This window comes from Salvelinus alpinus, chromosome 23, assembly GCF_045679555.1.
Source record: "Salvelinus alpinus chromosome 23, SLU_Salpinus.1, whole genome shotgun sequence".
Taxonomy (NCBI): Eukaryota; Metazoa; Chordata; class Actinopteri; order Salmoniformes; family Salmonidae; genus Salvelinus; species Salvelinus alpinus.
Window position 1 is genome coordinate 19016488 of NC_092108.1, and position 143253 is coordinate 19159740.

The following is a 143253-nucleotide window of genomic DNA, read 5'->3' on the forward strand; positions in this document are numbered from 1 at the left end:
TGCCACCTTCATTATTAAACTAAACATTCCCCCTTGTATGTAGACCTGAGGGATGGATTCCCCCATTCCTTATCCCTGCCTATGGTAGTGCTGAGGGTCATGGAGGATTGGTTTTCCACATGGCACTCCTCAATGGTGAGTGACTCATACAACAACAATTATTGTAAGAATATGTTCAGTCAACTTACCTGGTAAAGAAATTCCTAGCAGAGGACACTGCCCAAAGCTAGTTGAAACCTGTGGCTGTACAGTACGTATGAGCATTGCGCCCCTTCCCCCCTCTGTTGCATGTAGAAGACCTTACTGGTCTGGCTAAGACCAGCCTGTTTCCCCTGGGCTCTTTCATCCCCATCTGGGCAGCAGTGGATCAGAAGGACCATCAGCCCTTGCTGCTGCTCTTGGAGGAGTGTGTGGCGGCCACAACACCAGAACTGCACTCTGCGAGCCTGGTGTACCCCATCATCACCAACAAGGGGTATGTACCAGACCTGGCTATGGCCATGTAGGGTGCACATTTTGGTTTTTGACTGCCTAGCGCTACACAGCCTACTCAAATGACCAACTCGTCATCAAGCTTTGATTATTTGAATCTGCTGTGTAGTGCTAGGGCGAAACCCAAAATGTGCACGGGGGGAATTCATCCCATTAAAGTATTGAATACATTTTAAAGTTGGCTTATTTGCTGGATGGAAGTTCTGTTTGTCTGCTCATTGCACAATGCATTTTCAGTTGCCTTGCAGATGGGAAGACTGGGAACTCCAGGTTCCTGCCTAGGTACCACTCGTCTGCTATTCTGCTTTACCTGCAGTCCTTCAAGTTTGCCCTAGGCGAGGAAGTGAGTGGACCACAAGTTCTCGGTATGACTGGGTTGTTTTCATACTGTAGCTCTTGACTGTTCTCTTATTTCACCCCAGGTGTATATTCATTGTAAGCTTGTTGCATGGGACCCTGAGGTTTTTGATATAGAAAAGAAGGCCTGCCACTACATTAAAGAGACTGGAGAGTAAGTATTGGTCACATTCTTTAACATTGGACCATAATGACGTTAGTGCCAATGCAACAGCCAACTTTTTTTATTCATAGATGGGAGCTGCTGGACGACCCGTCTCAAAGTGACCTCTGCAAGTGCTGTGACTCGAGTTGCAAGCCTCGGTTGAAGAGGGGTGTGGATTCAGGTATTTTGAGGCGCTTCATTTCAAGCCTGAATAAACAGTAGTTCCATATTCATTTGAGCTGATCACTCTTGAGTTTCTGATGGGAATGCAGCTTGAAGTAATTTATAAATATTTTTTTCTCAGAACCCCAGGGCCTGGTTCAAAACTCTGTTCTTGGACCGCTCACAATAGTGGAAAACTCTGAAACCCAGATCCCCAGTGAATTTGTAAAATATCCTACTGTAGAACAAGGTTGGTGCTTTTGGCATTGAAGACTATAGTTTACACTTGGCTTTTAATTGTATCAGCTTTGATGCCAAATGAACTTGAACCTGTAATTGACTCATCTGTCATTGCAATGAGATGCATGTTACTAACAATTCTTCAACCTGTTACAGGGATGGCTGTCTTTTCTGTCTCCACAGCCATCTAATTGTTGGTGGCCTGAAGGGTGCATCACTTTCCAGTACATTTAGAGAAGTGGTGGAAATTACACCCCCCCCCAGTATGGTCCTTTGACTTTAGCATGTTTCAATAAAATTAGTACTTTACAATGGTTTTTGTCTCTAATGATTGTCGGTTGTCAAAATGCTATGATCCTGATGAGATGTACCCTAAATCCAGTAGTGCGGCGCCGGTATCTACACAAAATAGCCTAGAGGTGACCATCTGGTTGTAAGAAGATGATCACAATGTGAGTGCTCAGTGTTTTGCGACTGTTCTGGACTACCCAGTGTCCTGTTTACTCTTGAACTGTAACACTTTCTTCTCTTGGCATAATTAGTTTGCTAATGATAGTCACAGCAGGTGTTCATGCAATGGTAAAGCTATTTAAAAGATTGTCATAAGTGAACCTGATTCTTGTTGACTATACATCAGCCACCCCAAGATCAAATTGACACAAGAAATAATTTGACACCTGGTAAGAAATAATTAGACACCTGTGGTAATCTGAAGTACCCCAAAAAAGCCCCTCACACAATCAAATACTAGATGAGTATTTCCACAACAGAACATTTTTATTGTTAGTATAAGGAACCAATGCTTTCAAAAAGAGCAAATGAGCCGAGAAGCAACAATGGAAGAAACAAAAGATGCCTTTATCCCACTATTGTTCTGATGGATTACTACCTGAAAGTTCAGCTACTATTAAAATTAATTTAGCATCTTACTGGCAGTGTTCTGAGGCGTATTGCATTTTGCTTAATCAGTTTTGGGTGTGCTGGAGATTCTGCCTATAATCCACAAAATAATTGACCTTCATTTGCTCGCCAGTTCTTCCTCTAGGTGTTCACTTGCCTGTAGTCTGGCCTCAATGGCTTTCAGTTCAACATCGTGTGCTTAAACACGCAATCAAAACCAATCAATATCACACAAAGGCTATTTAGTTGTAATGCAGTTTGTAGGCATGTAGCTCAGCAGCTGTGAGATCCCCTACCTTCATTCTGTCTGATCAGATCTGCCACCTGGTTTTCAGGCTGACTTCCACTTCAGCAAGTTCCATCTTGGTGTATTTCAGTTCAACGTTTTGCTCTACCAACATGTCTCTTTGTCTCAGCTCATTCCAGATGTCAGGCATGGGCTGCTGCCAGGTGATATCATTCACTTTGTCTCAATACTATAGTAGGCCTATACCTAACCTCAGTGGTGTAAAGTACTTAAGTAAAAATACTTTAAAGTACTACTTAAGTAGTTTTTGGAGGTATCTACTTTACTATTTATATTTTTGACTACTTTTACTTCACTACATTACTAAGGAAAATACCTGTTACATTTTGAAAGCTTAACAGGACAGGAACATTTTCCAATTTACATACTTGTTTGAAGAGAACATCCCTGTTCATCCCTACTGCTTCTGATCTGGTGGACTCAAACACAAATGCTTAATTTGTAAATTCTGTGAGTGGTGTGTGCCCTTGACTATCTGTAAAATTAAAATAAATAAAAAATTGTGCCATTTGGATTGCATAATATAGTAATTTGAAATGATTTATACTTTTACTTTTGATACTTAAGTATATTTTTGCAATTAAATTTACTTTGATACTAAAGTATATTTAAAACCAAATACTTTTACTCAAGTAGTATTTTACCAGGTGACTTTCAATTTTACTTGAGTCATTTTCTATTAATAAGGTATCTTTACTTTTACTCAAGTAGGACAATTGGGTACTTTTTCCACCGCTGCCTAACCTCACTTAAAACCTTTTGAGTCATAGCATTCATTTATACAGTGCATTTGGAAAGTATTCAGACCCCTTCACTTTTTCAAAGGAATTCTCCGTAGAGCTCCGAGACAGGATTGTGTCGAGGCACAGATCTGGGGAAAGGTACCAAAAAGTGTCTGCAGCATTGAAGGTCCCTAAGAACACAGTGGCCTACCTTCATTCTGAAATGGAAGAAGTTTGGAACCACCAAGACCATTCCTACAGCTGGCCAAACTGAGCAATCGTGGGAGAAGGGCCTTGGTCAGGGAGGTGACCAAGAAACTGATGGTCACTCTGACAGAGCCCCATAGTTCCTCTGTGGAGATGGGAGAACCTTCCAGAAGGACAACCATCTCTGCAGCACTCCACCAATCAGGCCTTTATGGTAGACTGGCCAGACGAAAGCCACTCAGTAAAAGGCACATGACAGCGTGCTTGGAGTTTGCCAAAAGGCACCTAAATGACTCTCAGACCATGAGAAAACAAGATTCTCTGGTCTGATGAAACCAAGATTGAACTCTTTGCCCTGAATGCCAAGCGTCACATCTGGAGGAAACCAGGCACCGCTTATCACCTGGCCAATACCATCGATAAGGTGGAGCATGGTGGTGGCAGCATCATGCGGTGGGGATGTTTTTCAGCGGCAGGGACTGGGAGACTAGACAGGATTGAGGGAAAGATGAATGGAGCAAAGTACAGAGAGATCCTTGATGTAAACCTGCTCCAGAGCGCTCAGCACCTCAGATTAGGATGAAGGTTCACCTTCCAACAGGACAACGACCCTAAGCACATAGCCAAGACAACACAGTAGTGGCTTCGGAACAAGTCTCTGAATGTCCTTGAGTGGCCCAGACAGAGCCCGGACTTGAACTTGATTTAACATCTCTGGAGAGACCTGAAAATAGCTGTGCAGCGATGCTCCCCATCCAACCTGACAGAGTTTGAGAGGATCTGCAGAGAAAAATGGGAGAAACTCCCCAAATACAAGTGTGTGATTAGTGTCATACCTCAAAAAACTTGAGGCTGTAATCGCTGCCAAAGGTGCATAAACAAAGTACTGAGTAAAGGGTCTGAATACTTATGTAAATGTAATTTTTACGTTTTTTTTTTTTATACATTTGCAACATTTTCTATAAACCTGTTTTTGCTTTGTCATTATGGGGTATTGTGTGCAGATTGATCAAGGGGAAAACAATTTGAATCCATTTTAGAATAAGGCTAAAATACTTTACCAATGCGCTGCAGGCCTACTCACATGTGAAAGACTAACAACAGGATTAATGATTAGCCACTGTTCTTAGTTTAGTCATTTTTCCTGCTTAAACTTGGATATTTTGGAAATCCAAGGTGAAATTGAGCAAACAATGACCAGGGTATTGATACTGTTGTGACAAGTACATCTGCTGCGCACCTGTTTTTGCTCAGTCTTGTCATACAATATTGACAATGGAATACACTTTTAATATTTTATAAACCATATAGTTATCATCAAAGACATATCTTAGCAGGAGTCCAGGACATTTTGTTCACTGGAATTCCTCTCTGCACGGTTACCGTATCATGTGAATTTAGCGCGCTATGGAGGACTCGACCAATCAACGACGCGCGCGCATTCAACGGTATTCACCCTGCAGTGCAGGAGAACAGGACTAGTAGCTCAGTAAAAATGTAAAATAAAGCAGACTTTTCAGCTCCTCATCTTCACGTTGATGGTCAACTAAGGCCAACATTTCAAAACTAAGGTAGTCAACAACATTGAAATTAGTCATATTTCATATTTGAGTGTGTCTGACGTGTTTTCTCTGCCCTGCATCACTTTACAACCTTATGCTAGCTAGCTGGTTTGCTAGGTAACGTTAGCTGCTAAGCTAACATTACTGGCTAGTCAGACTCAGACTAGGTTTCAAACCAGTCATTGATCATATCTAATGTTAGCTAGCTGGCTAGTTTGCTAGCGACACAAAAGTCCAATTGATACGCAAACTTGAGACAATAAACCGGGTTAAAATGCATGAACATAACTAGTTAACATTATCATGATGGAATCCAGTCATCCAGAATTCTAACCTTTCTCTCCAAGGTTTTGTGTCAAAATTCAAGAGCTAGTCAAGTCACAAGGCATTGGGATGGACTGGTTCCACTGTAACAGCTGCTTCCGAAGAGAGGGGCAGAACTTTGCTGTCTCCAGCTGTGGTCACATCTGCTGTGAAGGCTGCATCAACCCCAATAAAAGTATGACTGTTGTCATTTCCCTGTCCCCCGCCCACACCCATCCTATGGTCCCAGATCTGTTCTTATTTCATACTGTTGTGTTGTCTCCAAATGTTGCCTTTTTTCCCCTCAGAACATTGCACTGTGTGTGGAGCCAGCTGCAATTACCTGGCCATCTCAGACCAGGTTGGTTTACTTTTTTCAATTCAATGACTGTCACTGATTCATCAACAGCAACATGTAGCCTACCCAGTAAATCAAGTGTCCCTCATCTCTACATACTTATAACACTTTCTTCTCCCTACATCACTCTTCCTATATTGGAAGATGAAGCCTCAGGAGCAGGTGTTCTTCAAAGACCCTGTGAAGCTCATTCAGTCTCGTCTGGAGCACATAGCACAGGTTCAACTGTTTTACATTTTGTGTTAGGTGTATTTGATATAAAAGTTGCGGGGTAAAAGTGTAAAAATGAAAGTTAAACACAAATGTTTATTACGGGCCTACCAGCGTAGCACCTATTTGTACGATGATATCGCTGCCTGTCAGATTGCTCTATTCCAGCAAAGGCAGAAGGAAAGGGTCATTGTCTACTTCAAAAACAAATCTATGGAGCTGGAGAGGAGACTGAAGGATGTGACAGATCAGTGTTACAGGTTCAGTAACAACAACCGATAGTATGTTACTATTATTCTTCTGCCTTACTTCAGTCAATTACAGTGACATTTCTTTCTCTCGCATAACCTTTATGCAGGCAAGTTTTAGAGCTGAAAAGAGAGAATGCCGAGTTGAAGAAACCTCTCTCTCAGAGGAGGGTATGATTTTCAGTGTATTTAGCATCGAATGTCTTTGAGCAATTAGCAAACACTGTCTTTTGACTTTGATTAATCAAGTACGCTATTGCTGTCACAATACTCATTTTAGACTTTACTCTTTTTTTCACAGGCATCACCTGGACAATTTCAAACAAATGGGTATAAGTTCTACTATTTATCACATCTGAGAAAAATATTTTCAATATGTCATTATCTCATAAGCTCAAAGCGTTTACTGACAACTGATCTGTTTCCCTAGCAGTGCCCAAAGGATGTCTCTCCCAGTGGCTGTTACCTCCCCAGGTAAAGATGAATGTTGATGGGTTGTGGTCAGAGGCATTTCAGAGATCTTAGCAAGACGATACAATTTAAATGAATCCCTAATAGGAGAAATTCCATTTTAAACCTCAGATAAGCAATGGTGTGTAACTTTCCTTATCTGTCTTTACACTTACAGTCACCCCTCGCTCACGTCCTGTTAGGTAGGAGATATATGAATGTGGTTGCACAGACAGGCATGTATGCATACACACATCACACTGACTGTCTAACAGCAGTCTTTCAAACACAATGTCCTATATTCTCTCAATTTATTAAATTCAGAGATATTTTCACCTGTCAATAACTATGTTTCAGCCACCAAGGCTTTGCTGAAACCCAGGAGAGATTCAGAGATAGAAACCCTAGGCTCACCCTCGCAGTGAGTTTTCATTCCTTCTGTCTTAACTGTAGCAGACTGAGAAACCCTCCTCCAGTAAGTGTATTTTCTTATGGTCTCTGTTTCTCTCCTGCTCCTGCTCTCAGACTCCGCCTGGTTCTGCCACATCAATCTCCAGCCTGAGCTCTCTGCACGAGCGTGGTGGCTTCAGTGAGTGGCACACAACAGATTAACTTAATGTCATGAAAAAGAAAATCATTGGCACATTTTCATGCCAAACATTTTTGAAAGATGTCACAGAAATATATCAACAATCGACAAACAGATAGTTAAAGATTGGCATAGAATTGTCTTAGCATACCATGGTAGTTCATTCAAGCAACACAACTATTTTTCTGTAAATCACTTTGAACATCAAACTGTCAAATGTGGGATTGAAATGTTACATTTTTTTCTCTCTTCTCATAGGGACTCCCACCATTATTAGCACTCCCACCCGGTAAGAATTGATGAATATCAGTTGATTTCCATTTCCATGGTGCATCGTTGAAAGTAGTGGTACGGGTGGATTTACATTAGTAATGTTGTAGTAAGATCGCTCTTTAACATCAGATTTGCTACTTTTCTGTTTTCACCTTCCTTACTTCAGCCTTTGGATGTGGTGACCAGAGCCACGTTCCTGCTTCATGCATGTGTGTGCACCTATTAGCGTACCGTAAATACCATAGTATATGGACAAACAAAATAAGGAACGCACATCAAACTATACAGGAGCTTCTCATCTAAACCATAATGTTGCACTCTTGGTTAATGCAATGATTCACAAATGTGTTCATATTTTAAGCCTATAATTAGCAATTTGGCTAACAGCAAAAATGCTATCTACTGGTATTAAGGTAATTCTTACAGGTACATGTAGTGTGGGAGATTCTCATTTGAACAAAAGTCAGTCCTCTCCTCAATTCCTCCGTCTTCGCTCCTTCATGACCCAGAAACTGATAATTGGTTGAGTGTCAATTACACCGAACAAAAATATAAAAGCAACATGTGAAAGAAATGTTCATACGCACAAAAAGCTTTTCTCTCAAATTTGTTTACATCCCTGTTAGTGAGCATTTCTCCTTTGCTAAGATAATCCATCCACCTGACATGTGTGGCATATCAAGAAGCTGATAAAACAGCATGATCATTAAACAGGACCTTGTGCCAGGGACAAAAAAAGGCCATTCTAAAATGTGCAGTTTTGTCACACAATGCCACAGAAGTCTGAAGTTTTGCCATGCTGACTGCAGGAATGTCCACCAGAGCTGTTGCCAGATAATTGAATGAACATTTCTCTACCATAAGCTGCCTCCGTCATCGTTTTAGAGAATTTGACAGTACGTCCAACTGGCATTACAACCGCAGACCACGTGTAACCACGCCAGCCCATGACCTCCACATCCGGCTTCTTCACCTGCTGGATTGTCTGAAACCAGCCACCCGAAAAGCCGATGAAACCGGGTTTGCACAACAGAAGAACTTCTGCACAAACTGTCAGAAACCGTCTCGGGAAGCTCATCTGCATGCTCGTCGTCCTCACCAGGGTCTCGACCTGACTGCAGTTCGGCGTCGAAACTGACTTCAGTGGACAAAACTCACCTTCGATGGCCGCTGACACGCTGGAGAAATGTGCTCTTTGCGGATGAATCCCTGGTAACTGTTCCGCGTGAAGATCCTGAGGCCCATTGTTTTCGGATCCATGCACCTACCTTTTTTTTTGTTAAGGTATCTGTGACCAACAGATGCATATCAGTATTCCGAGTCATGTGAAATCCATAGATTAAGGCCTAATGAATTGATTGAAAATTGACTGATTTCCTTACATGAACTGTAACTCAGTAAAATCTTTGAAATTGTTACATGTTGGAATATTTTTGTTCATTATAATTAGTAGGCGAATGGAGGAGTGTCCTCGCCTCCTCAGATCTATGAAGCACAACTGCCCTACCTGAATCCTTTGCAGAAGAGTTGTGTGGGAGACATCTCTCAAACAGAGTTGAATCTAGATTTGTCTCTTTACACTACAAAAGTATCAGGAGTATCGTTCCTGGGACTGTGTTGTCAAAGTAGTTTAGTGTAAAGAGGCCCAAAGCTAAATGAGCAAACCTCTCCCCAATTCTCAGGTCTGAGAATCTGACTCCGAACATTTTCCAGTTCTTGACTGGGTCATCACTGCACTCCCCAAGGCCTTTCAGAAATGGCCAGTAAACCGGTAGGTTATTGTTTCATGCTGTCTCATACTGACTTAATTTCAATTCTAGTGACAAAATTGAGATCCAGTTGAATTTAGGTTTTAAATTAAGTAGCTCCTAAAGTGACGAGGTGAAATGACAAAGATCCAACTTTGATTTCAGTACGTGTCCTTAAGTATTTTGGCATAGTTCTTACTTTTTCTGCAGAATCTGAAGAACAGCTGACCCCGATCTCAGAAAGTGCAGGGAAGCAGTTAACACACACAACATTTTTTCTTTTTTTTTTCTTTACTTGTTTCCAGTGATGCAGTTGTGCAAATGTTAAATTGAACATAATACAACATTAAAAAGACATGCTCCCGTACTTTGGCAAATAAAGTATATATATATTATTTAAACCTCCCGCTTTGGGATGATGTGTCAAAGTGTAGTTCATATATGCATAATCTATGAGCAGAATTACTGTCTTCAATTCAATTACCCACAAAATCCCTAGTTTGAAAATACTTTTCTTGAAACTGTGCAGCACCATTTCCCCTACATTTCACCCCACGTGGGCCAGCCCCTTAACAATTTGAGTTCTAGCCCTTGCATTGATTGGAAGCTAGCAAGAAGCCTGCCCAGCATTATCCAATGAGGTTGCAGGATGGGACCAAAGACTCAGTGGAAACAGTAGAGAGCAATGAGGTGGTGCACATATGTGATGTAGTACGCAATTTTCAGGGATCACTTTTGGCTTGGGAGTGCTACTTTCACAACTACTAGATATAAAAGATACAAAAGTACTGGAGAATCTCTGACTTTTGAAATGAGCGCCATGTGTCCAGTTAAGTAGAAAATTGAAAAACTGTTTACAACTACAATTAAAGGGATCGGCAACTGAGAAGTGTTAAGACAAACATTTCTCCTTCAGCCCTCTACAGCATTCTTGTACTTCCTTTGTAATGTTCTCATAGCTAATATAAAAAAAAAATTACACTGTAGAAAATGTTGCTTAATGTTGATTAAAATACTTTTACTGGTATACCTGGATGAATGTAACACGTGTAATTTTCCTCTCAGAGGCATAGAAAATGGCCTGCACAAAACACTACTTATTGCGTTGGATTAAAGTGGACTAAGACAATCTATTATGCTTCTGTCCCTTCTCTGCTGAACTGAATTTGGTTGGATTACACAATTCCAGTGACTTCTTTTGCCCCTCAATCCCCTCACACAAATGCTCAATATAGGAAGAATACTGTCCCCACCAATCTGGGGCATGGACTAGGTGAAATAAACTGAAAACCCAACAATAAAATAAGCCTATATTGCAGCCCTTCACAGGTAAACAGAAATTGAGACAGTTGAGCAGAGTGAAAAATACAGGATTATACAGAACCAAAGAGTGCAGTTCAGTATCTTCAGTTTATCCAAAATATGTTTGGAACTTGTAGTCTTCGTGGACATTGAACTTCACTTTAAAACATTGCAGGTCAGTGCAAACTGCATAACAATTTTAATAGGTATTCAATTTTTCTGAAAAGGAATGCATTTAATAAACATTATCACAGCTAAAATGTCAGGGCTCAAAAATTCAAGTGCAACCTGTCTATTCAGAAGTATTACGTGTGGATGTCCAGTTTGTTTTTGTAAAAAGGACATGTAGGTTGTAAAGGAATGATTACTACTTTAAGTGATTAATCAGTGTCTTTACCCTAAGACTCATAAATGATGTTATGTTTAGGTTTTCCCAGTGCAGTTTCACTTCTGTAAAATACAGAACTAAACTACAGTACCTAAGGAGCTCTAACCAATACATACTTTTTATCCAGTTAATATGTTGCTACAATACTGGACTACAAATTATATAACACAAACAAAATAGGTGGGGGGGGAATTGAACCAGTGTACTATGTACTGTCCTGTCTACAGTAGGCAGCACCATCAGGATTTAGTCCAAACTTATGAAAAAAAGAGAATGCAGCAATAATTCAGCAGTCGCAAAATCTGTGCTGATACTAAGCATTTAACACCTGCTCACATTAAAGCAAAGTAATTCAATATGAAATGTTTGTCAAATTTATGAGAAATTCTGGGTAAGACATTATCAGTCTTGTCCTCTGTAAAAAAGAGAGACACTGCTAATTTCCAACCCCTACCAGCCCACAAGTTCCTCATCTCAATCAGTAACATTGGGCTCTGGGTCAAATGCCTTGCTCTCCTGAGATGCAAACCAGTCCCGCACCTGCTGGTAGCTCATTCGTGACTTTTTGCAAAGGGCATCAAGGTCTTTCTCATGAAGAACCCCTGTCGAGCGATGGTAAACCTCCAGCGGATTGATGTCCGGGGAATCTGCAGTGGATGTTGGTGGTGTTGCGCCATTCACTTGAGACTTTCGTTTGCGGCTACCCGTAACCCGAGGGGTTCCACTGGAACCGTTTCCACCACTGCCATTTTGCTGTGTGGCTAATTCAGCCAGGAATTGCTCTCGGAATTGCTCACGGACCCCCTGCACCCAACGTAGCTGACCATTTTTAACAGCATAGCGCGTATCCCCAAACCACTGGCTGACATCTGCACGAGGCAAGCCTGTGAGCTCTACCAGCTGGGTGTAGTCCTCACTCTTAGGCCACTGGCACCGCAAGAAGTGCTCCTTTAGTATGTCCAGTTGTTCCTTGGTCTTCCGTGGTCGGCCAGCGGGTGTAAGAAGAGGAGACGAGGTTGAGGGAGGACTGGAGAGAGACAGGGCTGTCAGTGAGGCTTTGGCTGAGCGAGCAGACCTCTGCACCGTGCTGGTGCTAGAAGAACTACGCTTATTAGCAGTCAAAGTTGAAGGGGTGGTAGAATGCGAGGGGAGGGGGGAAGTGGAGATGGTAACGGCTGATGGTGATTGTTTAATCTCTGGGTTCTTACTGCCCCTAAAGTGTAGAGGCTTTTCTTGTTTCACCACCGCCTCGTTCTCTTCCTTAACAGTTTCAGTGTGAACTGAGGCTTCCTCCGCAACCTCGTCCTCCTCTGCCTCCACTCCCACTGCTCCCTCCCCAAATGCCTCCAAGCTGTTTGACAGAAAGTTCTGGAAGAAGTGTGAATCTTTCACTCCGTTGCTGCGAGCTCCCTTCTCTTGAGCCCTTCCCTGCACTTCAAGACCATTTTCTTGATCCCGAGGCCTGTGTGCTACGAGTGGAAGAGGTCGAAGTTGCTGAGATTCGTTCTTTGCGTCTCCTGTAGTCAACTGAGGATAGACCATGGATGTTCCAAGCAGTCCACGCCCATTTCTAAGCTGGTACCGGCTGTCGCTGAACCACTTGCGGATGTCATTGCGGCTCAGGCTGGTTTCCTCCTGCAGGCGTCGGAGCTCAGTCTCTGCGGGCCAGTTTTCCCGCAGGAAGCTGCTGCGAAGGACTGCAAGTTGGGCTTTGGTCTTTTTGTAGCGTCCGCGTTGTTGTTGCTGTGGAGAGCCAAGTGAGGTCTCAGAGAGGCTCAGGGAAGCATCAGTTGCGGTAGTTGCTGGCATGTCCACAGGAGGGCGGTAGTAGTATGAATCCTGAGGGGGTGGGAGAGAGGAACTGAAATGTTGGACAGTGGCGGCTGGTTTGCAGGGTTCTGGGGTCTCATGTCTGGCTCGTTTTCTTGGGTGAAGCAGGTAGGAGTGAAGACCATTATTAATTTGATCATCGTCCTCTGTCTCCACAGATAATGCCCCACACCCATTCCTAATTTTTATCTCCTTCTCATTTGCATAGTCGTTAGTCCGCTCAGGTCCGGCCAGCTTGCGACGCGTCTCCTCAATCTCCTCTGAGGCCCAGCTGATACCGTATTTGATTCTCTGCACCATGAACCAGACCTTGACTTTGTCCAGAGGCAGGGCACAAAGCCGTGCCAAGGCATTCACCTCACGAGATGTTGGGTATGGGAACACATTGAATGCCTGGACCAGCTCTGGGATGGTGTCAAGCTCACGTGTCTGATCTGACTGTGTCCATACTAGCTTCAGGCCCTCCGAGACCAAAGGCAGGCACACCACAGAGTTATGGTTGGTGCTGAAACTAACACCCCCATCTCTGCCCTCGCTTACATCACTGTCTGTTGCACTGGGGTCAGAGGATAGATTGCTCTTTCCATTGGTGATCTGATAGTGTGAAGTCTTGGAGGAATGCAGGGAGGTATGCTTTCCTTCATTCTCTGTCCATGTGACATCACACTGGGATGACTCCTTCATGTTTACCTCCAGTCCTATTCTTCTGTTACGGTCAACCTGTGTTGCCATCGGTGATGTCACCGCCCGTCACTCCAGTCTGGTAGAGATATGATAAAGATATCAAATACATTGTGTGCTTTATAAATTGATTATAACATTAACAGTGAAATCTCACTGGAGGTTGCCAATGTTTAGATACTATAATGTTGTCATGTGCTTTAGGGGAAAATGTGTCAAAGGAGCAGTATATGAGTCACGGTCTGGATGAAAGTATCTAGAGGAGGACTTTCTATTCCCAAAGTCAAAGACCTGACAGCTGTTTCCCCTCCCCCTCTAAGTCACACTCCCTTCTCTAAGTCTCACCATGAAACTGGTCGTATATCCTCTGTCCAGATTGTGCTCCCCTCCCCCTTGGAACCAAAGTGTGGTGATTGACTTGTGTTGTGAGGGTGGGGTGTGTAGTCAGGGGGTCTCAGGGAAAGGGGGGGGGGCTGTGAGAAATCTGCCACAGGCGCTTCTCTTACCCGTTTCCAGCACTGGCTTTGTTCCGTCGTCCTTGTTTCCCTTCAAGTCGTCAGTCCTCAGAATCAAGTTTGACCCCCCTGACAGAGGCAGTGAGGCACAGCAGAAACACCTATGGAAAGACAAAAGAGATTGAGCAATTGACATATTCAATGTGTAGGCAATTCATACATTATAAAATATATACATAAATAAAACATTGTCATTTATGAAAGTGTTGTATAATAACCTGCATTATTTATTTTTTTAAACATCTAAAGCAGAGGCATTGACTTTACACAAAAGGTCAACTTGAGACCGGCTATTTGAAGGAATTTATGTGCAACCTCTGTCCTTATCTGACCAAAACCACAAGTTCATTGTCAATTCACAGAGCAAACTATGACGTGCAACAGGTGTAAATTTAAAGTAATTTCCCCCTGACAAACACACAAAACTGGAATTTAATCCAAGTACACCACACTCAAGAGGTCTATTTATCCTGGCGGGGCGCAGTGTGCATGTCCCAGACTGGCACTAACACCCGATTCAACTTACTTTGATGACCAATAACGAACCTTTGTTAGCGGAATCAGGTGTGTATGATGAATGAATAAGTGTGCAGGACTGTGACAAATGACGCATACCCTGTGTCCTTCCAGCTAGGAGTTCACATGATGATTACCACAGCACAGGGTTTCCCAAACTCAGCCCTTGGTCTTCCCAATGATGCACGTTTAAGTTTTTGCCCTAGTGTTACACAGCTGATTTAAATAATCAAAGCTTGATGAGGTGATTATTTGAGTCAGATGTGTAGTGTTAAGGCAAAAACCAACCAGTACACCCCTGGGAGGCCCCAGGACCGAGTTTGGGAAACCCTGCGATTTTTAATAAACAAACTAACACGAAAAGAAACTGGGAGTCAAGTATTTGAGAAATTAGATCAAGTTATGCTGACCAATTTAAGAGCCCGACGGTCAGGAATATCTAGAATCGGATCCCAGAACCAAATCACTCAAGTGATTAGCGAACTAAATGTATCCTGCTGCGTTCTGTTGAAACTCTGTTTCTCGGAAGTTATTCGTTCATATCCCAAAAATGATTGGGCCAACCAGGGAGTGAGCAAACTAGTAGCCCGTTAACATTTTATATTGCCGACGACAGAAAGATATTCGGCGCTTTACTAACGGTAACCAGGCCTCATATCATACAGCAAGACAGCATACGATGTTAAACAGCTCACAGGTTGGAGCAGTGGCCATGACAATAGGCCTACCCTTCCGATGTCTTGATCCTTTGTGGCGTACTAGCTAAAATGGTCAGACTGCGCACTCACACGGACACGCTTCAGTAATAACAAAAATAACTTACCGGAATCATGTATTTCACCCCTTCACTCTGGGGTTGGATAAAGTGAAAACAAAATATCCCAATCTTCTCTTTTGTTAATGGCTGAAGTTGGAGAGAACAAAACGTGGGAACAATACCGTTTGTCTGACCCTGATGCTTTATTTATCCGTCGAACCTCAAAACGGGTTCTCGTTTCGGAAACAATTCTAGAACTTTGTAGCTGTCTCAAGTTGAGACCCAAACTGATACTAAATATGATACGCCTTTAGAATCGAATAATCGATTTGTTAATTGTTTGAAATTGTTTCCTTACTGTACCTACCCCCCTCGGTCCGTTGTTGCTTTTGTTCTGTAAATCCGAAAGTGTGTCGTGTCCGGCCAAATCGAGGCTAGGAGGACCAGGAACTCAGAGCACCCCCCCTCCCCTCAGTATCTCCTGGGTGACGGTAAAGAGGGTGTGCCATTCTATGCAAAGACAGGGATTGGAGGAAGGAGGTGCCTGTCATTGGGATTGGTCGGCAAAATAACTCTTCAATTACACACTTATAGGAACCGCAATCGCCATGTTTGTAAGGTTATCTTAGTTGTTTAGAAAGAGTACGTTCAGATTCCATTAGACCAACGATGGTCTATTATATTGACAAGATAGTCCAGTGACCGCTCTAACAATAGAAGTACATGTCATCGAAAGCAGGCGGGAGGAACGAGATCAGGTGGGACCATTCTAGCCAATGAGAGGGCAGAGACGCGTGTGAACAACAGGCCATAGAGATAGATGACTCATCTCTGTATCTGTGCCAATATCGTCTCTGTGACAGCATGGGCAGCGCAATTGAGCAAGGCTTAGTCAATTTTCTTAATTTGCTGATTGCTCCCAACTCATAGGAACCCCCATCTAGTTTACTACATAAAAAATGTGTAAGCCCTCGATTGCAATGTCCATGCTAAAGTGGAGCTGCGTTCAGGACGTTTTTACGCTCTGGGACGTTCAATTGAACGGAAACGTTGCTGTACTGAACCAGTTGAAAAACGGGAAGGGGTTGGGTTGTGGAACGCTGTCTGCATGGCCACTGCCCTTTAAACACGTTACTTCAAGCCACACCTCACCACACCCACCAAACGGGCGCAAACATACCTCAAAGTCTGTTCAAGAATGTTTTGGAGTAACATGTCGTTCGCAAGGTAAACCTCTGGTTATATCCACGATGACTCCTTTATCTCCATGACAACAGCCACAACTCAGATATAAAAGTAGTTTTTTTCTAAATTGCCGAAATGCAATGTGCGTCCACTCACATCAGTACAGTAATAACAACCTAACAATTTACGAACTTCTATTTAATCAAATAAGCCTCATGTAGCAAATTAGCAATTCCATTTTTGTTGACCAAATTCAAAACTCATTGATATCCATACAAAAATTCCTCACCTCATGGGCTTATTTTCGTGGACAGATTTTGGGTTGAGTAAAACCTCTGGCTTCACATTCCTCTCTGATTAGGCTATTAATAAAACACTTAAATAACTGTTTAAATAAGTGCACAACACGAGCCTAAAGTAAACTCATGCAATAACAATGACCCTGCTACACACAACATATTAGTGCTAAGTGGTATAGGAATGTAGATAATTTTATTGCTATCAGTATTACAAAATACATTCACATTTGGTTAGCGTTTTTAGATGCAGCTAAAGATCACAGCTGGCATGTTTCTTCATACAATGCTCATTTGAATCAAGTCATTTTGTGTTTAGACATGTGGTAGCATCTCCCAACTTTTGTAAATCTGAGGCAATAGTTTGGCAAGGTTAATCACATGCAAGCTTATAAATTGGTAAAACTCATAGTACTCAATAAAGAACAATGGTGCAGATCCTCCATAGGAATATGAACACAGAATTATAATGATTTAGTATTCTATGTATAGGAATACCGTGTAATGTACATTACTGCCACTGCAGTAATCCATGTGTCACAGAAGAGTTTGAGGAGTCTCAGAAGCGTCCATGGTGAGGGTAAGAACAAACCGAGGAACCCAGAAAAATGAGGGTACCATCTAGGACAGCCAGGAAAGATATGGGACCTGGGTAAGGAGGAATTTGAAGGAGATGTGGTCTGTCACACTCCCACCTGAAAATAAAGAGAGAGTAAGTTAGAGACTGGTGTACAGGCCTATGTACATTTCAGTTCAGCGTGCAAATAGATTATCTCCCTACCGTCAACATCTTGTATCCCGTAGCCCCTAACCAGGTCAACACGTTTCCTGACAGCAACATCAGGTTATCTTCAAATCAGAAACGGAATGCAAAACAGAACTTCAACTCTGAAAAACATCTGCAAATCAAAAAACAGTTAAGGTGAGAGCCCAGATGTAAAACAAACAAATCTTCAAAAGGATATTTAGCCTGTTTTGTTGTTAAATAAGGCGTTATAATTAACTGAAGAAATACACTCACTGGACAGTTTATTAGGTACACTCATCTAGTACCGAGTCAAGACGCCCTTTGCCTCCCGAACAGCCTGAATTCTTCAGGGCATGGAAACATTGCTCAATTGGTATCAAGGGACCTAATGTGTGCCAGGAAAACATTCCCCACACCATTACACACCCGCCACCAGCCTGTACCGTTGACACAAGGGAATGCCAATTCCTGACTGTTATCAGCATGACGCTACAAGAAACGGGATTCGTTGGACCAGGCAACATTTTTCCACTCCTCAATTGTCCAGTGTTGGTGATCGTGTGCCCACTGGAGCCGCCGCTTCTAGTTTTTAGCTGATAGGAGGGGAACCCGGTGTGGTTGTCTACTGCAAAAGCCCATCCGTGACAAGGCCTGACGAGTTGTGCATTCCCGAGATACTGTTGTATTGTGCTGTTATTTGCCTGTTTGTGGCCTGCATGTTAGCTTGCATGTTTCTTAACATTCTCATTCGACCTCATCAACTAGCCGTTTTCACCTGCAGAACTACCGCTGATTCAAATCAAATTTATTTATAAAGCCCTTCTTACATCAGCTGATATCTCAAAGTGCTGTACAGAAACACAGCCTAAAACTCCAAACAGCAAGCAATGCAGGTGTAGTCCTGAGGCATGGTCCTAGGGCTCAGGTCCTCCGAGAGAGAGAGAGAAAGAGAGAGTTAGAGAGCATACTTAAATTCACACAGGAGAAATACTCCAGATATAACAGACTGGCCCTAGCCCCCCAACACATAAACCACTGCAGCATAAATACTGGAGGCTGAGACAGGAGTGGTCGGGAGACACTGGCCCCATCTGACGATACCCCCGGACAGGGCCAAACAGGCAGGATATAACCCCACCCACTTTGCCAAAGCACAGCCCCCACACCACTAGAGGGATATCTTCAACCACCAACTTACCATCCTGAGACAATACAGAGTATAACCCACAAAGATCTCCGCCACGGCACAACTCAAGGGGGGGCGCCAACCCAGACAGGAAGATCATGTCAATGACTCAACCCACTCAAGTAACGCACCCCTCCTAGGGACGGCATGGAAGAGCACCAGTAAGCCAGTGACTCAGCCCCTGTAATAGGGTTAGAGGCAGAGAATCCCAGTGGAGAGAGGGGAACCGGCCAGGCAGAGAAGGCAAGGGTGGTTCAGTGCTCCAGTGCCTTTCCATTCACCTTCACACTCCTGGGCCGGACTACACTCAGACAGAAAGTAGAGCATTGTATTTGTCTAACCTAGAAGTGACAAAAGCATGGATTACTTTTTCTGCATCATTTTTGGACAGAAAGTTTCTGATTTTTGCAATGTTACGTAGATGCAAAAAAAGTTGTCCTTGAAACAGTCTTGATATGTTTGTCAAAAGAGAGATCAGGGTCCATAGTAACGCCGAGGTCCTTCACAGTTTTATTTGAGACGACTGTACAACCATCAAGATTAATTGTCAGATTCAACAGAAGATCTCTTTGTTTCTTGGGACCTAGAACAAGCATCTCTGTTTTGTCTGAGTTTAAAAGTAGAACATTTTCAGCCATCCACTTCCTTATGTCTGAAACACAGGCAATTTTGGGGCTTCACCATATTTCATCGAAATGTACAGCTGTGTGTCATCCCCATAGCAGTGAAAGTTAACATTATGTTTCCGAATGACATCACCAAGAGGTAAAACATATAGTGAAAACAATAGTGGTCCTAAAACGGAACCTTGAGGAACACCGAAATTTACAGTTGAGGACAAACCATCCACAGAGACAAACTGATATCTTTCCGACAGATAAGATCTAAACCAGGCCAGAACTTGTCCGTGTAGACCAATTTGCGTTTCCAATCTCTCCAAAAGAATGTGATGATCGATGCTATCAAAAGCAACACTAAGGTCTAGGAGCACGAGAACAATGCAGAGCCTCGATCTGACGCCATTAAAAGGTCATTTACCACCTTCACAAGTGCAGTCTCAGTGCTATGATGGGGTCTAAAACCAGACTGAAGCATTTCGTATACATTGCTTTCAGGAAGGCAGTGAGTTGCTGCGCAACAGCTTTTTCTCAAATTTTTGAGAGGAATGGGAGATTCGATATAGGCCGATAGTTCTTTATATTCTCTGGGTCAAGGTTTGGCTTTTTCAAGAGAGGCTTTATTACTGCCACTTTTAGTGAGTTTGATACACATCCGGTGGATAGAGAGCCGTTTATTATGTTCAACATAGGAGGGCCAAGCACAGGAAGCAGCTCTTTCAGTAGTTTAGTTGGAATAGGGTCCAGTATGCAGCTTGAAGGTTTAGAGGCTTGAAGGTTTATTTTCATCATTGTGTCAAGAGATATAGTACTAAAACACTTGAGTGTCACCCTTGATCCTAGGTCCTGGCAGAGGACCGAGGATGTTTTTGGTTTATCGCACCATTCTCAGTAAACCCTAGACACTGTTGTGCGTGAAAAGCCCAGGAGGCCAGCTGTTTCTGAGATGCTGGGACCAGCGCGCCTGACCTGATGATCATACCACGCTCAAAGTTGCTCAGGTCACTAGTTTTGCCCATTCTAATGTTTAATCGAACAGTAACTGAATGCCTTGATGCTTGTGTGCCTTCTTTATATAGCAAGCCATGACCACGTGACTCACTGTCTGTAGGAGCTAACCATTTTTGTGAACGGGGTGGTGTACCTAATAAACTGGCCACTGAGTGTATAACGGTGCATGACCATGTACATGCTGTAGTATAATGTAAATGTAATGTACCTTTCGCCAGCTCCACAATGCACTTCCCACTCAGCTCTGTGGTGTCTTCATTGGCAAAGATGTCTCTGAATTGAGAGAAATGGGGTAATGCCTTTATCACAAAGTCACTACAGTGAAATAATAAGAACTAGTAAAGCCTATGAAAATATATAATTCAGAAAATCATGAAGAAAACAGCATCAGTCTTTCAAACTCATATTGAAGAGCAATACTGTCAAATGGTTTATCATCTACCTTAGGATCAATACCTGGTGGAGAATCCTTCTCAATGATGATGAGTTGAGACACCAACTCTGTCTGAACTACTCAAGGCCATAGACTGACAGAGGCCACTCCCCTTCTCCTCAGCTCAATGGCTGTGTCTGCAGCTAGCCTGTCACACTGAAGAGGATAGGATACGAATATCATAGCCCAAAAAAAAGCATGGAGGGTTTGGTAAACTTGTTTAAAGTTGAGCAAGGGGTCAAGATGGCGGCATGACGCTTCCCACCATTAGCTCTGACAAATTGAAAACCCTAGTCATTGGCGACTCCATTACCCGCAGTATTAGACTTAAAACGAATCACCCAGCGATCATACACTGTTTACCAGGGGGCAGGGCTACCGACGTTAAGGCTAATCTGAAGATGGTGCTGGCTAAAGCTAAAACTGGCGAGTGTAGAGAGTATAGAGATATTGTTATCCACGTCGGCACCAACGATGTTAGGATGAAACAGTCAGAGGTCACCAAGCGCAACATAGCTTCAGCGTGTAAATCAGCTAGAAAGATGTCGGCATCGAGTAATTGTCTCTGGCCCCCTCCCAGTTAGGGGGAGTGATGAGCTCTACAGCAGAGTCTCACAACTCAATCGCTGGTTGAAAACTATTTTCTGCCCCTCCCAAAAGATAGAATTTGTAGATAATTGGCCCTCTTTCTGGGACTCACCCACAAACAGGACCAAGCCTGACCTGCTGAGGAGTGACGGACTCCATCCTAGCTGGAGGGGTGCTCTCATCTTATCTACCAACATAGACAGGGCTCTAACCCCTCTAGCTCCACAATGAAATAAGGTGCAGGCCAGGCAGCAGGCTGTTAGCCAGCCTGCCAGCTTAGTGGAGTCTGCCACTAGCATAGTCAGTGTAGTCAGCTCAGCTATCCCCATTGAGACTGTGTTTGTGCCTCGACCTAGGTTGGGCAAAACTAAACATGGCGGTGTTCGCCTTAGCAATCACACTAGGATAAAGACCTCCTCCATTTCTGCCATTATTGAAAGAGATCGTGATACCTCACATCTCAAAATAGGGCTACTTAATGTTAGATCCCTCACTTCAAAGGCAGTTATAGTCAATGAACTAATCACTGATCATAATCTTGATCTGATTGGCCTGACTGAAACATGGCTTAAGCCTGATGAATTTACTGTGTTAAATAAGGCCTCACCTCCTGGTTACACTAGTGACCATATCCCCCGTGCATCCAGCAAAGGCGGAGGTGTTGCTAACATTTTCGATAGCAAATTTTAATTTACAAAAAAAAAAATGACGTTTTCGTCTTTTGAGCTTCTAGTCATGAAATCTATGCAGCCTACTCAATCACTTTTTATAGCTACTGTTTACAGGCCTCCATATACAGCGTTCCTCACTGAGTTCCTTGTAGTCATAGCAGATAATATTCTGGTTTTTGGTGATTTTAATATTCATATGGAAAAGTCCACAGACCCACTCCAAAAGGCTTTTGGAGCCATCATCGACTCAGTGGGTTTTGTCCAACATGTCTCTGGACCTACTCACTGCCACAGTCATACTCTGGACCTAGTTTTGTCCCATGGAATAAATGTTGTAGATCTTAATGTTTTTCCTCATAATCCTGGACTATCGGACCACCATTTTATTACGTTTGCAATCGCAACAAATAATCTGCTCAGACCGCAACCAAGGAGCATCAAAAGTTGTGCTATAAATTCTCAGACAACACAAAGATTCCTTGATGCCCTTCTAGACTCCTTCTGCCTACCCAAGGACGTCAGAGGACAAAAATCAGTTAACCACCTAACTGAGGAACTCAATTTAACCTTGCGCAATACCCTAGATGCAGTTGCACCCCTAAAAACTAAAAACATTTGTCATAAGAAACTAGCTCCCTGGTATACAGAAAATACCCGAGCTCTGAAGCAAGCTTCTAGAAAATTGGAACGGAAATGGCGCCACACCAAACTGGAAGTCTTACGACTAGCTTGGAAAGACAGTACTGTGCAGTATCGAAGAGCCCTCACTGCTGCTCGATCATCCTACTTTTCCAACTTAATTGAGGAAAATAAGAACAATCCAAAATTTATTTTTGATACTGTTGCAAAGCTAACTAAAAAGCAGCATTCCCCAAGTGAGGATGGCTTTCACTTCAGCAGTAATAAATTCATGAACTTCTTTGAGGAAAAGATCATGATCATTAGAAAGCAAATTACGGACTCCTCTTTAAATCTGCGTATTCCTCCAATGCTTAGCTGTCCTGAGTCTTCACAACTCTGCCAGGACCTAGGATCAAGAGAGACACTTAAGTGTACTATATCTCTTGACACAATGATGAAAATAATCATGGCCTCTAAACCTTCAAGCTGCATACTGGATCCTATTCCAACTAAACTACTGAAAGAGCTGCTTCATGTGCTTGGCCCTCCTATGTTGAACATAATAAACGTCTCTCTATCCACCGGATGTGTACCAAACTCACTAAAAGGGGCAGTAATAAAGCCTCTCTTGAAAAAGCCAAACCTTGACCCAGAAAATATAAAAAACTATCGGCCTATATCGAATCTTCCATTCCTCTCAAAAATGTTAGAAAAACCTGTTGCGCAGCAACTCACTGCCTTCCTGAAGACAAGCAATGTATACGAAATGCTTCAGTCTGGTTTTAGACCCCATCATAGCACTGAGACTGCACTTGTGAAGGTGGTAAATTACCTTTTAATGGCGTCAGACCGAGGCTCTGCATCTGTCCTCGTGCTACTAGACCTTAGTGCTGCCTTTGATACCATCGATCACCACATTCTTTTGGAGAGACTGGAAACCCAAATTGGTCTACACGGACAAGTTCTGGCCTGGTTTAGATATTATCTGTCGGAAAGATATCAGTTTGTCTCTGTGAATGGTTTGTCCTCTGACAAATCAACTGTACATTTCGGTGTTCCTCAAGGTTCCGTTTTAGGACCACTATTGTTTTCACTATATATTTTACCTCTTGGGGATGTCATTCGAAAACATAATGTTAACTTTCACTGCTATGCGGATGACACACAGCTGTACATTTCAATGAAACATGGTGAAGCCCCAAAATTGCCCTCGCTAGAAGCCTGTGTTTCAGACATAAGGAAGTGGATGGCTGAAAACGTTCTACTTTTAAACTCGGACAAAACAGAGATGCTTGTTCTAGGTCCCAAGAAACAAAGAGATCTTCTGTTAAATCTGACAATTAATCTTGAAGGTTGTAAAGTCGTCTCAAATAAAACTGTGAAGGACCTCGGCGTTACCCTGGACCCTGATCTCTCTTTTGACGAACATATCAAGACTGTTTCAAGGACAGCTTTTTTCCATCTACGTAACATTGCAAAAATCAGAAATGTTCTGTCCAAAAATGATGCAGAAAAATTAATCCATGCTTTTGTTACTTCTAGGTTAGACTACTGCAATGCTCTACTTTCCGGCTACCCGGATAACGCACTAAATAAACTTCAGTTAGTGCTAAATACGGCTGCTAGAATCCTGACAAGAACCAAGAAATTTGATCATATTACTCCAGTGCTAGCTTCCCTACACTGGCTTCCTGTTAAGGCAAGGGCTGATTTCAAGGTTTTACTGTTAACCTATAAAGCGTTACATGGGCTTGCTCCTACCTATCTTTCCGAGTTGGTCCCGCCGTACATACCTACACGTACGCTACGGTCACAAGACGCAGGCCTCCTAATTGTCCCTAGAATTTCTAAGCAAACAGCTTAGATGGAATAGTCTGCCTACCCATGTGAGAGACGCAGACTCGGTCTCAACCTTTAAGTCTTTACTGAAGACTTATCTCTTCAGTAGGCCATATGATTGAGTGTAGTCTGGCCCAGGAGTGTGAAGGTGAACGGTAAGGCTCTGGAGCAACGAACCGCCCTTGCTGTCTCTGCCTGGCCGGTTCCCCTCTCTCCACTGGGATTCTCTGCCTCTAACCCTATTACAGGGGCTGAGTCACTGGCTTACTGGTGCTCTTTCATGCCGTCCCTAGGAGGGGTGCGTCACTTGAGTGGGTTGAGTTACTGACGTGATCTTCCTGTCTGGGTTGGCGACCCCCCTTGGTTTGTGCTGTGGTGGAGTCTTTGTGGGCTATACTCTGCCTTGTCTCAGGATTGTAAGTTGGTGGTTGAAGGTATCCCTCTAGTGGTGCGGGGGCTGTGCTTTGGCAAAGTGGGTGGGGTTATATCCTTCCTCTTTGGCCCTGTCCGGGGGTATCATCGGATGGGGCCACAGTTTCTCCTGACCCCTCCTGTCTCAGCCTCCAGTATTTATCCTGCAGTAGTTTATGTGTCGGGGGGCTAGGGTCAGTTGATTATATCTGGAGTACTTCTCCTGTCTTATCCGGTGTCCTGTGTGAATTTAAGTATGCTCTCTCTAATTCTCTCCTTCTCTCTTTCTTTCTCTCTCTCGGAGGACCTGAGCCCTAGGACCATGCGTCAGGACTACCGGGCATGATGACTCCTTGCTGTCCCCAGTCCACCTGGCCTTGCTGCTGTTCCAGTTTCAACTGTTCTGCCTTCGGCTATGGAACCCTGACCTGTCCACCGGACGTGCTACCTGTCCCAGACCTGCTGTTTTGAACTCTCTAGAGACCGCAGGAGCGGTAGAGATACTCTTAATGATCGGCTATGAAAAGCCAACTGACATTTACTCCTGAGGTGCTGACTTTCTACACCCTCGATAACTACTGTGATTATTATTATTTGACCATGCGAACACTGTCAGTATCGTTAACCTGAAGAAAGCGATTGATTTCAATGCTGATGAAGTAAAAACTGAAGCAGCAGAACGCAACATTGAAAATTCGGGTTGCAAAGCAGGAGAAGAAACTCCCTGAAATGGAGTCAAAGGTAAACAAGAATGACCGGTATGGTCGGAGGTGGAATCTTCGAATTTATGCAATAGCAGAAAAATCTGCCGAGAACATCAAAGCAAGAGTGAAGGACAAAAGAAGCTCGGAATCGTCTGTGGCGGATGATTGACAGAAGAAGGAAGGGAAAAGTGCATACTTTGCGGGAGCCAAGGCTTTTGCTAATGGAAGGGAAATTCACGCTGATGCCTAGCTTGTTGACTGCTGGATTTATCAAGTGAGTTGTACAGGACTGAGTTTTATTTGCATCTGATAAAACTTTATATTTTTTGAGGAAAGAGCATTGTTTGTGTGAGCCAAGCTTTTTATATATATATATTTTTGTTTTATGGCAGGGAAATTCGCACTGACAATGTTATCTTGATGGCTATTCGTTTTACCAATATATGGTACAATGTTATTTGCAATCGTATAAAAAAATATATATATATAATTTAGGTCAACCACTTGCGTGGTGCATAGGACTGTTTTTATTTGCAACTAGTAAGAACTTTTCTTTTTGTGAGAACCCGATTCATGTGAAAACAAGTTTAATGTTCTTCATATAGTCACTGTGATAGTAAATGTCCATTTTGTTTTTTCTATTAATACCAGGGGACTCCGTAATATTTTGAAAAGGAAATATTTTTTTGTATTGTAAGGGTAAGAGTGCCGACTTTTATTTCATTCAATAAAGTCATGCCTGTCCCACAGATACTGCATTTTGGAAGTGTCGGATGGGGGAATGCTATTTGGTTTTCATTTGGTACTAATCGGTCAGCAGGTGTCGCTATTTTAAAAGGCAACTTTAAGGGTAATATATTGAGTCATGAAGCAGATAATACAGGGAGATGGATTATACTATTGGTAGATGTCAACCACATTCAATTCATTGTTGAAAATACGTATGCTTCCAATAACAAGTCAAGTAACTGTATTTTATTTAGAGACATTGAGAGGAAAATAAGTAAAATTGTCTAAATTTCCATTGGCCAAAGTAATTTGGGGTGGAGATTTTAATACAGTATTACATGATAATCTAGATAGATGGCCTCCTAAGGATAGCAATTATGTTTGTGAGATAAGGAACATATGTCTAAGGTTAGGTGTTCTAGGTATTTGGAAACATAAGAACCTAGATATTATGTTTACATGGAGTACCAAAGATTTATCTATACAATCCCGTATTGATTTCTGGCTGATATCTGAAGAAATGGCTGACAAGGTTGATACAGTCTCGATTGACCACAAAGGGATCACAATAAAGATAAATATGCATGTTTTGTCAACAAAAAAAGTTAATAAATGTTACTGTAAAATGAAGTATTTAAGAAGGAAGTAGCAGGAATTATTGATAAATACTGGAATTGTGCCTGTGTTATGGATATGTTTGGAAGTTACTGGGAGCTAATGGAATTTGATATAAGGCTTTTGGCTATTTCAATGGGGAAAGAAATTGCTCGTGCCAAGAGAGAGAGAGAATATGACATCATAAAGGGAATAATGGATCATACTAAAAAAACTGAACTAACTAATCAGGAATTACTGGAGCTATCATCATTGCAAATACAGTTAGACTGTATCTACGAGGAAAAGGCCCGGGGAGCGTTTGTAAGATCAAGACGAAAATGGATGGAAGAGTGAGAGAAAAAGACAAAATATTTCTTTAATTTAGAAAAAAGGGCAGGTGAAAAGACTTCCATATGTAAATGAATGATTAATAATACTCCCAATGAAAATCCAAAAGAAGTCTCTCAGCATGTTGTCCAGTTTTATCAGAATCTGTATACACCAGTCCAGTCAACTTCCAATATGGATCTTTTCTTAGACAATGTAGCAAACATTGTTAAGAAGATAGATAATGATTTCAGGGATTTTTGTGATGATGAGTTATCTGAAATTGAGATAAAAGACTGTATTAAAAGCCTTAAGGACAATAGGTCCCCTGGAAATGATGGTTTAATAAGCAATTTTTCTAAAGCATTCAATGATAAATTGATTCCTTTCATTCTTGCTATGTTCCAAGAATCAATAGAAAAAGGGGAGTTACCGGCTTCCTTAAAGCAAGGTGTAATTACTTTGATTCCCAAACCTAATAAGGATAGTCTTTATATTGACAACTGGAGACTCATTAGCCTGTTGAATAATGATGGGAAATGATTTGCTCTTGTATTTGCTAAGAGGTTGGTAAATATGAAGGTAAATATGATGAAGAACAATCTTGTTTTATGCATGGTCGACACGTTAGTAATAATATCAGGTTGATCTTAGATATGATTGACTATAATGACCTCATCCTTGATGATAGTTTTCTTATGTTTGTTTTTTATAAAGCTTTTGTGTCACGCCCTGACCTTAGAGAGCCTTTTTATGTCTCTATTTGGTTTGGTCAGGGTGTGATTTGGGTGGGCATTCTATGTTCTATATTTCTAGGTTTTGTGTTTCTATGTTTTGGCCGGGTATGGTTCTCAATCAGGGACAGCTGTCTATCGTTGTCTCTGATTGGGAATCATACTTAGGCAGCCTGTTTTGCCACCTTAAGTTGTGGGATGTTGTTTTTTGTTAGCTCTGTGTAGCCTTCAGAACGTGACGTTTGGTGTTCGGATCTAATAAAGAAGCATGAACACGTACCACGGTGCACCTTGGTCTCATCCTTCTGACGAGTGTTACATTTTGACACTGTAGAAAATGAGTTTATGTTCAAAGCAATATGTTTCTTTGGGATTTGGTGACTTTTTTTTTAAAGCAGTCCAAACTTTATATAGTGGTTGTACTAGCTCTGTAAAATTAGCTCACGGGACATCCCGAAAGATTTGGTATTGGCCGTGGCATTAGGCAGGGCTGCCCAATTAGTCAATTTTTATTTTCATTGGTTACTCAAATTATGGCTCTTCATATCAAGAAAGGGAATTTTCAAGGTGTTTCAGCACTTGGCAATGAATTTAAACTATGTCAAATGGCTGATACCACCATATTTTTGAGAGACAGAAATTAGGTTTCAAAAGCAGTTTCCTGTATTGAAGATTTTTCCCAAGTTCATGCTCGGGTTTGAAAATTAATATCAATAAGTCAGTCTTATTTCCACTCAAGGATTGTGTTTTACAGGAAGTATATGGTATCCCAATTAAAGATAAGGTTACTTATCTTGGAATTGTTATATGCGAGGATGAAAAACAAAGGAGTGAATTAAACTTTAACCCTATTATTGAGAAAACAAAGAAATCGAACCTCTGGTTGCTGAGAGATTTTTCGTTATACGGTCAGGTTTTATTGTCCAAAGCTGAAGGGTTATCCAAATTGGTTTATGTCTTGTTATCACTTGAATTATCCCCTAAAATTGTAAAGTACTTAGATAAGATTCTTTATAATTTTATTTGGAGGAACAAGCCTCACTATCTACGGAAAGATATTCTCACTAATACCCAATAACAAGGAGGTCTTGAGGTTTTAGATTTCAATACTCTAAATAATACTTTGAAAATAAATTGGATTCTGAAGTATATTAAGAACCAGAACAGTATTTGGAATGTCTTCCCTAAGTATTTATTTGACTCTGTTGGTGGTTTAGAATTTTTGCTTCGATGTCATTTTGATGTTGATAAAATACAGTAAAATTGGCAGGCAATTTTATGTTGGATGTTAGCGTATAAATACAATTTTTCCCCTCACAGATACTTTATATGGAACAACAAAGATACACGATTTAAAAATAAGTCTCTTTTTTTTCATAACTGGTTTGAGAATAAAATTATTTTGGTTGGTCAGTTACTGAATGAGGATGGATATCTACTCTCATATGGGGAATTTCTTGATAAATTTAAAATTCCAATAACCCCAAAAGAATATGCAATTGTTTTTGATGCGATTCCAAGGGAGGTTGTATCTCTTTTAAATTCCTCTGTGGTTGATGTAAGTAACATAGATTTACATGAAAATATATGAATTGGCAATAGTAACATCAACGATTAAATGTAGTAATAAACAGATTAGGAATATTGTTTGTGATGCTACAATTCCCTCCGCAAGATTATTTTGGTCAAATATCTATGGTGATATACAATGGGGGAATGCATGGAAAATTGCTAACAAATATTGTATCAGTAACAAGGTAAAGGAAGTTTCATTTAAAATGTTACAAAGAATTTATCCTGTGAAACATGTTTTGGAAAGATTCAAGCTGAATATTGACTATAAATGTGATTTCTATGGAATGGCGAAGGAGACCATTTTGCATTTGTTTTTTGCCTGTATTTATAGTAGAATTTCTTGGATTGACATACAGAATTTTGTTACAAAAAAATAATAGGACGGTTGTACTATTTAATGGTTTTGATATGATTTATTTCAGAAATTCTGACATAGATAAAGATGTAGTATATTTAATTAATCTGCTAATAATACTAGGTACATTTCATATTCACAAATGCAAATGGTCTAATTCAAAAGCTAACTTTTTTCACTTTATATTTAAAAAAAAGTGTACTCTGGGCCTGAAAGGCCCCATAATTCAATTCGCGATGATTGTACATCCGCTAAGAAAAGTCTGCCAAAACTTAAAACCTCAATGTCAATATGGAGTCAAACGAAAGTAAATAAGTTAGAAATTGTGCTACTAATGCACAAACACGTCTCGTAAAAGTAATGATGTTTTTGTTTGGTTAGCGTTTGGAAATTGTAGAAATAAAAATGTTTCCTTCTTCAGAAGTAGTTAGGCAGGCTAACGTTAACTACCTAATTAATTTGCTAGATATCATACATATATTAATCATTATATAGTTAATATAAGTAGACATGCAATCATAATTGACTGTAGTGCATATACCGGTGGCTGAAAAAACAATCGTCGCGGGACGAGCGAGTGACGAATTTCCGGGCAAGGGCGGTCCATTTAAAATTAATTTTCTCCTCCCTCGCCCATTTTTAAATTAACAACAAATCAATACAAATAGTACATGCAGAACAAAAGTGTATATATAAAGAATATATAAAGGACATTTGGGCTCCGTTCTTCTGTATTTTATTCCTCTTGTGTTACTATTTTACGGCTCACGGCAGTCTTTGTTCAGTTAATTCGGCATGAAGCATTCAAAACAGGACGTTTAAAACTTCTTGTGAATAGGGGGGCGCTGTTTTCACTTTGGAAAAAATCGTGCCCAAATTAAACGGCCTCGTACTCTGTTCTAGATCATACAATATGCATATTATTATTACTATTGGATAGAAAACACTCTGAAGTTTCTAAAACTGTTTGAATTATATCTGTGAGTAAAACAGAACTCATTTGGCAGCAAACTTCCATACAGGAAGTGAAGAATCTGAAAACGAGGCTCTATGTCAGGGCCTGCCTATTCAACTGGCTTTTATTTATCGATCTGTATGCACTTCATACGCCTTCCACTAGATGTCAACAGGCAGTAGAAGGTTGAATGGGGTGTCTAGCTTGATGTGAGGCCGAATAAGAGCTTTTGGAGTGGCAGGTCCGGTCTTTTGTCAGTTTTCGACGGCGCGCTGGGGAACCTCACATTGTCTTCTGAAAAGCGTTCGGTATACACTACGAATTGCTCCGGCTCTCATTTTATTTGATACATATGATAATAACATCATAAAGATGGATTTTCAACCGAGTTTGACCAGTTTATTCAAAGTTTATTGGGAATTTTGGAATTTTTCGTTCCATGCGCCAAGAGATGAAGGACACGTGCACTCCACAATGCTAGCCAAAGTTGCTAATTCGACAGAAGAAATGGACATTCTAAAACCAAACAACGATTTATTCTGGACCTAGGACTCCTTGCACAACATTCTGATGGAAGATCAGCAAAAGTAAGACAACATTTATGATGTTATTTCGTATTTCTGTGTAATATGTTGACTCCAACACGGTGGAGAATAGGTGAGCGCTGTCTCACAATAATGCATGCTGTATGTTGTGGTAAAGTTATTTTAAAAAATCTAACACAGCGGTTGCATTAAGAACCAGTGTATCTTTCATTTGCCATACAACAAGTATTTTTATGTAAAGTTTATGATGAGTTATTTGGTTAGATTAGGTGAGTGTCTAAAATATCTCCGGACATTCTGGTGAATTGTTGCTACGTATTCACAATGTATAACCACGATTTGCAGCTCTAAATATGCACATTTTCGAACAAAACATAAATGTATTGGAAACATGATGTTATAATATAAGACTGTCATCTGATGAAGTTGTCCAAAGGTTAGTGATTAATTTTATATCTATTGCTGGTTTTTGCGAAAGCTATGTTGGCGGTGAATAAATGTTTTTTTGTGTTTGGCTATTGTGGTAAGCTAATATAATTCTATATTGTGTTTTCGCTGTAAAACACTTAAAAAATCGGAAATATTGTCTGGATTCACAAGATGTTTATCTTTCATTTGCTATACACCATGTATTTTTCATATGTTTTATGATGAGTATTTATGTATTTCACGTTGCTCTCTGTAATTATTCTGGCTGCTTTGGTGCTATTTGTGATGGTGGCTGCAATGTAAAACCAGGATTTGTAGCTATACATATGCACATTTTCGAACAAAACATAAATTTATTGTATAACATGATGTTATAAGACTGTCATCTGATGAAGTTGTTCAAGGTTAGTGATTAATTTTATCTCTATTTGTGGGTTTTGTGAAAGCTACCTATGCGGTGGAAACATGGTGAAAACATGCCGTTGTGTGTTTGGCTATTGTGGTTAGCTAATATAAATACATATTGTGTTTTCGCTGTAAAACATTTTAAAAATCAGAAATGATGGCTGGATTCACAAGATGTTTATCTTTCATTTGCTGTATTGGACTTGTGATTTCGTGAAATTATATTATATGATATCCCTGTTCCTGTCCCGAGAAGCGGTAGAGGTTTTAAGCGGTTGTCTTGCTCTTTACTGTAATCAGAAGGCTAATTTCAATTCTATGCATGCAAGACTCTCTTGGCTAAAAGTAGAGTGACTGACTACATCACTTTTTGTTTATAGAAGAAGCATTAATGTGTTCAATTCCAAGTCGTTTGCATAGTCAACTTACACACACACACTGACACACTTTAATTACATGTAGTTCTGTCCTTAATACGTTGTTATTGTCTATTCATGTTCTGTATTATGTCAAGAAGACCTCAGGAAGAGTAGTAAAAAACATTTAGTCACTGTCACTAGCCGGCTACCATCCGGTTACTACCATGCACTTTAGAGGCTACTGCCTTATGTTCATAGTCATGGAACACTGGTCACTTTAATAAAGTTTACATACTGTTTTACCCACTTCATATGTATATACTGTGTTCTAGTCAAGGCCTAACCTATTTATCTATTGCTGTACATAGACTATTCTTCAGATATTGTAACGGCAGCCTTCCTCCTCTTCACGAGAAGAGGAGGTGTAGCAGGGATCGGACCAACACGCAGCGTAGCCAGTGCTCAACATGTTTAATTAAACGATAAACAGTGAACACTTACAAATACAAAATGTGGCAAACCGATACAGCCCTATCTGGTGCAGAGAAAACACAAAGACAGGAAACAACCACCCACAAACCCCAACACAAAACAAGCCACCTATATATGATTCCCAATCAGAGACAACACAAAACACCTGCCTCTGATTGAGAACCATATTAGGCCAAACATAGAAACAGACAAACTAGACACACAACATAGAATGCCCACCCAGCTCACGTCCTGACCAACACTAAAACAAGCAAAACACACAAGAACTATGGTCAGAACGTGACAGATATACTACTTATTCTATCCATACACTGTCCATATTGTCTACATCCCATCACACACACACACACATACATACATACACACATATATATACATATATAGTTGAAGTCGGAAGTTTACATACACTTAGGTTAAAGTCATTAAAACTAGTTTTTCAACCACTCCACAAAGATATTGTTAACAAACTATAGTTTTGGCAAGTCAGTTAGGACATCTACTTTGTGCATGACACAAGTAATTTTTCCAACAATTGTTTACAGACAGATTATGTCACTTATCACTTACACTGTGTCACAATTCCAGTGGGTCAGACGTTTACATACACTAAGTTGACTTTGCCTTTAAACAGCTTGGAAAATTCCAGAAAATTATGTCATGGCTTTAGAAGCTTCTGATAGGCTAATTGACATAATTTCAGGCAATTGGAGGTGTACCTGTGGATGTATTTCAAGGCCTACCTTCAAACTCAGTGCCTCTTTGCTTGACATCATGGGAAAATCAAAAGAAATCAGCCAAGACCTCAGAAAAGAAAATTGTAGACCTCCACAAGTCTGGTTAATCCTTGGGAGCAATTTCCAAACGTTTGAAGGTACCACGTTCATCTGTACAAACAATAGTATGCAAGTATAAACACCATGGGACCACGCAGCCGTCATACCGCTCAGGAAGGAGACATGTTCTGTATCCTAGAGATGAACTTATTTTGGTGCGAAAAGTGCAAATCAATCCCAGAACAACAGAAAAGGACCTTGTGAAGATGCTGGGGGAAACAGGTACAAAAGTATCTATATCCACAGTAAAACGAGTCCTATATCGACATAACCTGAAAGGCCACTCAGCAAGGAAGAAGCCACTGCTCCAAAACCTCCATAAAAAAGCCAGACTACGGTTTGCAACTGCACATGGGGACAAAGATCGTACTTTCTGAAGAAATGTCCTCTGGTCTGATAAAACACAAATAGAACTGTTTGGCCATAATGACCATTGTTATGTTTGGAGGAAAAAGGGGGATGCTTGCAAGCCGAAGAACACCATCCCAACCGTGAATCACGGGGGTGGCAGCATCATGTTGTGGGGGTGCTTTGCTGCAGGAGGGACTGGTGCACTTCACAAAATAGATGGCATCATGAGGCAGGAAAATTATGTGGATATATTGAAGCAACATCTCAAGACATCAGTCAGGAAGTTAAAGCTTGGTCAGAAATTGGTCTTCCAAATGGAGTATGGCCCCAAGCATACTTCCAAAGTTGTGGCATAATGGCTTAAGGACAACATAGTCAAGGTATTGGAGTGGCCATCACAAAGCCCTGACCTCAATCCTGTAGAACATTTGTGGGCAGAACTGAAAAAGTGTTTGCGAGCAAGGAGGCCTACAAACCTGACTCAGTTACACCAGCTCTGTCAGGAGGAATGGGCCAAAATTCCCCCAACTTATTGTGGGAGGCTTGTGGAAGGCTACCTGAAACGTATGACCCAAGTTAAACAATTTAAAGGCAATGCTACCATATACTAATTGAGTGTATGTAAACTTCTGACCCACTGGGAATGTGATGAAAGAAATAAAAGCTGAAATAAATCATTCTCTCTACTATTATTCTGACCTTTTCACATTCTTAAAATAAAGTGGTGATCCTAACTGACCTAAGACAGGGAATTTTTACTATGATTAAATGTCAGGAATTGTGAAAAACTGAGTTTAACTGTATTTGGCTAAGGTGCATGTAAACTTCCGACTTCAACTGTGTATATATTTATTTATTTATTTATACTCCAGACTCTGACATTGCTCGTCCTAATATTTCTATAATTCTTAATTCCATTCTTTGACTTAGTAAATTTGTGTGTGTTGTTGTGTATTGTTACACAGTACTGCACTGTTGGAGCTAGAAACACAAACATTTTGTTTCACCCGCAATAACATCTGCTAAATATGTGTATGCGACCAATAAAATTTGATGTATTTTGATTTGAATGGTCTGTGTTACCACCTTATTAATAGGCCTACAGCGAGCAGTAGGATGCTTTGATCAGTTGATTGACAGGTGTAGGCTGTAGGACGATACAATTTCCTCTAGTGTGGATGCTTACAAACACAGGCTGGTGATAATGGCTAGAGTGGTGTAGGTGGAATGGTATCAAATACATCATGATGCTGTTCCATTTCCGCCGTTCCTGACATTATTATGAGCTGTTCTCCCCTCAGCAGCCTCCTTAATTTGCCTCCCCTGTCTCCTTCAGGATTCTTTAAGTAGACATCTGAGTTTGAAAATGTATTGCTTCAGGTTTTTTTCACAGCATAGACAGATAGTGCTGTTGGAATAGACTAGATAGCATTGTTTTGTTCCCCTTATTAATATTTAGTATAGACTCCCCAGTATTTAGTATAGGATCCCGAATCTTCCTGGGGTCCAAACAGGGTTAAAACAATTACATCACAGCAAAACACAACAGCCTACATCACGTGTCAAACTCGTTCCACGGAGGGCCGAGTCTCTACGGGTTTTCGCTTCTCCCTTGTACATGATCGATGAATTAAGGTCACTAATTAGTAAGGAACTCCCCTCACCTGGATGTCTTTAATTGAAAGGAAAAAACAAAAACCAGCAGACACAAAGCCCTCCATGGAATTGGTTTGACACCACTGGCCTACATCCTAAACAAAACAATACATCATACTAGAAATGAATTCATTATTAATCTATTAGTAAACATTTACAATATCAAGTCCACAATACCACAACACTACAATAAGTGTTGTGAGCAAGGCTTACCCATGGCAGTGGCTCAACTAGCCATAGGCTACTCCACAGTATAAGTGACCAACATTTCTTCATTCAGTTTCCAAACTGATTTGATCTGGTGTTTACACTGAGTTGTTAGTAGAGTGAGAGAACACGTACTGTAGTAAACTGAAATGAACTTTTTTGTTGTTTATACCTGTAACGGTGATAATAGTGGACTTGTTAATATTTCCGTCACTGAGCAGCACTGGGTTAGCTGTAGGGTATTACTCTTGTAGCTGTTTAGAGGCTACGTGCCTTGACTACACTGGTTATCTACTGTTTATCATGGCAAATAAGGGTGTTGGCCGCATGATACACACAAATTTAGCTGGTATTGGATCTGCCTTTTTCTGCAGTATTCTTCTTGTGCAAGACATTTATGACAGTGCATCATATTCATGATCATCTGAACATTTCACCTTTTGATGTCAATCCAGGGTCACAGTTGGAAAGAATTGCTTTGTAAGTCTTACTTCTCCATATTTCTGTTGAAAAGGTCATACAAGTGTTAGTGGGCTGTGTTCCTCTATAACCTATGCATAATCTTCATAATCATCTAAACTTTTCGCCATTTTATGTCAATCCAGTGTCACAGTTTGTCAATTTTGTATCTCCATAATATCACCCTGACTCCAGCAAAAGCAATCTTATCTAAGCCATTAATTATTTGAATCTCTCTACTACCAATCATACTTCTGTGAAAACAGATCCAACTATACTGAATAAAAATATAAATGCAACATGCAACAACTTCAAAGATTTTACTGAGTTACAGATCATATAAGGAAATCAGTGAATTGAAATATATTTATTAGGCCCTAATCTTTGGATTTCACATGACTGGGAATACAGATATGCACAGATACTTTAAAATAAAGGTAGGGGTCTGGATCAGAAAACCAGTCAGTATCTGGTGTGACTGCCATTTGCCTCATGCAGCGCAACACATCTCCTTCACATAGAGTTAATCAGGCTGTAGATTGTGGCCTGTTGAATGTTGTCCCACTCCTCTTCAATGGCTGTGTGAAGTTGCTGGATATTGGCGGGAAATGGAAAACTCTGTCATACACGTCGATCCAGAGCATCCCAAACATGCTTAATCTGTGACATGTCTGGTGAGTATGCAGTCCATGGAAGAACTGGGACATTTTCCAGGAATTGGAATTTGGGAATTTTCCAGGAATTGTGTACAGATCCTTGCGACATGGGGCTGTGCATTATCATTCTGAAACATGAGGTGATGGCGGCAGATGAATGGCACGACAATGGGCCTCAGGATCTCGTCACGGTATCTCTGTGCATTAAGATTGCCATAGATAAAATGCAATTGTGCTCGTTGTCCATAGCTTATGCCTTCCCATACCATAACCCCACCGCCACCATGGGGCACTCTGTTCACAACGTTGACATCAGCAAACCACTTGCCCACACGATGCCATACACGTGGTCTGGGTTGTGAGAACAGTTGAACGTACTGCCGAATTCTCTAAAACAGCATTAGAGGCGTTTTATGGTAGAGAAATTAACATTGAATTCTCTGGCAACAGCTCTGGTGGACATCCCTGCATTCCGCATGCCAATTGCACGCTCCCTCAATTGCATGCTCCCTGTGGCAATGTGCTATGTGACAAAACTGCACATTTTAGAAGGACTTTTATTGTTCCCGGCACAAGGTGCAACTGTGTAATGCTGTTTAATCAACTTCTTGATATGCCACACCTTTCAGGTTTATCTTGGTAATCGAGAAATTCTCAGCAACAGGGATGTAAACAAATTTGTGCACAAAATTGGAGAGAAATAAGCTTTTTGTGCATATGGAACATTTCTGGGATCTTTTATTTCAGCTCATGAAACATGGGACCAACACTTTACATGTTGTGTTTATATTTTTGTTCAGTATGCAATGAATAAACCGTGATTGTTTGTCCCTAATCGTCCAGTGCCAGCAGCTCCCCTTAATTTACTGCACATCCATGGCCCTTGTCCAGATGAGTGTGTGGACACAACCAGACCGCTACCCATTGGTTGGTTAATATAACATATCAGTTATATGAACTTTGGATTCCTGTTCCTGTTTCCCGTCAGCAAGACTATTTTCTGATAAGACTATTTGCTCTAATATTGCTCTAATCTAGGCTGGTTGTCAAGTTCTCTGTTTTCCTGCTTTGGAAATAGGTCGAAATTACACAATGTTTAAATTAGTTGGAGAGTATCTTGGATACTTCTTCCCCTCCCCCCTTGGATGAGAACTTTAGAAGAGTATTGAGAAACTTTAACAAACGTTGGGAGCAGCCAGCTTTATAAAAGCTAGACGACTGTGGGACGAGCATAAGTCTGTCTGAGAATGATGGCAAGAATACAGACAACTTTAATTTGCCTCCTTCTCCCCTGTCTCCTTCAGGATTCTTTAAGTAGACATGGTAAGACACAACTGAGTTTGAAAATGTATTGCTTCAAGCTATTTTCACAGCATAGACAGATATTGGATAATAGCAATAGAATACAATATATACATTTCTATGTGTCGTTTAAATGGTTAAGGACAGTCATTGAACACTAATGTGTTTTGTTTGTCAGTCCCTCATGAAGGTGGCCGTGCTTTGCAACCTCGCATCCAGAGAGACATAAAGAATGTAGATCCCCCTGTGGTCTTACAGGGGCCAATAACTCATGTAACGGATGTAGACGCAATCCTCCAGAAGCACAATGTAAGTGTAATAGGGGTGAAATGGCTAGCTAGTTAACGGTGCATCCTAGTAGTATTTCAATCGGTGATATAATTTTTTGGGGTGGGAGCGATAGTTAACGATGCTACGTGGGAAGGCAGTTGTTAATGTGTTCAGAAGGTCCCTGGTTCAAGCCCAGGTTGGGGCGAGGAGAGGGAACAACATAAGAGCCTTATACATTCTGTCTCTTACTCCAAAATACACACATTTTTAAACCAAGCGTGGTCCCTCTCTCGTAGCATATGACAGTTGTTTTGTCCATACAGGTTTGTCTGATTTCCACTTGCCCGATAATAATGTTCAATGTGATTAGGTTAGAAATTGGGTGTTAGAATTATGTAATGTTCTGTTTTTCTTACCTTCAGATCACTCTACCAAATGGCTACCTTGGTCAGGTAAGAACTTGTATGAACTTTGCCTTTGCAACACAAATAACTAAGTTGATTACACAAGAAGTTTTTACTTAATATACTGTGTTGGCTTAAAATACAAGTCTTCTTATTAATACATGTCTTCTTATTTGCCTTTCGGGAAGTTGTATTTTACTTAATTTTTTTCAATTTACTTGTCAGGGACCAGTTTATAATCGGATTTATTACAACAGATATAGCAAAAAAGCAAGTGGATTTGTTTTCCCCATTGGGGAGATTGTTGTACCTGTTTATATGGTCTGTAGTTAGTCAAGGTATATTTAAAAGAACTAGAAAGGAGTCAGAGGTGACTAAGGACAACATTGATATACTCAAACAAAATAACAACTTTACAACATTCATGTGTCAATATACAAATAGTTTACATAGTTGAGCAAAAGTCGATATTATAGTTCATCCAACTTAAACTGTATAGTTCAGCTGATGATATATTTTCATATTGAAGTTAAACAACACAAACAACACATTGTGCTAATACATTAGCAGACATACAGCCCTCCCCTACAGGGCAGGCCATTATTTTGGCTACCATGGTTATGCCTCCATAGGATGACAATGCCCCCATCCACAGAGCATGACATGAGTGGTCACTGAATGGTTTGATGAACATGAAAACAATGTAAACCAAATGCCATGGCCATCTGTCACCAGATCTCAACCCAATTAAACACTTATGGGAGATTCTGGAGCGGCGCCTGAGACAGGATTTTCAACCACCATCAACAAAACACCAAATGAAGGAATTTATCATAGGAGAATGGTGTCGCATCCCTCCAGTAGTGTTACAGACACTTGTAGAATCTATGCCACGGTGCATCGAAGCTGTTCTTGTTCATGCTGGCCCAACGCCCTATTAAGGCACTTTATGTTGGTGTTTCCTTTATTTTGGCAGTTACCTGTATGCTAGCAAAACTTTCCTGCCTCAAAGTTGAGCAAACTAGAAATGGTGTGGCAGCTGGTTGCCTTAATTCAAAAATTTGGGGGATCAACTTACATTTTTCTTTACAGTGCACTGTTGTGAACAGCTGTGAGGGTGAGTACCTTGCTTTTGCAAACACTTCTTCATGTCAAATCTATTATTATACTGGTATCATAAGATGCTGCACATTGTTCACCAATTTTACAGCAATTCAGCGAGGGGTGGGGGGGATTGAAATACATAATGTGGTAATAATAGATTATATTGTTGCATATGCCTACCTAAAATGAGTGTTGTCATGTAATCATATAATCTGAATAGATGAGACCTGTATGTGATGTGACAAATGATTCTATTGAACCTATGTTATTTTAACACAACTGTGTTCACAGGTCTGAAAGAGCAACTGGAGGACACAAACAGACAATTGCAGGAGAAAACCAGCCACACCATTCAACTGGGTGAGCTGTTGTATTGCTGCTGTTCCTACATGTCACCTACAGCGCGGTCGCCCTTTTTCTAGCTCCTAGCCAACTTTGCAGTATTTTGTATTTTTTTGTATTATTACTTACATTATTTGCTCAGAATGTTTCTAATATTATTATTTCGGACTCTGACATTGCTCGTTCTGATGTGTCTTAATTGTATATTGTTATTCTATTGCTTGATATTGCTGCGTTGTTGGAGCTAGAAACTTAAGCATTTCGCTCAGGGCCGGCTCCAGGCATAACCTACATAAGCGAACCTAAAAAACATTATTTTTAATACTATTAGCAACTCAGTCGAGGTCTCAACTTCCTTGTTATGTCACTGACATCAATTACCCATGTCAGCTAACAATTTTTAGATTGATAAGTTAGTCTAGCCAGCTATCTAAACTTGTAGTGATCATGGCCGAATACCGACCGGGCACGCAGGGCACGTGCCCAGAGGTCCTGACCTCCAGGGTGCCCCCATTTATTTTGTTAGTCACTTTCACTCAGATATCATTAACATGGCATAAAGATGTCATAGCAAAATGTGTAGAATTGCAGGAAATTAGCTGCAAAACTGAAAAATGTTTCTCTCCACCCCATGGCCAAATTTGTAGAACTGCAGAAAACTTGCTTTAAAACTGCAACATTTTCTCTTCACCTAATGGCAAAATGTGTAGAATTGCAGGAGATTAACTTTAAAACGTAAATATTGTTTATCTCTGCCGTCAAGGGCGGTCCACTAAAATGTTTTGCCCGCGAGGTCCCCCAAAAGGCTAGAGCCAGCCATGATTTCGCTGCATCTGCGATAACATCTGCAAAATTTTGTATGCGACCAATAAGCATTCATTTAATTTTGGGCATCTAAGACCAAATATTCGATGTCCAGTGTAGGGACCAATTAAATGGCTCTAAAACTCTTTATTATTCATTTTAGAACAAGAAGTGTTTAGACTGAAGTTCACAGTGAGACAGTTGAGAGTGAAGTCTACAACCTGCGGTCTGGAAACATCAGATCACATTGCCAGTAAGTGTTACCTCACCACTGCAAGTCTTATCTTTTAGTCATAAGGGGGATATGTCAAACAACTTCTTATAGAACAACTCTACTATGGTACAATACTGTTAATGCTTGAAACAATATAATATATCTAACAGAACTGCAAGCTCAGTTGGAGGATAAGATGAGTCAACTGGAACAGATGTCGCATGACAATGGAAACCTGGGTGAGTGGAGCTGACTTGATTGGTATTACCATAGATGCTAGATTACTGGTAGAAACCCTATCACTCATATTTATTTAATTGTCCTATTTTTCTCATTACAGTTCTGAGGATCACAGCTCTTACCTATGAAGTGAATGAACTACAGAAGAAGAACACAACCACCTCAACTTCCACCAAGATCACTGGTAAGAATGTTGTTTATTATGCCTTCTCCATGACCATAACCACGTTCCTAAAAATGACATAGACACCCTCCAACTCCACTCTGTTCAACATTTGTTACAATGTGTCATTTGCTGCAGTGAGTTATCTCCACATAGTCACTATGAAACCTAGTGAAAAAAAAATAATTTATCAAATCAAGGTAATGATTTTTGTACCTTTCTGAACTGTGTTAAAATAAAAATGTAAACAACTACCTTACTGGTTCTTTATGAAGGATGTGTATTTGTATTTTAGACCTACTGAGCCAGCTGGAGGAAAATAACAAACAATTGCAGTTTAAAACAGAACAACTGGAAAGGAACAGTCGCAGCGCTCAACGTAGTAAGTGAAGAAACCTGTTATTTCAGCATTCATGTTACTGTTCAGTAGTGGTGAATGGTGTGAAATTGGTTCAGAATCAGGGAATCATTTTCAGTCCAGTTTCTCAGAAAGAATGCAGGATAGCAGTTTTGTACATTTTAAACATGCATGTGTAATTTCACTTGACTATGACATTTGTTATTTTTTAGTTCTTGAGATTATTGAACTGCAGACCCAGATCTGGGAGTTAGAGAAAACAAATCACAGTCAGGAGACTTTAACCCAAATCACTGGTACAGTATAATCTAAACTACTCAAGATTTAGAAATGTTCAGACAGTTTTGTATTTTTACTTAAACTGAAACCCTTGCGTATCTTTATACAATAGAATAGTTTCCTTCTTCCTTTCCCAAAAGCCTGGCGCCCGCAAATAATTTTACTATTGTTGTGTCTAGTTCTACAGAGACAACTGGAGGCCAAGATCAATGAACTGGAGGGCAACTCCGAAGGGAGTGATGACTCCAAAAAAGGTCAGTTTGTTTGGGTTGGATTACTGAAACTGATTCACCTGGAAAAAACGTTTGTAGGGCAAACAGACGCCCACTCACACAAGATATCTCACAAAGCATACTGACAATATCAGAGGAGAATGTCTTCCAAAATTCATTGCTAAGTTATCTCTCTTGGCTTTTCAGTGGTGATGATGATCACATTGGAGAATGAGGTTACAGAGCTACAGAAAAGGATCTCAGAGCTCACTGAGGAATCCAAAACTAAAATTACTGGTGACTAAATAGTTATTATTTTATAGACAGAATTACCCCCCCCCCCCTCCCCCGAGTTGGACATTGAGTTGAACTGATCTCTGATAAAGCTAAATTGCTTTTTTAAAATAGATCAACAGAGGCAACTGAAGGAGATGAACCAGCAACTAATTGACAAGATATTACAACTGCCTGACAACAACACTAACACTGAACTAAGTAAGTGGACAAGTGTCTCTCCATAATGATCCTAGACTGAGATATGCTGCAATAGGATCTAGGGTCTCTGCATGTCCTACTAACTGCTCTGTTCTTGATTATTTCAGCTGAGGAGATTTTAGCGTTGCAGAATGCAATAAATAACCTAAACATACAAATATCAAGTCTACAAAAGAAGACCAATGCCCAACATGCAGGTACATGCCAACCCTACTTGTAATTGTTCTTGGTTGCACCACTGACTGTGAACCCTTTTGCACAAAATTTTGTATGATTGGAAGAATGTCAAAAGCATTGTGTGTTTTTATTAGAGCTGCAGAAGACTTTGAACAACAAGGAAAAACAACAAGAAGCTTGGAAGAAACAACTGAAGGGGGAGGACGAGACTAGCGTACAGCTGAGTGAGTGAAGCAGCAAGATTTGATATTTTTTATCATATCTAACTGTCCAGAAAATACAAAAGCTATTTTCAACAATTTATGAAATATGATTTGAAGAAGGGATACAGACTAAAATAATCCCACCCTGTTACTTTGCTCATTTTCTTTCTCTCTGTCCAGTTATGAAGATAATTTCTATAATGAGGGAACAGAGGGATTTACAGATACAAACAACACAACAGATGCAGACAACAGCAGCCCAGATCACTGGTGAGATCTTTATTGTCATTATCTCTAATGTTCCCTCCTGTGAATGCACCCTCCTGTGAATTCACTCTCCTGTGAATACACCCTCATTGGGTTGTGTGAAGTATGATGTCCTAATTTTCTAATGTGTATCAAAATGAACTGTTTGAACTCCAGCACTTCTGCAACAAGTTCAGGACAAAGAGGACGAGATTGACAGAGTTCAGGCTGAAAACAAAGGTAAAGACCACTTCCTCTGTTCCTGTCTTGTTTATCACTACAGGCCTACAGCGCTAGTCTGCTCTAATCATTACTTTAGGTGTAAAACCCACAGTGTTCTACATTTCATTTTTGATTTGATTGTTGTGTTACTTTGATAAGAATGTCTGATAGATTATGCTCCTTCCTTTTAAAACAGACCTGCAGAAACAGCTGAAGGAGAATAATGCAACGTGTTTCAGTCTCGAGAACAAATATGACCGTGAGACTCTTTCTTCTTACTATCACTAAAGCCAGAACATGTCCTCAACATTTAACATTTTGAGTAAACTAGTTCTCACACATCATCATGATATTCTGAGATGTTGAAACTCCCTTTATGATCCTAAGCCTGTTTTGTGTGTGCCTCTCACAGGGGTGAGGGGTGAATTAGAGGACAAGATAAACTTACTTAACAGTCAAAATTCAGGCATCTCCAAACTAGGTGAGTGAGGCCAGTTGGACAGTTTCTGCTAATTTCTAATAGGTACATTGTGTTTTCTACAGTTGACAGCAGTTTACTGTACAGTAATAGTAGATCATTTTGGTTCTAACAGTTCTAAGTATCGTGGCTCTGAATGATGAAGTGAAGTGGCTGAGGACTCAAATAATTTCTCCAGAAGCCGCAGACAAGATCGATGGTGAGTGTCACTGCCAGTGCTTTCCCCCTCATTACTCCATGCGCTGCAGAAGGGTTGTTCTGTTAAGAAAAACTCTCATGGTTTAATTTGTTATATTTGAACTGTATCTGTCTCTCAGAGCTGCAGAAGAAACTGGAGCAGAAGAACCGAGAATTAAAAACGAAGAGCAACGAACTGCAGGAAAAAAGTTCAAACGGACAAAGGAGTGAGTTTTCCACTGATTTAACCCATCCTGAGAGAGCACGTGTAATGCTATGCAATTATAATAAATAAACACTGACGAATTACAAATGAGACTAATTCTACATTTTAGGTTAATTCAATCGAGTCAGGTTGTTTCAAATGTGGTTGTCCTTTTTCAGTTCTGAGAATAATTGAGGTGCAGAATCTGATATGGGAGTTCCAGAAAGGAGTGGCTACTCAGAGCAACATTTACCAGATTGCAGGTGAGTGAAAAAAATCATTTAATTAATTACAAGGTCATTTCAGAGAAATACTTTGATTATTTTAGTGTAAAACCACTCATGAGACATACATTATTCAACCACATCTGTAACTCGGTTGTACATCTTTTGCACAGTGCTACAGAAAGAGCTGAATGACCTGACTGCTGAAATGGAGGACAAGGCCGATGACGACTCAAAACTGGGTGAGTTTTGATAATAGGATGGACAGGAAAGCTGAACATCCCACTGGGCACAACTTGGTTAATTCAACGTTGTTTCAATGTCATTTGTTAAGTTATTGTGACGTGGAATCATAGCCGCGGGAGGTAGGGGTGCTGAGGGTGCTGCAGCACCCCCTGAAAATTCATAATAATAAAAAATATATATATATACAGTACGAGTCAAAAGTTTGGACACACCTACTCATTCCAAGGTTTTTCTTTATTTTTACTATTTTCTACATTGTAAAATAATAGTGAAGACATCAAAACTATGAAATAACACATATGGAATCATGTAGTAACCAAAAAAGTGTAAAACAAATAAAATTATATTTTATATTTGAGATTCTTCAAAGTAGCCACCCTTTGCCTTGATGACAGCTTTGCACACTCTTGGCATTCTTTCAACCAGCTTCACCTGGAATGCTTTTCCAACAGTCTTGAAGGAGTTCCCACATATGCTGAGCACTTGTTGGCTGGTTTTCCTTCACTTTGTGGTCCAACTCATCCCAAACCATCTCAATTGGGTTGAGGTCGGGTGATTGTGGAGGCCAGGTCATCTGATGCAGCACCCCATCACTCTCCTTCTTGGTCTAATAGCCCTTATACAGCCTGGAGGTGTTGTGTCATTTTCCTGTTGAAAAATAAATGATAGTCCTATTAAAACCTCTTGACACTACAGGGGGTGCTGTTTCAACTTGGACATTTATCGTTCCCAAATTAAACTGCCTCGTACTCAATTCTTGCTCGTACAATATGCATATTATTATTACTATTGGATAGAAAACAATCTCTAGTTTCTAAAACCGTTTGAATTATGTCTGTGGGTGAACCAGAACTCTTTCTGCAGCGAAATTCATGACCGGAACTGCGAAGGTCTGAAAACGAGGCTCTGTTCTCAGATCAGTTTAAAGCTCTGTATGTATCCTATGGGTCGACATGAACTGCACCCGCCTTCCCCTGGATGTCAGTAACCAATGAGAAGTGGAATGGAGTGTCTACGTAGTTCTCAGAGCTTATAAAAGGCCAAGGAACGAAGGGAGCTCTCTTTTCGTCGTTCGTCATTGCGCAAAGCAAGACCTCAGGATGGCATTTTGAAACGCTCAGTTATCGGCCTTAGCTATATCCGTCTGTAATTTAATTCGATATAGGTGTTAGAAACATCATAACGAAGTTATTTTAAACCGAGTTATATCAGTTTATGCGAGTATATTGCTATTTTCGGAATTTCCTTAGTATTGCGCTTTGAACATTTGGGCATGTTGTGGCCACATAGCTAATGTTAGCTGCTAATTCCGAAGTTGAAGACGACGTTTTACAACCAAGCAACGATTCTTTTGGACAAAGGACCACTTGCCCAAGATTCTGATGGAAGCTCGTCCAAAAGTAAGACCTATTTATGATGTTATTCCGTATTTATGTGGAAAAATGTAAACGCATTTGTCCGCCATTATTGCGGCACTAGTCTGGCTGTAACGCACACTGTATGTCTAGTAACGTTAATTTTAAAAATCTAACTCAGCGGTTGCATTAATAACTAATGCATCTTTCATTTGCTGTCCAACCTGTATTTTTTAGTCAAGTTTACGATTATTTATTGATTAGATTAGGTGCCTTTCCAAGATGGCGCCGGGCAGAATGCATGACCTGTTGCCACTGATCACATTGTATAACCACGATTTGTGCTGCTAAATATGCACATTTTCGAACAAAACCTATATGCATTGTGTAATATGATGTTACAGGACTGTCATCTGATGAAGTATATCAAGGTTAGTCCAATTATATATCTTTTGCTGGATTGTTACGATCGCTAACCTTTGCTGCTGGTAAATGCGGTTGTGTTTCTGGCTATTGTGGTACGCTAATATAATGCTATATTGTGTTTTCGCTGTAAAACACTTAAAAAATCTGACATATTGGCTGGATTCACAAGATGTTGGGCTTTCATTTGCTGTACGCTGTGTATTTTTCAGAAATGTTTTAAGATGAGTAATTAGGTATTTGACGTTGGTCTCTGTAATTATTCTGGCAGCTTCGGCACTATTTCAGATTGCAGCTGCAATGTAGAACTGTGATTTATACCTGAAATATGCACATTTTTCTAAAAAAACATATGCTATACAATAAATATGTTATCAGACTGTCATCTTATGAAGTTGTTTCTTGGTTAGTGGCTATATATATCTTTATTTGGTCGAATTTGTGATAGCTACTGATGGAGTAAAAAACTGGTGGAGTAAAAAAAGTGGTGTCTTTTGCTAACGTGGTTAGCTAATAGATTTACATATTGTGTCTTCCCTGTAAAACATTTTAAAAATCAGAAATGATGGCTGGATTCACAAGATGTGTATCTTTCATCTGGTGTCTTGGACTTGTGATTTAATGATATTTAGATGCTAGTATTTACTTGTGACGCTATGCTAGGCTATGCTAGTCAGCTTTTTTACTGTGGGGGGTGCTCCCGGATCCGGGTTTGGGAGGAATTAGAGGTTAAGCGCAAACCAGATGGGATGGCCTATCGCTGCAGAATGCTGTGGTAGTCATGCTGGTTCAGTGCGCCTTGAATTCGAAATAAATCACAGTGTCACCAGCAAAGCACCCTCACACCTCCTCCTCCGTGCTTCACGGTGGGAACTACACATGCAGAGATCATCCGTTCACCTACTCTGCGTCTCACAAAGACACAGCGGTTGGAACCAAAAATCGCAAATTTGGACTCATCAGACCAAAGGACAGATTTCCATCGGTCTAATGTCCATTGCTTGTGTTTCTTGGCCCAAGCAAGTCTCTTCTTCTGATTGGTGTCCTTTAGTAGTGGTTACTTTGCAGCAATTCGACAATGAAGGCCTGATTCACACAGTCTCCTCAGAACAGTTGATGTTGAGATGCGTCTGTTACGTGAACTCTGTGATGCATTTATTTGGGCTTCAATTTCCGAGGCTGGTAACTCTAATGAACGTATCCTCTGCAGCAGAGGTAACTCTGGGTCTTCCTAAATGTACATTACTGTTTTGTACTTTCCATCACCATGAAGAAAAACAATGCACAATACAATAATTGAGTACATTGAGGAATCAAGTGGTTTGTGATGATGTGATGTGATGATGTAGCTCAGATGGTAGAGTATGGCGCTTGCAATGTTAGGGTTGTGGGTTCGATTCCCCCAGAGCAACTACTGTAAGTTACTCTGGGGGTCTCCAGAGTGGTGCAGCGGTCTCAGGAACTGCATCGCGGGCTGTGTTTTGCAGCCGGCCGTGACCGGGAGACCCATGAGGCGGGGCACAGTCGGTCCAGGTTAGGGGACGGTTTGGCCGGCCAGGATGTCCTTGTCCCATTGCGCTCTAGTGCTCCTTGTGGCGGGCCGGGCGCATGCATGCTGACTTTGGTTGCAAGCTGTACGGTGTTTCCTCCGACACATTGGTGCAGCTGGCTTCCTGGTTAAGTGAACAGTCTGTCAAGAAGCTGTGCGGCTTGACGGGGTCGTGTTTCAGAGGACGCATGGCTCTCAACCTTCGCCTCTACTGAGTCCATACAGGAGTTGCAGTGATGGGACAAGACTGTAACTACCAATTGGATATCACTAAAAAGTAAAAAAATATATAATAAATAAAAAAGTTGCTCTGGATAAGCGTGCCTACTAAAATGGAAAAGGAATGAATAACTAGGGCCCGTAGGACATGTAGGACCTGCCTTGTTGATAGTGTTGTCAAGGCAGAGCTGCGCTTTATTATGGACAGACTTCTCCCCATCTTAGCTACTGTTGTATCAATATGTTTTGACCATGACAGTTTACAATCCAGGGTTACTCCAATCCGTTCAGTCACCTCAATTTACTCAATTTCCACATTAGCAGACTATGATCGATAATGTCAAAAGCTGCACTGAAGTCTAACAAGACAGCCTCCACAATCATTTTATCATCAATTTCTCTCAACCAATCATCAGTTATTTGTGTAAGTGTCCATTTTTTTGTTGCTGTGAAATAGCATTGTATCTGGTCAAACACAATTTTTTCCAGAAGTTTACTAAGGGTTGTCAACAGGCTGATTGGTCGGCTATTTGAGCCAGTAAAGGGGGCTTTACTATTCTTGGGTATGTTGGATTCACATCTCCATCTCAACCAAAAATAAAAGTATAAAAAATAAAATAATAGGATTCAGCCAGGGGCTCAGATCTAACTATCCAAGCAGTAGATACATCTCCTTTAAATGTTGATATTTGGTTGTGTTGTCAACCAAACACAATTCAATACTACTTTTGTAAGACAGTAAATGCCCTAAAACTGATGTACTGTATGTATTTATTCAACCTTAAAATAAGTAAGACATCCATGGCCACATTTTGAGGTTACTGTAACAATAAATGTATTCTTATGTAATCATAAAAAGTGTGCATGTTTAGGGTCACAGGTCTGTGGAAATCTTCACAATTGCTATAATAATCTGTACAGAATCTGAAACGGCATTGATCATTTGCACCGTGTACTTAATGTAATATTAACTGCAAAACAGGTTATTTGTTTGTGATACTAGATTAACCACAGTGATAACACAGTAAGTTGTTATAAACAAAATATCTGACATTGTATTCCCATTTGAACTTTGTTGTGCTTTTAAATGGTTGAAAGTGCAGTGATAACACATTGGTAATTCAACAAACTTTTGGCAGTCTTTTTGAATGGGTGAAATAGGTTGGAATCTCATTGATCAACGTATCTACAAAATATTACCCAATTCTCCATGTTGAAATGACATGGTGTGAGTGGGTGTGATGGTAGCGCTCGTCATGTTTACTTCAGGCAAGATTAAATTATGGGAGCTCAACACTTTTATTGACTGTCTGTCTTTCATCTCCCTCTACTTTTTAGTTCTGACGATAACCACATTACAGAGTGAGGTGGTCAACCTACAGAGAATGCTGTCAGCTCTCAGTCAGTCAACCGCAGCCCAGATAGTTCGTAAGTGTCATCTCTATTCACTATTTTAATGTGATTCAAGATACTTCTCTTTTACGTAAAAGGCTTAGTTTTTCAGGTGGTCCTTTTCTTTTTCATATCTCTGTTAGGGCTGGAGAAGCAGTTGGAGGATAAGAAGCAGTTGGCCAAGCTGGTTGAGCAGAGTGGAAAGGGTGATGAACAGACTAAGTGGATCCATCCCGCTGACACAGTTTCCTTCAGGAGACAAATATTTTTTATTTGTAATGTCTGACAGTTACACAGAGTTAAATGATATTTCATTTTTCATTTCAGGTCCAAAAATGTCAAACCTTGAGAATCAAATAAGTGAAATAGAAAAGAGAATAGCAGAGCTAAAAGAAGAAAATCCTGAAGCCAAGATCACTGGTAATATCAATAAAACTGTGTCATATACAGTACCAGTCAAAAGTTTGGACACACCTACTCATTCCAGGGTTTTTCTTTATTTTTACTATTTTCTACATTGTAGAATAATAGTGAATACATCAAAACTATGAAATAGCAGATATGGAACACAGAAAAGTGTTAAACAAATCAAAATATATTTTATATTTGAGATTCTTCAAGATAGCCACCCTTTGCCTTGATGACAGCTTTGCACACACTGGGCATTCTCTCAACCAGCTTCACCTGGAATACTTTTCCAACAGTCTTGAAGGAGTTCCCACATATACTGAGCAGTTGTTACCTGCTTTTCCTTCACTCTACGATGCAACCCATTCCATACCATCTCAATTGAGTTGAGGTTGGGTGATTGTGGGAGCCCGTGCATCTGATGCAGCAGTCATCACTCTCCTTCTTGGTCTAATAGCCCTTATACAGCCTGGAGTTGTGTTGGGTCATTGTACTGTTGGAAAACAAATTATAGTCCCACTAAGAGCAAACCAGATAGGATGGCGTATCGCTGCAGAATGCTGTGGTAGCCATGCTGGTTAAGTGTGCCTTGAATTCTAAATAAATCACAGACAGTGTCACCAGCAAAGCACTCCCACACCATCAGACCTCCTCCATGCTTCACGGTGGGAACCACACATGCAGAGATCATCCGTTCACCTACTCTGGGTTTCACAAGGACACAGCGGTTGGAACCAAAAATCTCTAATTTGGACTCGTCAGACCAAAGAACAGATTTTCACTGCTTGTGTTTCTTGGCCCAAGCAAGTCTCTTCTTCTGATTGGTGTCCTTTAGTAGTGGTTTCTTTGCAGAAAACCGACCATGAAGGCCTGATTCACTCCTCAGAACAGTTGATGTGTGTCTGTTACTTGAACTCTGTGAAGCATTTATTCGGGCTTCAATTTCTGAGACTGGTAACTCTAATGAACTTAACTCTGGGTCTTCCTTTCCTGTGGCGGTGCTCATGAGAGCGAGTTTCATCATAGCCCTTGATGGTTTTTGCGACTGCACTTGAAGAAACTTTCAAAGTTCTTGACATTTTTTGGATCGACTGACCTTCATGTCTTAAAGTAATAATGGGCTGTCCTTTCTCTTTGCTTATTTGAGCGGTTCTTGCCATAATATGGACTTGGTCTTTTACCAAATATGGCTATCTTCTGTATATCACTTCTACCTTGTCACAGTAATATTTGTGTTGTGGAGAAATGACCAGGCAGGAGACGGGAGTACAGTTTGTTTTGTTTAGTCAAAACCTCTCATGCTCTACAGCCCCGGCCCAATAGTGCGCGTGTGCATTTCCTATTAGGTGTAGTAACATAACACTGCCGTAATACATTACTGCTTAGTAACAGCATAGTAACTAATACAAACAGATATAGATCACAGATACTAAAGTCACAACACAACTGATTGGCTCAAACGCATTAAGAAGGAAAGAAATTCCATAAATGTACTTTTTACAAGGCACATCTGTTAATTGAAATGCTTTCCAGGTGACTGCCTCATGAAGCTGGATGAGAGAATGCCAAGAGTGTGCAAAGCTGTCATCAAGGCAAAGGCTGGCTACTTTGAAGAATCTCAAATATAAAATATATTTTGATTTGTTTAACACTTTTTTGGTTACTACATGATTCCATATGTGTTATTTCATAGTTTTGTTGTCTTCACTATTGTTCTACAATGTAGAAAATAGTAAAAATTAAGAAAAACCCTGGAATGAGTAGGTGTGTCCAAACTTTTGACTCGTACTGTATATAAATATAGGGATATATTCAATCCATATTGCGGAAATTCAGCGTTACAACTTGATTGAAATTTAAAGGTAATGTTCGTGTCAGCATTCATGGTAAATGCTGCATATGTCGGCTCAATCAGAAATTACCTTTACATTTCTAGCGCACAATCTGAAATGCTTCAGTGACAGATTGAAAAGAGCCCAAAGTAGAATTAATTATGAGTCAGATTTCTCAGGTTGCGATATAACCTTTTAAATTCCATCTCTCAGAGCTGACAACACAGCTTAAGGAAAGCGAGAGGCAGCTTGAGGAGAACATAAAAAGACTGAAGAAGAAAGACAGCAAGAATTCTTACCTGAGTGAGTTACTATAGTAACCTGAAATAGCCAACGACTGTTTTAAAAATAGCCCACTGCATATTTTGAATATAATGAACATGCTGCTTAAGTACCTATTTTTTTTTTTTTTACCTTGTTCTCAACAGAACAAAGACTTATCTAAAAGTTCCATGATAACCTTTATTTATTTAGTGCCACTTTAAAATACTGTAACTCACTACCTTTGTTTGTACTCGAAGTTATGCAAATTCTTCATCTACAAAGGAAACTCAGAGACATACAAAATGCTGCATCTCAGCAATTCAATGAAACTGCTGCTGATGTTACTGGTGAGTGTTTGGACTTCATCAAGCATAATAAATATATCATTATTTTGTTGATTTTTTAATATATCATTAACTTATTAAAATATGACTCATACACTCTTTGAATATGTACCTTATATATCTAATAATATGTTAACATTAGTAATTGAATTACAGCGCTTCAGGAACAACTAGAGGCCAGAGAGGAAGAGAGCGCCAGATGTCAGGCCCAGAACAAAGGTAAGCCAAGATCAGGTCCTTCTGATATTAGTCTGGTTCACCAGTTTGTGTAACTAGACGCTTGATGAGCAAAGCTGCTTGAATCATAACTACAGGTAAAGAAACAGAAGCACACGTCTCATCAGTGTCACGGTCGTGAGAAGAGACGGACCAAGGCGCAGCGTGATTGTAGTTCCACATCTTTATTTTAGTGAAACTTAAACAAACCAAGAAACAAACAACGACCGTGAAGTACCATAGTGCTACATGCACTCACTCAAAACAATATCCCACAAAGCAGGTGGGAGAGAGGGCTTCCTAAATATGATCCCCAATTAGAGGCAACGATTACCAGCTGCCTCTAATTGGGAACCATGCCAATCAGCAACATAGAAAGTAACTGACTAGAACACCCCCCTAGTCACGCTCTGACCTAAACACCATAGAGAACCGAGGGCTCTCTATGGTCAGGGCGTGACAATCAGTCAATTTTTTTCTCAAACCAGACCTGGAGAAGAGGCTGGGCGATAAGGATGCACAGTGCTTTGGACTCCAGGACCGATATGACAGTGAGCTTCACCTCTCTCTACCTTTTGCTGATGACACAGTGATCTAAATGATATGAACCCTATTCAATAGAACCTAGTCAACAGCTGATTTGTATTGGTCTCTCACAGGTCTGCAAGATAAGCTTGGTTCTGCAATGAATAAACTGGATAATGTAACTGGATACAACGATAAACTCGGTGAGCAGATGAATATACATTAGTGCCCACAGATGAATGAGGCGAGGAGTCTCGCTTATTTTTCTGATTCAGAATACTACTCAGATCATTTCAATGTGTTCTATCAGTTCTTGAGGTATGGACCCTGACTAATGAGGTAGACGATCTAAAGAAGAGAACTGTGACTTCTGCAGCTAAGATCAATGGTGAGTATCCCTGTTGCCGCGCATTATTTAAAGCAAATCATGTTTGTTTCGAAATATCTACATATGTTAGCATTGATCCAGTCATGATTTTTCCTCGTCTTTCAGAGCTCCAAAAGTTGCTGGATGCGAAGATCAAAGAACTGGCAAAGAAAACACAGGAACTGGAGGATAACGCTCCTCAACCAGAGAATAGTTAGTCGTTTTTAGCCTTTTCCTTTTATATAGTCCGTTTTCACTTGAACAGACAGCTTTTACAGTTTAGGTCCAGCCTGCTCAGTATTTATCTGTATATGATATTCCTCAAATTGTTAAGCTGTTTGTTTTTTGCAGTTCTAAGGATCATTGCAATACAGAATGAGATCTTGAACCTGCAGAAAGGAGTTAGCAATGGGACAAACTTTGACCAGATTGCTGGTGAGTAGCAGGCGTTCTGAAGAACATAGGAGTCTATGTGTTCAGCATGTTAGACCAATAACAATGGTTATCATGTTTCCTCAAAGGGATAGTCCTTCACTGGTAGACATATAGGATGGTGTGATGGCAATACACTGCATTTAGCCCATTCATGGAGTTTTCAAATCCCATTATGCTTGTAACATTCAAGCTCTTCAATTATTCTTGTCCACAGCGCTTGAGAATGAACTGGATGCATTGATTGCCACAATCGAGGAGAAGAACAATGGCAACTGTAAACAGAGTGAGTGTGAAAAGCCTTATCATTTCAGGATTGGCTGCAATCGTGATTTGAATATTCTACATTGCTTCAAATGTTGAATGTTGTGACATCCTGCATATCCCTGCTCATTTAGTTCTGCAGATCATTGCACTCCAAAATCAAGTGACAAGATTACAGAGGCAAGAGTTAGAGTTCAATCAGTCATCTGAGGCCAAGATTGCTGGTGAGTGCCATTGTACTTTTTCTTTATCCTCAGTACTCTTAGTCGCGCTGGAAAGTTTATTATCCTTATATTTACCATTAAGAGCTTTTTTGTAGGCATACCGTGTGATAGAAAACTTTGTGGTGGAAAGAGGATAACATTTGAAATAATGTGTGTCTCAGAGCTAGAGAATCAGTTACAGGAGACGAGAGACCAGCTGAATGAAAAGAACGACGAGCTGAAAGAAACTGACAGTAGAATTCCACAACTCAGTAAGTTGTCAAGCATGTTTCAAGGAGTTTATCTATAATCTACAAGTCAATTATTTCTCAATTTTTTGGAGGGTGACTTCTGTTTTTGAATGCTTCATCCAGAGTGGCATGCTTTTATTTTTCAGTTGCAGAGATCATGGGACTTCGTAACAAACTGACAGAGTTAGAAAGAACATTATCAGAGCTCAAACGGACAAGTGCTGACAAGATGGAAGGTAATTTTGCTTAATTAAAATACTATTGAACGTATTGTTGGGTTGATGCGAAGGGAAACATTTAGTTTAAAGTGGACGCTATCTTAACACAGGGGAGATTATAATTGGTAAGATACAGTGCATTCGGAAAGTATTCAGACCCCCTGACTTTTTCCATATTTTGTTACGTTACAGCCTTATTCTAAAATGGATTAAATAAAAAATGCTCCTCATCAATCTACACAATATCCCATAATGACAAAGAGAAAAATGTTTATCAGAATTTTTCGCAAATCTATTAAAAATAAAAAACGGAATACCTTATTGACATAAGTATTCAGACCCTTTGCTATGAGACTCGAAATTGAGCTCAGGTGCATCCTGTTTCCATTGATCATCCTTGAGATGTTTCTACAACTGGATTGGAGTCCAGCTGTGGTAAATTCAATTGATTGGACATGATTTGGAAAGGCACACACCTGTCTATATAATGATCCACAGTTGACAGTGCATGTCAGAGCAGAAACCAAGCCATGAGGTCGAAGGAATTGTCCGTAGAGCTCCGAGACAGGATTGTGGTCGAGGCACAGATCTGGCGAAGGGCACCAAAACATTTATACAGCATTGAAGGTCCCCACAGTGGCCTCCATCATTCTTAAATGGAAGAAGTTTGTAACCACCAAGACTCTTCCAAGATCTGGCCTCCCGGCCAAACTGAGCAATCGGGGGAGAAGAGCCTTTGTGGAGATGGGCGACCCTTCCAGAAGGAAAACCATCTCTGCAGCACTCCACCAATGAGGCCTTTTTGGTAGTGTGGCTAGACGGAAGCCACTCCTCAATAAAAGGCACATGACAGCCCACATGACAGGACTGTCAGACCATGAGAAACAAGATTTTCTGGTCTGATGAAACCAAGATTGAACTCTTGTTCTGAATGCCAAGTGTCATGTCTGGAGGAAACCAGGCACCGCTCATCATCTGGCCAATACCATCCATACGGTGAAGCATGGTGGTGGCAGCATCATGCGGTGGGGATGTTTTTCAGTGGCAGGGACTAGGAGACTAGTCAGGCTGGAGTGAAAGATGAATGGGTCAAAGTACAGAGAGATCCTTGATGAAATCCTGTCCAGAGAGCTCAGGACCTCCAGATTGGGGAAAAGGTTCACCTTCCAACAGGACAACGACCCTAAGCACACAGCCAAGACAACGCAGGAGTGACTTTGTGACAAGTCTCTGAATGTCCTTGAGTGGCCCAGCCAGAGCCCGGACTTGAACCTGACCGAACATCTCTGGAGAGACCTGAAAATAGTTGTGCAGCGATGCTCCCCATCCAACCTGACAGAACTTGAGGATCTGCAGACAAGAATGGGAGAAACTCCTCAAATACAGGTGTGCCAAGCTTGTAACGTCGTACCCACAAAGACTCGAGGCTGTAATCGCTGCCAAAGGTGTTTCAAAGTACTGAGTAAAGGGTCTGAATAATTAAGTAAATGTGATATCTATATTTTTTCATTTGCTAAAAATTCTCAACTAGTTTTTGCTTTGTCATTATGGGGTGTTGTGTGTAGACTGATGAGGGAAAATGATGTAATCCATTTTAGAATACAGCTATACTTTCCAACTGCACTGTAAATAAATATCTTTCCTCCTCAGATCTACAGAGTCTACTGAAGCAGAAGAGCAAGCAGCTTGAAGAAAACACTACACAACTGAGGGCTGTAGATGCCAAAAATGCAGAACAGAGTATGTTGACAAGAGTAGTTATTAGAAGTCATTAAACATTTGTAATCTTCTAAAAGATTGAATACCATTGTTTGATGTTAGTATTGAATTACACAGTGCCTTTTTGTTCTGTTCTTTCAGTTCTGAAGATTATTGAACTCCAGAAAGAAATGAAAGCGATACAAACGGAAGCTTCAAAAGCCAAAGATAAAAGTGTATCAGAAATCTCTGGTTTGTCCATGTTCCATTTATGTTGAATAGTGTTAAAAAATACATGGGTTTGGGAAATCATTCTCTTTTGTCATTATGATTAATTTTGCTTTCCTTCTACCAGAGCTACAGAAACAACTTAAGGCCAAAGAGAAGCTGAATGCAAGACTAGACTCCAAAAACATAGGTGTGACACACAGGTCCCTGAAATCGTTTCTGGTCATCTTGGGGGAAAATATTTTAACTTCTCTCTTCCATCTCTTTAGAGCTGGAGAAATTTCAGAAGGAAATGAAAATGGAATGTGATGAAATCCAGCACAGGTGCAAAGGTGAGATTGTCCTTTGAATAGATGTATAGAGTTTAAATGATTTGCTGAATGTGGTGTACTGAACAACATTTATCACCCAGAGGTACAGCTTCAAAATGATCAAAACCAAGAGGACTTGCTTAAAATGCAGCAGCAATTGCGAGAGGAGGAGGCAGCCTTCAATAGACTGCAGCAGCAACTCAGAGACAGCAAGGATGACAATGCCAGACTACAGGGGAGAAATAAGAGTGAGATATTCATATTATCTGTGACCAATCAACAGGACAGTGATAATGTAAACCAAATACTGAACATGTGAAAGAGTTCAACAATAGCCTTCATTACTGTAATTGAGGGGTTGTCTCGTTTGCCGTCTCTCCCCTTCTTTCACTCTATAAAGGTTTGCAAGAGGAGAATGACAAACTCAAGATGAATTTACAAGGTAAGATGTGTATTTTTACCTTTTTCAGACAAAAACATGTCGAAGCTTTTATTGTGAATTAATACAATGTGTTTGGGTTGCACTCCTCTCTTAGATCTTCTGGTAGATCCAGAAACGATTGTCCATAGCAGTAAGTCTGGAAGATAATTGACAAACATTGAATGGATATTGCATGAATGTCTGGCTCTGTGCAGTAGAGACCATTACTATATCCATTCCTCTCTACCCACAGCTAAGGTGGCCTTAGACCCGGACACAGCCCATCCTAAAATCATTCTGTCAACGGATGAGACAGAAATGTCTGTAGCACAACAGCGACAGAATGTCCCCAACAATCCAGGGCGGTATGACTTGTCTCTTGCTGCTCTTGGAAAGACTGGGTTTAACAGGGGGAGAAATTACTGGGAGGTTGAAGTGGCTGGGAAGACATGTTACAACATCGGAGTTGCCAGAGGATCAGCTAATAGGAAGGGGCAGCTGAAACTAAAACCAGCAGAAGGCTACTGGACCATAATCTTGACAAAACAAGGTGTGCTCAAAGCCCTTGCAGCTGGGCCACTTGATATTCAGCTGCCTGAGCTCCCCCAGAAGTTTGGAATACTATTAGACTACAAGAAGGGAGAGGTCTCTTTCTACAATGCAAATACCAGGTCTCTTCTCCATAAATTCACAGGTAATAGATTCACAGATAAACTATATCCATTCTTCAATACCTGTCTGGAGAGTAATGATGATGGTCCGATTGTCTTAACTCCTGTTGGTTCAGTGTCATGGATACAGTAGAGAATGCATTTGACATCAAATTAATTTCAGTATAAAAATCACATTGCTTTCCTTCACAAAAAATAATCTTAAATGTAATTATTTCTGTGGTATTGATTCAAGATGATGTAATTTCAATTATGCATTTTCAATCATTCATCAAATAAAATATTGCACCTGATCTATGAAATGGCATTTTATTTCTGGCATTGTAGAAAACTGTTCAAGATCATTACAGAAGTATAAGCATTCCCACTGGTAACAGAATTGGACCTGGTCTCTCACTTTATCTACCTCTAGTCTACACTCACTCCATTTTACCTGAACACAGCCATGGTGTAACTGCACTGAGAGAAGAGGAAAAAGGTTGATCAATAAGGATATTACATCTATCCATTCGTTTTGTAATAGAGAATTAAATAAATACGTTCACCTTATTCAGTCCGACTTCTGTAATACCCTCAAGTATGTGGTCAACAGAATGTATCAATACTACAAGGGCTTTCTCATATGTTACTAGATTCATCTCAGCCCTAGCCAGACAAAAAGATTGTACATATATATTTTAGTCATTTAGCAAACACTTATCCAGAGTGACTTACAGGAGCAATTAGGGTTAAGTGCCTTGCTCAAGGGCACATCAACATTTTTAACCTAGTTGGCTCAGGGATTCGAACCAGCAACCTGTCAGTTACTGGCCCAATGCTCTTAACCACAGGCCTGTTCTTCACTGTCTCCACACATATGCTTCCCTATGTACCACTCCAACCTAACTTGTTCCTGGCTTCCACCCACGCATTGCCTATCCATTCTACACCCTCTTCTCCTGTATCCCTCAATCCCTGCCTGCTGTCCCAGCTACACCTCTGTAGAAGTCGGCAACAAAGATTGGGTCCCTCTCTTCTAGAATGTGCAGGAAACTGTTCCTCTCCTCCTCACTCCATGACTCAAACCATTGGGTCCAGAGGCGCAGTTGGCACTCAAAGATATTTGGTGGGCTGTCCTTAACCTAGAATCAGAAAGGAACAGATGGTGGCGAGGTTTCCGTGAGAATGAGACCGACATGACTGTTACATTACTAGTAACTGGTAACTAACTGTAGGACAAACCATTAAATAATTGTGATAGCAGGATGGGTTGTACCTGTAGCGTATTGAGCGACTCGAGAAGGGTGCACACTTTCCCTGGCACAGCTTTCCCCAACAGGTCCTGCAGAAACCTTTCCCTCTGGGCAGTGCTCCAGCTCAAGAACCAGCTCAATACACAACGCTGCTCCTGAAGAGTTACGTAGGAGAGTGGTAGGGGCTCTCTGCCTGCCGCTGACTTCAGAGAGGTACAAGATAGGTTCTCCAAGCTGGGAGGCACTAAACCCTGTGGTACTGACGGAAAGTCTGCCAGGCTGGGTGAAGACGAACTGGACTGTGTGCAGAGCCAACCCTGCCCAGCAGTGTTAGCTGTATCCAGTGTGTTGCTAGACAGGGCACCAGCAGCTGGGGGCATCATGACAGGGGGCTGTTGGTTTGAGCCTTGATTGACATGGAAGAACCAGGACATCTTTGGAAAAACAGAATAAAAACATGGTAAATAAATGTCTCATGTCATGTTTACATAAACAGATGAGATGGTATGTCCAACTAGCTAGCCTAATAGTTACGGGATCAGGATGTGTTAGTTACCACCTAGCCCAATGTTGGACTAATTGAGCATAATGTTAATCCTTAGTCCAAGGACCTTACATGTTCTGTTTAAAGGGCAAACTGGCTCTGCAAGCCAAAACAGCCAAATGCTAAATCTAAACGTGAATCAATTCCCAGAAACAAATTCCTCTACTTTCAATTCACAGAAAAAATTGAAATAAATAAAATCACAAATGTAAAACACACTTACTGTACACCACAGAAGACTGCTGCGGGTAGGACGGCTCATAATAAATGGCTGGAACAGAGCAAATAGAAAGGCATCAAACACATAGAAACCATGTGTTTGATACCATTCCACTCCAGCAATTACCAAGAGCTCGTCCTCCCCAATTAAGGTGCCACAAACATCCTGTGCAGTACACTGTTTTAACACAGCCTTTAACACAGCCAACTATTTTTCCAGGGACAACATTTGTGCCGCCTGACTTCCATTTACACACAAGTGTTCGGAGATGTAGATAGCTCATTAGCATTGGTAGTCAACTCTGGCTTCCGTAAACAAGCTCTGTAACATGTTAATATGTCTGTGTGGGAACCCTATAAAATGTGTGTATCAATTTCACCTTTTGTTTTTGGTCAATTGTTTGTGGCCTATATGAAAGAAGGTCCTTATGCTTCCAAAACCGTACCACAAGCGACGTGGCTCTTAACAAATCTCCCACCCCACAGAATACGCCTTCGTCCAATTACTTGTATGTGTAATAGAACTGAGTCATGATCAAGGGCTAGTTTACCACCGAACTTGGACATCCCCTTCGATCATGTCATATCGATACCTGGCTATCGTAACCAGTTATTTGTGTTCATTCTATCTGCTTCGACCACAACACTAGCTACAGTAGCTAGCTAGACAGTAATGACACTTCCTTGTATGGTAGTTAGTTAGCTGTGTACCGAACGCCGGTAACATTTGATATGGAAAATTAACAACTTTTAACCACCAGACATGCTGAGATATCTAAACACATTATTCCTCACCATTAAGCGTTTTTTTTGTTTGTTTTTTTACAAGTCACGTTATTATTTTCAACATGTTGCAACCTCCAACTGAGCCGAGCAGCACTGGCACCAAATATTTTTAATAACTAAACCAAGATAGACCACAGCCTGTCGTTTCAAATGGGAACAGATGAGCCATAGTGGGCAGAGCCAAGTACGAGCTAGCGCAATCTTATTGGCGCGTTTTATCGTACATTTCCCAGTTGGGGAACGCATACTCTGAAGTCTGCGTGTACAATAACTCAATTCGCATTTCGCATTTGCACTCTTAAACAACGCCATTTTTGGACATTTTGGCAAAGGGTCAAGTCTACGAAACTTAGTCCACTCTGTTCGTAACAGATTCTAGTTTCGGGAACAAACTGTATTGAGACGAAAACAACAACTATTGAGATCAAATGTTTCACCGATGAGTAAATTATCAGAATGTCGGCCAAAAGCCATGTTCCACCTTCTCCCACTGTTGGCCACTGGGCTTCCTCTCACTTTTGGTCGTGAGTGGAAACGCCAACCGGATGCTTCACATTTATACATCCGGTGAAATATCTAGCTCATTGTTCTATGCATGAGTTTCCCGTGTCCCATGATGCCTTCCGCGAATTATGGGCGTTATTTCCGGTTCGAAGTAAACAAACATTCATGAAGAACTTGCAAAAACTAATAATGATATGGGAACACAACCTGACGGAGATCAAAAAGGGTAATATTAGCCTACCTTTACCCTCCGTAATTGATGGTTGGGAAGATGACGTGAAGAAGTCGCCTTGTATCACGTACGGTAGCATATTTACTTACTTTGTTGAATCCGTAGCTTGCGATGGTAAGGCGATGAGCAACTTAAGTTCGGAGGCGTACCAATACCTACACAGTAACAAAGTCGGACGGGTGTTAATGAAGGATGTTGGAGACGACCTTGTCTACCTAAAAGCATCAACGACAAGTGTCATGCAGACAGCGAGTTGCTTATGTATTGCAGGGCCGGGACGCTCTTGTAGTCATGCTGCAGCAATTATGGCCCTGTATTCTTCTTCTTTGGTATCATGGCGTTCGCACATTTTATTTGTGCATGCCGCCACCTACTGTGCGGTAGTGTGTGTGGTCAAACACGTTACATTTTGTGATACACACATATAAAAGGGGAAAAGGAAAACATTGCAGCATCAATTAACACTACACCTATACCACTATTTCATTTAAAAAAATAAAACCCCCTTCCAACTAAACCTACACTCAAAAACCCACTACCCCATTCCACTACTTGACCCTATCTGCTCCTGCACCATGCCAACGACCTGAGAGGACAGGATACCACCACTCAACACACCCTGTAACTCTTCTAAAGTCAAATCTTGTATACCCAAATACTTATCTGCAGCTGCCACCACAACATCTATTTTCTGTTATTTACGTTCTATTTCTGCGGTACAGTGGATAGCCATTGCTATGAATGCTAAGAAGCCAACTTTACCGAGGCATATCACTCGTTGGCCTATCCATCTGTACTGGCACAGATTTACTACTCACAAGGATCCTATCCAGATCTCTCACCCTTGACCCATCCTCCTCTACTTTCTTCTCTGCCTCCGCATACGACTCCTTTGCACTATTCTGACTCTGGTCCCCTCAACCTGCCTCTATTGCACCGGACACTTCCGATCCCCAGCAACATGAGGATCCCTATAGTTGACACAATTGTATCCACCAAAACTACAAAATACTCTGTCCCATGCTCTCCTGCACACTTCCCACATCTTGGAATCACCCTCCTACACACTTCTGCAACATGACCATAAACACTGCAGTGGATTCGGCACAAAAGTTAACAGGATAACAGATATATATCCTAACATGACTTTGTCAGGTAAAAACTCAAACTCAGTGATCTCCATACAAAAACTCCACCGAGGTAAAGACAGTTTCAAGTTCGATATTCGACGGATATTCGCGCTTTCAAACCTTAATAGCTTTCAAACCACTTGAGCCACAGACTCCAAATAAGTGTCATGATGTTGGAAAAAAATGCGCACAACATTGCACAGGTCTTATTTTCACGATTTAGACATTAATTTGCTTTCCAAAGCTAATAAACATGTGTGTGAGCAGCGTCTTGTATTCCTGGTTGAATTAGTTAGGGAGCGTGAACAAAGTACAAACTTTTTAAAACTTTATTTAAATTTCAATAGCTCCTTGGTCATGTGACATACTTACTTCAAACAAGGTTCAGAATGTCCACTGACTACTCTTCTATATTGCACACCCTTTAGTTTGTCAATTTTCATCTCACAAGATTTTACATTATTGTTTCCAAATGTAAAATTTAAATAGCTCCTAGGTCGTGTGACCTAGTGACTTCAAACAAGGTTCAGAATGTCCACTGACTACCCTTCTATATTGCACACCCTTTAGTTTGTCCATTTTCATCTCACATGGTTTTACATAAATTTTTCAAAATGTAGCATTTCAATAGCTCCTTGGTCATGTGACCTAGTGACTTCAAACAAGGTTCAGTATGTCCACTGACTACCCTTCTATATTGCACACCCTTTAGTTTGTCCATTTTTATCTCACATGGTTTTACATAAATTTTTCAAAATGTAGCATTGCAATAGCTCCTTGGTCATGTGACCTAGTGACTTCAAACAAGGTTCAGAATGTCCACTCAGTGGGCCTACACATTGCACACCCTTTAGTTTGTCCATTTTTATCTCACATGGTTTTACATGAATTTTTCCAAATGTAGCATTTCAATAGCTCCTTGGTCATGTGACCTAATGACTTCAAACAAGGTTCAGTATGTCCACTGACTACCCTTCTATATTGCACACCCTTTAGTTTGTCCATATTTATCTCACATGGTTTTACATAAATTTTTCAAAATGTAGCATTTCAATAGCTCCTTGGTCATGTGACCTAGTGACTTCAAACAAGGTTCAGAATGTCCACTCAGTGGGCCTACACATTGCACACCCTTTAGTTTGTCCATTTTTATCTCACATGGTTTTACATGAATTTTTCAAAATGTAGCATTTCAATAGCTCCTTGGTCATGTGACCTAATGACTTCAAACAAGGTTCAGTATGTCCACTGACTACCCTTCTATATTGCACACCCTTTAGTTTGTCCATTTTTATCTCACATGGTTTTCCATGAATTATTCAAATTGTAGAATTTCAAAAGCTCCTTGGTCATGTGACGTCAAACAAGTTTCAGAATGTCCACTCAGCGAGCCTACACATTGCACACCCTTTAGTTTATCCATTTCCATCTCACATGGTTTTCCATTAATTTTTCAAAATTTAGAATTTCAATAGCTCCTTGGTCATGTGACCTAGTGACTTCAAACAAGTTTCAGAATGTCCACTGACTTCCCTTCTATATTGCACACCCTTAGTTTAGAATGTCCATTTTTTTTTTTTTATCTCACATGGTTTTACACAAATTTTTCTAAATGTAGAATTTCAATAGCTCCTTGGTCATGTGACCTAGTGACTTCAAACAAGGTTCAGAATGTCCACTCAGTGGGCCTACACATTGCACACCCTTTAGTTTGTCCATTTTTATCTCACATGGTTTTACATGAATTTTTCAAAATGTAGCATTTCAATAGCTCCTTGGTCATGTGACCTAATGACTTCAAACAAGGTTCAGTATGTCCACTGACTACCCTTCTATATTGCACACCCTTTAGTTTGTCCATTTTTATCTCACATGGTTTTCCATGAATTATTCAAATTGTAGAATTTCAAAAGCTCCTTGGTCATGTGACGTCAAACAAGTTTCAGAATGTCCACTCAGCGAGCCTACACATTGCACACCCTTTAGTTTATCCATTTCCATCTCACATGGTTTTCCATTAATTTTTCAAAATTTAGAATTTCAATAGCTCCTTGGTCATGTGACCTAGTGACTTGAAACAAGGTTCAAAATGTACACTCAGTGGGCCTACACATTGCACACCCTTTAGTTTGTCCATTTTTATCTCACATGGTTTTCCATGAATTTTTCAAAATGTAGAATTTCAATAGCTCCTTGGTCATGTGACCTAATGACTTAAAACGAGGTTCAAAATGTCCACTCAGTGGCCCTACACATTGCACACCCTTTAGTTTGTCCATTTTTATCTCACATGGTTTTCCATGAATTTTTCAAAATGTAGAATTTCAATAGCTCCTTGGTCATGTGACCTAGTGACTTCAAACAAGGTTCAGAATGTCCACTGACTATACCTTCATATTGCACACTCTGATGTTTGTCTACTTTCATCTCATACTATTAGACTTAAATCTGTAAGCTTTGCAGGCCTTCATTTTACATGGGTGTTTAAAAAAAACTTTTAAGTCAAGAAATGTTCCATCCTCGCAATAACTATCTTTCACATGGACACTGAAAAGATCCGCAAATGGCTGTATGTGGAATGGATCAAGGACAGGAGAGGTGTTCAAACAGAGGTGCTTAAAGGCAGGCGCACAGGTAGGCCTCATGAAAAACGATGTTTTTAATCACAGTAATAGGCAGTGATTTGTCAGTCACAGTGAGCTTGATAACGTGAAAGAATCATTTTTATAGCATCACTTTCATATACTGTACATTAAGACAAATCCTTCTACGTTGAGTATTAGAACGCAGTTTACATAACCTGATAATGACTTGATATTTGAGTGCATTCACAACAAGCCACCTGCAGACAACTTACAAAATGCAATATTGCATTTGAGGGTTCGTTTTTCTGATGAAAAGTTATTTGATGCATGGCCTACTATTTCTAACTGGGAAAATAAATTTGTCTTTTGTGAGTAAAATCCTTTTTCCAAAATTGATTTAGGTACATTTTTGTGAAGAGGTATGAGGGTTGTGATATGGGTCATTTAAGGGATCAATACATTTCTATATTGCTTCCCCAGTATCTGCATGAACCATCAGGCCAAGTGTTTTTGGTTGACCCTGCTGGACAGAAAGAGAAGGAGGAATCGGAACACGCTGCATTCAAATTCAGGTCTTAGTTAATCCATTGTACTGGATCTAATACATATTAGCATTTTACATACATTCATAAGTGTAATACTTTTTTATGACATACTGTGAAAAACTCTCTTGGCTGCTGGCTCTGTCACTTTCAGACATGCGCAGAGCAGACTTGAACCACAGGGGTTCTCTGTAAAGAAAGAGTAATCCCAAAGGCACAGACACACCCCTTGACTTTCAATTGACACCGTTGACCTGTATGTATTCTCTCCTGATTGGCTCTGTGGTGCACAGTCTGGCAGTCTGACTAAAGTGCCAGAGGTATGAGGAGAGACATCCTCCTTTGTATTTATGTGAAGAAATATTTCCTAACACTTTGGATCCAATTCTTGGACAGTTAGAAGACACAATGCATCAATTCAAAAACAAATGTATTTCTTATTACTGTCCATGAGTAACCTCAACCTTGTGGGTTTATGGGTGTTTGGGCCTAAAAAGTGCCAACTCAATTCTACCACTGACTAGTCTCTCATGCCCCTATGAACGGGGACACAGGGCAATAGTTTTTAATCTAAACCAGCCCTTTTTTACTGGAGTACACTAACCCCTAATTGGGGCTCTTTTCTTGACACATAGTAGCAGTTTACCAGATAACAAGTCAAGAAGAACAAAAAGTAGATTGTTGTAAGGGTGTATTACATCCTGTGCTGGCCCCATTGTCATATCCATTCTGTATTCTGAGTGGTAAAATCATAGCTGAAAAATGCCTTTATGTATGTGTATACATTTTCCGCCAAGACAGAACTGCCAAAGGGGGTGGAGTTGCAATCTACTGCAGAGACAGCCTGCAGAGTTCTGTCATACTATCCAGGTCTGTGCCCAAACAGTTTGAGCTTCTACTTCTAAAAATCCACCTTTCCAGAAATAAGTCTCTCACTGTTGCCGCTTGTTAGAGACCCCCCTCAGCCCCCAGCTGCGCCCTGGACACCATATGTGAATTAATGGCCCCCCATTTATCTTCAGAGTTTGTAATGTTAGGTGACCTAAACTGGGACATGCTTAATAACACCTTGGCCGTCCTACAATCTAAGCTAGATGCCCTCAATCTCACCCAAATTATCATGGAACCTACCAGGTACAACCCCAAATCCGTAAACTCGGGCACCCTCATAGATATCATCCTGACCAACCTGTCTTCTAAATACACCTCTGCTGTCTTCAACCAGGATCTCAGCGATGACTGCCTCATTGCCTGCGTCAGTCATGGGTCCGCGGTCAAACGACCACCCCTCATCACAGTCAAACGCTCCCTAAAACACTTCAGCGAGCAGGCCTTTCTAATCGACCTGGCCCGGGTATCCTGGAAAGATATTGACCTCATTCCGTCAGCAGAGGATGTCTGGTTATTCTTTAAAAGTGCTTTCCTCACCATCTTAAATAAGCAAAATGAGAAGATCCTACCATGGAAAAGACGATTGGGCAGACATAAAGTGTAAAGGAGGGGAAATAACTCACACCATGCAGCAGGACACCTTCAGCTGTGGGGTCTTTATAATGGAGGTTTGATAGTTATATTTACAATAATGAATGGTTAGCTGTTATGTGACAATTAGGTAAAAAACTATATTTTATTTTTTTGGTGTAGATGGCCAAGGAAGTTGCACAGAACTTCCCCAACATCCCCTCCCAAATTGATATGGAACCTTCAAAAACACATGGAGCAACTGTGAAAATAAATGGCTGAGGATATACTAAAAATGTCTGGCAATGACATTTAATTCAAAGTAAATGTAAATTCTTTATTTTTATGTAGTTGTGTGGGACAGCCATATGCCTATGATTTCAGAGTTCAACAAAGCCAACAACTGCTTCATGTGTGCCACTGATAAAGAACCTGGATGTGGCCCAAAGACTGACTGGGTTAGTAACTTTATTTAACATGTTTATAATCTTTTGACAACAGTGACGGCATGTAAGACAATTTATGATATAACACAATGGATGGCTAATTCGTCATACGGCATTGATATTATTTATAACGTGTTACACTTTGTTTTGTTTAGATTGAATGTTTTGCATGCCAACTGAGGTTCCATGTGCTGTGCCTAGGAATGAAGACAAAAGAGTTCAACAGAGTAAAGAACACAAACTGGAAGTGCAGTCTTTGTTGTTGAAAATGTATGCTATACCCCATCCACACTGAAGAGGCTCTGACATGTACATCAACCAGGGATAAAGAGAAAGTTAACACGGTGAAATGTTTCATACTTAATTGAAGTTAAGTATGAAATGTTGACATGTTGGAAAAGATTAAAGGTCTACAATTTGTTTAATTTGTCAATATTATATTTTTATTCATTGATTTACTGGCCACCATTACTGTGGTTACATGTTCAGTATATGTATTGACCAGCAAACCCACTGCAGCCTACCTCACTCTCCATCCCTGCTTTGGACAATTAATAGCATGACTCTCGTACTTTGCCCTTTTCCTTTATGGTTGATATTAACGATGAAAGGAAATATTATCTGTCTCTCTCCTATTGTGTACTGTTAAATACTGTGGAAAAATAAAAAAACAGGGAAAATAAATACTTAGAACTACCAATTATTGTAGATAAATATTAAAGAACAGGGTAAACACAACACTGGACTGAACCCCCTAATTGTCAAACTAATAATAATGTACAACAATATAGACGATACATGACTAGAGGTTATGCAATATGGGTGTATATCCACTGCATGCTTCTTAGGTGTGTAAATGACATGACCAAGGAGCTATTGCAAATTTGAAACTATGAAAAATGTACGTTACACCGCGTGATTTTACAGTACACAAACAAGAGTGTGCAATATAGAAGGGTAGTCAGCAGACATTAGGTCACATGACCAAGGAGCTATTGAAATTCTAAATGTTGAAAAATGTATGTAAAACCACGTGAGATGAAAATGGACAAACTAAAGTGTGCAATGTGTAGGCCCACTGAGTGGACATTCTTAACCTTCTTTGAAGTCACTAGGTCACATGACCAAGGAGCTATTGAAATTCTACATTTAGAAAAATTTGTGTAAAACCATGTGAGATAAAAAAAAAAAAATGGACATTCTAAACTAAGGGTGTGCAATATAGAAGGGAAGTCAGTGGACATTCTGAAACTTGTTTGAAGTCACTAGGTCACATGACCAAGGAGCTATTGAAATTCTACATTTTGAAAAATTCATGGAAAACCATGTGAGATGAAAATGGACAAACTAAAGGGTGTGCAATGTGTAGGCTCGCTGAGTGGACACTCTGAACCTTGTTTGAAGTCACTAGGTCACATGACCAAGGAGCTATTGAAATTCTACATTTTGAAAAATTCATGTAAAACAATGTGAGATGAAAATGGACAAACTAAAGGGTGTGCAATGTGAGCCTATGCCATCGGGTTAGCTACAACCAGTTTTGAAAGTGTTTGGAGTAATGGTTAAAGAGCTATTGACATTTGAAAATGTTGATTTGTCCCTATGTTGATGGTCCCTAACTGCTGTTGGTGGACGTAAGGAAAACTACAAGCGAATATCCGTCGAATATCTAACCTGAAACTGGCTCGGTAAAAACTCCTTGCTTGGTGTGCGAAACAATGAAAAATTGCCACCTGCTGGAGGGAGACAGATTTTCCGCCGAGTTGGGCCTCTCTCTTCCTCTTTCTCTCTGGTTTCTCTAGACACAGCTTCGGTCAGACCAAAGATAATTATGGTTACCCCTTCTGTCTGTGGTCAGACCCTTCTCATTTGACATGACCCAAAGATGATTTGGACATGTGAAAGAGTACCCCCTGTCGGCACAAATAACATAATGTAGGAAATGACCATTTCAAAATAATGTTTAGGTATGTTATTTCTGCAAATTCACAGTGAATAGCGTGTATGGATAACAATCCACAATCTAATGTATGTATTCTATTTTAATAAAATCTAAGAATGTCATTCAGTTTACACTTCTACCAGAAGTTGTCTACTCTGACGTTGGTTGAAGGAAGGCGTTGCTGACGCGAACGAGTGGAAAGGGAAATGGCGGACCTCGAAGACGTTAAACTGGACGGGAGGCCACTACAATCTCTCCGCGTGGCGGATTTGAAAGCTGCTTTGGAGGAGCGCGGACTTCCTAAAAGCGGACAGAAAAATACTCTCGTTAAGAGACTCAAAGGGGTACGTTTCATTAAGGATCCGAGACAATTTATAACCTGCAGTCGCTAAACCCTCGGTGTTGGCTAGTAGACTGGCGGATGCTTGTCTTGCAGGCCGGAGTGCTTGCCTAGTTTGAGAATAAAAATGCGTGTGCTGTTTACTTTATGTGGTTCTGATGTTTTGTCGTCGTTGGAAGCTTTGTGCTATGTTGTAAAACCTTTTATGCCTCTTATGATGAATAACTTGTTAACATAAGTTTAAATGGACGTGTGTTGTTTATATGAGACATGTCTAATAGCTAACTATTGCTGGTGATAACTAGTTTTATCGACCGCAGCAATGTCTGCGCTTTGTTGATGTGCACGAGTTGGGGGGGTTATACAATGTGGACGAGCCTGCAAAGTATTATGCTATTTACTGTACTTTAAGCTTTTGGGAAGCGTAGTAAACAAAATAATGAATAATAATAAGTAAATGTTATTCGGTTTTGGGCCTCGGATCATCTAGGAATTCTTGCTTGATTGTATAATTAGAAGATGTAATGTTAGCCATCCAAGTGGATTGCAAGTAGCGTGAGAATCATCTAACAAACACGTAGTTTTAAAATATATTATAAGTCCTAACTAGTTAAGTGTTGTATTATATCGGCCAATCTACGCTTCTTCTATGACTATGAGACGTTGATCTTGACTTTGATGTTTTGCTGAAGTGTTCCATGCCAGTTGAACCAGTATCTGGGCAGAGAAGGACGATATTCATCGTGTCCTCCTCGGCCCAGATACTGGTTCACACATGCCGGTGTCTGCCGTGTGTGTGCTTTCCTCTGAGCACATCGTGGAGCAAGCTCAACAACATGATTATCAGATGCAATACAACAACTACTAATTATTTAGGGAGTTAAAGGTTGTTTACTGTTTGTCATAATCCTTTCTTATGTTTGTGACAGGCTCTCATGCTGGAGAACCTCCAGAGAACCTCACACCATCACATAGGACTGCAGCCAAACTCCCAGGTGAGACCTATCAAGATGTTGCATAGCAAGGATCATGTTTTAGCACCATGAAGATTGACATTGGTTAGGTTTACCCATTAAATTGTTGGGAGTATGTATAGTGTGACTTTCTTCCTTATTTTGTTAGATTGAACCATAACATAATTAAATCGTCTCCTTGTAGATATTTGGCAGTTTCTCTGATTATTTTTTCAAGAGGGTGGTTATCGGCAAGGATTTTATTAGCCTCTGTTTGTCTTGTGTATTTCAGATTGGTGAAGAGATGAGCCAGAACAGCTTCATAAAGCAGTATTTGGCGAAACAGCAGGAGCTCTTGAGGCAGCGTCTGGAGAGAGAGGCCCGTGAAGCAGTTGAAGATGATGGTAAGTTGGCAGTGCCCCCCCCCCCCCCTCACCTGTACATATTGGCTTTGGGTTTATGCTCGAGTAGTTTACATGACCGCTCCATGCCTTTACTGAGACAGCTTTGTTTGTGTATCAAATCAGATCAGCTGACTCATTTCTTGCTGAGGGTACTTTCCCCTCTTACATATCACTACTATGTTTTTCCAGATACAGACAAAGAGGACCACACAAAGGACAATAACAGCTCTGCCTGTGCTGCCCCAGACCAGGTTTTTTGCAGACTAATCACTGTATTCTTTCGGGTTTTTAAGTCTCTTGTTGTACAACTTGCATGTATGAGAATCTTGCATGATTGACCCGATCTTACATGCAGTTTAATCAAGGCTTGAATAATTGCTTGCATGGGAGAAACTCTGGCATAGTCCTGCAACATACTCAATCTCAACTCTCTTTCTGACCTCATCAGGATGTCACACCTGTGTTGGTTGACCAGCACAAGCTTTTTGGCCTCTCCGAGGGAAAGGGACTAGCAGGCCCAGCAAGCGAGGGAGAGGGGCACATGTCCAGAGACGGCCATGTGTCTGCTCCACCTGCCCCTACCTCTGCTGCCGTTGCCTCTCTGGCTGTGCGTGTTGGTGAGCAGAGACCGGAGAGAGTCCCAACCTCTAGTCAAGTCCCAGCAGATAGCGATGATGACGGCGCTGATGAGGACTGGGATAGCGGTGCCAGGAGGAGGAATCTAGGAGAGCCACCAAGAGGCCAGCTAGCAAGAGCGAGGTCTGGAGGATCCCGCCAACACCCACAGCACATTCCCCCCCTATTGTCTCCGCAGCTTCGACAGCCTACCCCTCCTCCCTCCCCTCCCCCAGAGTTATCATTCCCACTGCCTGATACCCCTAAACAAAGCCCCCCTAGTCCAGGTGAGCCCCCAGCTAGACAGCGTACTTCCAGTACCTCCAGCTCTGGCTCCTCTAGCAGTGGCAGTTGTAGTAGCAGCCCAGATCCACAAAGCAACACAGAGCGCAAGCCTGGCCCACTGACCCTGCTGGCACGCAAAATGGCATCAGAGGGGGCTTTCTCTGGAGTTGGGTGGCATGGACGTGGGGATGCAGAGAGGCAGGACAACAATGCTGCAACTGCAACAATGTCTTCTGGTAGAGGTCCTCAAGAGGGCACAGTGTCTGCCATCACCCACACAACCAATGCTGCAGCCAGTTTGCCCTTCCCCAGACTGGTTCCAGTAACAAACCAGGGAGTTCTTGGAGGCCATCTCCCCCACAGTGAAGTTCCTGTGAGTGTGCTTAGGCCCACTATTATGGAAGAGAGAGATGCTGTATGGCAGCAAGAAAACAAGGAAAAGGAGCTGCAGGCAGAGAGGGAAAGAGAAAAATCCCCTGAGCAAGAGCGATTTGGTGCCATGGAGCAGGAAAGACTGGAGAGGCAGAGAATATTTGAGCAACAGCGTGCTGTGGAGCAAGAGAGGGAAAGAGCTTTGGAGCGAGAGAGGAAGGAGAGAGAGAAAGCTTTGGCGCGAGAGAGGAAGGAGAGGGAGATGGCTTTGGAGCGAGAGAAAGCTTTGGAGCAAGAAAGGAAGGAGCGTGCTTTGGCGCGAGAGAGAGCACAAGCTCTTGAACGAGAAGAGGAGGAAAGAGAGAAAGCTTTGGCAAAAGAGAGGGAAGAGCGAGAGAAAGCTATGCAATTAGAAAAGCAGAGAGCCATGGAACGAGAGCGAGCTTTGGAGCAGGAGAGAGAGAAGGAGAAAGCTTTGGAGCGCGAGAGGGAGGAGAAGGCGGCTTTGGAGCGCGAGAGGGAGGAGAAGGCGGCTTTGGAGAGCGAGAGGGAGGAGAAGGCGGCTTTGGAGAGCGAGCGGGAGGAGAAGGCGGCTTTGGAGAGGGAGGAGAAGGCGGCTTTGGAGAGGGAGCGTATGGTGAAGGTTTTGGAGTTAGAGCGGCAGAAAGCTTTGGAACGGGAGATGAGGGAGAAAGAGAGGGAGGAGAAGGTGAGGGCTTTGGAGCAAGAAAGAATCGAAAGGGAGAAAGCCCTTGAGAAAGAAAGAGAGGAGAGGGAGAGAGCCTTAGAACAGGAGAAGGTCCTACAGAGAGAAAAAGAGAAGGCTTTGGAACAGGAGAAGGCCTTGCAGAGAGAGAAAGAGGAGAAGGAGAGAGCTTTGGAACAGGAGAATGTCTTGCAGAGAGAGAAAGAGGAGAGGGAGAGAGCTTTGGAACAGGAGAAGGCCTTGCAGAGAGAGAAAGAGGAGAAGGAGAGAGCTTTGGAACAGGAGAATGTCTTGCAGAGAGAGAAAGAGGAGAGGGAGAGAGCTTTGGAACAGGAGAAGGCCTTGCAGAGAGAGAAAGAGGAAAATGAGAGAGCTTTGGAACAGGAGAAGGCCTTGCAGAGAGAGAAAGAGGAGAGGGAGAGAGCTTTGGAACAGGAGAAGGCCTTGCAGAGAGAGAAAGAGGAGAAGGAGAGAGCTTTGGAACAGGAGAAGGCCTTGCAGAGAGAGAAGGAGAGAGCTTTGGAACAGGAGAAGGCCTTGCAGAGAGAGAGGGAGAGAGCTTTGGAACAGGAGAAGGCCTCGCAGAGAGAGAGAGAGGAGAGGGAGAGAGCTTTGGAACAGGAGAAGGCCTTGCACAGAGAGAGAGTGGAGAGGGAGAGAGCTTTGGAACAGAAGAAGGCCTCGCAGAGAGAGAGAGAGGAGAGGGAGAGAGCTTTGGAACAGGAGAAGGCCTTGCAGAGAGAGAAAGAGGAGAAGGAGAGAGCTTTGGAACAGGAGAAGGCCTTGCAGAGAGAGAAGGAGAGAGCTTTGGAACAGGAGAAGGCCTTGCAGAGAGAGAAGGAGAGAGCTTTGGAACAGGAGAAGGCCTTGCAGAGAGAGAAGGAGAGAGCTTTGGAACAGGAGAAGGCCTTGCAGAGAGAGAAAGAGGAGAGGGAGAGAGCTTTGGAACAGGAGAAGGCCTTGCAGAGAGAGAAAGAGGAGAGGGAGAGTGCTTTGGAACAGGAGAAGGCCTTGCAGAGAGAGAAAGAGGAGAGGGAGAGAGCTTTGGAACAGGAGAAGGCCTTGCACAGAGAGAGAGTGGAGAGGGAGAGAGCTTTGGAACAGAAGAAGGCCTCGCAGAGAGAGAGAGAGGAGAGGGAGAGAGCTTTGGAACAGGAGAAGGCCTTGCAGAGAGAGAAAGAGGAGAAGGAGAGAGCTTTGGAACAGGAGAAGGCCTTGCAGAGAGAGAAAGAGGAGAAGGAGAGAGCTTTGGAACAGGAGAAGGCCTTGCAGAGAGAGAAAGAGGGGAGGGAGAGAGCTTTGGAACAGGAGAAGGCCTTGCAGAGAGAGGAGAGAGCTTTGGAACAGGAGAAGGTCTTGCAGAGAGAGAAAGAGGAGAGGGAGAGAGCTTTGGAACAGGAGAAGGCCTTGCAGAGAGAGAAGGAGAGAGCTTTGGAACAGGAGAAGGCCTTGCAGAGAGAGAAAGAGGAGAGGGAGAGAGCTTTGGAACAGGAGAAGGCCTTGCACAGAGAGAGAGAGGAGAGGGAGAGAGCTTTGGAACAGGAGAAGGCCTCGCAGAGAGAGAAAGAGAAGAGGGAGAGTCATCTTCCTCCATGGAAGCGTAGTCGTGAGTTTGGTCTTACCCCCCTGCCTACTCCTCCCCTCTCCACAGGAGCAGGTAAGATGGCGGCAACAGAGGAGGGTGGGGAGCCCAAAGTGCCATCCCTACCCCAAAAAGCATTAAGAGACAACCAGCCAGCTGAATCTGGTACGCCCCTGTCACAATCTCTAGCAATGTCTCTGTCACCCCAGTCCTCCTTCAAGAAGTTCCGTTTCTTGAGAGACCCCATAGTTCTATCCCAATCTTCTGCATCCGGGGTCATCAAGAGGCCCCGTACATTCTCTGAAAGCCACCATCCTCAGTCCTTAGCTCTCCAGTCCCCCAGCAAATTTGGGGAACCAGAGCAGGAAGGTACTCAGCAGGGGTCCCAGCCTTCTGCTGGACAAGCAGCACCAAAGAAGCCTGCAAGACAGGGTGTCCTTGTTTCTGGAGCAGACACGTCGGGGACGACAGGGCCAGAGAGGGAGACCCCAGTGATTTCCACACTGGGCAAGAGTCCTGAAGAAGAAAAGGGTAAGAGCCTGGTGTCAGAGGAGCATGTCCAAGCACATAGAGAGGAGACAGACAAACAGGTGGTGGGAGAGACGGCCAGAGAAGCAAAAGCCCCCTCAGGTCCAGCGGGAGCTGTGCTACCTCCCTCACCCCAACCAGTGGAAGGCAAGGTAGAAAAAGGAAGGGAGAGGAGTCAAAAGATAGAAGAAAAGCTGGGAAGACGGTCTTCCTCGTCGAATGACTCCTCAGATTCTGGGTCGTCGTCCTCAGGTTCGTCTGGTTCATCATCATCCCAGGGCAAAACACACACCACTCCCAGTGGTAGAAGGGTGAGTGGTCTATAGGTGTTCTTTCTCTCTCAATCAATGAAATGATGATCCAACAGCAATATGAGAATATTAATGTTCATTAACCATGTAGCCTAGTACTTGGATTTTCTTTAGGTTGTTTTTGTTTTTCATTTTGTCAGGGCCTAGGTTTTACAAAACCACCCAAGCAGTGACAATCAATGGTCATTGGAGATCAGAAGCTGTTTTTTCATTCATGTTCAAAGTAACCTTGTCGAAGTGATCAAATCCAGATGTTCAATGTTTCAGGAAGGCTTCTGATTTATGAATAATATGTTTTGCTCTAGTAGTAACAGATGGAGGCAAAGGGGTTTTCTGTGTGCGTGTGTATGCAAGTACGTGGTAGGTGTGCTCTTGCTGGACTCTTTAAGCCTACATGATGTACTTGTAAATCACACAAACATGAAACAACTTGCAGCAAAACAATGATGAAATATTAAAAGATGATCAAGTCCATTGTCATGTACTGTTTTTTGTCTTTGCATTGCTTACTTAATAGCACAAAATTGGGGAGAAAGAGGTAAAAAAAAAAAAGGCAAGCCGAGACGTAATGATGGCATAACACAAACACCCATCATTCTTAATTTAACCATAAGTTGGCTAAATGACAGATGTATACTTACAACTGTGACTCAGCTGCTCATGTCTTGATATTTTGCACAATATACAATTAATTTACTTGTTGGAGCCAGACACAGGAAGGTCAGCAGAGATTCAAACTAGTCTCTTTATTCTCTACAGATCTCCTAAATATCTTATTTTATTTTATGGTTCTTCCCCTCTGACACCACCCTCTTTATGACCATCAGAAACCATTCCTTGGAATACATGCTGGAGAAGACAATGGGCAGAAGGACAGCGAGGGAGAGGAGGTAAAGACAAACACTACAAGGTGAGTTTATAGAATTGGTGCAAAAGACAGACACAGTAGCAGTCAAAAGTTTGGACAGACCTACTCATTCCAAAAAAAAAATGTTTGTGACTATTTTCTACATTGTAGAATAATAGTGAAGACATCAAAACTATGAAATAACACATGGAATCATGTAGTAACCAAAAAAGTGATAAACAAATGTATTTGAGATTCTTCAAAGTAGCCACCCCTTGCCTTGAGTGATGCACCAATATGATATTTTTGGCCAATACCGACGTGATATTTTCCTTGCCAAAAAAAGCTGATACCGATATTTAAAAGTTTTGCGGCCTTTTAAGCGTTCTAGTACAGTTAAATAGTTAACACACACAAATGGACACAGCGGTCTAAGGCACTGCATCTCAGTGCAAGAGGCGTCACTACAGTCCCTGAATCGAATCCAGGCTGTATCACATCCGGATGTGATTGGGAGTCCCATAGGGCGGTGCACAATTGGCCCAGCGTCGTCCGGGTTTGGCCGGGGTAGGCCGTCGTTGTAAATAAGAATTTGTTCTTAACTGACTTGCCTAGTTAAATAAAGGTTACACACACCACACTGACCAAAAAGTTATTTTGTTTCCATTTACATATGTCCCCATTTATCAGTAAAACATAATCAAAACAAATTTCTTTCACTTACTTGCTGTGCTGTTTCGTTGTTCAGTTGTTTCATTCTCAAACAGGATTTTGTATGGAACGCCGTTTGGGCCTTTGCATGTCAAAAAAGACACACATCAAATAACACTATTTGACCAATCAGGACCTGAATACGACAGCACTTCACATAATTATTTAACGCGTTCATACATTTTTTACGTAGTTATTACATTTCATACGTCACAACGATTCATCGATACGTATGCTATAATGCTGGTAAAGTTGTCTCGTGCACCTACAGTGCTGGTCATAAAAAAAGCTAGCTAGCTCATGGATGCAAACAATGTTCTTCCCCAAAAACATAGCAAAACAATATCTGTTTCAGTGCTAGGTGTCATCGTCTAAAATAACCCTAATTTAGAAGACAGTTATTATTTGATTAATGGTGGTCGGACCCGTCTGTGAAGCTTGCCACAATAAGGATTAGCCACAATAGTGGACTTTGCAGTTAGCCTTCAAAATAAAAGTATAGCATAATTCTATTTGCGTCACTGGCAATGACATGCTTTTCTTTTGAAGGCAAACCGCAAATTCCACTATTGTGCCTAATCCTTATTGTGGCTAGCTTTACAACACATAACCCGTTCTGGTCGAGCCTCACTAGCCAGATGAAGCTAGCTGGCTGCTTATAATGTTAGCTTTGGGCAACAGGGTTAAGTTGCAGGCTAGCTATTTATTTTCATGAACTGAAGTTCAATTTCAATAGGCGAACAACAAGTGGCAACCTAGCTAATACTTACTCACAAGGATTCCTAAATCATTGCTAAGAATAATGAAAATGACTGCAGTTTCTACTGGTCATTGTTTTCAGGCTGGTTCTATTGGTGCTAGCTAGGTACCAAGCTAAAGCTAGCTACCCCAGAAGTTGCAGTCAAACAAATTATGCTTTATTACCAACGCGGTATTGTAAAAAATAAAAAATAAAATTGGCACGCAAAGACCCAAACGGCGTTCCATAGTATGTATGTCGTGAAGCTAATAGCAGTGATGCTATTACTGTGCAACTCCGGTAGGGAAACATCTGAAAAATAATACACTTTTTTGTGTGTACCGGTGCTCGACCAGTCAGCGAAAAAACTAGCATCACCCACGACAGAGAACGGTTGAATGTCAAGGGTAATAAATTCCATTGTCTTGGCTTTAATGGATTCGCCTTTGAGTTGTCTCGCTGAAATGTTCTTACTCTTTCAATTGACTGCTCGATCCACACAGCAGACATTGTGGGCTAGGGTAGGAATGCTGTGTTGCACGTGTACAGCATAATTTTACCTGGCGACATTACGTCATGTACCTACGTTATATAAATCGGTTTTGCACATCGGCGTTAAACTAAACATTGGCTGATACTGGCATTTTTAGATAATGTCGGCCTATACCTATATATGGTGCATCCCATAACCTTTGAACATGGAAATAGCTGTTCTATCTTTCAGCCTACAGTAGCAGCCAATGTGTGGTGTTCATTGTAGGCCTACATTCCATGAGACTTTGGGGGGGAAAAACACGCAGGGCTTGACATTAACCTGTTTATCCACTTGTCCTTCAGACAAGGAGTTGACTGAAAATTATGTGGTTGATGCAAGAAACCACTTTACAAATAAAATGCATTATTATTTCCATACTATTGTTAAACAATCAGACAAATTATGCTACCCTCTGGCTATTGGCTAATGCAACACTGCCCCTTTTGACAAAAAAAAAGCTCTTTACTCGACTTGCTTTTCAATCACTCCCCTATTGCTGACTACAAATGATCTATAACCGGGCTAATAACTCACTAAATAGCAAAGGATATGAACAAAATGTGCACACGTGGCTACATGCAGCTCTTGCTTTGTTCTCAAAACAAGCGCATCTACTCATGACCACAGCTGTAAACAGTCTATTTCAAAATAAATAGCACAGGTCTATTTGCATATAGGCCTACTGCAGCTCTGATTGGTTATGCCGCACCGGTCTGTGTAGAGTACGGGCTGAGTCCTGGGCAATACAATCCTACTCTGATGCGTTCTCGCTACAACAAAATATTTTGCATTGTTTGGTTTTGCTATGTTGCACCGAAAGTGGCTAATATTGCGTTGATTCGATCACAATTGCCACAGAAAAGGGGAAAAAGTTGATAGTGTTAACTAACTGGGGAAACTAGAAAGTTGGATTCAATTGTATCTTGAACTTCTCTCCATGGACTGTTATTTCTTCTGCACTCTGCTCACAGCAGTCTCGGAGCCACTGCGAGCCCACCCGCAGTTTAGAAGGAACATTGCCATCAACTCAAGGTCATGTTGGTTATTGTCTGCTTGGCTCATCATTCAAGCAAGCCAAGTAAAATTATTTGAAATAGGGTGATAACTGTCGAGTAGCTACAGGTTTCCAATTTGACCCAGTTTATTCAAATTAATTTCCAGGCCACCAATGCGCCACAAAATTATTATCTTAAAAAAATATAGCCAACTTTTGTGTGCAGTCTATTCAGAATACTGCTTATTAAGTTTGCTATTCCGAACTCGTAACTCCATAAAGCCAATCTGAAAAATACCAGAGAATACAAGTGTCAACCTCACAAGATTTACCATCTCTATTTGTAGACAAACTTGCGGTGCTTGACCCCCTACTATTAAATGTGTTGTCAACGGAAGAATCACAGGTTAATACAATTCCTGTCAGGCGTTTAATGCGACTGCCTAGAAACCGGTGTGACTGAGAAAATGAGGGTCCCTTTTCCTGTCTCATTTTTCATTCAATATAGCTGTGCTGTGTGTATGGTTTGGTTGTAACCGATGACAACGCATTGCATCGGCCAGCAGCCTAATTCATTGCAAAGCGTGTCTCCTTGTATGGTTTAATCGGGCTGAGATATTTGGCTCTCTACCGGGCTTTGTAAAAATGCTGTCCGGGGGGATTAAAAGCCGTTAAGCATAAGGTAGGAAGAGAAGAGATTGTTCGTCGTGGTGCTTGGATTCTATAGCAACACCCAGTTTGCAGTGTTGCATTGTAGCGACATTGTTTCTCGTCCAGCTCTTTTAGAACCCATTGCAATTTTGTAGCAATAAATGTTGCGCTGTCAGATTCTTAATGCGAAGCACAAGAGTCCTCCTGTTGAATGATGGTGTGAGGGTGGGTGTACGGGAGGTGTATGGGGGGCGTTCAGTCACCGCTCTCATTGTACTGTGCCGCTCCTTGGCGGAATTAATGAATGAACCAAGTGAAAAGGGATTGCGTTTGAATAGGATATTCCAAAGTGTCTTGCTTTTCAGAGTGACTGCAGAATCTGCATGAATTGGAAAGAGAATGCGCGAATGGCAATCATAAGCATACACATTTTTATCTATTGTTTATTTTGTTAGCAGTCCTCATTTCATACATCAAGTTCATTTTTTACAGAAGCATGATTACATTCTAATAATACATTCTATCTAGGTTTTGATTTAGCGCAAAACAAACGCCTAATATTTTATCAATGAGGCTTCTTCTCTTATGGAAGTAAATGCTTAAAAAGCAAATGTGCAGATGAGGGATTCCCACCTTATTTGGTCATATGTAGTAGTTGCACCAGATATTGAAGCTCTTCTTGTCTCTGCTACAGCAATCTGCATGGAGCACCCTGTTAGGCAGGCCATTCTTTTTTGGACAGGACACTACCATATTGCTTGTACATCCTATCCCCATATTGCATATTTTTTTTACCCTCTTCTGAATACCTTTTTGCCATGAACCAAAACCCCCCCATCCTCCTGTCTCATTAACCTTTCATCTTGTCATCACTCATTTTCATTTCTTTCATTCTCTCCATAGGGAGGTGAATGAGGCTGCCATGGCTGAGCCTAAGAAGGCTCCTGAGAGCAGTGAGGAGGTAAGGCCACTGAGGAACACTGGGACTTCATGACTCTGTAGAGAGGGCTTGGACTGTTGCTGGCCAACCAGTGCGGAGGCATCACTCCAGTTGTCAGCCATCAAAATGAACCATATCAGTGAGGAATTAGAGATGAGGTGTTTGTTTTTGGTCATAGTTTTAGGTGGTACTATTGAGCGTACCAGTGCTCCATCTTCTCCAGTTAACAATGTCTCATTTTCTTTTTGCTTAAATCCCCCTGTCCCATTGTAGGCAATTAAGTGCTTTTAGGTCATGAAAAATGCTAAGTGATGAGGTGTGTATATATACACTGCTCAAAAAAATAAAGGGAACACTTAAACAACACAATGTAACTCCAAGTCAATCACACTTCTGTGAAATCAAACTGTCCACTTGGGAAGCAACACTGATTGACAATAAATTTCACATGCTGTTGTGCAAATGGAATAGACAAAAGGTGGAAATTATAGGCAATTAGCAAGACACCCCCAATAAAGGAGTGGTTCTGCAGGTGGTGACCACAGACCACTTCTCAGTTCCTATGCTTCCTGGCTGATGTTTTGGTCACTTTTGAATGCTGGCGGTGCTTTCACTCTAGTGGTAGCATGAGACGGAGTCTACAACCCACACAAGTGGCTCAGGTAGTGCAGCTCATCCAGGATGGCACATCAATGCGAGCTGTGGCAAGAAGGTTTGCTGTGTCTGTCAGCGTAGTGTCCAGAGCATGGAGGCGCTACCAGGAGACAGGCCAGTACATCAGGAGACGTGGAGGAGGCCGTAGGAGGGAAACAACCCAGCAGCAGGACCGCTACCTCCGCCTTTGTGCAAGGAGGAGCACTGCCAGAGCCCTGCAAAATGACCTCCAGCAGGCCACAAATGTGCACGGAGATGGCACTTGATTGGACTAATGGGCTGAGGGTTTGGGATGACTGATCTCGTCTGTCTGTCACCAACACCTGGCTTAACTGGTTCATACACACCTGTATGGCCACATACAATCTCACCACACAGATGGGTCAGAGTGGAGATGAATAGGCAGACACTCAATAGACTGTTTCAAACCCTTCAACGACAGGCCTGTAGATGTCTTCCCATGGGGTCACTTCAGTACATTTGTCTTCTCACCATCTACACACGAATGTGCTGCTTAATGGACAGTTTAACTGGTCGATATTTGTTCTGGACTAAGCGGTTTCTCTGAGAAAGGACATTTTGGGATTTTGTTCTCCAACTGTTCAGAATGGGATCCAAATTAATATCATGAGGACAACTTGGGGCCTCTCTTCATGGCTGTTTTTCAAAGACATGATCTCGGACATTTTGTTAACTTTCTCAATGGTCTTCAGCATTTCTTTGGACTCAACCAAATGTCTAGTTGTTGGCTGAAAAAGGGACTTGCCAATTTGTTCCCTTTTTCTGCTGCTACCTGTCACACAACACTGTCTCCTGATGCCCCTGAGGAAGAGGGTGTCTGCTTATGCCCCTTCTAGTTTTTGGAGTGACTCTTGTTAATTATTGATTATCCTTATCCCATCTCCATTGAACCTCAGTTGGACAGTCACAACAAAGGCATGACAAAGATCTGAAAGGACTGATATCTGACCTCTTAAGGACTTGACTCCAAAACCTTTTCAAAAGCCACTCAAGCCCCGCCACCACTGAACTACAGAGCCCATCCTGCCTGCCAACCAGCTGTCAGATTTCCACCCAAACTTGACAACCTCCTTTTGATTGGACCCTTGTTGCCTAGATACAGTACATGCAGTCAAGATTGGGCCATATCCATCCCAGTAAGGATCAGGTGTCAGTGGTACCAGGGAATAAGTAGTCATTTTCTCAATGTTATTATTTACTATATTTAGAAAAATGCATAGTTTGTTGACACCCTCCTCTTACCCTAAAATGGGGGAATTGATTCTGACATAATTGTCAAATCCAAATGGATTAATTTACATATTTATGGCTACTGCAGTTTGGAATGAAAAATGGTTATAAACCACCCAATATTTCATAGTCTTGTTTTATGACTCAGTAATCCTGGCAGCCTCTTGGTTTACCAGCTACACCATTCAGATGTTCTATGAAAGTGAAATGAATTTAAACTGCAGTATTGTCATCAGGCTACTATGTCTTTCTGTGTGTGTGAGACTTCGGCTCCCCTAACACCATTCTACACCAATCATAAACACATTTGGGGCTTCAGTCATTATCTTAAAGTCATACGCACTGTTTTGAGACCAAGCATATATATAATCCACAGTATGCTCACTACAGTGTGCCATTGAGAGACCTATATAGCGATACTATATGACTCTGGTGCTATTCATTCATAGTCTGGCTATGTTGAGGTGGAAAGTAACCTGCAGTCTCATCTAGTTTCTCTTCCCTTGTTCACCCACCCACTTTCTCTTGTCCTGTCTTCCCTTCAATCTGTCCATGCACCTCTTCATCTTTACCTCTCACCTTTTCCCCTCTCTACTTTGGGGTGTGTTTATTTCTTTTTGTTTCAGTGTGAGACACCAAAGGCATTCACAGCCCGTAGGATCTCCCTTAGCAGTGAGTATACCTCCCTCTAAACGCTCACGCCTGTTTTGTTTTTTCAGCCCAGTAGGTAGTCTTGGTTTTTTGTTTAGTTTGCATATGTGTGAGTGAGCGCCAGTTATAGATGCGGTGATGTGTTTGCGTTTGGCCATGGTTCAATTCTCTTATGTCTTCCAGGCAGCAAGGCCTCTCCAGGTGCTGTCAGTGCAGAGGGCGAAACAGAGTCTGGGGCCGGGAGGAAGAGGCGATGGGGATCCAGCACTGCAGTCACAGCCAAGAAATCATCCATGAGCATTACCACAGACTCTCTGAAGGTATAGCATCAGTACACTGCAAAAAATACTCTTGTACATATTACTTATCTAAAACACCTCAGAATGAATACTAACAAACTTTTTACTATCTGAGTCTTGATGCTTCTTTCTCCCACCCCTAATCTGTTGATTCTGTTTCTCCCCAGTCTCTGATCCCAGACATCAGACTGTGTCCAGGCCAGGAGATGGTGGTGGATTTGCACCCAGAGGAGGATCACCTCTCTGGGGTGGAGGAGGAGGGCAGGGAGCGGGGTGAGCAGGACCTCAAGATCAGACGCACAGTCACACAGGTCAGAGTTAAACTTTAACTTCACCTGGTCTGTGGACTGTACATTTATCTAGTTTCAAGTAGTAGGAATGTATTACTGTAAATTGGTTTTGCTGCACTCATTAATAAAGGTGCATTCAGTAGGATTTACTATAACGGCTAACATCCTTAAATGACCCAAAGGTATTAGCATTTGTGAATGTCATATTAAAACGTGTGTGCCGCCTCTTCCCCACCCACCTGTAATGTAGGTGGTCCCGTCAGTGACCCAGGAGAATGGACAGAAGGAGTCCAAGAGGAGTGAACATGAGGAGGAAGACCGAGAGGATGGAGGGGAGGTTAAAGGAGACAGAGAGGAGAAGATGGATGGCTCATTCCAGAGAGACTCATTGGAGACACAATGCCCCTCTCCCCCCAGCCATAACATGGAGATGAAAACAGGTGATGGATTGATCCAAAATTGAAGATAAACTTAATTTTCTTGTCAGATCAAAACCTCTAACCCTGGGCTAGATTCTACCCTTTGATATGTTGAGTGAGGTCAGGTTGATGTATCTCTCTATCTTTTCCTCTCCTCAGTGACCCCCAGTGACACATTGATCCGTCGCTCCATCAGCCAGCTGAAGTCTGGCGTGTCCATCACCATAGATGACCCTGTCCGCACGGCCAAGCAGCCCTCTCCTCCACGAGGCAAAGTGTCCAACATCGTCCACGTGTCCAACCTGGTTCGTCCGTTCACCCTGGGCCAGCTGAAGGAGCTGCTCGGTAGGACCGGCACCGTGCTCGAGGACAGTTTCTGGATCGACAAGATCAAATCTCACTGCTACGTCACAGTAAGTCTCTGTCTGTTGGCCATCATCCTGAATCCAGGGCTGTGTCTCAACCGACATCCTATTCTCCGTATAGTACACTTGTTATCATCCGTCGGAGGCTGTGGTCAAAGCTAGTGTATTTGACGATATGGGGGACGAGGGTGTCATTTGAGGTGCAGCCCAGAACAACACCTACATCTCCATATTCTGTCTTCTCTAAGGCAAGCCTCACTGTTCCTCATGGATGTCCTGTCTTGCTCTCCTTTTTCTTCCAGTACTCCAGTGCAGAGGAGTCAATTGCCACTCGTGCAGCCCTGCATGGGGTGAAATGGCCTCAGAGCAACCCCAAGTTCCTCAGCTTGGACTTCATTCAGCAGGAGGAGGTAAGACTATCTGCGTTCTCGTGGTTTTGCCCTACCTGATGATGGATATCGTTATGGTAACTCTCCCCTTCTGTCTGTAGCTGGATTTCCACAGAGGCCTGCCTCCCCCTGAGAGGGCTGGGGAGGGTGAGCGGGGGGCTGCGGCGGTGCCTGGTCGGGGGGCGGCCCTGCCCCCTCTCCTGCCCGAACGGGAACAGTGGGCGGAGCGAGAACATGAGATGGAGCACAGGGAGAGGACCCGGGCTGAGAGGGAGTGGGACAGGGACAAGGTCCGGGACTTTGGTCCAGGAAAACCTGGAGAGGAAGCTGTCCCCAGACGATCCCGCTCCAGAGAGAGGAAACGCAAGGAGAGGAAGATGGACAAGAAAGGTGATGAGTTGGTGATGGAAAAATGGGTGTTTCGATCTGTGCCCTGTTGTCAACTGTATGTTTACTCTTTGTGTTTGTGTTTCTTCAGAGAAAGCTGCAGACGAACCTCCTGTCAAACTGCTGGATGAACTGTTCAATAAAACCAAAGCAGCCCCTTGTATATACTGGCTCCCCCTCACAGAAGAGCAGGTCAGTTATACACACACAACTCAACTATCTGAACAAGATAATACATTCATTATTGATATGGGGTACACATGTCCTTCCTTATGTTTGTTGAAAGTATTGATTTCAATTGTTCACAGTCCATATCTCTGACGTTTTCCCATGTTCTGTTTCTTTGTGGCCAGTTTGCACAGAAGGAGACAGCTCGACAAGAGCGGATGAAGAGGAGGAAGGAGCAGCAAGAGGAGGTGGAGAAGAAAAGGGAGGAAGAGCGCAAAGAAAGGATGAAAGCCGCGAGTGTCGCATCTGGAGAAAGAGGCGAGGGGGAGCGGTACAGAGAGCGAGAGGGAGACTGGGGCAGAGATGGAGAGAGTGGCAAACACAGAGAAGACTGCTACCGCAGACCTGGGGGCAGCAGTGCAGGGGGGACCAGACGCTCACGCAGCCGCAGTGACCCCCCACCTCGTGACAGACGACGCTAGAGGGAATCGGTGGCTGGAACTGTCTTAAAATAACCCCCTCCATTCCCCATCACTACATTTACTTTGTTACAATATAAGACCCTTACAGTAGACCAACAGATGTAGTCACTATCTGTCACTTTTTTAAACACACACCGACACACATACAGATAGGGACCATGGTTTAGCGGTGTTTTGCCCAGGCTGCTATCTGTCTTGCTCCATTCTGAAAGTTTAGATTTTATTTCATTTTGACTGACTTTATTATTATTTTTTATTATATTCTTGTGAGATTGACAGTAAGGCAATCGTAGAGTTCTATGCATACACACACTGGTTTTTGGCCTTCACCAGTTGTGTGTGTGTTCCACGACTGGTTTCTGTGGGGTGCTTCATCATTGCTGCATGTTGTCCCAGTCCACTGTCCTCAGCCTTGTGTCCTAGGGAGGACTGACATGGTTGTGCAGTGTTCTGTCCCCTCTGTCTTTGGTTTGAGGGATGAGACTATTATCTGCAAGATATTAGAAATGACACGCTCCTCTGATTGTGTTTTCATCTTCTAAACGCTTCTTTCTGCTCATCCAATAGTTCTCCCTATATGGTCAACGCAAGCTGGAGAAGGGGTGCATATTAAAACTCCACACAAATGGTTTTAATAGTTTTTTAAATCATTATTAAAGCTTTTCTTTTTTGTTTACTCCTGTGAATGTACAAATAAAATAAGTTTGACAAAGCTTTTGCGCTTGTTTTCTGCAAGAGTGAACTTCTGTCAGTTGGAGATGCCCTTACTTATTCAGATCATTGTAGCAAAACAAAGAACTATATGGATTAAAAAAATTACCTGTTTCACACTTTTCATGTTCCTGGTAACTTCTTCATTTCTTAATCCTCTATTACTATGAAGCTGAAAATAGCATATACCTTAAAACCAATGCCGGTCAACAACAAAAAAGTTGCAGTAATATTGGAGATCCACAAGGTGTCAGTGATGGACAACAAGCATTTGTAGGAAGGGCTTAGGGCCATGAAGTAGATGAAAATTAGTAATTAATAGGAAGATGAACGGGAAGGTTTTCTGGCACAGGCTTTGGGGGAGAGTGCATTTTTATTTATTACTGAAAGCAAATGGCTCTAAAAAGACTGTCAGATGAGGAAAATGTGATGGTTAGAATAGCTTTTCCCCATATGGCTTTATCAAGGCAATAAAATACATGCATTTTACTCTGCAGTGCTGTCAATTTTTATTTCACCCAGAATTTTATGATATCCGATTATGATCTTGTCTCAACGCTGCAACTCCCCAATGGGCTCGGGAGAGGTGAAGGTCGAGTCACGTGTCCTCCGAAACATGACCTGCCAAACCACCTAATTATTTTTTATTTTTATTATTTCACCTTTATTTAACCAGGTAGGCTAGTTGAGAACAAGTTCTCATTTGCAACTGCGACCTGGCCAAGATAAAGCATAGCAGTGTGAACAGACAACACAGAGTTACACATGGAGTAAACAATAAACAAGTCAATAACATGGTAGAAAAAAAAGAATCTATATACAATGTGTGCAAAAGGCATGAGGTAGGCAATAAATCGAATAATTACAATTTAGCAGATTAACACTGGAGTGATAAATCATCAGATGATCATGTGCAAGAAGAGATACTGGTGTGCAAAAGAGCAGAAAAGTAAATAAATAAAAGCAGTATGGGGGGTGAGGTAGGTAAATTGGGTGGGTAGTTTACAGATGGACTATGTACAGCTGCAGCGATCGGTTAGCTGCTCGGGTAGCAGATTTTTAAAGTTGTTGAGGGAGATAAAAGTCTCCAACTTCAGAGATTTTTGCAATTCGTTCCAGTCGCAGGCAGCAGAGAACTGGAAGGAAAGGCGTCCAAATGAGGTTTTGGCTTTAGGGATGATCAGTGAGATACACCTGCTGGAGCGCGTGCTGCGGGTGGGTGTAGCCATCGTGACCAGTGAACTGAGATAAGGCGGCACTTTACCTAGCATAGCCTTGTAGATGACCTGGAGCCAGTGGGTCTGACGACGAACATGTAGCGAGGGCCAGCCGACTAGGGCATACAGGTCGCAGTGGTGGGTCGTATAAGGTGCTTTAGTAACAAAACGAATGGCACTGTGATAAACTGCATCCAGTTTGCTGAGTAGAGTATTGGAAGCTATTTTGTAGATGACATCGCCGAAGTCGAGGATCGGTAGGATAGTCAGTTTTACTAGGGTAAGTTTAGTTTAGTTTGTGTATCTACCACAAAATACAGTTTTAAGTTAATTGAGAGACTACAATGGAAACTTACAATTTTTAACATAACCTCACCCCTTACACACAATTCCCTTTATCTCACGTTTGTCTTTCCCACCCTTCCTCTCTTTCATTAGTATTTTGTGCATCATGAAGTGCCCTCTTCCTCTGGCCCATCCCTTACTACTTCTCTCAGGCCTTGACGTTCTTCCTGCCGAGCTCAGTAGAGCTCCTGTGTAATTACAGCTCTCTGGTTGCTGAGCTGAACATTTTTGTGCCCTGATGCAACTCTGTGTGCAGGATGGCTCAACTGAACTGGGTCGACCCTCCGGGCTCCGTCAACCCCGGCCCAGCCGGCACACTCCTGCCAGCCTGTGAGCAGCTCACTCCATGGAAAAACCCACTTTAGAAATGAGACAATTGTGTTTGACACATATCTTTCAATTAAGTGCTTATCTAGCAGGATAGTGTTTTACTCGATTAACAGCCATGTGTGCGCATTTGTGTCAGGCCGAGTGAAGACCGAAGGATGAGATGAGAGCCTGTTCCTACAATTATTATGTGTGTTTGGGAGTAACAATAGAGAAAGGTTTGAGGTTGAAGGTAGAGCAAAGTGTTGACAGTGTGGGTGGCTGTACGGCAGGGATCATCACCTAGATTCAGCCGTGAGCAGATGGTCAGGGCTCCAGAACATAATTACAAATCATTTGTAAGCGGCAAATTGACCGCAAGAAGCCCAAACATATGTTTGACTAAAACATAATTTCAAACCTTGCGTACATTTGTATATGATCACGTTTCTCTCTATTATGTGTGGGAATACTTGGGAACAGATTTCTGAAATTAATATCACTCGGAGCTGATCTCCTAGTGTTTTTAGTATATTATGTCCAACAATAAACGTGTTTTTTTTGCTTAGAAAACTTGGGGGGCCAAATAAAACCACGGTTTTGGCCCGTGGGCTGCCAGTTGGGGAACCCTGGTGTACAGTATGGAGGGTGTGGGGTTTGTAGATGTTCTGTGGGCCTGGAGTCTGTTGCGATGGTGCATGAGACAATAGTTGCAGTGAGGCCGGGAGAGTTTGGCAAACCTCTCTGTGGAAAGAGAAACTGAAGAGGACAAGGACCAAGGTCCGCTGGCCAAGTAGGCTAAGTGCTCTACAGGACACAGTGCCAGGCAGCCTCGAGGAGGACAAGGATACTTGGCTATTTTCACCCTCTGGCTTGCCAATAGTCCGACTCAATTTAGTTTCCCGAACACAGCAACTTTCTGGTGTGGGAAGATGAAGCTCAAACGCATGGCTCTCTGGTTGTAGCTAGGTCTAACAGAACCTCTCCCCACCTCTGTCAGGAGTATACTCGTCAGTACAGGCCTCTCCAGCCCTCCCTGGAAACTGAGCTGAGTCAGGTCAATCCATGCTGATGACTGGGCAATAAAAACATGGTTTAGGCCCACATGGTTCTTTGTGTCCAGATTCCAGACCAGAGCTCACTGTAACATAACACTGACAGGGGCCTCCGGCTCCACTTTCAAAGGCTACCTCTGATGTGGCTGCTCAGAACTGTCTCTCTTTCGCTCTTGCTCTTGTTTTCTTCTAGTCCTTTTTCTGACAAGAGTTTGACCTGTAGGACAATGCAGAGATAAGGTGCAGACAACTTGAAAGACAGTGATATCTGGGTAATCGGAAACAGCATGAGGTAAAAGACGTCTCTCTGCCCTCTCATGTGGTCTAGACTAACATTGTGTGCATATTTTGCTGCCAGATTAAAAGTGCCAGTAGTCCAGACCAGGCCCAGATTAAAGCAGGGGGGGGTTCCTAACGGATGACTGAGTCATAGCGAGGGTGGCTGTGGTTTGGGAGAGGAGGGAAGGAGGGAGAGTCTGACTCAGCAGCTCTTGCTGGGAAGTCTCTTGCATAGTTTGGGAAACGGTGCTATATGAGAAGAAAAAAAGCATGATTGTTCAACTTCCTACCACCTGTATTATTTTCACACAATACCTTGTTTGATTAAAAATAACTAACACCACACCATAGTCAAAGTGCAGACAGACGGTATAACTTACATAGCATAGCACATTAATGCAGCCACTTCAAACATACCGTGATAGCTGTGTGCAGATTCATCACTGGTGGGAGAGAGACATACTGTACCACAAAGGAAAACAGAGAAATGATTAGAAATTAAACAGTTGGTAAGGAGATATGAAGTTATTGAATTGGAGAAAAAGAGGAATATTAGCACATCTGCAAGAACACACTCATGCAGTCACACACACACACGTTTATTTTACTATCCTTGTGGGGACCTAAAATTGATTTCCATTCAAAATTCTGTTTTCCCTAACACCTAAACCTTAACCCCTAAACCTAACCCCTTAACTCCTAACCCTTAACTCTAATTCTAACCCTAAACCCTAAACCTAAAATAGCCTTTCCCCCACAAGGGAGAATTTTGTTTTACTATCCTTGTGGGGACTTCTGGTGGGCATTTCCGGTACCCTCAAGGATAGTAATACAAGCCACACACACACACATTTGTTGTCCCACAAGGATAGTTTAACAAAAACACACACACACACACACACACACACACACACACACACACACACACACACACACACACACACACACACACTATAGACCTATAAGTGAGTAAATTGTCTTTCCAGTGAAACTAATAGAATATGTAATAGAAGACTGTGAATATTAGACATACCATCTTTCTTTCCACCCTTTCTCTTTTCCATTGAGTCCAGCAACACACCACAAATATGCACACAGAGCAAATACCATACAAACAAGTGTAGGTGTCTTTGTTTCTGTGTGTACAAGCGTATTTGTGTCAGTGTGCCTATTTGAATGAACATGTGTGGTGTTGAGTATAGATAATGACACATTTTATTTAGTGTATTTAGAGCTTGTGCAGGATGTGGCATGGCTGTTTGAAAATGAAGTCATGTGTAGCCTATATACTCACTCGCTACACCAGGCCTTTACCCTGTGTGGGTACTGGAATACACTGAATACGTGCAATGATTGGGGGTACTGGAGGAGAGGTTTGGGGAAAACTGCACAAGTACAGTAAATTCAATTTGTGTTATATCTTAGGATAGTTTTACAGCACAGGAGGCTCCTCAGAGGAGGATGGGGAGGACCATCCTAAGTGAATTTCATAAAAATAAAAACAGTGAAGCATTAAAGTTATCCTTTCTAGATAGAACTATACTTAATATATTCACGTCACCAAATAATTTATTAAAACACAGTTTTGCAATGAACATCTACAGTAGCCTCAATACAATTTGATTTGAAAACCTCAGAGGCTCATGGTTCTCACCCCCATCCTGGTTCTCACCACCCTTCTATAGACTTACACAGTAATTATTACAACTTCTAGACGACGTCCTCCAACCTATCAGAGCTCGGACATGTTGTCCACCCAATCAAAGGATCAGAGAATGAATCCAGGATTCCGCCCGCAAGGACTGTGGGCACTCGTTCTCCATGGCCGACGTGAGTAAGACATTTAAGCGTGTTAACCCTCGCAAGGCTGCCGGCCCAGATGGCATCCCAAGCCGTGTTCTCAGAGCATGCGCAGACCTGCTGGCTGGCGTGTTTACGGACATATTCAATCTCTCCCTATCCCAGTCTGCTGTCCACACTTGCTTCAAGATGTCCACTATTGTTCCTGTACCCAAGAAAGCAAAGGTAACTGAACTCAATGACTATCGCCCTGCAGCACTCACTTCTGTCATCATGAAGTACCTTTAGAGGCTAGTTAAGATTTTTTTTATTTAAACTTTATTTAACTAGGAAAGTCAGGTAAGAACAAATTCTTATTTACAATGGCGGCTTATACCGGCCAAACCCAGATGACACTGGGCCCATTGTTTGCCACCCTATTGGACTCCCAATCACGGGCGGTTGTGATACAGCCTGGATTCGAACCAGGATGTCTGTAGTGATGCCTCAAGCACTGAGATGCAGTGCCTTAGACAGCTGCACCACTTGGGAGACCAAAATCATATCACCTCCACTTTACCTAACACCCTAGACCCACTTCAATTTGCATACCGCCCCAATATATCCAGACGATGCAATTGCCATCGCGCTGCACACTGCCCTATCCCATCTAGACAAGAGGAATATCTATGTAGGAATGCTGTTCATTGACTATACCTCAGCCTTCAACACCATAGTACACTCCAAGTACATAGATAGACACCATAGTACACTCTAATCATTAACCTCAGACTGGATCTGAACCCCGCCCTGTGCAACTGGGTCCTGGACTTCCTGATGGGCCGCCCCCAGGTGGTGAAGGAAACAACACCTTCACCTCCTGTACTCCCTGTTCATCCATGACTGCATGGCAACGCAGGCCTCCAACTCAATCATCAAGTTTGCAGACGACACAGCAGTAGTAGACCTGATTACCAACAATGACGAGACAGCTTAATGTCAAGAAAACCAAGGAGCTGATCGTTGACTTCAGGAAACAGCAGAGGGAGCATGCCCCTATCCACATCGACGGGACAGCAGTGGAGAAGGTGGAAAGCTTCAAGTTCCTTGGCGTACACATCACTGACAATCTGAAATGGTCCACCCACACAGACAGTGTGGTGAAGAAGGCGCAACCTCAGGAGGCTGAAGAAATTTGGCTTAGCCCCTAAGACCCTCACAAACTTTTACAGATACACAATTGAGAGCATCCTGTCGGGCTGTATCACCGCCTGGTATGACAACTGCAACCGCAGGGCTCTCCAGACGGTGGAGCGGTCTGCCCAACGGTCTGCCCAACGCATCACCAGGAGCACACTGCCTGCCCTCCAGGACACCTACAGCACAGAAAGGCTAAAAAGATCCTCAAGGACATCAACCACACGAGCCACGGCCTGTTCGCACCGCTACCATCCAGAATGCAAGGTCAATACAGGTGCATCAAAGCTGGGACCAAGAGACTGAAAAAGAGCTTCTATCTCAAGGCCACCAGACTGTTAAATAGCAATCACTAGCCGGCTACCACCCGGTTACTAAACCCTGCACATTAGAGGCTGCTGCCCTATGTACATAGACATGGAACCACTGGTAACTTTAATAATTGAACACTAGTCACTTAAATAATGTTTACATACTGCTTTACTCATTTCATATGTATATACTGTATTCTATTCTACTGTATTTTAGTCATTGCCACTCCGACATTGCTTGTCCTAATATTTATATATTTCTTACTTCCATTCTTTTACTTTTAGATTTGTGTGTATTGTTGTGAATTGTTAGATACTACTGCACTGTTGGAGCTAGGAACACAAGCATTTTGCTACACCAAATAACATATGCTAAATATGTGTGTGACCAATAAAATTGTATTTTGTTTGACCTCAAAATGAATGCAGAGGACGTGACAAATAAACTTGAAACGTGGGAATGTTTACTGGTTGCTCAGGAGGTAAAGGGAAAGTCAGATGTGTGGAATACATTTGACTAATTGTGGAAAAAATTGGAGATCAAGAAAAAGAAGTTAAGGAGCAAGCGCTGCATGCATATGATGTGTGCCAAACAAGAGTTGTATAAATTACAATATATTATTATTATTATCATTCTAAATATAATTTTTCTGACAATTTGGAACAGTGTAAACAACACAAAAAAGAGGCTGTTCCAACGAAAAATACGTGTAAAGCCTTTATTACAGCAAAGCAAAGCTTAAAAACAGCAGAATTTGTAAAATTGTTTACTTGATATGTTGTTGCAGGCTTGGCGCTCACAGAATCAGTAGACTATTAAACAAAGACTCAAATATGCAACCCAAGCAGGATTTGTCTTATTTCTGTAGATATATTGATGATTTATAAAGCCAGGCACATTTAAAGTTAGACTATTGATTATAGACCTAAGTTGGGGTTTCCTCTCCCCTAAGGCTTGGGCTGTTTTCTCATCTACTCATTCTGCTGCTGCCTCCGCCGCATTGTTCTCAACACCGATATGCTGGTTAACAACTTCTTATGGCTGAAGTCCCGGTAACGGGACCAATATGACAACAGCCAGTCGAAGTGCAGGGCGCCAAATTCAAAAAACAGAAATCTCATAATTAAAATTCCTCAGACATTCATGTGTTTAATATCATTTTAAAGGTAATCTTGTTGTTAATCCCACCAAAGTGTCTGATTTCAAATAGGCTTTTCAGCGAAAGCACTACAAACGATTGTTAGGTCACCACAAAACCACAATAAGCATAGCCATTTTTTCCAGCTAAATATAGCTTCACAAAAACCAGAATAGAGATCAAATTAATCACTAACCTTCGATTATTTTCATCAGATGACACTCATAGGACTTCATGTTACACAATACATGCATGTTTTGTTTGATTAAATTCATATTTATATCAAAAAATCTGAGTTTACATTGAGGCGACTAGATTCACTAGTTGCAAAAACATCAAGTGACTTTGCATAGCCACATCGTTTCAACAGAAATACTCATCATAAATATAGATGATAATACATATATACACATGGAATTATAGATATACCTCTCCTTAATGCAACCGCTGTGTCAGATTTCAAAAAAACTTTACGGAAATATAAACCATGCAATAATCTGAGACGGAGCTCAGGTGATTAGCCAAATTAGCCACCATGTTGGACTCAACAGAAACCAGAAAATACATGATAAATGTTTCCTTACCTTTGAGGAATTCATCAGAATGTAGTCCTATGAATCCCAGGTTCACAATAAATGCTTGATTTGTTCGTTCATGTCCGTTATTTATGTCAAATTAGCTACTTTCGAATTGTTTACCAAAACCCTAACCAAGGTCTCAAAGCGCGACCACTATAACGTGACGAAATGTCCAAACATTCCGTTACAGTCAGTAGAAACATGGCAAACGATGTACTGAATCAATCTTTAGAATGTAGTTAACATACATCTTGAATAACGTTCCAGCCGGAGAACTATAACGACTGCACGACTGAATGCATGGTCACCTCATGGGACCTCATACTAAATTCTGTCTCATTCGACCCCCCTTCACATTAGAGTCATCAGACTTAGTTCTGTTGATTGCTGACATCTAGTGGTAGCCGTAGGAAGTGCAAACCCATCCACAAGTCTCTGTATTTTGAATCAGCCCTTGGTTGAAAATATGGCACCCCTAGAAAAAATACAAACAGGAAGTGGAGCTTCTCAGGTTTTTGCCTGCCATATGAGTTCTGTTAATCTCACAGACTTAATTCAAACAGTTTTAGAAACTTTAGAGTGTTTTCTATCCAATACTAATAATAATATGCATATATTAGCAACTGAGACTGAGGAGCTGGCCGTTTACAATGGGCACCTTTCATCCAAGCTACTCAATACTGCCCCTTCAGCCATAAGAAGTTAACTTTGCTATCATGCACATAGCAACATGGTCTAGGAAAAGGTGTCAATTCAACAGCGCACTGATGTGTGTCTGACCCACGGACAGCAACCACTATCTATTTTTTAAATATTATATTTTTTTTTTTGCTACTGCTCGATGAAAGAACTCTCGGTTGACCAACAGCCTATCGCCCAAACAATCGACCAGTCAACTAATGGGGGCCGGCCCTAATTAATTTATTGCCACCGGGGCTCACTGGTGTAAATGCTAAACTGCTTGCTGACTGTACACTGTACTGCATGATTGTAGCAGGTTTACTAATGCGTTAGTTCTAGTAGCTATGTTGATTATTAGCTATTATGGTGACAACGATGTAGGCTGTGTGTAGAGGTTAGCGGTTATGATATAAAGGTTTGGCTTGGAAATGTTTTTTTCGCCTGGTCACAGACAGCTGATGTGTTGTGCACTGAAGTACACTAGCAAAGGGAAAAGGTGTGTGAGGAGGAGAGCACGTAGATGCGAGAAGGAATTTATTCAACGAGCAAATGATCATGCTGTTTGTATGTGGCTGCTATGAAAGTGAACTGTGCTTGCATATGATCTGGGGTGTATTCATTCCGCCGAAAAAACATTTCTTAAACAGAAGCAAACGGAACGATACGGGGATAAACATACCTGAATTTGTCCAATAGAAACTCTTGTTTGCAACTGTTGGACTAATGATTACACCCTTGATGAGCTAGATGAAGCCAAGAGATTGCAAGGCGGTATTGAATGTGTCACTGTCTGTCCCCTAATTGTCTTCTGGACCTGTGCACCTACGTTGTATACTTTCATTCATAGGTTAGGTTGTAGCAACCCCATGATGGGTGTAGGGAAAATTTGAGTATCATGTAGTAGCCTAAACCTATCGATGTTACATTGAGCTGGGTGAATGGAATATGAATGACATACGAATTAAACGTCACTGACCGCCACTGTTTTACAGCAATGGTCACGAGTAGGACCTTCAATTTTCAACCTAGACTCAGGGATAAACATAACATGGTAAAGGAAAATCCGGGACACTCAAATTATTACATTTTACGTTTGGTAAGGTATGTATTAATTTGTGGATGTCTATCCATTTGCATGATATGTTATGTATTACATTTTGTTTAATATTTTTTGATACAATTTGTATGAAACAGTATGTTACAAATTATAATTTGTTGTGGCTAACGTTAGCTAGGTGGCTAACGTTAGCTAGACTAGGGGTTAAGGTTATGTTTAAAGTTATGGTTAGGAGTTAGGTTAAAGGGTTAGGGGAAGGGTTAGCTAAGTAGTTGCAAAGTTGCTAATTAGCTCATATCAATCAATCAAATGTATTTATAAAGCCCTTTTTACATCAGCAGATGTCACAAAGTGCTAAAGTTGTCAATGATGAGATTAGAGCGTGCAACCTTTGGGTTGCTAGACATTTGTGTTATACGCCCCCCCAACCCCGCAACCAACCCCCCAAACAACCACCCTCCTTTTGTTTTTGCCTTAAGTAATCTTCTGTCTTATGTAACCTTACCAAACATAACATATCATACTAATTTGAGTGGCCCAGATTTTCATTTACTATGTTACGTCTAGTCTATGAGACCATCCTGTTCTTCCTGACCAATTGACCTGACCAACAACTTTAGTTCGTACTTATAGCCTTGGGGCCAGAGTTTTGCCTGTTCAAGTCATGTGGTCAGCAAAGATTTTAGGTCCTATTCATCATGGGTTGCCTGGCCAGACAGTGATGTCATTCTGTGGCAGACAGACGGTGACTTCCTCATCACCAAGACCCATTCATTAGCAGGTCTGCGGCACTGCAACTAAAACAGCCCATGGAGAGATAGAGAGACTGGGGAAATATAGAGAAAGAAAAAGAAAAAGAGAGCAGGGACATTGTCTGGGGTGCACATAATGTAGCTAGGTGTTGGACTGCAAGAAATGTAGGCCCCATAGAGAGGGGAAGAGAGATGGTTGGATAAGAGCGAGATTAAGAAAATATTGGGTTTTCTTCTGTTGATCAATTTGGAAAGCGAAATGAGAGCTGGATGATGAAAGAGGGGCTGGGAGAGGAGGAGGTTATTGAGCGGAGTGGTCTTTGTTAGAGCTTGTGAAAACAGTTAGTAATTTAGCCAAAAGGGAGGAAACTCTTTCCAATTACACAGAGAGAGGGGAAGAAGGAGAGGGAGGGAGAGAGATAGAAAGGGAGTTGTGGGGAGGAATATGCTGAGGTTGTTTTTCATACTGAAGAATCAGCTGGGAAAAGAGTATGTGCACACACACACACACACACACACAAATCCCCACAAACACACGTCTGACAAGTCCGCAGGGCATGGAGGTAGACTCATACACATAAAACATGTACTGTGCATTTACTGTGATATACTCAGCACAGAATGGAAATCCCCCCTCTAACCAGCATCCTGTTATCCTGCTGTGTGTCTGGCAGTTCAGATGCAGTTGGAATTCCAGATGTTGTTAATGGAATTCTTCTCCATCTCTGGCTTCCAAATGTGATTCCATCCTCCCTCTCCCTCCCCATCCCAACCAAGTGAGCCTCATGACTCTCTCCCCAGTTCAAAACTCAACTCCACAACACACTGTCTCCAGCAGATGGAAAGGCTGGTCGACCTAAATAAATTTAACACAATAGGAAAATACACTACCTCATCAACGTAATTGCCCAAACGTCATGCTTTAATCATAACATTGAATATGTTAACTAAAGTGATTTCCTCTCTCTTTCTTTCATGCACAAATCAGTTGTTTGTCAAAGGCTCATTAGCTGTTAGGAGACGCCTTAGCCAGTTGCTTCATGATTTGATTGCTTGCTTTATTGGCTCATATAACACACACACACACACACACACACACACACACACACACACACACACACACACACACACACACACACACACACACACACACACACACACACACACACACACGCACACGCACACACCCTCCCTCCCTATAGCCGAGATATGTTTTCCTGCCATGAACGCCATAGGGTTTACACGATCCTCTTCATTCCTAGTTTAATTTAATCCTTGGATATAGTCTTTGTTTTCCGACCCAGTTTCAGGCCTGCCAGTTGCCAAGCACCAGTAAGAGAGTGGAGCTTTTGGGGAGCAAGAACCCTGGAGGTAAAGGAAGAGTGTCACGTGTCTGACCTTATTTCCTTTGTTTAGTCTTTATTTAGTTGGTCAGGACGTGAGTTGGGTGGGTATTATCTATGTTGTCTGTTTCTATGTGGGGTTTTCTCGTTTGGCCTGATATGGTTCTCAATCAGAGGCAGCTGTCATTCATTGTCTCTGATTGGGAACCATATTTAGGTAGCCTGTTTTCTGTTGGGGTTTGTGGGTGATTGTCTATGTGTAGTGTTTGTGTCAGCACTATTGTTATTTAGCTTCATGGTTGTCACTTTGTTGTTTTTGTAGTGTTCAGTTTCTTTCATTAAATAATGACGAACACTTACCTCGCTGCGTATTGGTCCTCCGATCCTTCTCGCCTCTCCTCGACAGATGAGGAGGACGAAGACAGCCGTGACAGAATCACCCACCAACCAAGGACCAAGCAGCGTGGTATCGGGCAGCAGCGATCGCAGGACTCCTGGACCTGGGAGGAGATTCTGGATGGGAAAGGACCCTGGGTACAGGCTGGGGAATATCGCCGCCCCAAAGCAGAGCTGAGCGGCGGCGATATGAGGAGGCAGCAAGGCAGCGCGACAGGTACGAGAGGCAGCCCCCAATTTTTTTTGGGGGGGTGGGGGCACACGGGGAGTGTGGCTAAGCCAGGTAGCAGACCTGAGCTCACTCCTTATTATAAGCACCGCGTTACTGGTCAGGCACCGTGTTATGCGGTTAACTTCTTGTCAATAGGGGGGCGCTGTTTTCACTTTGGAAAAAATTGTGCCCAAATTAAACTGCCTCGTACTCTATTCTAGATCGTACAATATGCATATTATTATTACTATTGGATAGAAAACACTCTCAAGTTTCTAAAACTGTTTGAATTATATCTGTGAGTAAAACAGAACTAATTTTGCAGCAAACTTCCATATAGGAAGTGATAAAATCTGAAAACGATGCTCTGTTCCAGGGCCTGCCTATTCAATTGCCTAATATTTATCGATATGCATGCACTTCATACGCCTTCCACTAGATGTCAACAGGCAGTGGAAGGTGGAATGGGGTGTCTAGCTTGATCTGAGGCCGAACAAGAGCTTTTGGAGTGGCAGGTCTGGAAATGTCTTTGTCTTCTCTGGCGCGCGAAGTACATCGACATTGTCTTCTGAAAAGCGTTCGGTATACACGGCGGATATCTCCGGCTCTGATTTTATTTGATACATGTGATAATAACATCATAAAGGAGTTTTTTTCAACCGAGTTGTGTCAGTTTATTCAACGTTTATTGGGACTTTTGGAATTTTCCGTTCTTTGCGTCGAGAGAAGATGGGCATGTTCGCGCCACATGGCTAGCTAAGGTTGCTAATTCGACAGGAGAAAAGGACATTCTAAAACCAAACAACGATTTATTCTGGACCTAGGACTTCTTGTACAAGATTCTGATGGAAGCTCAGCAAAAGTAAGAACAATTTATGATGTTATTTCATATTTCTGTGGAAAATGTTGATTCCTATTCTCTGCCGTTTTGGCGGGTGCTGTCTCGCAATAACGCAAGCTGTTTGTTATGGTAAAGTTATTTTAAAAAATCTAACACGGCGGTTGCATTAACCTGTTATGGCTGCAGGGGGCGTATTGAAAAACTGGAAAATATGTGCAAATTTTCAAACGGCCTCTTAATCAATTTTTGCTCTTACAATATGCATATTATTATTACTATTGGATAGAAAACAGTCTCTAGTTTCTAAAACCGTTTTAATTATTTCTCTAAGTGGAACAGAACAATTTTTACAGCCCATTTCCTATCCGGAAGTGAGATTTCCAAAATCGATGTCGCTTTTCAAGCCCTTGTCTATAAAAGGGCATGTCACTTAGGACTGTAGAAACACGTCATACGCCTTCCTCTGGGTGTCATGCGGAAGTGAGAGAAGAAATCACTTGATTATCTCGGTCAGGGATTGTATACAACATCTTGGAGTGAGAAGTGCGCACTTTATTTTTTTTGGAAGGCGCGAAGTTGGATCTGGAGTAGCCTCCTGGAAAACCGTCGTTATAGGTGAATATGATCTCTGGCTTCGATTTTATTTGATACATGTCACAATATCATCCTAAAGTATGTTTTTTCAATATACTTTAATTATATTATTGAAATGTATTCTGGACTTTAGACGTGATGCGACGCAAGAATTTTTTCAAGATGGAGAGGTTAGCGTCGCACTGCCAGTGTGCTTGCTAATTCAAGAGGGAAATTGTTCGTTCTGGATCGAAATAAAGACATTTCTGAACAAAGGACCCCTTGGAGAACATTCTGATGGAAGATCAACAAAGATAAGGACCCAATTTGGGATGCTTTTTCATATATCTGTCGAACTGTGCTATGCTACCGTTTGACTAGAATCAATGCTGCTGTGTGCTAGCTATTGTAGTAAGCTAATATAACGATATATTGTGTTTTCGCTGTAAAACACTTGAAAAATCGGAAATATTGGCTCTATTCACAAGATCTTATTCTTTCATTAGCTATCCACCATATATTGTTCTGAAATGTTTTATGATGTGTAATTAGTAGTTGACGTTGGTGTCTGTATTTTCTCTGGCTACTCCCGTGCGATTTCTGACTGTAGCTGTGATGGTGGCTATGATGGTAGCAGTAATGTAAAACTGATTTATAGCTAAAATATGCACATTTTTCGAACAAAACATAGATTTATTGTGTAACATGTTATAGGACTGTCATCTGAGGGAGTTTTTTCTAGGTTATTTAGGTTGGTTCTAGGTTGGTTCTAGGTTAGTTAGGTTAGCTTTGTGCATGCTACTTGCATGCTACCGTTGCTGTGAAAAATGTCTGTCTGTCTTTTGTATTTGGTGGTGAACTAACATAAATACAGTGGGGAGAACAAGTATTTGATACACTGCCGATTTTGCAGGTTTTCCTACTTACAAAGCATGTAGAGGTCTGTAATTTTTATCATAGGTACACTTCAACTGTGAGAGACTGAATTTAAAACAAAAATCCAGAAAATCACATTGTATGATTTTTAAGTAATTAATTCGCATTTTATTGCATGACATAAGTATTTGATACATCAGAAAAGCAGAACTTAATATTTGGTACAGAAACCTTTGTTTGCAATTACAGAGATCATACGTTTCCTGTAGTTCTTGACTAGGTTTGCACACACTGCAGCAGGGATTTTGGCCCACTCCTCCCTACAGATCTTCTCCAGATCCTTCAGGTTTCGGGGCTGTCGCTGGGCAATACGGACTTTCAGCTCCCTCCAAAGATTTTCTATTGGGTTCAGGTCTGGAGACTGGCTAGGCCACTCCAGGACCTTGAGATGCTTCTTACGGAGCCACTCCTTAGTTGCCATGGCTGTGTGCTTCGTGTCGTTGTCATGCTGGAAGACCCAGCCACGACCCATCTTCAATGCTCTTACTGAGGGAAGGAGGTTGTTGGCCAAGATCTCGCGATACATGGCCCCATCCATCCTCCCCTCAATACGGTGCAGTCGTCCTGTCCCCTTTGCAGAAAAGCATCCCCAAAGAATGATGTTTCCACCTCCAAGCTTCACGGTTAGGATGGTGTTCTTGGGGTTGTACTAATCCTTCTTCTTCCTCCAAACACGGCGAGTGGAGTTTAGACCAAAAAGCTCTATTAATGTCTCATCAGACCACATGATCTTCTCCAATTCCTCCTCTGGATCATCCAGATGGTCATTGGCAAACTTCAGACGGGCCTGGACATGCGCTGGCTTGAGCAGGGGGACCTTGCGTGCGCTGCAGGATTTTAATCCATGACGGCGTAGTGTGTTACTAATGGTTTTCTTTGAGACTGTGGTCCCAGCTCTCTTCAGGTCATTAACTAGGTCCTGCCGTGTAGTTCTGGGCTGATCCCTCACCTTCCTCATGATCATTGATGCCCCACGAGGTGAGATCTTGCATGGAGCCCCAGACCGAGGGTGATTGACCGTCATCTTGAACTTCTTCCATTTTCTAATAATTGCGCCAACAGTTGTTGCCTTCTCACCAAGCTGCTTACCTATTGTCCTGTAGCCCATCCCAGCCTTGTGCAGGTCTACAATTTTATCCCTGATGTCCTTACACAGCTCTCTGGTCTTGGCCATTGTGGAGAGGTTGGAGTCTGTTTGATTGAGTGGGTGGACAGGTGTCTTTTATACAGGTAACGAGTTCAAACAGGTGCAGTTAATACAGGTAATGAGTGGAGAACAGGAGGGCTTCTTAAAGAAAAACTAACAGGTCTGTGAGAGCCGGAATTCTTACTGGTTGGTAGGTGATCAAATACTTATGTCATGCAATAAAATGCGAATTAATTACTTAAAAATCATACAATGTGATTTTCTGGATTTTTGTTTTAAATTCCGTCTCTCACAGTTGAAGTGTACCTATGATAAAAATTACAGACCTCTACATGCTTTGTAAGTAGGAAAACCTGCAAAATCGGCAGTGTATCAAATACTTGTTCTCCCCACTGTATATGTGGTGTTTTCGCTGTAAAACACTTCAAAAATCGGAAATATTGGCTCTCTTCACAAGATCTTTCTCTTTCATTAGCTATCCACCATATATTGTTCTGAAATGTTTTATGATGTGTAATTAGTAGTTGACGTTGGTGTCTGTATTTTCTCTGGCTACTCCCGTGCGATTTCTGACTGTAGCTATGATGGTAGCAGTAATGTAAAACTGATTTATAGCTAAAATATGCAAATTTTTTGAACAAAACATAGATTTATTGTGTAACATGTTATAGGACTGTCATCTGAGGTAGTTTTTTCTAGGTTATTTAGGTTGGTTCTAGGTTAGTTAGGTTGGCTTGTGCATGCTACTTGCATCCTACTTGTGCTGTGAAAAATGTCTGTCCTCCTTTTTTATTTGGTGGTGAGCTAACATAAATATATGTGGTGTTTTCTCTGTAAAACATTTAAAAAATCAGACATGTTGGCTGGATTGACAAGATGTTTATCTTTCAAATGCTGTATTGGACTTGTTAATGTGTGAAAGTTAAATATTTAAAAAAAAAATAGATTTTGAATTTCGCGCCGTGCACTTGAGCTGGATGTTGTCATAGGTGTACCGGCGTCGGGATGACGTCGGGCTGCAGCCATAACAGGTTAAGAACCAGTGTATCTTTCATTTGCCATACAACAAGTATTTTTATGTAAAGTTTATGATGAGTTCTTTGGTCAGATTAGGTGAGTGTCCAAAATAGCTCCGGACATTCTGGTGAATCGATGCTACATATTCACAATGTATAACCATCCCAACGTCTGAGCTGCCCGTCTGCCCAGCGCCGTCTGAGCTGCCCGTCTGCCCAGCGCCATCTGAGCCGCCCGTCTGTCCAGCGCCATCTGAGCCGCCCGTCTGTCCTGAGCCGCTAGAGCCGCTCGTCTGTCCTGAGCCGCCAGAGCCGCCCGTCTGTCCTGAGCCGCCAGAGCCGCCCGTCTGTCCTGAGCCGCCAGAGCCGCCCGTCTGTCCTGAGCCGCCAGAGCCGTCCGTCTGTCCTGAGCCGCCAGAGCCGTCCGTCTGTCCTGAGCCGCCAGAGCCGCCCGCCTGTCCTGAGCCGCCAGAGCCGCCCGTCTGTCCTGAGCCGCCAGAGCCGCCCGCAAGTCAGGAGCCGCCAGAGCCGCCCGCCAGTCAGGAGCCGCCAGAGCCGCCCGCCCGCCAGTCAGGAGTCGCCAGAGCCGCCCGCCAGTCAGGAGTCGCCAGAGCCGCCCGCCAGTCAGGAGCCGCCAGAGAAGCCGCCAGTCAGGAGCCGCCAGAGCCTGTGGGTGATTGTCTATGTGTAGTGTTTGTCAGCACTATTGTTATTTAGCTTCACGGTTGTCACTTTGATGTTTGTGTAGTGTTCAGTTTCTTTCATTAAATAATCACGAACACTTACCTCGCTGCGTATTGGTCCTCCGATCCTTCTTGCCTCTCCTCGTCAGATGAGGACGAAGACAGCCGTGACAAAGAGTGAATATGGGACCAGTTGCCGTAAGGTGGAGCAATATGGAGAGTAGGTAAGCAGTAAGGGTGTATGATTACAATACCAGGGTGATATTGAGCTTCAGTTAGGATTTTACTTGCGTAAGTTGTTTACGAAGTCATTTGTTAAGGAGTGCCTCTGAGTGCATGAGTGTATATTCCTGTGTGTGTCTGTGACTTACCAATTAGTGCTGAAACACATAACTATGCATTTTTTAAAACATTTTATTTAAAGAAAAGTATTACCGTTTTTTCCAACTGCTTACACACGTTTTCAAAACTGTCTCCTTTTTTCAAAACTCTACACACAATTCCCAAAACTGCACACACAAAATGCAAAATGCCTCACATCTCCTTCAAAATGTAACACTGCATTCCAAATGCCATAAACACATGTCAGAATGAAGCATTTGCATCAAATGGCAAACACTGCTTTCATAATAGTACATTTTTGGATATACCATGTACACACTGTTGTTCTAAATCTAAAGCTCTTTGGTCTTTCATAGGCTTATATCTACATTTAAATACAATGTTCTACAGTGAACGTAATCTGCTGAGAGGGGTAACAAGTACACTGTAAACACCAATGCAATGTAGAAACAGAAAATATTTATTAGGCCAAACATTACTGTTGTATACCGTATCATACAACAAAACCATAAACATATGTAAACCAAAAGTATATTCTTTAGAATACAGTAAAGAACACAAGTGTGTGTGTGGGGTCCCGGGGGAAGGGGCAGTCCAGGAATTGGTAGGGGGGGGGCAGTCACCAGTGCTAAGCTACGCTTCATCTCTTCTCCGGCCTGGGTCTGGCCACAATACTTTGTCCACATCACAAGATACGTTTTCTCTTGCCAAACATCGAGGGAAGTATCTCCTAGCATGGCGTATCCAACCTTGGACAGAGGCAACCTCTATGTCCCCACATGCGTCCTCCATTGCCTGGAGAAGCGGCATGCGGGCATAGGGTTGGCGATCATACACTTTCCAGCGCCAGGCTGAGAAGAATTCCTCTATGGGATTTAGAAAAGGTGAATATGGGGGTAGGTACAAAACTACAAATTGTGGATGGGTGGCAAACCAGTTTTGGACCAGAACAGCCAGGTGAAAACTAACATTGTCCCATAAAACCACAAATCTAGCAGGCTCCTGATCTGGATCAGGGACAAGCATTGTGTAAATTGCATCCAGAAAAGTGAGCATATGGCCGGTGTTGTACGGACCAAGTGTGGCATTGTGATGGAGGACCCCATTTTGAGTGATGGCAGCACACATAGTTATATTACCCCCACACTATCCAGGGACATTGGTAATTGCCCTCTGTCCTATTACATTTCTTCCGCGGCGCCTGGTTTTGGTGAGGTTGAAGCCAACCTCATCCACATAAATAAATTCATGGCGAATTACATGGGCATCCAGCTCCAATACTCTCTGTAAGAGACAAATGGATATACAGATATGTAAATATGGTATGTCTGAAGTACTGGAAGTAGTGTTGCATACATACCTCTACAAAGTCATGTTGCATATTCTTGACTCTGTCAGAGTTTCTCTCAAATGGCACCTTGTAAAGTTGTTTCATCGTCACTCGGTGCCGTTGGAGGATGCGTTGTATGGTCGACAGGCTTACATCATTGATGTTGTTAAATATGGTGTCATTATTCAAGATATGCTCTCTTATCTCTCGAATCCTAATTGCATTGTTGGCCAAAACCATATTTATAATTGCAGTCTCTTGTACATCTGTAAACAAGCGTCCTCGTCCTCCATGATGTCTTTGCCTTTCCACTCTGTACAGAATTCAAACACAGTATGTGTTCAGCATAGGAACTGTAAACAATGTACAAAAATATGTAGTACAGCATGATAACCAACCTCATTCATTCAATGCAGTGCAGTAAATGGATGGCTTAGAGTTACAAATGTTTATGCAATACTATGCAGTCACGTATTTTACAGTACATTACTGTAATGCTAAAATAGTCATTAGATAGTTGCATACCTGTTCTCATTTCTGAAGGTACGAATTATGGACGCCACTGTAAATCGACTCAAGTTGGGCTGGACTCTCAGTCCAGCCTCTCTCATGGTCAAACCGTGGTTGATCACATGATCAACAAGTGTTGCCCTAATCTCATCAGAGATGGCTCTCCTTCCTTCTCTTCTTTGCCTTTGCCCTTGTCCTCTTCTTCCTCTTCCTCTCCCTCCTACTCCTCTTGCTCTCTGTCCATTGTTGGCATCCATTGTTCAAAACAGGTAATCTGACCTTTGACCTATTTATAGGCCTATACTACAGTAAAGCAGTGATTGGTTAGTGATCAGTTAAGCTATTAGTGTTTGCACATGTGAGGAGTGTGTGTGACCTGGTAATAAGTGTAGCATTTTGATTGGAAAAGGAAAAGTGTTTGGAAAAGGAAAGCAAGTCACTTCCTGTTACATTTTTGTGTTTAGATAGAGAATTGTGTGTAGTGTTTTGAAAAAAGTGTTTTTTGCAATTGACAACTGAGTCAAAGGCTGAGAAATAGCTTATGGTTTTGGATATTTGGTGTGTAGTTTTGCACTTTGAGTGAGAGGTTTCAAAAATCGTGTGACATGAAAAGATTTTGTGTGTAAGCAGTTGGAAAAAACTGTATTGTGAAAAAGACAGGCACAATCTTATTCAAATACTTTAAATACAGTAGTTATTAATTATTATAATTATAAAAATGAATATCATTATTATTGTTCTAAATACTAGTTAACCTTTGTGTCCCTGAAAAATAAAAACAGCACCATGATTTGAGAACTGTAAACAAGTGCAATGACAAAAAGGAGTCATTTTCATATCTTCTATTTATTGCATTGAGATGGAAAAACAATCAAGTTTCACAAAATAATATCCCCATCCCATTCCCTTTCCCCCAAATCAAATATACATTTAAGGCTACTTTCAAAACGTAGTTCCCTGTCCAGCAGGACATTTAATGACAATGTACACAAACACATTCTATACATGGAGAACAAAAAACAATAGTACTAGACATAATAATAATGACAACATCATTGATAATAATAATAATTATTATAATAATCATTAAAACACTGCATGACATTAAAGAATATTAAGGACTGTCGTGGAATTATTCTAATCAGGAGAGACTTTTACATTTCTTCAAAACAAGTAAACTTTATTATTTAATTATTGCAGTAATGGAGCTTGTCAACGAGCCCCACGTAGGTGATTCAATGAGAGCCCAACCAGCAGGACTAAGCCACAGCATTTGATAGAAAAGTCCATCCTTCTGGATGTTCATGACAAATCACAGATGTATAGAATGGGTCACAAGGTTAAGATTCATATGAAAGATACTAATAATTCACAGCAAACAGTATCTGCTGTAAAGACTGTTCTCATTGTGTAGAAACCAGGGTCTGGCCCCCCAACTCCATAGTAGGTGCCAGGCACACCGGTTTGTGTCAAGAACTGCAACAATGCTGTTTTTTTTAACGCTCAACAGTTTCCTGTGTGTATCAAGGATGGTCCTCCTCCCAAATGACATCCAGACAAATTGGCACAACTGTGGGAAGCATTGGAGTCAACATGGGCCAGCATCCCTGTGGAACGCTTTCGACACCTTGTAGAGTCTATTCCCCGACGAATTGAGGCTGTTCTGAGGGCAAAAGGGGGAGGGTGCAACTCAATATTAGGAAATTGTTCCTAATGTTTGGTAAACTCAGTGTTTATCCCCTCTCTCTTCAGACCGTTCATAGTTCATGTGATATAACTGAGATACTGTATATGAGGCAACACTTAATAGGTGAATGGCTTTGACAGAATCTAGCATACTCTACTAACATGGAGCAGAACATCACATGACGCTGGTTGTATTCTTTAACACAATAGGTGCTGGAATGGATGGATGGAGGCACTGAACATAATTATGTTCAAATAAAGCTGAAATTTACCAGGACACAAACACTGATGACTGAAAAACAACTGAAAAACGAAATTTAAAAATGCTAAACAAACAGCGATGAGCTGGCGTCAACAACCACAATGAGAGAACAGAAGAGGGGGCAGAAATAGAGGAATAGAGTGGGAGTGAAAGAGCAAAAGGAATCTATTCCATATTTAAGTTGGCCCCGGTAAGGAATATCTAAGCTACAGCTAACAAATATATCTTGCTCTGGCTAACCTTCGCTCACAGTCTACAGATCCCTTTGACTTTAGTTCTCTCATATTTCTCCCTCATCTCCACTCGCATTTCCCTCTGTTTGCTCTTTTCTCTCCTATACAGTCCCTCTCAACTCTTCAACCTCCTCTCGTTCCTTCTCTCTCCCTCTCCTCCCCTCTACACCTTGTCCAGTAGTGAGCGTTGACAGTAGAGTAGACGGCGTGGGGTGCCGTACCTGCGGAAGAACAGCAGTGCCCCCAGAGTGAGGATCACACACCCCAGCAGCATGAGGGGAACCACCACCGCCGCCACCACGCCAGATCCTCCCTCCTCCTCGATGATGATCACCTCCGTCTCGTCTCTATCCTCCTTTCTGTCTTCCCGGTCTTGTCCTCCACCCCCTCTCCCTCCGTCGGTCTTGGGGTCCTCCTCTGGACAGCCCATCCAGTCCTTAAGAGCAGACTTGGGGTATCCAGGCTCAACACGAAGCTTCTGGTTGTTGAACTTCCAATACTTATTGGCTTTGTAGAAGTAGGTGTGTTCTGAGAGACAAATACAGTGTGGAGATAAAGATGAACAAAATAAATCCAGAGTTGGGCTAACTTTTTTTTCTCTAGATTAAAACAGAAAAAAGACCCACTACACGCATGCATGCACCCACACGCACGTTCACAAAAACACACAGGATGGTTACCTTGGTCTCTGCTCATGATGCCAGCTTTAATATTGTCTGGGACGCCCTGCCACACACTGAGGGGTTTGGGGTATTCAGGGTCCACAGAGCGTGAGTCCTCATTGTATCGATAGTACCTAACATGGGGAGAGATAGACATGTTTCAGTTCAACGTCAGTGCATCCACATATCTCCAAACCTCTGGTCTGTGCTGACCTCACAGCTACAGGCCTATTATTCTTCCAAAGATGTGGTTACTCAGCTGGTGTGCTCTGGGTTATGAGATGTAGGCTAGGTGAGCCACTGAAAGACAAAACCTGCCGGAGACAGACGTTTTGGTTCTCTTAGCTTGGCCTCTTGAGTTCAGCCGGATAACTGATATTCAGTGAATAGTATCATTGTAGCATTTCTGTGTTTCACATCGCTGGTTTTAGTTCTCCATCTCAAAAGTCAGAGGCACTTATTTGGGAAATTTGCTATCATCTTATGGACAAATAGAGCAATTCATGACAGAGAAATATGATGTTTTCAATGTTCTTTAGTCTTGTACGCTCCACTCCACTCTGTCATGTAATGTTGACCTAAACAAAGACACAGAGACAATCAGATGCAAAAAGACTGACTTGTGTCCTCTGAAGAAGTATGTCTTGCCGGTGGGGGTGTAGAAGAGAGCAGCGTCTATTTTGTCTTTGGGTAGACCACTTCCAATCTCCTTCAGAGGCTTGGGGTAGCCATCCTCCAGAAGAGACTCCTTGAAAACCCAGTGCCTGTCTTCTACACAGAGTGAGAGAGAGAATCTGAATGAGTGGTTTTCCTCAGTAATGATATCTAATTTATTGGGAATAGTAGGCTACGTAAATATTGTAACAGAGCCTTAACAGAGGTTGTAATGTTAACAGAGTAAAGTCAAATTTACCTTTGAAAAATACAAAATTGCCATCATCCCTTTCATAAGCAGCATTGATGTTTGCCGGCAGGCCCCTCCAGAAATGGCCTATTGGCATTGGGTACCCATCCAGAACCGCGTTGTTACGGACTCTCCAGAACCACTTATCCTGAAGGAGAGAGAGAGAGACAGGGTCAATACCTCTACAAACTAAATATACATGTATATACACACAACAACAAAGCTGATTTCAGCTATACATATCTGTAATGAAGTACCTTGAACACAAACATTTCTCCTCGGAGGATGGCGATGGTGTCAAAGTGACCCTCACAGATGTCAGGACCAAAGCCAGGGTTGTATGGGGTGTGAGTGGGTTTGGGTGGGTGGTGAGGGGAGCGTGGGGTAGGTGGAGGAGGGCGAGGGCCACCACCTGATCTACCCCCTGCAGGGTAGCGGGATATAGAAATAAATGGTCAATGTAATCCTCTACTACTATCATTACATAGGCCCTTTTTTGTGATCTGATAAAAATGAACTCTGGGCCCTAGTTACAGCCTAGATACAGTAGAACCACTAACAGTAATGATAATGAATGATAATACATTTTCTCTTAGCCTTTGCTCACCATAGATTTGCTGTATTCCCCTGAGGTCATCTTCAGGCAGCTGGAAGTTCTCGGTGTCCATCCACTGGTAGAATGGAGCCATGATTGCAGAGGGGTCGTTGGAGTGCTCCAGGCCAAGAGCATGACCCAGCTCATGTACCGACACCAGGAACACATCATTGCCTAAGACCAACAGAACCATGTCAATACCATAACACAGTATCTGAGAAAGAAGGAACCATGTCATCACCATCACATTAAATTGTCCCATGAAATTCAATCTTGTATAACAATAGCTTAAGCATGTATAGCAAAAGCACTATTCAAATGTAACTGACTAGAAACATCTAAAGTATTGACACCCTATTTATATGGTTTTAAATAGCAGGCCTCTCTCTCACCATCAAAAACTAAAAACTAAAAAAATCTGTAGATCATTCATTTTCCCCACACAAACACGCCCTGGAGATAAGTTCAAAACACAAACACGTTGGGGCCTGTTGATGGTGTGCTTTATGACCTGCTGCTCACAACTGCCCGGGGAGCATGGTAACTCCCAACAGGTTAAACTGGTTTTCCTGACATCGGGAATCAAACATGAATTTCTCGTCATAACGTTCCTCTTCCAAACACTCAAGGTCACTCACCTGACAGATCACTGTTGCCGACCGTCCAGGGCTCTGCAGAGTCAAAGTGAGTGTCTCCCCCTATGCCGTTACCGGGGAAGTAGGCGTGTGCCAAGAAGCCCCCCTCGCCATCGAAGGGACTGGCATCGCCATGGAAACCCTCACCGAAGAAGAGCATGATGTCTGCCATGTCCACCACCTTGTCCCGTATGTGACTGTAGGGGATCTCCCTGAAGCGTAGAGGGGTCACATTCTCCCACACCTTGAAGGCCTTCCTGATAGCCTCATTGGTCTCATACTCCCCCACCTTAGGGGTGTAGTTCTGTATACTGAGAGAGGGAGAGAGGGGGTGCCGTTAGAGAGAACAGTTTGTGAAAGGAGGAAGATGGAGACAGAGGGGGAATAAGAGAGGAAACGCTGATACACTTTACTGGCATATTAAGTCACTGGGGAATTTCTGAAAATCTGGTTGAGGTGAGGAGAATTTACAGTATGACTTGACATGACTTCACCATATGGGTTGTGGGTGTTCTTTTCATTTTTACCCTACACATGCACTTAGAGTTGGAGGGCTAACCTACCAATAGGTGAGATCGGTCTTGTCCCATTTCAGGCCCTGGATAGCATAGCGCTTCTTTCTCAGGTTGCTCTTCAGCACAGTGCCAAACTTGTCTGGAACTCCACAGCGCGGCCGCTTCATCGCCCTGGCAAACACAATTCAGGGACCGGTCACACAATGCTCAGTAGGATCTCTATCTTGGAAACAGGTTTCACGCCCTGACCTTAGAGATCCTTTTTATGTCTCTATTTTGGTTTGGTCAGGGCGTGAGTTGGGGTGGCTATTCTATGTTTTGTGTTCTATGTTTTTTATTTCTGTGTGTTTGGCCGGGTGTGGTTCTCAATCAGAGGCAGCTGTCTATCGTTGTCTCTGATTGAGAACCATACTTAGGTAGCCTTTTCCCACCTGTGGTTTGTGGGTAGTTGTTTTCTGTATTGTTAGTTTCCTTACAGAACTGTTCGTTTTCCTCTTTGTTATTTTTTGTTCTAATGTTCTGATTTTAATAAAATATCATGAACACGTCTCACGCTGCGCTTTGGTCCAGTTATTCACAGGAAGAGGATCATTACAACAGGTCATTGATTAATTTAACTTTGAATCAGTGAGTTCACACAGGTAAGACCATGCGTTTTCCTTGCCACATGACCTGACCAGAAAAAAACTCCTACAAATAGGGTAATATGGTACTGAACCTGCAACAGTTTAGCATGAAAGGGACTCACTCTAAAGTCTTATTGTCGATAGAGCCGGTGATGGTCAGGCCGTAGAATCTCTGCATGGCTGTGATGGCCGTGGTGATGGAGTAAGGGGAGCGGGCAGCATGTGTCCGCAGGTCACCTGGCGGCAGGTAGCCATATTGCTGCAACCACACCTGAAACATGGAGGTTGTACTGTTACAACATGTTTTAAATGGGTGAAGAATTAATATACTATGAATAAATCAGAATACTGTATGTATAGTATATGGATGCTCATTCAACATCTGTTGAATGTCTTCAAATAAGACAGAGTGGGCTCTGGTGTTGATATACATTTCACAATGACATAAAGAACGAATAAGCTCTAATTTAGGTTTTCATATGTTTTGGCTTGCAGGAGATGCACAATGTCCACAAACAGGTGCTGGTCATTCCAATGGGTAAGTATAAAAGTATTCAAACATCAACACTACTCTTCAGTGACTGTGTCCAGCCAGCCCAATGGGACTCTGGTCAATTTGACCAAAGCTGATGTACTGAAACCAAACCAGGACAAAATGGCACCTACAAAGACAGCTCAGATTTCACTAAAGCCCTTGTAGGGAAAATTCAAAATCCTGGTAGACAAAAACTGAACGGTGAAACTGAAAACACTCTGTTGGTAAAAATATTTCCACATTGTACATTACGAACTTTAGTACTCTGGTGGCTTTTTCATTGTGTTTGTGTGTACATGGCAAACATGGTCTCTATTGGACTACAGCGGTATAGTTTTTGATCGAGACCATGCTCCAAATATGTCATAATTGTTTGAGCAGAGATTTTTATTCCAGTCTGGCCTCTGCAGTATATCCCTACATCCCTATAGGTCTAGGGTGGCCTCGCTTTCCAGGCTTCTCCTTGTAAGATTACAGTGTCTGGCTAAACTAGAGAAGGTGCCGAATGATTATATATCTGACCTTACTTTCCCCTGGAAACGTATTAAACTCTGGTGCCTCCCTCTCTCTATTTGGAGCAGAACCAGTGGCTGGGTCCCAAACCTCTCCCACACAGTTTCAGCTCTACCCTTTCTCTCCCCCCCAAACAGGAGTTGGAGGTAGTGAAAGCTGATACTTCTCTGATATTCTTTACCGAACACATCCTGACTTGAACATTGTCAATAAGCTAGCACACAGCCAGGAAGTGGTTTTCACAACTCTAAATATAATTTGTTTGATTGTATGTTTGACCTTCAACTATTTAGTTCTTCACAAAAGTAGACTAACCTCTTCAGTTGCATTAATGTCAGTCTCTATTGAAACAGCACAGTCAGTCAGTCAATCATTTTACTGGGAATTTCTCTATGATCCCATCCAAACCGCAAAGTCAAAACCTCTCCCCCCTACCCGTCTCTCTGTCCTCTTCTCTCCCCACTCCTCCTTCCCCTCTCCCTCTCTTTTCTAATATGGAAAACCCAAAGGCCTGAGGGTAAATCATTGTGAACAACCACACCCTGTGCACAGTCAGTACATCGTTACTATAGTGTATGTAACTGCCTGGTAGGTTGGTGTCCATGTTCCAGGAACATAAAGAACACAACAACACTTTTAATTAACTAGTAATGATGCCATTTCAGCATTATCTCTATCAACAGTAAAATGTCAGCAGTTTCATTATACTAGTGGAGGCTCCTCAGTGGAGGAAGGGGAGGACCATCCTCATCGGTGAATTTCATATAAATAAAAATTGTGAAACATTAAACAAGTTCTCATTTCTAGAACAATACAAAATATATTCACATCACCAAATAATTTATTAAAACACACTGTTTTGCAATGAAGGTCTACAGTAGCCTCAACAACACTCTGTAGGGTAGCACCATGGTATAGCCGGAGGACAGCTAGCTTCCGTCCTCCTCTGGGTACATCAACTTCAATACAAAACCTAAAAGGCTCATGGTTCTCACCACCTTCCATAGACTTACACAGTAATTATGACAACTTGACAAGCTGAAATTCGGCTTGGCCCCTAAGACCCTCAGAAACTTTTACAGATGCACAATTGAGAGCATCCTGTCGGGTTGTATCACTGCCTGGTATGGCAACTGCACCGCCTGGTACAGCAGCTGCACCGCCCGCAACCGCAGGGCTCTCCAGAGGGTGGTACAGTCTGCCCAACGCATCACCGGGGGCACACTGCCTGCCCTCAAGGACAACTACAGCACCCGATGTCACAGAAAGGCCAAAAAGATCATCAAGGACATCAACCACACGAGCCACGGCCTGTTCGCCCCGCTACCATCCAGAAGGCGAGGTCAGTACAGGTGCATCAAAGCTGGGACCAAAAGACTGAAAAAGAGCTTCTATCTCAAGGCCACCAGACTGTTAAATAGCAATCACTAGCCGGCTACCACCCGGCTACTCAACCCTGCACCTTAGAGGCTGCTGCCCTATAAACATAGAGATGGAATCTCTGGAAACTTGAATAATGGAACACTAGTCACTTTAATAATGTTTACATACTGCTTTACTAATTTCATATGTATATACTGTATTCTACTGTATGCTAGTCAATGCCACTCCGACATTGCTCGTCCTAATATTTATATATTTCTTTATTCCATTATTTTACTTTTAGATTTGTGTATTATTGTGAATCGTTAGATACTACTGCACTGTTGGAGCTAGGACCACAAGCATTTTGCTACACCCGCAATAACATCTGCTAAATATGTGTATGTGTAACGTTCTTCGTCGGGCGAAAGAGAGGAGGACCAAGATGCAGCGTGGTGAGTATTCATTTTAATAAGAATACTTAAACAACGAACAAAAACAATAAACCGACAAACGAACGAAAACGTAACAGTCTCGTATAGTGAACACAAACACAGGAACAGGAACAGGAACAATCACCCACAACCCACAAAGACAAAACAGGCTACCTAAATATGGCTCCCAATCAGAGACAACGACTAACACCTGCCTCTGATTGAGAACCATATCAGGCCAAACACATAGAAACTAGACATACAACATAGAATGCCCACTCATATCACACCCTGACCAAACAAAACATAGAAACATACAACGCAAACTATGGTCAGGGCGTGACAGTACCCCCCCCCCCCCCCCCCCCCCAAGGTGCGGACTCCGGCCGCAAAACCTAAAACCTATAGGGGAGGGTCTGGGTGGGCATCTGTCCGCGTTGGCGGCTATGGCGCGGGACGTGGACCCCACTCCACCATAGTCATTGCCCGCTTCAGTGGCCTCTTTAGAGCGGCGACCCTCGCCGCCGACCTTGGACTGGGAACCCTAATAAAGGGCCCCACTGGACTGAGGGGCGCCTCCGGAATTAGGGGCAGCTCCGGACTGAGGGGCAGCTCCGGACTGAGGGACAGCTCCGGACTGAAGGGCAGCTCCGGACTGAAGGGCAGCTCCGGACTGAAGGGCAGCTCCGGACTGAAGGGCAGCTCCGGACTGAGGGGCTGCTCCGGACTGAAAGGCAGCTCCGGACTGAAGGGCAGCTCCGGACTGAAAGGCAGCTCCGGACTGAGGGGCAGCTCCGGACTGAAGGGCAGCTCCGGACTGAAGGGCAGCTCCGGACTGAAGGGCAGCTCAGGCGCCTCTGGACTGAAGGGCAGCTCAGGCGCCTCTGGACTGAAGGGCGGCTCAGGCGACTCTGGACTGAAGGGCGGCTCAGGCGCCTCTGGACTGAAGGGCGGCTCAGGCGCCTCTGGACTGAAGGGCGGCTCAGGCGCCTCTGGACTGAAGGGCGGCTCAGGCGGCTCCTGACTGAAGGGCGGTTCAGGCGGCTCAGGACAGACGGGCGGCTCAGGTGACTCAGGACAGACGGGCGGCTAAGGCGGCTCAGGACAGACGGGCGGCTCAGGCGGCTCAGGACAGACGGGCGGCTCAGGCGGCTCAGGACAGACGGACGGCTCAGGCGGCGCTGGACAGGAGGGCGGCTCAGGCCTGCCTAGGCGCACTGTAGGCCTGGTGCGTGGTGCCGGAACTGGTGGTACCGGGCTGGGAACACGCACCTCAGGGCGAGTGCGGGGAGGAGGAACAGGGCATACTGGACCCTGGAGGCGCACTGTAGGCCTGGTGCGTGGTGCTGGAACTGGAGGCCTGGTACGTGGAGGAGGCACCGGATAGACCGGACCGTGGAGGCGCACTGCAGGTCTCGAGCACCGAGCCTACCCAACCCTACCTGGCTGAATGCTCCCCGTAGCCATGCCAGTGCGGCGAGGTGGAATAGGCACTGGAGACCAGATGCATAGAGCCGGCTTCATGGCACCTGGCTCGATGCCCACTCTAGCCCGGCCGATACGAGGCGCTGCTATGTACCGCACCGGGCTATGCACACGTACTGGAAACACCATGCGCATCTCCGCATAACACGGTGCCTGCCCGGACCCTCTCTCTCCACGGTAAGCACGGGGAGTTGGCTCAGGTCTCCTACCTGACTTAGCCACACGCCCCGTGTGCCCCCCCCCCAATACATTTTTGGGGCTGCCTCTCGGACTTCCTTGATCGCCGTGCCAACTCCATTCGCCGGTATCCCTCCTCGCACTGCTCCAAAGAATCCCAGGCGGGCTCCGGCACTCTCCCTGGGTCGACCGACCACCTTTCTATCTCGTCCCATGTTGTCACCTCCTCCAGATAGCGCTGCTCCTTACCACGCTGCTTGGTCCTTTGGTGGTGGGTGATTCTGTAACGTTCTTCATCGGGCGAAAGAGAGGAGGACCAAGATGCAGCGTGGTGGGTATTCATTTTAATAAGAATACTTAAACAATGAACAAAAACAATAAACCGACAAACGAACGAAAACGTAACAGTCCCGTATAGTGAACACAAACACAGGAACACAGGAACACAGGAACAGGAACAATCACCCACAACCCACAAAGACAAAACAGGCTACCTAAATATGGCTCCCAATCAGAGACAACGACTAACACCTGCCTCTGATTGAGAACCATATCAGGCCAAACACATAGAAACAGACAAACTAGACATACAACATAGAATGCCCACTCATATCACACCCTGACCAAACAAAACATACAAACATACAACGCAAACTATGGTCAGAGCGTGACAGTATGTGTGTCACGTTCGTTGTAGTGAGGAGACCAAAGCGCACGTGATGTGAATACATATTTTAATAGAAGACGACTGAACACGAAGAACACTAACAAACAATACAAAATAACAAAACGAACGTGACCGCTATAAACACGGAGTGCAGACATGCAACATCAACATAGACAATAACCCACAAACCAAACTGGAAAATGGCAACCTAAATAGGATCCCCAATCAGAGACAACGATAAACAGCTGCCTCTGATTGGGAACCAATCCAGGCCACCATAGACCTACATATGTCTAGACTAAACACACACATCTAGACATACAAAACCCCCTAGACAAGACAAAAACACACATACCACCCTCGTCACACCCTGACCTAACCAAAATAATACAGAAAACAAAGAATACTAAGGTCAGGGCGTGACAGTACCCCCCCCCCAAAGGTGCGGACTACGGCCGCAATAACCTGATTCTAAAGGGGAGGGTCCGGGTGGGCCTTCTTCACGGAGGCGGCTCGGGTGCGGGACGTGGACCCCGCTCCACCTCAGTCTTGGTCCACTTTGGTGGCGCCTTTGGCGCGGCGACCCTCGCCGCCGACCTAGGACTGGGGACCCTAATAAAGGGCACCACTGGACTGAGGGGCGCCTCAGGCAGCTCCGGACAGGCGAGACGCACTGTAGGCCTGGTGCGTGGTGCCGGAACTGGTGGTACCGGGCTGAGTACACGCACCTCGGGGCGAGTGCGGGGAGGAGGAACAGGGCATACTGGACCCTGGAGGCGCACTGTAGGCCTGGTGCGTGGTGCCGGAACTGGTGGTACCGGGCTGAGAACACGCACCTCAGGGCGAGTGCGGGGAGGAGAAACAGGACGTACTGGACTCTGGAGGCGCACTGAAGACCTGGTGCGTGGTGCCGGAACTGGTGGTACCGGGCTGAGGACACGCACCTCAGGAAGAGTGCAGGGAGGAGGAACAGGATACACGGGACCTTGGAGGCGTACTGGAGGTCTAGAGCTGTGTAGAGTGTAGAGCTGACACAACCCGTCCTGGCTGGATGGCACAGGACGCACTGGGCTGTGCAGACTCACCGGAGACACAGTACGTAAAACCGGCGCAGGTTATCCTGGTCCAAGGAGGTACACTGGAGACCAGGATCGCTGAGCCGGCACCCTCCTTGCTGGTTGGATGCCCATTCTAGCCCGGCCAATGCGAGGAGCTGGGATAGAGCGCAACGGGCTAGAATGGCGCACTGGAGACACCGTGCGCTCCACCGCATAACAGTAACACACTCCCCACGGTAAGCACGAGGAGTTGGCTCAGGTCTCCTACCTGACTTAGCCAATCTCCTCGTGTTCCCCCCCCCCAAAAAAATATTGGGGCTGCCTCTCGGGCTTCCGTGCTAGCCGTGTACCTTCATAACTTCGCTGTTCCTCTATTCTCCTGTATTTCTCCTCGTAGTATCGCCGCCACCATAGACCTACATATGTTTAGACTAAACACACACACCTAGACATACAAAACCCCCTAGACAAGACAAAAACACACATACCACCCCCCTGACCTAACCAAAATAATACAGAAAACAAAGAATACTAAGGTCAGGGCGTGACAATGTGACCAATAACATCTGCTAAATATGTGTATGTGACCAATAACATCTGCTAAATATGTGTATGTGACCAATAACATCTGCTAAATATGTGTATGTGACCAAAAACATCTGCTAAATATGTGTATGTGACCAATAACATCTGCTAAATATGTGTATGTGACCAATAAAATTTGATTTGAACATCCGGAGGACGTCCTCCAACCTATCAGAGTTCTTGCAGCATGAACTGACATGTTGTCCACCCAATCAAAGGATCAGAGAATTAATCTACTGATAGCATAAGCTACAGCAAGCTAGCACTGCAGTGCATAAAATATGGACAGTAGTTGACTTAAAGAGAGAAAAAGACAACAGTTGAACAGTTTTGAACAAATGTATTTATTTAAAAAGGAAGGAGAAGCAAGAGAGAGAGAGAGCTAACTATATTTCAAAGTATTCTTTTTTTTCAGAGAGAGAGAGCTATATTTGGTTGTATTTTTTTCAACATTCACTTAGCTAGCAAATGCAGCTAGCTAGTTTAGCCTACTCAAACACCCGGCTCAAACAGAGAGGGATGCTATGTTAGTTAATAACTGACTATGACTATCCAAAACTAGAACTTTTCCAAGTCAAGGTAAGCTTTTGGCTTTATTAATTGATTACGACAGTGGCCCGCTGGTGTAACAGCTAAACTGCATTGACTGAACTGCATGATTGTAGCGGGTTTAATAACGCGTTAGTTCTAGTAGTTCTAGACTATGACGCTCTAGAGTCTAGACTATGACGTGACAATGCTGTAGGATGTGTGTAGCGGTCAGCGGTCATGATATGAAGGTTTGGCTTGGAAAGGTTTTCTCGCCTGGTCACAGACAGCTGATCTGTTCTGCGCTGAAGTCCACAAGCAAAGGGGAGAGGAGGAGCGCGCATAGATAGTTGCGAGAAGGAATTATATATACAACGAGCAAAGTGATCATGCGGGTGTATTCATTCCGCCAATTCTGTTGAAAAACGTTTTTCTTAAACGGAAGCAAACAGAACAAAACAGGGATAAACATACCAGCATTTCTCATTTGCAACTGTTGGACTAATGATTACACCCTAGATCAGCAAGATGCAGGCAAGAGTGTGCAAGGTGGTATTGAATGTGTCACTATCTGTCATATTGATTACTCAAAATTCTCTAGACGCGTGGGCGTGCTTTGAATCGAGGGGACTAATCTCTCTCGGGGAGACCCTGCTCTCTGTGTTAAGACTTAATATGTGAAAGAAGTCTTTCATCATGAAAAAGAGGGGATGGTGAAGCATGTAATTAATGGATTATGATAATAGAAATATAATGGAGGTGTGAGGACATGCCTTAGAGGAATAGATTGTTTCAGGACAAGATTCAATTCTATGCTTGTTATAAGGCCACAGCTGCTCTTTCTGAGGCCACTATACCTTTCATTCTAGTCTTCTATCTAGGTCTTTCATAGTGTGTGTTGTTGTTAGACTGTATTTAAAATGGATGTATGAGCGAGAGCTATTGATCAACACTGAATACTTGTTTCAACCATAAGCCTAGTGAGTCCCACTCATCCCATCCATGGTCCCATTGGTGGGTCCACAAAGAACAGTCTTTAAGTGTTCTTCAATAAGGGTATGCTACTCCTAACTCTAGTCGTTTTGATCACTGAAGCCTAGAGTGAGTGGGCAGTGGGCAGTTATAGTGGACCCTTTATTTGCTTTAGTTAGTTGAGTGAGTCAGACCTAGTATATAGACATTTTACATGAACAAAGTAACAAATGAATAGGCCTAGGCTTTTTAGAGGTAAGGATATGACTTCCCTGACCTTAAAAAGATTTACATGAAATTTGGCTCGGTTCTCCAGATTACTGATCCACTTAGTGTGTCACAATGACTACCAACAAACACAACAACAGAGCATGAGAAAGAAGCCTCATAGCTCATAGCTAGATACACAATGATCTGGCCCATACAAGACACTTGGCTTAGGAGCCTCAGCACACAGTATTACAAATCACAACACACACATACACATACACTACATGGCCAAAATATGTGGACACCCCTTCAAATTAGTGGATTCGGCTATTTCAGCCACACCCATTGCTGACAGGTGTATAATATCGAGCACACAGCCATGCAATCTCCATAGACAAACATTGGCAGTAGAATGGCCTTACTGAAGAGCTCAGTGAATTTTTATGTGGCACCGTCATAGGATGGCACCGTCATAGGATGCCACCTTTCCAACAAGTCAGTTTGTCAAATTTCTGCTCTGCTAGAGCAGCCCCAGTCAACTGAAAGTGCTGTTATTGTGAAGTGCAAACATCTAGGAGCAACAACGGCTCAGCTGCGAAGTGGTAGGCCACACAAGCTCACAGAACGGGACTGCCGAGTGCTGAAGTGCGTAGCGCGTAAAAAATAATCTGTCCTCGGTTACAACACTCACTACCGATTTCCAAACTGCCTCTGGAAGCAACGTTAGCACAAGAACTGTTTGTCAGGAGCTTCATGAAATGTGTTTCCATGATCGAGCAGCCGCACACAAGCCTAAGATCACCATGCGCAATGCCAAGCGTCGGCTGAAGTGGTATAAAGCTCACCACATTGGACTCTGGAGCAGTGGAAACGCGATCTCTGGAGTGATGAATCACGCTTCACCATCTGGCAATCTGACAGACGAATCTGGGTTTGGCGGATGCCAGGAGAACGCTACCTGCCCCAACTGTAAAGTTTGGTGGATGAGGAATAATGGTCTGGGGGTGTTTTTCATGGTTCGAGCTAGACCACTTAGTTCAAGTGAAGGGAGATCTTAACGATACAGCACACAATGACATTCTAGCACAGACCGGAACCCCATCGAACACCTTTGGGATGAATTGGAACGCCGACTGCAAGCCAGACCAACTCCATATTAATGCCCATGATTTTGTAATGAGATGTTCAACGAGCAGGTGTCCACATACTTTTGGTCAGGTAGTGTATATCATAAGAGTCAATAAACATAAATGTGTCTGGGTGGTGTTACAACATTATCATCATAAATCTTCTGTGTGGATGTTACTGATAAACCTCCCTGACCTCTGACTCGTCTCTACATGCACATAGTGTGTATTGGATTCCAGCTGTCTATGCAAACAGTCCTCTAGCCAGCATCAACAAGACTGAGCAAAAAAAGCAGCTCAGTTGATAGAGCATGGCACTTGTAACGTCAGTGGTAGTGGTTTCAATTCCCACCACCCCCAATATGTAAAATGACTAAGTTGCTTATGATAAAAGTGTCTGCTAAATGGCATATATTGTCATTATATATACAGTTGAAGTCGGAAGTTTACATACGCTTAGGTTGGAATCATTAAAACTCGTTTTTCAACCACTCCACAAATTTATTGTAAACAAACTATAGTTTTGGCAAGTCAGTTAGGACATCTACTTTGTGCATGACACAAGTAATTTTTCCAACAATTGTTTACAGACAGATTATTTCACTTATAATTCACTGTATCACAATTCCAGTGGGTCATAAGTAGAGGTCGACCGATTAATCGGAATGGCCGATTGGCCAAAGGAAGATTTCAAGTTTTCATAACAATCGGAAATCGGTAATTTTGGACGCCGATTTTGCCGATTCTTTAAAAAAAAATATTTTTATTTTTTTACACCTTTATTTAACTTGGCAAGACAGTTAAGAACACATTCTTATTTTCAATGACGGCCTAGGAACGGTGGGTTAACTGCCTTGTTCAGGGGCAGAACGACAGATTTTTACCTTGTCAGCTCAGGGATTCAATCTTGCAACCTTACGGTTAACTAGTCCAACGCTCTAGTGCGCATTCGCGAAAAAGGACTGTTGTTGCTCCAACGTGTACCTAACCATAAACATCAATGCCTTTCTTAAAATCAATACACAGAAGTATATATTTTTAAACCTGCATATTTAGCTAAAAGAAATCCAGGTTAGCATGCAATATTAACCAGGTAAAATTGTGTCACTTCTCTTGCGTTCATTGCATGCAGAGTCGGGGTATATGCAGCAGTTTGGGCCGCCTGGCTCATTGCGAACTAATTTGCCTGAATTTTACGTAATTATGACATAACATTGAAGGTTGTGCAATGTAACAGGAATATTTAGACTTATGGATGCCACCCGTTAGATAAAATACGGAACGGTTCCGTATTTCACTGAAAGAATAAACGCTTTGTTTTCGTTTTGTTTTCGAGATGATAGTTTCCGGATTCTACCATATTAATGACCTAAGGCTCGTATTTCTGTGTATTATTATGCTATAATTAAGTCTATGATTTGATAGAGCAGTCTGACTGAGCGATGGTAGGCACCAGCAGGCTCGTAAGCATTCATTCAAACAGCACTTTTGTGCGTTTTGCCAGCAGCTCTTCTCATGTTCTGAGCAAGGAATTTAAACGTTAGCTTTCTTACATGGCACATATTGCACTTTTACTTTCTTCTCCAACACTTTGTTTTTGCATTATTTAAACCAAATTGAACATGTTTCATTATTTATTTGAGGCTAAATTGATTTTATTGATGTATTATATTAAGTTAAAATAAGTGTTCATTCAGTATTGTTGTAATTGTCATTATTACAAATAAAAAAGGTATCGGCTTTTTTGGGTCCTCCAATAATCGGTATCGGTATCGGCGTTGAAAAATCATAATCGGTTGACCTCTAGTCAGAACTTTACATACACTAAGTTGACTGTGCCTTTAAACAGCTTGGAAAATTCAGAAAATGATGTCATGGCTTAGAAGCTTCTGATAGGCTAATTGACATAATTTGAGTCAATTGGAGGTGAACCTGTGGATGTATTTCAAGGCCTAACTTCAAACTCAGTGCCTCCTTGCTTGACATCATGGGAAAATCCAAAGAAATCAGCCAAGACCTCAGAAAAAAAATTGTAGACCTCCACAAGTCTGGTTCATCCTTGGGAGCAATTTCTAAACACCTGAAAGTACCACGCTCATCTGTACAAACAATAGCACGCAAGTATAAACATCATGGGACCATGCAGCCATCATACTGCTCAGGAAGGAGACATGTTGTGTCTCCTAGAGATTAACTTACTTTGGTGCGAAAAGTGCAAATCAATCCCAGAACAATAGCAAAGGACCTTGTGAAGATGCTGGAGGAAACAGGTACAAAAGTATCTATATCCACAGTAAAACCAGTCCTATGTCGACATAACCTGAAAGGCTGCTCAGCAAGGAAGAAGCCACTGCTCCAAAACCGCCATAAAAAAGCCAGACTACGGTTTGCAACTGCACATGGGAACAAAGATCGTACTTTTTGTAGAAATGTCCTCTGGTCTGATGAAACAAAAATAGAACTGTTTGGCCATAATGACCATCGTATGTTTGGAGGAAAAAGGGGGAGGCTTGCAAGCCGAAGAACACCATCCCAACCGTGAAGCACGGGGGTGGCCGGAACATGTTGTGGGGGTGCTTTGCTGAAGGAGGGACTGGTGCACTTCACAAAATAGATGGCATCATGAGTATGGAAAATTATGTGGATATATTGAAGCAACATCTCAAGACATCAGTCAGGAAGTTAATGCGTGGTTGCAAATGGGTCTTCCAAATGGACAATGACCCCAAGCATACTTCCAAAGTTGTGGCAAAATGGCTTAAGGACAACAAAGTCAAGGTATTGGAGTGGCCATCACAAAGCCCTGACCTCAATCTTATAGAACATTTGTGGGCAGAACTGAAAAAGCGTGTGCGAGCAAGGAGGCCTACGTTACACCAGCTCTGTCAGGAGGAATGGGCCAAAATTCATCCAACTTATTGTGGGAAGCTTGTGGAAGGCTACCTGAAACGTTTGACCCAAGGTAAACCATTTAAAGGCAATGCTACCAAATACTAATTGAGTGTATGTAAACTTCTGACCCACTGGGAATGTGATGAAAGAAAGAAAAGCTGAAATAAATCATTCTCTATACAATTATTCTGACATTTCACATTCTTCAAATAAAGTGGTGATCCTAACTGACCTAAGACAGGAATTTTTACGAGGATTAAATGTCAGGAACTGTGAAAAACTGAGTTTAAATGTATTTGGCTAAGTTGTATGTAAACTTCCGACTTCAACTGTATAATAAGTAACATTTTTATAACGTCCCACTGATGCCAAAGTCATTTAAGCATTAGCCAATTTGTCTGCATATCTTAATAACAGAGAATCCTCTTCTCAAAAGCAAAAACAAGAAGGTCAGTCTTATATACTTAATTACGTTATCATTATGATAAGGTTATAACTAAGACCCTGAGTATTTCCTGGTCAGGTTGTGTGGTCAGGAAACTGGGATGTAGACTCGTTGCCATGTTAGCACCCAGCAGTGCTGCTTGCGGATGTCTACTAAGTGTATGTGGCCTATGAGTAACATCCTGTCACACTGTGTATTGCCTAATTACATCATTCATAAACCTAAACCATTTTGTTCCCAAATTGCATCATCACAATGACTTATTTTCGGTTCCTGTGGGTAGTACCCCCTTCCCTCTTTTTCTCTCTCTCCTTCCTTTGACATTCCGTCATCTCCCACTCATTCACATTTCCTTCAGACTGGTTCCCTCTTTGTACTGACTAACACTCCTCCCTTTCTCCCCCCTCCGTCCCCCATCTCTGTGTCAGTCACTGTATGTGTTGTCATGGTCAGGCTGCAGTGAGGCTAATTCAAGCAAAGAGGAAATCCCATGCCCACTTCCTATCTCTCCCTGAGGCCACAGGATATGACACACCTGCCTACCTTCCATGACTGGTACTATGGTCTTCACACAGCTGCTTTGAACCCAGTCTAACGGACTATTAAACAGAACTGCTGATCTTGATTTACCGTTCATTTAGGGTATTATCACTCTCTCAATACCTAATGTGTAAGCTAGTGAGTGTTCTGGTGCAATATGATGGCCAAGCATTACTCCTGTAAGAGTCTGTTTGAGGGACTCATTTTTACCAGTAGTTTGTTGGTGATTTACCCCAAAGCATTTAAAGGAGAAGCAGCAAAAAGCAGTCTGTCTGAATGACAAACAAACACTATCAGTGCTTCAGTTCCCTCTGAGAGACCTAGTAGCCTGCTTTCTGCTAAATTGACAGTCTAATCTAGGTCAATGTAGTTCAATTATTCTTTACATTTGCACAGCTGGAAATACAATCCAGGCACTGACATTACGCTAAGATTACAGTTAATGCGCCAGCAGTCAGATTAAAAACATCAAAAGGGCAGTGATGAAGTCAGAGCTTCCTGGGACATGATCTAGCTGACTGCATTGTTCTAAATGGCAGATGTCTGTCAGTAGAGGGTGGAGTGCGTAAGGGTTTAACATCATGGTAACTTCCTGTAGTCGAAACAGGCGAGTCCTCCTCCACTGCTGAACACCAGACTATCATATCCTCAGAGGCAGCCTTCTCTCTGTGAAACTCCCCTCCCCCAGTTCAACCCTAACTCAGGACAGATGTCAACAATTATCTCTGCATCTCTTTGAACTTGGATTCTATACTGCAATTATACCGCAACTCTAAATCCTCTCTCCTTTCAGAAAGTGCCTCTGTACCTGACCGCAATACAGAGACCATGGTATTTCTCCCATTTGCCGCCTTCTTGTCTTTTTCTTTTCTCATCTCATCTTATTTTGCAGCCTCAGCATTTCTAAGTGTTGTCATGCAAGCCATCACCATTGTGGCATGCTTCCTTTGGCTGGGGTCAGATTAATTCCACATCCACCCAGTTTTATTGTAATCTTGGATATCCTCAACCGCACTCAAAGATTGCGGTACGAAGCCGTCTTTTAATATATATATATTATTATTATTATTAAGCTTTTAAAATTGTACAATCATGAAAGGGATGCTATTATATTCCGATGTATCTCCTTGCCTACCATACTTATACATAGGTGGCTGGAGTTTGTGGGACAAGAGGTGTAACAATAAACATGTCAGACAAGATATTTCCAAAGAATTCTTCCCAGAACAGTTAAAACGGAATTATATTTGTCAAATGTTTGATGTATCTGAAACCAAGTAAATAAGAACACAATATTTGTCTTTACCTACACGACCCAAGCCTAAAGAGAACCATTTTAATATTCTAAATGATATTTATCTGTACATTTTTAAGATCGAAATTCATGACTGTACATTTTGTGTAAATGACATTGGAAGTAAGCCGTCCCGCTAGGTTATGAATATGTGAAATACAACTTCGATCGGAAGTGACTTTTTCGTAACAGGTGATGAGAATTTAGGCAGCAGGTTAGGATAATTAGATTAAGTTTAGGAAAAGGGTTACGGTTAGCTAAAATGCTCTCCTAACCTACTACGAAAAGTAACTTCCGGTCGTAGCTGCACTCCATCTAGTCACAAGCGTAGTTTTACCTACAGTCTGGCATCCCAGACTTGGGAAATTATTTCCACTTTTTTAACAGTAGGGACTAATGCTTTATAACAGATTAAATCATCATAATGCAAATTGTTTAAATAATGCATATTTGTTGCATATATTTAATAATAATAATATATGCCATTTGGCAGAACTTTTGTCCAAAGTGACAGTCATACATGCATGCATACATTTTCAATAAGGCAACATCTCCCGTTGTTATTTGTTCTTTGACCACTCACCTCGTGTTTTACATCTTGTGGTGCCGCTCCTTGTGCGCTCGGGTCCCATGCCAACACGAGAAACAGCAGTTGGGCAAACGCCTCTATCCAGAGTGCCATTCCACGACACTCGTCCAAAAAGGCCCTGTTTTCCCCTCTATGACTTTTGCCTGATTCTTCAAGTAGCTATTTGTCAACAAATTTCAAGAGCCTACTAGAGTACACATATAGGAAAAATGCTTCCAAATGCAAAATAACGTGTCAAAATATTATTATCACTTGCATCCTATGTCGAAAATATACATATTCAACGTAGCTTGCTTCTAAAGAAAAAACAGATGTATTTATAAACTGAGGATTAACTTGATTAAAGAAAGAGGTGCAAACTCCCGACGTTTTAACGCTCAATTTCCACTCTAACTATAATCGACCTACTTGTTTCTCTTTGTCCGCAGTCCTGAAGGTTTTATCTAGTTCTTTGCATCATCCCCAAACTTTTCCTTGTGATATGTTGATTCCTCTCTCACACAGCTGCAGATGTGGTAGTTTGAGAGTCCCTCTCGAGGCCTTTGCTGGAAACTACTAAAACCTCCCACTTCAACATGGGGCTTTCCCTTCTGCCTTGGCATGAAGGGGTATGGTTAATTTAGCTGATGACCTTCGCAGAGATGTTGGGCAAATGGTGCCCAATCAGCCTCTGTAGGCCAGTGGCTGTCGGTAACGTTTTTGATAAGGGAGGACGATTTTTTTAATGAACATGGCTTATTTTTATTACAGCATATTGGATGACTGTCATTCATATTCCATTCACCCAGCTCAATGTAACATCGATAGGTTTAGGCTACTACATGATACTCAAATTTTCCCTACAACCATCATGGGGTTGCTACAACCTAGCCTATGAATGAAAGAACGTAGGTGCACAGGTCCAGAAGCCAATTGGGGTACAGACAGTGACACATTCAATACCGCCTTGCAATCTCTTGGCTTCATCTAGCTCATCAAGGGTGTAATCATTAGTCCAACAGTTGCAAACAAGAGTTTCTATTGGACAAATTCAGGTATGTTTATCCCTGTTTCGTTCCGTTTTCTTTTGTTTAAGAAATGTTTTTCAACAGAATCGTCAGAATGAATACACCCCGGATCAAACACAAACACAGTTCACTTTCATGGCAGCCACATACAAACAGCATGATCATTTTGCTTATTGTATAAACCATGGGCGCCACTTTGGTTTTGGAAGTGTGGGGGGCATAACCTGTCGGGGGGTCTGTGTGTCCTCCACCAGAATTTCTTTGGGCATCTAAAGCTAATTTCCTGCATTTTTCATACAATCCAATATGCTGTCTTTATTTAGAACAAAAAGTCAGCAGACATTATAGTTAAGAGATCATTATTAAATATGTTTAAGTGATTAATGAGACTGAACCAGATCGAAGGTAATTCAATAATAAATATTGTGTTGCACCTTTAACCAATAGCCTAACAAATGAACAACTCCTAAAAAAATACAGACTTTTGATTGTCTTTATTAAGACATCCTCTGTATAAAATTTCAGCCAGACCGACGAGCCAGCCCGAGCCGCCTGCACGCCCGACCCCCACCAGTCTAGTCAGTAACTCACCTCTCTCCCAACACAATTTCCTTCCCAGTTCACACCTTAAAATGTTTTCATTCCCAACGCTAAGGTTTGGAAAAAAAATAAACAAAATAAACACATACACCTCAAATATACATTAACACACAGAAACAGCAAATCCTCAATATAATTAATCTCAAATGACTAGTTGTACTGTAGAGATCTTTTTACTTGCACACAATATAGCTGGGTCGCCCCGTCCTGTCCCTAGGGGTCCAACACCCTGCAGCGCCCCAACCCAACACACCCCACTCAGCTTTAGGATCTTAGTGAAACATACATTTTTTGTTTTGCGTGTGTTAGGCCTAGGCCAGAGTGCCAACTCACAGGATGGCAGACCCCTAGGGCCAGCACTGAGCAGCCCAGCTGCTAGGGATTGCCTAAGTAGGTATCTCCCCTGACGTGGGCATGTTTTCAAATACAGACTCCTTTAGTCGTACTGTTCCATATAAGACATCCAGATCTTATGAAAGTTACCCAGTATACCCTTAATCTTGTAATAAATAAAATCTAGTGATACATAACATGACATTGTGGGAGTATAACCAACCTTCCAATTAATGGCAATGCATTTCTTAGCTGCTATAAATGCTTGGTTACACAGTTTCTTCCGATAACAGTCTCCAGTATCAACATTTCCAAGCAAAGAAAAACAGGGAGAAGGTTGAATCTGTAGACATGCTGAGATAAAACAACATACTCTTTGCCAGAATTCAGCCAGCCTTCACAAGACCATAACATGCAAATATGTCCCCTTTCGTGTTTTACACCTCAGCAGAGGAAGTACATTTCTGAGTGCATGTTATTCAGCTTCACTGGCATATAGTATGTTCTATGGATGGTCTTAAACTGCAGTAGTTTATGTCTGAGATGATATGAACATGACTGGGCATTCAAACATATCTGTATCTATTCATCATCAATAGCTTCTGCCAGGTCTTCCTCACATTTTTGTTTTACATGTTTTGTCTCATCGGTAAAAGCCTCTATCAACCCTTGATACAGTTTGGAAATGAACTTTGGAGGTATGTCAGACCGCTTTAAAATAGCATTTGGCTCGTCCAGTGTTTGCTGCACAGAGAGAATAAAGTGTTGTATCTGCAAAAAATCACCTCACCTCTGTCAAAGACTGGTCTTCCCTGGCTGCCTGACTCTGCTGAGACCCCTGTCACCATCTGATCCTCCTAAAATGAGGCATGACAAAGAATTACCTTGGTGTACATTTATACATTATATTATCCAAGAATAGAATCAATGGTTCAATAATTGAAATGACCATTATTCCCAGATCCCAGACTGTAGCTGTAATGGCAGCCTTCCTCCTCTTCGTCTGAAGAGGAGGTGTAGCAGGGATCGGACCAAGACGCAGCGTAGCTCGTGTTCAACATGTTTTAATAAACAAGACAAAAACGTGAACACTTACAAAATACAAAAATAACAAACGTGGCAAACCGAAACAGTCCTCTCTGGTGAAACGAACACAAAGACAGGAAACAACCACCCACAAACCCCAACACAAAACAAGCCACCTAAATATGATTCCCAATCAGAGACAACACAAAACACCTGCCTCTGATTGAGAACCATATTAGGCCAAACATAGAAACAGACAAACTAGACACACAACATAGAATGCCCACCCAGCTCACGTCCTGACCAACACTAAAACAAGTAAAACACACAAGAACTATGGTCAGAACGTGACAGTAGCTTTAACCTTTACTTAACACCCATCCCGGATCCGGGAGCATCCTCATCAGTAAAAGCTGACTAGCATAGCCTAGCATAGCGCTACAAGTAAATAATAGCATATAAATATCATGAAATCACAAGTCCAATGCAGCAAATGAAAGATAAACATATTGTGAATCCAGCCATCATTTCCGATTTTTAAAATGTTTTACAGCGAAAACACAATATGTATTTCTATTAGCTAACCACAATAGCCAAAGACTCAACCGCATATTTTCACCATGTTTCTACCGCATAGGTAGCTATCACAAAACCGACCAAATAGAGGTATAATTAGTCACTAACCAAGAAACAACTTCATCAGATGACAGTCTTATAACATGTTATACAATAAATTTATGTTTTGTTCGAAAATGTGCATATTTGAGGTATAAATCACAGTTTTACATTGCAGCTACCATCAAAAATATCCCCAAAGCAGCCAGAATAATTACAGAGAGCAACGTGAAATACCTAAATACTCATCATAAAACATTTATGAAAAATACATGATGTACAGCAAATGAAAGATAAACATCTTGTGAATCCAGACAATATTTCCGATTTTTTAAGTGTTTTACAGCGAAAACACAATATAGCATTATATTAGCTTACCACAATAGCCAAACACACAACCGCATTTATTCACCTCATAGATAGCATTCGCAAAAACCAGCAAAAGATATAAAATGAATCACTAACCTTGACCAACTTCATTAGATGACAGTCTTATAACATCAGGTTATACAATACACTTATGTTCTGTTCGAAAATGTGCATATTTAGAGCTGCAAACCGTGGTTATACATTGTGAATATGTAGCATCGATTCACCAGAATGTCCGGAGCTATTTTGGACACTCACCTAATCTGACCAAAGAACTCATCATAAACTTTACATAAAAATACTTGTTGTATGGCAAATGAAAGATACACTGGTTCTTAATGCAACCGCCGTGTTAGATTTTAAAAAATAACTTTACCATAACAAACAGCTTGCATTATTGCGAGACAGCGCCCGCCAAAACGGCAGAGAATAGGAATCAACATTTTCCACAGAAATACGAAATAACATCATAAATTGTTCTTACTTTTGTTGAGCTTCCATCAGAATCTTGTACAAGGAGTCCTAGGTCCAGAATAAATCGTTGTTTGGTTTTAGAATGTCCTTTTCTCCTGTCGAATTCGTGCCACAATGCTAGCCAATGTTGATGACGTTCCCAGTTTCTCTCGACGCAAAGAACGGAAAACTCCAAAAGTCCCAATAAACGTTGAATAATCTGATAAAACTCGGTTGAAAAAACATACTTTACGAAGTTATTATCACATGTATCAAATAAAATCAGAGCCGGAGACATTAGCCGTGTATACCGAACGCTTATCAGAAGACAATGTCGACGTACTTCGCGCGCCAGAGAAGACAAAGACATTTCGAGACCTGTCACTCCAAAAGCTCTTGTTCGGCCTCAGATCAAGCTAGACACCCCATTCCACCTTCCACTGCCTGTTGACATCTAGTGGAAGGCGTATGAAGTGCATGCATATCGATAAATATTAGGCAATTGAATAGGCAGGTCCTGGAACAGAGCATCGTTTTCAGATTTTTCACTTCCTGTATGGAAGTTTGCTGCAAAATGAGTTCTGTTTTACTCACAGATATAATTCAAACAGTTTTAGACACTTGAGAGTGTTTTCCATCCAATAGTAATAATAATATGCATATTGTACGATCTAGAATAGAGTACGAGGCAGTTTAATTTGGGCACGATTTTTTCCAAAGTGAAAACAGCGCCCCCCTATTGACAAGAAGTTTTAAACTTAAGCTGCTGTCCTGTAGCTACTTTAGGTCTACCCATCAATTCAAGATGGTATCTTTGTATCATTCACTGATATTATTAATATACTGCTAAATTCACTTGAGCTCCCTGGCTGTCTGACCCTGCTGGGACCCCTGTCACCATCTGATCCTGCTAAGACATGATGAGCATAGTGTTGTGTACTGACTGCACTAGAGGGCTGCATTCCGTAGGATGCCTGCGGGACCTGCGGGTCCGACAGAGATCATTGCAGCCCGGTCTGCAGTTTTCATGCTGTGGGCTGGAGTGGGCAGTTGTCCCACAGACTATTTGGAAACACTCCTCTTTCTGCTTTGTATGTGTTAGCCTACCTATTGTATTAAAAGCACATCTTTTTCATATTATTCAGGCACTCAGAATTCGCTGCTTGAACTTTAGTAGCCTACCTCTCCTAGTTGTGCATGAGAGTTCAAGTGCACCTAGTATGTGTGGTCTCATTGAAATAGATTAGGCTACTTACATGGGCAGAGAATCAAGTGGCAGTTAAATTGATTATGAAATTAACTTAAATATGATTAGACTGTAGTTTACTACAATGTCTGTAAATAAATATTGATAATGGAAAGAAGTGAGGGCGCACAACCAACATGAATCAAAGTGCAATCAAAAATTTGTATCATCATTGAAAGCACAATGCGCACATAGGTTAGGCTACTATGGTGAGCAAGCGTTGAACCTTTTCATTTTCATTTACATTTAAGTCATTTAGCAGACGCTCTTATCCAGAGCGACTTACAAATTGTTGCATTCACCTTATGATATCCAGTGGAACAACCACTTTACAATAGTGCATCTAACTCTTTTAAGGGGGGGGGGGGGGAAGGATTACTTTATCCTATCCTAGGTATTCCTTAAAGAGGTGGGGTTTCAGGTGTCTCCGGAAGGTGGTGATTGACTCCGCTGACCTGGCGTCGTGAGGGAGTTTGTTCCACCATTGGGGTGCCAGAGCAGCGAACAGTTTTGACTGGGCTGAGCGGGAACTGTACTTCCTCAGAGGTAGGGAGGCGAGCAGGCCAGAGGTGGATGAACGCAGTGCCCTTGTTTGGGTGTAGGGCCTGATCAGAGCCTGAAGGTACGGAGGTGCCGTTCCCCTCACAGCTCCGTAGGCAAGCACCATGGTCTTGTAGCGGATGCGAGCTTCAACTGGAAGCCAGTGGAGAGAGCGGAGGAGTGGGGTGACGTGAGAGAACTTGGGAAGGTTGAACACCAGACGGGCTGCGGCGTTCTGGATGAGTTGTAGGGGTTTAATGGCACAGGCAGGGAGCCCAGCCAACAGCGAGTTGCAGTAATCCAGACGGGAGATGACAAGTGCCTGGATTAGGACCTGCGCCGCTTCCTGTGTGAGGCAGGGTCGTACTCTGCGAATGTTGTAGAGCATGAACCTACAGGAACGGGTCACCGCCTTGATGTTAGTTGAGAACGACAGGGTGTTGTCCAGGATCACGCCAAGGTTCTTAGCACTCTGGGAGGATGACACAATGGAGTTGTCAACCGTGATGGCGAGATCATGGAACGGGCAGTCCTTCCCCGGGAGGAAGAGCAGCTCTGTCTTGCCGAGGTTCAGCTTGAGGTGGTGATCCGTCATCCACACTGATATGTCTGCCAGACATGCAGAGATGCGATTCGCCACCTGGTTATCAGAAGGGGGAAAGGAGAAGATTAATTGTGTGTCGTCTGCATAGCAATGATAGGAGAGACCATGTGAGGATATGACAGAGCCAAGTGACTTGGTGTATAGCGAGAATAGGAGAGGGCCTAGAACAGAGCCCTGGGGGACACCAGTGGTGAGAGCACGTGGTGCGGAGACAGATTCTCGCCACGCCACCTGGTAGGAGCGACCTGTCAGGTAGGACGCAATCCAAGCGTGGGCCGCGCCGGAGATGCCCAGCTCGGAGAGGGTGGAGAGGAGGATCTGATGGTTCACAGTATCAAAGGCAGCCGATAGGTCTAGAAGGATGAGAGCAGAGGAGAGAGAGTTAGCTTTAGCAGTGCGGAGCGCCTCCGTGACACAGAGAAGAGCAGTCTCAGTTGAATGACTAGTCTTGAAACCTGACTGATTTGGATCAAGAAGGTCATTCTGAGAGAGATAGCAGGAGAGCTGGCCAAGGACGGCACGTTCAAGAGTTTTGGAGAGAAAAGAAAGAAGGGATACTGGTCTGTAGTTGTTGACATCGGAGGGATCGAGTGTAGGTTTTTTCAGAAGGGGTGCAACTCTCGCTCTCTTGAAGACGGAAGGGACGTAGCCAGCGGTCAAGGATGAGTTGATGAGCGAGGTGAGGTAAGGGAGAAGGTCTCCGGAAATGGTCTGGAGAAGAGAGGAGGGGATAGGGTCAAGCGGGCAGGTTGTTGGGCGGCCGGCCGTCACAAGACGCGAGATTTCATCTGGAGAGAGAGGGGAGAAAGAGGTCAAAGCACAGGGTAGGGCAGTGTGAGCAGAACCAGCGGTGTCGTTTGACTTAGCAAACGAGGATCGGATGTCGTCGACCTTCTTTTCAAAATGGTTGACGAAGTCATCCGCAGAGAGGGAGGAGGGGGGGAGGGGGAGGGGGATTCAGGAGGGAGGAGAAGGTGGCAAAGAGCTTCCTAGGGTTAGAGGCAGATGCTTGGAATTTAGAGTCGTAGAAAGTGGCTTTAGCAGCAGAGACAGAAGAGGAGAATGTAGAGAGGAGGGAGTGAAAGGATGCCAGGTCCGCAGGGAGGCGAGTTTTCCTCCATTTCCGCTCGGCTGCCCGGAGCCCTGTTCTGTGAGCTCGCAATGAGTCGTCGAGCCACGGAGCAGGAGGGGAGGACCGAGCCGGCCTGGAGGATAGGGGACATAGAGAGTCAAAGGATGCAGAAAGGGAGGAGAGGAGGGTTGAGGAGGCAGAATCAGGAGATAGGTTGGAGAAGGTTTGAGCAGAGGGAAGAGATGATAGGATGGAAGAGGAGAGAGTAGCGGGGGAGAGAGAGCGAAGGTTGGGACGGCGCGATACCATCCGAGTAGGGGCAGTGTGGGAAGTGTTGGATGAGAGCGAGAGGGAAAAGGATACAAGGTAGTGGTCGGAGACTTGGAGGGGAGTTGCAATGAGATTAGTGGAAGAACAGCATCTAGTAAAGATGAGGTCAAGCGTATTGCCTGCCTTGTGAGTAGGGGGGGAAGGTGAGAGGGTGAGGTCAAAAGAGGAGAGGAGTGGAAAGAAGGAGGCAGAGAGGAATGAGTCAAAGGTAGACGTGGGGAGGTTAAAGTCACCCAGAACTGTGAGAGGTGAGCCATCCTCAGGAAAGGAACTTATCAAGGCGTCAAGCTCATTGATGAACTCTCCAAGGGAACCTGGAGGGCGATAAATGATAAGGATGTTATGCTTGAAAGGGCTGGTAACTGTGACAGCATGGAATTCAAAGGAGGCGATAGACAGATGGGTCAGGGGAGAAAGGGAGAATGTCCACTTGGGAGAGATGAGGATCCCAGTGCCACCACCCCGCTGACCAGAAGCTCTCGGGGTGTGCGAGAACACGTGGGCAGACGAGGAGAGAGCAGTAGGAGTAGCAGTGTTATCTGTGGTAATCCATGTTTCCGTCAGTGCCAAGAAGTCGAGGGACTGGAGGGAAGCATAGGCTGAGATGAACTCTGCCTTGTTGGCCGCAGATCGGCAGTTCCAGAGGCTGCCGGAGACCTGGAACTCCACGTGGGTCGTGCGCGCTGGGACCACCAGGTTAGAGTGGCAGCGGCCACGCGGTGTGAAGCGTTTGTATGGTCTGTGCAGAGAGGAGAGAAGAGGGATAGACAAACACATAGTTGACAGGCTACAGAAGAGGCTACGCTAATGCAAAGGAGATTGGAATGACAAGTGGACTACACGTCTCGAATGTTCAGAAAGTTAAGCTTACGTTGCAAAAAATCTTATTGACTAAAATGATACAGTACTGCTGGCTGGTGAAGTAGGCTAGCTAGCAGTGGCTGCGTTGTTGACTTTGTTTGAAAGTGTAGCTGGCTAGGTAACCTCGATAACTGGCTAGGTAACCTCGATAACCTCGATAATTACTCTAAACTACACAATTATCTTGGATACAAAGACAGCAAAGACAACTATGTAGCTAGCTAACACTACACTAATCAAGTCGTTCCGTTGTAATGTAATAGTTTCTACAGTGCTGCTATTCGGTAGAAGTTGGCTAGCTGGCTAGCTAGCAGTGTTGGCTAGGTAGGAGAACGGCGGCGCGGCGGACGAAAATAGCTGGCTAGCTAACCTCGATAATTACTCTAAACTACACAATTATCTTAGATACAAAGACAGCAAAGACAACTATGTAGCTAGCTAACACTACACTAATCAAGTCGTTCCGTTGTAATGTGATAGTTTCTACAGTGCTGCTATTCGGTAGAAGTTGGCTAGCTGGCTAGCTAGCTAGCAGTGTTGACTACGTTAGAAGGACGAAAAAAGCTGGCTAGCTAACCTCGATAATTACTCTAAACTACACAATTATCTTTGATACAAAGACAGCTATGTAGCTAGCTAAGAAACAATTGCTAAGATCAAACAAATCAAACCGTTGTACTGTAATGAAATGAAATGAAATGTAATACTACCTGTGGAGCGAAGCGAAATGCGACTACTCGCTCCAACCCGGAAGTGCTAATTGAAGTGCTAATTTTCAGTAAGTATTGATTACCCATTTATTTGTCTCTGCCTGCAAATCATCCTTCTAAAAGGTAAGCTATGTCCTATAGGACTATGCAAAACGTAGCATAATTCTTGCTGCTTCCAGTTCAGTAGCTATACCTGTGAGATCAGGTGCGCGTGTGGTCTCAGTTAAATAGAGTAGGCTATATCCTATGCATGGGCGGAGAAGCACGAGGCAGTTATCTTTCCAAGGAAATGTATTTCCTAAATAGGCCTGTGATTAGGCAACACATACACACTGAACTATGCTCAACTCTCCAGTGCTGGTCCAGTCAGCCTTCCAGAAGATTTGCCTTTACACTGCCTGTCAGCCCGCTCTGCATGCTCCTAAATCCAGCCATCTGAACACTCCAAACAGTGTACCCGACCACTCGGAGACGACCGCAAGTACACTGTTGCCGCTTTTTGTGTCACATTGCAATGATAAAACTAGGGGGGACAAAAATGCAATTTCAGAATGTGTGGGGGGGGACATTACCCCACCGTCCCCAGTGAAAGTTGCACCCCTGGTATAAATTCCTTCTCGTATCTACGCGCTCTCCTCCTCTCACATTTTCCCTTCGCTTGTGGACTTCAGTGCACAACACAACAGCTGCCTGTGACCCGGCACAAAAAGCTTTATATCATAACCGCTAACTGCTACACACAACCTGCATCGTTGTCACCGTATTAGCTAGCGTCATAATCAACATAGCTACTAAAACTAACGCGTTAGTTAACCCGATACAATCATGCAGTACAGTGTACAGTCAGCAAGCAGTTTAGCAGTTACACCAGCGGGCCCCGGTGGCAAGAAATTAATACATCCAAAAGCTTACCTTGACTTGGAAGAATTCCTGTGTTGGATAGTCATAACCAGTTAGCTAACATAGCACCCCTGTCTGTTTGGGCTGGGTGTTTGAGTAGGCTAAACTAGTTATCTGCATTCGCTAGGTAAGGGAAAGTGAAAATAAATACTCTGAAATATAGCTAGCTCTCTGTCTCTCTCTTGCTTTTCCTTCATTTTAATGACATGAATTTGTTCAAAACTGTTTAACTATTGTCTTTCTCTCTCTTTGAGCCTATTTCTCACCACATTTTAAGCACTGCAGTGCTAGCTAGCTGTAGCTTATGCTTTCAGTACTAGATTAATTATCTGATTCTTTGATTGGGTGGACAACATGTTAGTTCATGCTGCAAGAGCTCTGATAGGTTGGAGGACGTCCTCCAGAAGTTGTCATAATTCCTGTGTAAGTCTACGGAAGGCGGTGAGAACCATGAGCCTCCTAGTTTTTGTATTGAAGTCAATGTACCCAGAGGAGGACGGAAACTAGCTGTCCTCCGGCTACACCATGGTGCTACCCTGGAGTGCTGTTGAGGCAACTGTAGACCTTCATTGCAAAACAGTGTGTTTTAGTAAATTATTTGGTGACGTGAATAGACTTATTATAGTTTTATCAAAAGAATAACTTTTTTTATGTTTCACTATTTACATTTTTGTGAAATTCACTGAGGAGGATGGTCCTCCCTTTCCTCCTCTGAGGAGCCTCCACTGCTGTAGGCCTTTATAAAGGGTTACTAGTTATTACTAGTTAGTAAGCATATATCACCAACACTGTCTACAGTCACACATGACGTCAGTCCATAAAAGTATCAATACATGAGATATGTTGTGTAAGGCAGCAGTAAACATGTCGTCGTCACCCTCCAGGCCAATTAGTGACAATTATTCAAATTTATGTTGCACGGATTAATGAGGGCGAGTAAAAACTCTAGTCTTTTTCCCCTGCTGGAAATAAAAAATAAAAACAGAATGGGTGCAGCTTATAGGCCCTAATGGGAAACGTGTTGCACATGTGAGGCTGCATATAGGCCTATATACAAAATGTCATGACTGTAGCTCAAACGGTCCAGGAGATATGCTTGTTCAAAGTTTTCAGTTGATTGCTATACTGCCCCCCTTGGGCCAATCAGTGTAATTGTGTATATACATAATCTCTATAGGAATGTGCATTATTCATCCAATTTCCCTTAAAATCGCAGTATGGGTGGGTAACTGCATACTTGGAGTGTGTCTGAGAGTGAGTGTTTCAAAAGATCAACAGTGATGGGTGTAACATCAGTGGTTGGCTCAACAGGGTTGGGTGTAAGATCAGTGGGTGGCTCAACAGGGTTGGGTGTAACATCAGTGGTTGGCTCAACAGGGTTGGGTGTAAGATCAGTGGGTGGCTCAACAGGGTTGGGTGTAACATCAGTGGTTGGCTCAACAGGGTTGGGTGTAAGATCAGTGGGTGGCTCAAGAGGGTTGGGTGTAACATCAGTGGGTGGCTCAATAGGGTTGGGTGTAAGATCAGTGGGTGGCTCAACAGGGTTGGGTGTAAGATCAGTGGGTGGCTCAATAGGGTTGGGTGTAAGACCAGTGGGTGGCTCAACAGGGTTGGGTGTAACATCAGTGGGTGGCTCAACAGGGTTGGGTGTAACATCAGTGGGTGGGTCAACAGGGTTGGGTGTAAGATCAGTGGGTGGCTCAACAGGGTTGGGTGTAAGATCAGTGGGTGGCTCAACAGGGTTGGGTGTAAGATAAGTGGGTGGCTCAACAGGGTTGGGTGTAAGATCAGTGGGTGGCTCAACAGGGTTGGGTGTAACATCAGTGGGTGGCTCAATAGGGTTGGGTGTAACATCAGTGGGTGGCTCAACAGGGTTGGGTGTAACATCAGTGGGTGGCTCAACAGGGTTTGGTGTAACATCAGTGGGTGGCTCAACAGGTTTGGGTGTAAGATCAGTGGGTGGCTCAACAGGGTTGAGTGTAACATCAGTGGGTGGCTCAACAGGGTTGGGTGTAACATCAGTGGGTGGCTCAACAAGGTTGGGTGTAACATCAGTGGGTGGCTCAACAAGGTTGGGTGTAAGATCAATGGGTGGCTCAACAGGGTTGGGTGTAACATCAGTGGGTGGCTCAACAGGGTTGGGTATAAGATCAGCGCTCCATTATTGGTTATATTGGAGCTGTTTATTACTGTGTCCGTGTGAAAAGTAGGGAAACTGACAGAGAATGAGGTCAAGGAAAAAAGGTTAGGGTTAGGCTTAGCTAAAATGCATATCAGTTTAGGATACTTTACATGGCAGGTTAGGAGAATTAACATTACAGGTTAGGAGATTGAGGTTAAGGTTAAGGAAATGGTTAGGGTTAGGCTCAGCTAAAATGCTAGCGTAGTCAACAATCGACTCGTCGTGTAGCCCAGTCATGCAAGCAAAACGGTCTTGAGCGGCAACAAATTTTCCCAACTAGCTGATTTGCGTTCCATAGACCCACTTCTGTTGAACCTCCCACTTTTGCAGACACGTCCACTTTCAGACACACTCCATGTATGCAGTTACTCATGACTCCAAAATCAGGGAAGTGGTGTCTTTGATATCACATGTGACTAACGAATGGTTGATTTCATCATTGGGGACAAAAATAAA

General features: G+C 42.5%; 7 protein-coding genes and 1 long non-coding RNA gene across 17 annotated transcripts in view; 4 read left to right on the forward strand and 4 right to left on the reverse strand.

The window, feature by feature from the left end:
• LOC139550414 (zona pellucida sperm-binding protein 3-like) overlaps window positions 1–1708 on the forward strand; it is a 2571-nt gene extending 863 nt beyond the window's left edge. The window contains exons 4-10 of the mRNA XM_071361293.1: window positions 44–135; window positions 295–475; window positions 730–835; window positions 915–1003; window positions 1084–1175; window positions 1299–1406; window positions 1553–1708. Of these exons, the coding sequence (XP_071217394.1) occupies window positions 44–135; window positions 295–475; window positions 730–835; window positions 915–1003; window positions 1084–1175; window positions 1299–1406; window positions 1553–1587 (703 nt within the window). The 3' untranslated portion in view covers window positions 1588–1708. The remainder of the gene's footprint in view (window positions 1–43; window positions 136–294; window positions 476–729; window positions 836–914; window positions 1004–1083; window positions 1176–1298; window positions 1407–1552) is intronic.
• Window positions 1709–4790: 3082 nt separating this feature from the next.
• On the forward strand, window positions 4791–10404 carry LOC139550416 (E3 ubiquitin-protein ligase RNF212B-like). The gene is made up of 14 exons (XM_071361298.1): window positions 4791–5103; window positions 5442–5593; window positions 5706–5758; window positions 5900–5974; window positions 6119–6225; window positions 6324–6384; window positions 6515–6543; window positions 6644–6687; window positions 6842–6866; window positions 7021–7084; window positions 7189–7252; window positions 7511–7541; window positions 9208–9296; window positions 9484–10404. The coding sequence occupies exons 2-13, from the start codon at window positions 5488–5490 to the stop codon at window positions 9290–9292; spliced, it is 744 nt and encodes a 247-aa protein (XP_071217399.1). The 5' UTR covers window positions 4791–5103; window positions 5442–5487; the 3' UTR covers window positions 9293–9296; window positions 9484–10404.
• On the reverse strand, window positions 10250–15755 carry LOC139550415 (homeobox and leucine zipper protein Homez-like). 4 transcript variants are annotated; one of them, XM_071361294.1, is made up of 4 exons: window positions 15630–15722; window positions 15329–15409; window positions 13981–14090; window positions 10250–13553 (listed from the first exon to the last, which is right to left on the reverse strand). In XM_071361294.1, the coding sequence occupies exon 4, from the start codon at window positions 13523–13525 to the stop codon at window positions 11438–11440; it is 2088 nt and encodes a 695-aa protein (XP_071217395.1). In that variant the 5' UTR covers window positions 13526–13553; window positions 13981–14090; window positions 15329–15409; window positions 15630–15722; the 3' UTR covers window positions 10250–11437. The 4 variants fall into 4 exon arrangements, with proteins under 4 accessions (XP_071217395.1, XP_071217396.1, XP_071217397.1 ...); XM_071361295.1 differs by lacking the exon at window positions 15329–15409 and having other exon boundaries at window positions 15630–15755; XM_071361296.1 differs by having other exon boundaries at window positions 15329–15737.
• A 1151-nt stretch (window positions 15756–16906) lies between these two features.
• On the reverse strand, window positions 16907–36352 carry LOC139550417 (uncharacterized). 2 transcript variants are annotated; one of them, XR_011670030.1, is made up of 4 exons: window positions 36128–36352; window positions 20514–20578; window positions 17525–17642; window positions 16907–17438 (listed from the first exon to the last, which is right to left on the reverse strand). It is a non-coding gene; the product is annotated as an uncharacterized lncRNA (long non-coding RNA). The 2 variants fall into 2 exon arrangements; XR_011670031.1 differs by lacking the exon at window positions 36128–36352 and adding an exon at window positions 20748–20909.
• A 2051-nt stretch (window positions 36353–38403) lies between these two features.
• LOC139550419 (putative leucine-rich repeat-containing protein DDB_G0290503) lies at window positions 38404–59485 on the forward strand. 2 transcript variants are annotated; one of them, XM_071361299.1, is made up of 46 exons: window positions 38404–38559; window positions 38717–38847; window positions 39231–39260; window positions 40305–40329; window positions 40608–40676; window positions 41626–41715; window positions 41847–41915; window positions 42017–42100; window positions 42375–42461; window positions 42650–42733; window positions 42896–42970; window positions 43136–43225; window positions 43337–43423; window positions 43531–43620; window positions 43735–43824; window positions 43984–44073; window positions 44227–44289; window positions 44468–44530; window positions 44684–44752; window positions 44865–44948; window positions 45067–45153; window positions 45311–45394; window positions 45529–45597; window positions 50486–50575; window positions 50683–50745; window positions 50867–50959; window positions 52993–53082; window positions 53301–53390; window positions 53544–53606; window positions 54092–54154; window positions 54263–54331; window positions 54439–54516; window positions 54622–54708; window positions 54847–54930; window positions 55145–55213; window positions 55326–55415; window positions 55577–55666; window positions 55792–55881; window positions 57514–57603; window positions 57724–57813; window positions 57917–57979; window positions 58059–58121; window positions 58202–58348; window positions 58501–58542; window positions 58637–58672; window positions 58775–59485. In XM_071361299.1, exons 1-46 carry the CDS (start codon window positions 38484–38486, stop codon window positions 59323–59325), a joined length of 4077 nt encoding a protein of 1358 aa, XP_071217400.1. In that variant the 5' UTR covers window positions 38404–38483; the 3' UTR covers window positions 59326–59485. The 2 variants fall into 2 exon arrangements, with proteins under 2 accessions (XP_071217400.1, XP_071217401.1); XM_071361300.1 differs by lacking the exons at window positions 50486–50575; window positions 50683–50745; window positions 50867–50959.
• c23h14orf119 (chromosome 23 C14orf119 homolog) lies at window positions 59486–63035 on the reverse strand. Of its 4 annotated transcripts, none has more exons than XM_071361302.1 (4): window positions 62799–63031; window positions 61192–61239; window positions 60448–60858; window positions 59486–60313 (listed from the first exon to the last, which is right to left on the reverse strand). In XM_071361302.1, exons 2-4 carry the CDS (start codon window positions 61228–61230, stop codon window positions 60140–60142), a joined length of 624 nt encoding a protein of 207 aa, XP_071217403.1. In that variant the 5' UTR covers window positions 61231–61239; window positions 62799–63031; the 3' UTR covers window positions 59486–60139. The 4 variants fall into 4 exon arrangements, with proteins under 4 accessions (XP_071217403.1, XP_071217402.1, XP_071217405.1 ...); XM_071361301.1 differs by having other exon boundaries at window positions 62719–62968; XM_071361304.1 differs by lacking the exon at window positions 62799–63031 and adding an exon at window positions 61983–62096.
• A 7948-nt stretch (window positions 63036–70983) lies between these two features.
• LOC139550421 (apoptotic chromatin condensation inducer in the nucleus-like) lies at window positions 70984–88396 on the forward strand. 2 transcript variants are annotated; one of them, XM_071361307.1, is made up of 17 exons: window positions 70984–71159; window positions 72085–72150; window positions 72401–72512; window positions 72702–72763; window positions 72961–74283; window positions 74344–76911; window positions 77739–77821; window positions 82292–82349; window positions 84860–84905; window positions 85068–85204; window positions 85351–85494; window positions 85724–85913; window positions 86052–86305; window positions 86560–86667; window positions 86748–87036; window positions 87125–87225; window positions 87387–88396. In XM_071361307.1, exons 1-17 carry the CDS (start codon window positions 71022–71024, stop codon window positions 87681–87683), a joined length of 5976 nt encoding a protein of 1991 aa, XP_071217408.1. In that variant the 5' UTR covers window positions 70984–71021; the 3' UTR covers window positions 87684–88396. The 2 variants fall into 2 exon arrangements, with proteins under 2 accessions (XP_071217408.1, XP_071217407.1); XM_071361306.1 differs by having other exon boundaries at window positions 70991–71159; window positions 72961–76911.
• Window positions 88397–109245: 20849 nt separating this feature from the next.
• LOC139550422 (matrix metalloproteinase-14-like) lies at window positions 109246–130488 on the reverse strand. The gene is made up of 11 exons (XM_071361308.1): window positions 130358–130488; window positions 129944–130108; window positions 114659–114807; window positions 113959–114081; window positions 113399–113706; window positions 112773–112934; window positions 112423–112589; window positions 112175–112313; window positions 111882–112032; window positions 111280–111395; window positions 109246–111127 (listed from the first exon to the last, which is right to left on the reverse strand). The coding sequence occupies exons 2-11, from the start codon at window positions 130040–130042 to the stop codon at window positions 110763–110765; spliced, it is 1779 nt and encodes a 592-aa protein (XP_071217409.1). The 5' UTR covers window positions 130043–130108; window positions 130358–130488; the 3' UTR covers window positions 109246–110762.
• Between the last annotated feature and the right edge of the window lie 12765 nt (window positions 130489–143253).

Bases quoted from the DNA above. Each gene is read 5' to 3' on its own strand.
- LOC139550422 (XM_071361308.1), bottom strand. From the start codon at position 130,042: ATGGCACTCTGGATAGAGGCGTTTGCCCAACTGCTGTTTCTCGTGTTG. The intron at 113,707-113,958 runs GTAGGTTAGCCC...TCCCTCTCTCAG, and splicing joins AAGACCGATCTCACCTATTG to TATACAGAACTACACCCCTA. The intron at 111,396-111,881 runs GTCAGTCTTTTT...TCCCCATGTTAG, and splicing joins TACTTCTTCAGAGGACACAA to GTACTATCGATACAATGAGG.
- LOC139550415 (XM_071361295.1), bottom strand. From the start codon at position 13,525: ATGGCAACACAGGTTGACCGTAACAGAAGAATAGGACTGGAGGTAAAC.
- c23h14orf119 (XM_071361304.1), bottom strand. The intron at 60,859-61,191 runs GTAAGTGTGTTT...GTTTTTCCAAAG, and splicing joins GCAGTCTTCTGTGGTGTACA to ATGTCCTGGTTCTTCCATGT. The intron at 60,314-60,447 runs GTACAACCCATC...TTCTGATTCTAG, and splicing joins AGTCGCTCAATACGCTACAG to GTTAAGGACAGCCCACCAAA.
- LOC139550421 (XM_071361306.1), top strand. From the start codon at position 71,022: ATGGCGGACCTCGAAGACGTTAAACTGGACGGGAGGCCACTACAATCT. The intron at 85,914-86,051 runs GTGATGGATTGA...TCCTCTCCTCAG, and splicing joins TAACATGGAGATGAAAACAG to TGACCCCCAGTGACACATTG. The intron at 87,226-87,386 runs GTCAGTTATACA...CTTTGTGGCCAG, and splicing joins TCCCCCTCACAGAAGAGCAG to TTTGCACAGAAGGAGACAGC.
- LOC139550419 (XM_071361299.1), top strand. From the start codon at position 38,484: ATGATGGCAAGAATACAGACAACTTTAATTTGCCTCCTTCTCCCCTGT. The intron at 53,607-54,091 runs GTAAGCCAAGAT...TTCTCAAACCAG, and splicing joins ATGTCAGGCCCAGAACAAAG to ACCTGGAGAAGAGGCTGGGC. The intron at 54,931-55,144 runs GTGAGTAGCAGG...TCTTGTCCACAG, and splicing joins AAACTTTGACCAGATTGCTG to CGCTTGAGAATGAACTGGAT.
- LOC139550416 (XM_071361298.1), top strand. From the start codon at position 5,488: ATGGACTGGTTCCACTGTAACAGCTGCTTCCGAAGAGAGGGGCAGAAC. The intron at 6,544-6,643 runs GTATAAGTTCTA...CTGTTTCCCTAG, and splicing joins GGACAATTTCAAACAAATGG to CAGTGCCCAAAGGATGTCTC. The intron at 6,867-7,020 runs GTAGGAGATATA...ACTATGTTTCAG, and splicing joins CCTCGCTCACGTCCTGTTAG to CCACCAAGGCTTTGCTGAAA.